This window comes from Chlamydotis macqueenii, chromosome 1, assembly GCF_036417535.1.
Source record: "Chlamydotis macqueenii isolate bChlMac1 chromosome 1, bChlMac1.mat, whole genome shotgun sequence".
Lineage (NCBI taxonomy): Eukaryota > Metazoa > Chordata > Aves > Otidiformes > Otididae > Chlamydotis > Chlamydotis macqueenii.
The window spans coordinates 160,424,711-160,529,708 of NC_141556.1; the positions used below are offsets into that span (position 1 = coordinate 160,424,711).

A 104,998-nucleotide genomic window follows, 5' to 3' on the forward strand; every position below is an offset into this window, starting at 1 on the left:
CCAGTTACATCAACGGTTTCTAAATACAAAGAAGTTAAATACCACACATGTCAGACAATGGACAGTGGATGTTTTTCGGAGTGCAAACATGAGGTTGGCTGAGTGGAGCTCAGTGGTTGAACCCCATGGGCTGGAAGGAGGGATATCTACTCTGCTTGGAGCTGCAGACCACCTGAGAGCAGTGCAAATACAATTCCTGTTTCAGCGCTGCTTCCCAAGCTCAACAAGGCTGTGGGGTATGCAGGCTGCTGAGTTACCGCAGACAGCGAGCCAGGCTAAGGCTGACATCACCTGAGCTGCTCTGCTGAGTATCCACAGAGGCTGCTGGTCAAACTCCGCTTGGCGAAGGAATGGCCGGAGCCAAGGGGAATCGCAGTCATCCTGCCTGAGGTCCTGCCTGCAGCCTTCCCTCTCCTCATCGCACAGAGGGACATAATGCATGCCCTGAGACTCTTGGCCATATGGGAATTATGACAGGAAAAGAAAGGGGTTTGAATGGTCAATAAAGTATCCCTGTGCTAAAACCATGGTACCTGCAGTTACCTTATTGTTCACATACTGGGAAATAAGTTAACAAGAAGGCAAAAAGTCATCAGAAATGAGAAAGAAATTTCAGGTTACACTCACCCAAGGAGAAGTGTCCTGTTCTGCTTCACGGTCCTGTTCTCAGCATATGAATTAGGTGTTTCACCACAAATAAGACAGACAGGGCTCTATTACAATAATGCCCATGTGTAAAGTAGATGAAACTCAGAATCAGTGTGTCTGCAGACATTTCTTTAGAGTTAAGTCAAATTCCGTGTTTGGGAGGAAGTATGATAAATGAATTGTGTGGCTGTCTCAGTAAAATCCAGCTACTCTTGTTATGTGAAGATAAACCTTTTAGAGAAACCGCTTTTTTTTTAAGAAAATAAGATTTAGTTGGAGAAGAGTCAGAAGTACCCATACTTGAAAATGAAATTTGTTAAACTACATGGGGCAGTGTCTCTTCAAAGTGCTTAATCACAGCTGGTGCTGTGTGTTGGAGGCACGACACCGGCTCATCCTACCTTTATTTTCTTTAAAATGTTTTGTTTTCCTGTGATAAAAAGATATATTTAAATTATTTCCTCAGGTCAACTAAGTGATGGAAAGATTGAATGGATGGAAGTATTACAGGCATTAAAATTGAAAAATGTGCTGTGGAGGGAGTTGGCAGGAAGGAAAAGATTAAATAAACTGAGAATCTGGCTAGACTCATTATTATACCTGTACTGTGCTACTCAAGTCAACTTTCCACCGGAGTTAATGATTACTGGTATGCGTCACTCTGAGAGTGCTGTAGGAGAAAGATTACTGAAGAGTCTATTTCTCAGTTCCCAGAACAGTTTTTCCACTGCCCTCTCAAATTAAAACATCTTGCAGAACATGTATGGCATTCTTCTCCATTCCACAAAACATGCAGATAATGTTTTCACTTAAGCTATTATTGTGTCAGGGTCCTGAGGGCACCACCAGGCCTGGCATTCCCTGCCCAGCCTCCCCCCACCTCTCCAGGGCCCAGGACCCCCTGTCGTCTCCCCTGGGATCCTCAGCCCCTGCCCCAGTAACACCACAGCAGGGCCAGTCTCCAGCTCCTAATGGCCCTGCCCGGCCATGGGCCCTGCCAAGCCTTGGCCCATCCCTCTCCCCAGGGAAGTGCCCAATGCCGGGGGCTGGGGCTGCCCCTGTGCCCCTGGCTGCCTGCTTCTGGCTGGGGGGGGTGGGCTGGGTCCTGGCTGCCAGGTCCTGCCTGGAAACCCCATAAGAAGCAGTCAGCCCAACACTGTGCCCTGACACCTTCCACAGCTACCCAGGACATTTCCCAAACAGCCATGGCCAAGATTCTATCCCCCAGAGTAGCCGGGCAGGCGGAAAATAATGTGTTAGTGCACAATAAGGAGATGTACAGGCTAGAACAGGAAAAGTGTGCAAAATTTGAAGTGTGACTGAGTAGAAGAAGCTTGGACTAAAACAATACAAGGGGAAGAAAAGGCTTTGAGTTATGACTTTAGAATGTCTTAAGTGCTTCAGTGCAAATTTAAGTTCCTAAAATTCCCTTTCAGCTATCTTCTATTATGGTAAAAAAAGGTCAGTAGCTAACTGGAGAAGCTGGTATTTCACCGTCTCCTAAGCACCTAAAGAAGAAAATACAACACTTTGTCTGGAAACGCCCAAAGCACCACAGAGGAGCATATCCCACACGTTCTCACAGTACGTCTGTTAAACATGACGATGACTGAACTTCAGAAGGCGGCCAATGGAGAAAGTGAACCACCTCTCAAGGCAGCAATTCAGAGGGTACATCACTTGTGCAGCTGGGTATCAGCCAAAACCTTCTTGGCAGCTGTAGGTGCACGTTGGATTTATGGTGGTTGTGGACCACTGCCTGTTTGTGCAGGAACCGTAATTGCCTATCTGCTCCAGCTGGACCTCTGGCTGTCCTCAACCTTCTGCGTCAAGTCATGCTGATGGGGAAAAGCTAAAATGCTCTTGGTCCTCTCCTAGTAAATTCATGCATGTTTTAGGAGAGTACTTTTGTCACCAAGCTATATGATACAAGGTGAGGAAGGGGGAACCAGGCATTAATGTGGGTTAAAGAATACCTGCTCTTGCCAAGTGAGGCTTGCAGCAAGTAATTAAACATTAATCAAGCTCTGGAAGAGCCAACAGGGAAAGAATGACTCTGTCTAGCTGACAAGGTGATACCTGCATCTTCACAGATTAGAAAACTTGGTTCTAGCTCTCTCTAGTTCCAGGGGCTGCTTGTGTATTTTATATTCAACAGACACTAGAAAAAGCGACCAAGTGTTTCACACACTCCATACACACCTCCCCTAATCAACTGATAAGAATCTCCATCATTTTCTCACCCAGTTAGCATTTACTTTGATAAAATAAACAGCTTCAGCGAGACATCCTTAGAAGGCAGGCTGTGGCCGTTAGGGCATTTTAAGAAGAGCATGGGGTATAAAACTTATTGGGCACAGAAGGGATGGCACTTGCACATCTCGCTTTCTAAGCGAGTGCTCCAACCATTCACATAATGTGCTCATCAAATTGTATTGCATATTGGCCTCTAGGCCTGACCCACAGAGGCTGTGACTGTCGCATTGCTAGTTTTAAATCTTCTCTTATTAGTGTTAAGGAAGGTTTACCACACTAAGCCTTGATATCCCCTCTGGCAATGCCTGGTTTAGCAATTAGTGCAGCCCAACAGGAGCAGATCTGCAGAAGGACAAGTCACTACTGAGGATATGACAACTACATTTTACAAGCGCTCAGGTTTTCCTTCAGAGTACCTCTAGCCTGATCCTATGGATTGAAGACCCATTAGCAGCTGGACCACACTGAGGTATCTTTAGGACACTAAAAACTGGAGCATCCAAATGACCACTTATTTTCTTAAATCTGATGTACACAACATGTGTGCCCCGTCAACACAACAACAGAATGTCATGGTTCAGGAAGGAAAGTTGGCATCGTGGCAAGTCCCTCAGCACGCATGTTGAGAGACAAGAGTTTTCCAGATCTTACTGCCTATGTACTTTGGAAAAAAAAATGGTGTCTCCCTGTCCGAACGGAACTCCTCAATGACGATGAGGTGTTGTAATGTGCGATGGTCATCTCCTCCGCTTTATTTTGGAAAAAAAAGCACTAATCAAAACCTTGCAGGGAAGAGGAATAAAGTTGAGAGGCTCTGATGTAGCCTGTAGCCATTGTACCGATTCCACCTGCACGGTGGGATGCGTATTTTCGCTGATCCCAACCTCTCCACCTAAGACACCTTCAGGAAAGCGTCCTACCGCCTTACCTTCTCGCTGGAACTCAGTGTCCTCTTGTTTTGGGCACACTTCTGAAAAACGCTGAGGACAAGGCCTCCCCCGCAGGCCCCCCACGTCCCCCTTCCCGCTGCGGGGGTCGGCAGGGTGCTGGCTCTTCCCGCCCCGCCCCGCGGCGGCTCCGGCTCCCCCCTCTCGCTGAGGGGTACGTTTAAACGCAAAAAGTGCCCCGCAGCAGCAGCGTCGGCCCTCAGCCCCCCTCCCCGCTCCGCCTCTCCCCCCGCGGCCTCGGGGAAGGGAAGGGGGGAGGCGAGGAGGAGGAGTGGGGGAGCTGCCTCCCTCCCTCTGCGGCACACACCAGTAACCGCCCGGGTCGGGGGCGGGGAGCGGCGAGCGGCGGCAGGCCCCGCCACCGCTCCGCGCCCGGCTACGGGGAACCGCGCTGCGCGGAGCGCCGGGAAGGACCCCCCCCCCCCAGCCCCGCCACGCCGCCGCAGAGCCACAGCCTGAGGTGAGCGGAGGGTTCCCCCGCGGGGCCGGGCAGCCGTTGGGGCGCGGGAGGGTGAGGGGAGGGAAGCGCTCGGCGGGGCCTCTCAGGAGAAGGCGGGAGGGGGGTCGCTCTCCGAAGCGGAGCCGGAGATTTTGGCTGGGAGATGGAGCCCGGCTTCGGGCCTCCCGCAGGCTCGGCCCTGCTCGGCCGGCTCCCGCAGCACCCCGCCCAGCGCCCCGCTGCCTGCCCGCCCGTCGGGCCCGGGCCTGGCTTACGGGCCCCACCGGGGTAAAGGCCGGTTTTCCCCGCTGGGAAGGGGTGTCCGGGGGAGCGGGCCTCCACCCGCCACCACCCTCGAGTGACGGCGGTGGCACCCCTGACCGAGAGGGCCCCGCGGGTGGATGCAGCCCTAACTTCTGGGTGGGCACAGCGCCGAGGATGGAGGACATCTGACAGGAGAGAAAAAAAAAAAATAAATAAAGGAAAAAAGTGATGGAAAAGGGCTGCTTCGGCCCGTACGTACTCTTTCTGCCTCCATTGAGATGCGTGGGTAGCTTGTGCCTCTCAGTTTCGTGATGCACCACGGCGGGGTTGCATTTGGTTAAAGCAGCTTTTGTTGGAGCAGCATGAAACTCTGTGTGGATATTCGGTGTATGCAGGGGTTTGGTTTAACTTGGCTGGTTTTAAGTCACATGGGTTGTTTTTTTTTCATTAAACCCGTGCATCTGCGAGTTAAAAGATCCGTATTGCACGTGTGCTTTTTCAGGCCCCTTCTGCCTGAGACACACAGATTGGCAGTTTACACCATTCCTGTGTTTTCCATGTAAAGAAATTTCTCCTATGTCAAACAGAGCATGTGTTAGGCTCGGATCTGTGGGAGATAGATTTAATTATGTACAACTTAATGGTTCTTTTGACTAGGAGGAATATCTAAATCTAAGTTTTCAAGGTCTTTTAAGGAATCCGAGGCATGAACATTTTGGACAGTAGTCAGTGTTTGAGCATTTTGTAAAAATATAGCCACTTATAAATGAAAGTGTATTTATACATTGTAAATTGAAGTGAGACTGCGGTATATTAGAAATAGCTCTAAAGGAGATTAGTGATGTATTTTCTTACTATTTAAGGAGTCAGAGCAGTGCAAGGTTCAGTGGTAAACCAGGCAGATCTATATTTGATATATATAAAAAGTGTTAAATAGATTTATTTGAAGGTAGCAGTTGCTGGAGACCCTGTGTGTAGAAAATGAGGTGGCAAAAATTTCTTCCTTGCAGGAGAAGACTGCAGTGTTACAAACACCACACAGTATCTTTCTAAATCAAGAAAATGTGGCAAGTGATGGAAGAATCTGGGGCGAGATGTAGTATTGCAGTAAAGTCTGGCCAGTAAGCTTAAGGGTAAAGGTCCAAAAAGCAAGTTGTAGTGCCAAGTATTTTGGAAGATTGCCTGCCAGGGTGGCTCGAGCCAACAGGCAGGAGGGCTCACTGTCCTTTGTTGTTGTTTTTAACTTCTCTGTTCAACCTTCCAACATACTGAAATTAGTTTTCTAGATCAGTGAAACTTTGTGCTGGGCCTCGATACATCCTTGGAAGGTTGATTTTCAACCTTTTTACAGAAGTGGGAAGGCAGAAGGGTGTAACTTTTCCGTATGTGGATAAAGTAAGAGAGAAGTCCTCGTCTCTCTTATGGGAATTTTTCCAGCTTTCCCTTTATGCAGGGGTAGGTGTGGGTGTGAAGAATGGGAGAGGCTGGTAAGAGTTGAACTCTGGGTTGCTGAAGTGAGAGATCTGAGACTGAGCTGGGTCTCTCTGACACTGAGTGGGGTAGCGTTTTGGTAGCCAGGGGCTGGAGGAAATGCTTGGGTCTGTGTGTCCTGCAGTTGTGGTTTCGGGGTGCATGCTGTGTTCTCTGAGTGAGAGGGAAGACAGCTCTGCTGTGGCTGTTCAGTACCTGACCCCCGTTCTCCTTGTCAGAGGTCCATCTTTTTGGAGTGTCTGCTAATACGAAGGGAATTAAATGAAGCCAAGTTTGTAGGAAGATCCATTGTGGTTTTTTACATAATTTCATATATAAAGGAAAAGCAGACAAGCTTTTTGGCACAACAGCCAGCATAAAAACCTACATAAAACTGAGAGCTTGTAGTTTGTGAGGGAAACACCGTGCATGTAACAAGGTTATTGATATTTGCATGAAAGTAGACGTATATTGTGATTAGTGGTAGACATATTGCCACTTCTGTTGGAAAAGGCAATGTTAAAAATGCAGGTAAGACGTGAAGTTCATTGCAAGTTCCTAGGAGTGAATGGAGGAAAATATTGAGGGGGAGCCTGAGGGGTGTGAAGAAACTGCAAGTGGACAGAGAAGGTCTCACAAGATGGTTAGGAGTCTACAGCATGGTATCTACAAGAAGAGGTTGAGGGGTCTGGGCTTGTTTAGTGTGGTGAGGAGAAGGCAAAGGGGCACTCGAGTAGTGGCCTACAGTTACTTGGAGAATAGTCACAAAAATGTCAGAATCAATTTTTGCTTGGTAATAGCAGATACTTGGTGAAATACTAGGAAAAATGTTGTCACCAGGAGGAGAGCACAGCCACACAGCAGGCTGGCCAGAGAGATCATGGGCTGTTCATCTTAGAGCCAAGCAAAAGCCACAGGTGATGTCAGCTAATGTTGGCGAAAGCTCTGCATTGGGCAGAAAGTTGGGCTAGGTGGTAACCAGAGGTCCCCTGTGAACAACATTTCTGTGAGTCTGTGATGGATGATGTAGAGGAACCTATGGAATGGGGTGTGTGATCAAGTGTATGTTGTTCTTTGAGAGGTATGTATCTAGGAATGACCAGGAAGATGAGAAACTGAAGCGTGTGTAGAAGGGACCAAAAAGCCAGGCAGGTATAAACATGGAACATGGCGGTAAGGCATACGCAGCGTAGGGGACTGAAATATTAAGAAATGGTAACAGAAAGAACAGATTTTTGGAGATGAGTCATAAGGATGAGCGAGGGGATAGGATAATTTTATGTGACGGAGGGGAAGGATGCGCGTGCCTGGGGACAGAGTTTGAAGCAACTGAGCAGGAGCAGGGAAATGGGAAACACCGAGCTGGGGAGTACTGGGAATTGCGGTGAGGCAGGGAGGTAGGCACCAGTTGTTGGTTGCCTTGGAGAAAAGTATTTGGGTGTGAATGGTGGAGTAGGCGATGGACACAGGCTGTGAGGTAGAGTGCAGCCAGGCGAAGTGCAAGGTCCTGCACCTGGGTCATGGCAATCCCAGGCACAAACACAGGCTGGGTGGGGAATGGATTGAGAGCAGCCCTGAGGAGAAGGACTTGGGAGTGCTGGTGGATGAGAAGCTTAACATGAGCAGGCAATGCACCCTTGCGGCCCAGAAGGCCAACCGCATCCTGGGCTGCATCAAGAGAAGCATGGCCAGCAGGTCAAGGGAGGTGATTCTCCCCCTCTACTCTGCCCTGGTGAGACCCCACCTGGAGTACTGTGTCCAGTACTGGAGCCCCCAACACAAGAAGGACATGGACCAATTGGAGAAGGTCCAGAGGAGGGCCATGAAGATGATAAAAGGGCTGGAGCACCTCTCTTATGAGGACAGGCTGAGAGAGTTGGGGCTGTTCAGCCTGGAGAAGAGGAGGCTCCGGGGAGACCTGATAGCGGTCTTCCAGTACCTCAAGGGGCCCTACAAGAAAGATGGGGAGAGGCTGTTTAGTAGGGCCTGTTGCGATAGGACAAGGAGTAATGGTTTCAAAATAGAGGGGGGTAGATTTAGATTGGATATTAGGAAAAAAAAATTTACACTGAGGGTGGTAGAACACTGGAACAGGTTGCCCAGAGAGGTGGTGGATGCCCCATCCCTGGAGACGTTCAAGGCCAGGCTGGATGAGGCTCTGAGCAACCTGATCTGGTTGGGGATGTCCCTGCTCCTTGCAGAGGGGGGTTGGACTAGATGACCTTTGAAGGTCCCTTCCAACCCGAACCATTCTGTGATTCTATGATTCTAGGTGCTTCACAGGGATGACGTGTTTGGGGTTGGTAAAGGCGGAGGTTGCAGGGTTGTGTGGCTGTAAGAGGTGGTTTGGTGTGCGGCGACAGCGGGCGGAGGTGTATGGGTGTGATGAGAGAGGAGAGCGTCCGAAAGCAGCGTGCGAAGGGTGTATGACTGTGTTTGGGTGAGGGAGGAGTGTGAGAGGGCCTGGCCGTCGGCCGGGGTGCTGGGGACGGTATGGAGGTGCCGTGCGCTGACGGGTGTCGCCCCATCTGGGAGGTGAGGAGGCGGGAAGGGCAGGAGGAGCGAGAGAGCGGGCATGGCTGTGCCGGGAGGGTACGGAGGTACTGGGGGACGAGGGTACCGGGGCAGGGAAGCGGGCGGGGTTTGTGCCGGGGCGGGCCGCTCGGTGTGGCGGAGGGGAGCGGCGGGGCCGGAGCGGGCGGGCCTCACTCCCGCCTCTCTCGCGCGCAGGCCACCGTTGCCATAGCAACGCGGAGGACGCGGGTGCCCGACGGACGGAGCCCGGACATGGTGAGCGCCGGGCAGGGCGGGCGGCGGGGCGGGGCGGGTGCGGGCCGGCCCGGTCTGAGCCGTATCTCTCTCCCGCAGCCCTTCACCGAGCGCGCCTACTACCCGCCGGCGGCGGGGGGAGCCGGGGCCGGCGCGGGGCCGACGCCGTTTCCTGCCTTCCAGTTCCGCGGCCGCCATGAGGGCCCGGACTGGCGGCGGCTGAGCGCCGTGGACGTGGGCCGGGTGTCGCGGGAAGGGGACGTGGCGGTCCTGCAGGAGCACCTGGAGCACGTCACCTTCTGCAGCGCCGAGCGGGAGCGCTGCCCCCACTGCCAGGGCCCCGCCGACCCGCTGCTGCTCAAGCTGCTGCGCCTGGCCCAGCTGTGCACCGAGTACCTGCTGCACTCCCAGGAGTACCTCAGCGCCCAGCTCAGCAGCCTGGAGGAGGCCCTGCGGACGACCCAGGCCCAGCGCGACCAGCTGGGGAAGGAGGTGGCCAACCGCTCGCAGGAGATCAAGGGGCTGAAGGAGGAGTGCCGCCGGAGGAAGAAGATGATCAGCACCCAGCAGATGATGCTGGAGGCCCGAGCCAGCTACCACCAGGTGAGAGGAGAGGTCATGGCGGTATGGTCACCCACTCCTTGCCAGCTTTGAGCCTGCTGGGGACAGGCAGCAGAGCAGTCTTGCTCTGTTAGGGTGCAGTTGCTTGCAGGGTGAGAGGCTGGAGCTGCAGGGACCAACCGGTGACCCTGCAAAAAGGGAGTGCATTGCTTGCAGGTGCTTCACTTCCCATCTGTGTTTCACAGACGTTTGGCTGTTGTCACAGACAGTTGGGAGAGTGCTACATAATCTTTAACAAATCCTCTTTTTACTAATGAGTGCTCTTTGTTCTTGGATTTGCTTTTGATGTGCTTGAGGTGTCCAGTACACACACATACAAAACCTGCGATAAATGTGGTACTGCTTTCTGTTGCTGTCTCCCCTTGCCTATCAGCTACACAGTTTGAAAACACACAGGGCAAGTACATTGGAACTGGTGCTAAGCAGTAACCTGCCTATCTGCAAGTTGTCACTTCCCTGCAGTTGCATCTTCCAGGCACAGTTTTTACTTGTGTATGTGACTCAGAGGTGACTCAGGCATAATGGTAAAGAGCCCCAGTGAAGTAGCTCATCCCTAACTCCACAACAATCTGTTCCTTAAAGGTCTTCCCTAAGAGCCTTAGTGCGTTACTGTTCTGACTGAATGTGTCATGGCACTATGTTTTTTTTGGGAGGGGTTTTTGTGTTCTCAGTGTAATAGTTTGATTTAAATAGTAAATAGTTTGATTGCGGCTTCAGCAGTTTTCAACAGGTTTCAGGAATGCAGACTGCAGCTTCAAATGTAGTCTGAAGTCTAGAGAGTACACTGGACACAGACTTGACCTGATTTCATGTGGGCTCTTTGTGTCTGTGTATTTGAAGCTATAGTTTTCTTCTTTTTTTTTTTTTTTTTTTTTAATTCTTCGGTTACTAGCAGCCCTGATTGTTGAAATTCACCTTAATCATGGAATAGTTGCAGTGCAGAACTAATACAAGTTTTCCTATCGTATGTACAATCTTATCTCAAAGTATAATACCAATTTCAGCAGTGATGGCAAAGTTTAATTTTTTAAATTAAAAGCTAAGTTGGCTCAAGTGTTTCTGTAAGGGAAACGGTACCTTATGCCCCAAGAGCTATATTTGTGGTAGACTTCATGGGAACCTTGTCTCAGTGTGTTCATTTGGGCGTTAGTCTTAAGGATAAGCTGTTGTTGTGATATCATTTTAAGAAGACTTTTTGCAACTTACAGAGCAGTTTGTCTGTCCTGTGTTGCAAAAGAAAACTGATTGCATGCATCATTTTATATGTAAACTTAAATAATTCTCATACTGTGATTGCCAGCTAAATATTTCAAAGTTTTGCTGGAATATTTGTAGAATACAACTGTCTCAGTGGAAGCTGAAGAACTTGGTAGTGAACTTGGCTTGTCACTAATCTATTCAGTCACTAATTCTATCAGCATTTGCGATAAAGCAGAGATGGAAAGCTATTTCCTATTTTTAATATAATTTCATATAAAGTGAATGTCTACCCTCCCCTCTCTTTTCCTTTCTGTCAGTGGATTACTGTCTCTAGAGGTTATTTAGGTTCACATGGGAAAGGTGAGTTCAGGGAGTGACGTTAAACAGTTCCTACAGTGTCTTTGGGATTCTTAGTGTGAATGCCAGAGCTAAACTCTTCCTAGGGTTTGTAAATGCAAGACATCAGTGTGATCAGTAAATGATAATTATATGTTGTTTGTGTCTGCCATGATCTTAGCTGATCTGTAGTGCCAGATAATACAAGGTTTGCTGGAGTTCCTCAGAGGATAGTTTAGATTTCATTCCCGCAGAGTCTTGACTGTTTTGCAGACAAGCCTGTAAATAGTTACTTGCCTTTTTTGGTGGAGGCATGCCTTATGTCTAATGTAACCATTCTTTGGTGAATTAATTTAATGCCTTCAATCCACCACCAATGGGTGGCTCAATCATGAGGCACTACTATAAAATGGTACTGATACCTACAAGTCATAAAATTGGAACTCATTGGTCAATACCTTAAACTAATGTTGCTGGGGCAGGGGAAGCACAGTCCATCCCACTACTGTCAGTATGGTGCCAGTGCCATCAAGAGGTGCCCGGAACCTGGGGAAGGATTGCAGGTAAGTAGGAGAGGATTACATAACCCCCCTTTTTAAAAAGGGAAACAAGGAAGACCTGGGGACTATAGGCCAGTCAGTCTCATCTCTGTGCCTGGCAAGGTCATGGGGCAGATTCTCCATGCTAAGGCACATGGAAAATAACGGTTGATTGGTGACAGCCAACACGGCTTCACTAAGGGCGGATAGTGCCTGACCAATTTGGTGGCCTTCTATGATGAGGTTACAGCATCTGTGGACAAGGGACAAGCAACTGATTTCATCTGTCTGGACTTGTGCAAAGCATTTGACACTGTCCTGCACGACACTCTTGTCTCTAAACTGGAGAGACGTGGGTTTGACAGGCAGACCACTTGGTGGATAAGGAGTTGGCTGGATGGCCCACTCCAAGAGTTGTCGTCAATGGCTCAATGCCCAAGTGGAGACCGGTCATGAGTGGCTTTCCTCAGGGGTCCGTGTTGGGCCCAGCCCTGTTTAACATCTTAGTTGGTGGGGACGTGGACAGTGGGTTAGAGTGCACCCTCAGCAAGTTCACAGACAACACCAAGTTGTGTGGTGCGGTCGACACTCTGGAGGGAAGGGATGTCATCCAGAGGGACCTTGACAGGCTGGAGAGGTGGGCTCGTGCCAACCTCATGAAGTTCAACCAGGCCAAGTGCAAGGTCCTGCACCTGAGTCAGGGCAGTCCCAGGCACAAATACATGCTGGGCAGAGAATGGATTAACAGCAACTCTGAGGAGAAGGACTTGGGAGTGCTGGTGGACAAGAACCTCAACATGAGCTGGCTATGTGTGCTTGCAGCCCAGAAAGCCAACTGCATCCTGGGCTGCATCAACACGAGTGTGGCCAGCAGGTCAAGGGAGGTGATTCTGCCCCTCCACTCTGCTCTCGTGAGACCCCACCTGCAGTACTGCGTCCAGTTCTGGAGCCCCCAAGATAAGAAGGATGTGGACCTGTTGGAGCCAGTCCAGAGGAGGCCACGAAGATGATCAGAGGAATGGAGCATCTCTCCTACGAGGACAGGCTGAGAGAGTTGGGGCTGTTCAGCCTGGAGAAGAGAAGGCTCCGAGGAGACCTTATAGTGGCCTTCCAGTACCTCAAGGGGGCTTATAGGAAAGATGGGGAGAAACTCTTCAGCAGGGTGTGTTGTGATAGGACAAGGTGTAATGGTTCTAAAATAGAGGGAGGTAGATGCAGACTGGACATAAGGAAATAATTTTTTACACTGAGGGTGGTGGAACACAGGCACAGGTTGCCAAGAGAGGTGGTAGACGCCCCGTCCCTAGAAACATTCAAGGCCAGGTTGGAGGGGTCTCTGAGCAACCAGATCTGGTTGGAGATGTTCCTGCTCCTTGCAGAGGGGTTGGACTGGATGACCTTTAAAGTCTCTTCCAAGCCAAACTATTCTATGATTCTGTAATTCCAAACCTAAATATCCCCTGTGCTTATCCTGTCTCCTGCAGTAAGAGCTTTCTTTCACTACCAGTGAGTCAAACAGACATGAAGTTTGTGCTTGAATGGATAACATTATTTCACAGCCAATTTAATTCCATAAATCATGAGCAGTCTGTTACACTGTAAGCTCCCTCTGGGTTAGCAGCAGTGCTTTGCTACCATACTGTGTCTTTACTTTGGTTTTTTGTTAGTACTTTTTTGCATTTGTCCAACAAAATTTGTCTTAATAATTCATTGCTGTAGTGTTTGCTGAAAGATATTTATATTTAATAGGATACTTGACTATCAGTGGCAGTATTTTAAATATTAGATGAAATCTATGAATTTGATTATGGTGACAAGATCTTGAGTCTATTAAGTCAGTCTCTTACAATCATATCACAGTGATGAGGAAAAAGGACTCAGCTGAGTATTTGTGGCTTGTTAAACTATCTTTATTTTTTTAAAAAGTATGAGAAAGAGATATCAAGCAACCCTGCCTACAGCGATTAGGAGCTTTGATTCACAGTGTTACTACTGTGTTACAGAATCTGTAGATGTTGCTTCTGTCCATGTAATATCCATCTGGTTTTAATATTCTGAATATTAGTGGAGTGTACTTTGAGGGTAAACAAAAAAAAATTCTTTTAAAATGGATAGGATCCAAATTTGACTTAAAATATGACTTAAAATTCAAATTAAAAAATAATAAGAAAATTATTGGAATGGTAATTGAAACAGCTTTATGCTTCAGAAGGATGCTAGGTAGCATATGAATATATGTACCTTTTCTTGCAAAATTGTGTGTTGTTACCTTATTTTGGTTGAAATGGTTGACCTTTTTACATATTGTCATCTCGCAATTCATTTATGTATACTCAAACCCATCTTTATTGGTTTTTTTCCAACTGTATGATGCTCTCCTTTGCACAAGACAAGAGTCTTAAGAGTACCTGAGCTCCTAGTTAGCTGCAGTCAGCATGTATTTCCCTGAAGAGTGTTGTCTTATTTTTTACTTATACTTCTCTACCTCTCTGTATTCATCTCTCATCTGTGATTTATATCTGAATTTTAACTTACTTCGTTAGTCTTTTTTCTTCAGAGTTTGTACAGTGCCTAACACAAGGGGTTCTTGCCCATGGCCATCACTGCAAGACATTAAATAGCACAAATAACTACAGAAATGAGGTGCTGTGAGAATTTTAGTCGCTGTTACCTACTTTTGATGTCCGGGCAAAATGTAATAACCTGTTTAAACCTTAACCGCTATACTTACCAAACAGATGTTACTAATAATAACTAAAATGTTTTTATCTGTTTTTTGTAGTGTCAGTTTTGTGAAAAGGCTTTTATGAACTATTCCTTTTTACAAAGTCACATGCAGAGGCGCCATCCGGAAGAATCTCAGATTGGTATGTACTTTAATGTAATAAAAAAAAATTGAGATAAATAGTTTAGAAAAGTGTAAATATAGTGAGGATGTGCAGTCCATGATTTTGTGTAACTGGGAAGAATGACTTTCAAATTCCATTTTTAGGTGGCAGATACCAATTTGTGTGAATGCAGGCAACACTGACTGACAAAATCTGTTGGGTGAACTATGTTTCAGTCTCTGGAAAATAATTATCAGAAAATTGTATGCCATATTTACAGTACCTTTTCAAACTAGCTTTCCCACTGAATACTGAGTCAGTGGCAGACTTCAGAGCACTGTTTCTTTTTAGGCATGTGTGTTATGAAGGTATGGGTAAACTGAATAAGTTGCACTAAGGCAAATACATTTTTGTGAATACATATGAATTATCAGTACAGAAGTAATGCAGGTCACCTGAAACCAGTTTGAATAGGATCAGGCTCTCCTGAACTAAAATGACTGTAAAATATAGTGAGAAAAAGAAACTGTCAGTAATAATCTAGCTTCGTGTATCTGTGATAATGTTGGTTGCTATACCACTAAGTTATATATTTTTGCCCCTCTTCATTGAAAAATGTTTAGTTTGAAAAACGTTGCTCTCAAAGTTGGTCTAATTCAGCTCTAAATCCTCTCCTTCCTGTTAGGTTGCATACTTAAAGATTTATTGCTAAGGACTAACAAGTATTGACAAATGTCAGTGATTAGAAATGAGTTACAGAAAAAGAGCATTTGGGAGAAGAAAAAGTGGGAAGAACCTAGTGAGGTCTGAACTGTAGCTTGTCAGGCAAATAAAACAGCAGGAACAGTGAGAAGGGTCTGAGTAAGTGTCTGAGGAAGCATTCCTGTACTGGAAGAAGAAAGAAGCTGTTGTACACTTTACACTTGATAAAAATGATAGTGGAAGATGCTGCAGAACTGGCATTCGTCTGAAATGGCTGTATAAGGGAAATACTCCAGGCAATTATTTCTGAAATAATATTCTGCATTGTGCTCAGATTCCCAGATGGTGGGCTAGTAAATCCTTGTGTATTTTAACATGTTTTATTACAGTGACATTCCCTCTGACTCATTCCAGATAAATAATGAAAGTCCGAATGGACTCCTTACAGAAGTTATTTAGAATAAATTAAACCTAACAGAATTGCGTAATTGAAGTTCACTTTGTCCTTCATGCACCCTTTTTTAAGCCTCTGTTGCTTAGATTCCTTTGAAATTAGATTATATAATACTTTTTCTTGTAAATATTTTGTAAACTATTTCACATGTAAGTAATATCAGTATTTTTCAGTCTTGGGGGATAATGTTAGTAGTTCAGAGAACATACATATTTAAAAACATCTTTGGAGAATCATGGTAGTGGGAGGGAAAAAGGTCTATGAGAGTCACACTTCATTAAAATGTTATTGAAATGTTCTAGAAACACATTTGCAGTAAGTGTCACATTTCCAGAAATTACAACAAACATTTTTTAAATCTGTGTTTCTTTCAAACAGAACAGAAGAGGAAAGCAAAGACAGACAAATTGCAGGATGAGATTGATAAACTGAAAGAGCAATTGCAGCTCACCAAGTCCCAGCTAGAGGCTGAACAACAGGCTAATATGGTCAGGTTTTCTAAGGTAATATGTACTAAAAAATAAGAATCTCTCAAATTAATTAGTACTTTGAACTGTGCTCACCCATTTTGTAACTGGAAGAGAACAAAAATGTATCTACAGGTTGCATGTCTGGCAGCAATGGTGCTTGGATATTAGAGCATATCTCCCCCTCACCCCTCCATAATTTTCAACATCTGCTTTCTCCTTACTTTTGTTTTAGACATACTCTAAATTAATACTTAAGACAACACTTCTGTTAGCACTTGCCTGTTCCTAAGTCTGGCCTGTTATTGAAGCAATAAGATTGCCTTGCTATGGTTAAATATAAGCTATTTTTAATATTATGATATTTTGTGATGATTAAACATTTCTTCTATATGACTGTCTTTTTATATGTGACTTTATAAACTGAGTAAGATTTATTCTTTGCTTTGAAGAACTTTACTGTCTAACAGAGGTGTAAAGCAGTCGAGCATGAGAGATTGAGAGGAAACAAAGCAATCTAGATCTTGCATGTTGATCTTTAAATGCTTAGAATTTGGTTGACCAGAGAGACAAAGCAGAAAATAATCTTAGATACTGCTGTGTGAGTAAAAAACCTTAAAACGGAATGATTTAAAAGCAGTAATTATCTGTTTGTAATCATATGCAAGGCTTTATTTAGGATGATATTGAGTCTTGTGGTAGTGCTTACTAGCTCATAAAGTGAAAAAAAAGTCTCTAATTTACCTGTTTCTGTTTTTTTAAAAGCTTGGTAATTTCATCTCACAGTTTTCATTTCAGTTCAGGTAAATACAATCAGATAATTTGCTATTGAAATAAGGATGGAATTTTTTTTAAAGGGAGGACTCGGTGATTCACTAAGGAGCAAATTCTTGGCACAAGAGACAAGATACCTGTAATAATTCATTTAGATGTTGATCTTGGTATTGCAGTTTGCCCCGTATCACGTTCAAAAGCAGGGTTTTGTGGTTGTTAACATAACCTGTGAGAATCTTGTCTTGATCTATCATCCAGTATTCATAACTTCTTAATGGAGTTTGAGGACCTTCAAACATAAAACCAACCATTAGGTTTGGAAAGAAACACTACGTTTTTAATTTAAAGAGGAAAAGCTGGTCTTTTCTAAAACATGCAGTGTTTCTTTTCCTGAAAACAGCCTCAGACTCTCCTTTCTTTGGTCTTCCTTTTCCCCTTCTTCCAGGAACATTCAGCTTCCTGGTTTTCTTCCATTTTCAAAAGTGACTGGATGATCAAAGTAAGAGTGTGGGTAGAGTTTCAACTAGGAGTGCAAGCAGGGTCAGAATAATGAGTCTTGGCCCTGTGTGGACATCTGCTAGGCATTCTACTCATCTATTCTGTGCCTCACTTTTGAGAGGTACATCTATAATATATTTCTCCTGCCACTGAAGCATTGTTTTTCTTATGAGATGGACCTTGGAGTATTCATAACAGTGCAGCGTAGATTTTTTTTTTTGGTGCCTTAGGGGCCTATTTTAAAGTCACTTGTCTTAGCTGAGACTCCTAACTACAAGGGGACTGCCTGAAATGTCCTGAAGCTACAGCCTGCAGTGTTACACAACAAGAAGCTTTCAAAGCTTCTATGTTTTTCTAGGATGTCAGGGAACATAGAAATGTGACGTGTGACTGATTGCAGTTTGTCTGCCGTGACTGACATCCACTGTCAATTCAGGTATCATTATGTTGTTGTCTTTTGATTGAAAGATCGGATCTTCCCTCTGTGTTTTTTTAGGAGAACCACTACTGGAGAGAATTTGGATAAAAAACTGTCATACTTGCAATTCTTGGTCCCTTCTACTCCTTTGAGGTGGAAGGATACAAAAGAACCCATTCTTCTTAATTGTACAGTGATTGCTTGTTATAGTTAAGAGAACAAAGTCAGAGTGAATGCTGTGATGGAAAGATGTAGAGGTTGCCTAAAAAGTGTGGATATTCTGGACAGTGAAATGCAGGACTTCAAAGAAATTGAGGACTATACAAAAATGAGTGACTAGGCAATGGAATAGTAAAATTAATTCAACAGATAAAGTGGGGTAAAGGTACATGGGGAAAATATTTCTAACTTCATCTACAAAATGGTGGGTTCTCAGCTCAGTGTTGTTGCTGAAGGGTAAGATATTAAAGTTGTGATACATAGTTCCAGGGAAATGTCAGCCCAGTGGTTCGTGGCAGCCAGCAAGCAAAATCAAATATTACAAATTATTCTGAAAAATCACTGTGCAAACCACAGCCCAAGTGCTGTGTGTAGGTCTGGTCCCTTCATCTCAGAAAGGAAGCAATAGAATTGTGAAAGTTAGGAAGATGTGCTACAAGGATGATCAGTCTGTATTTAGAATAACTGAGCATGCTGCATTGTCAGTCTGAAGAAGAGACAGCAGCTTGGTGGGGGTGGAGGGTGAGATACAGATGTCTGTGAAGTCATGAGTTACACAGAGTTAATGTTTATCAGTCATACACTGTCTTTTCCAGTTCATGACCTAGCATCCATCAAATGAGCCTAGCAGGAGTCAGATTCAAACGAAAAAAAACCTACTTGGCTCTTCATGCAACTTGTAGTAGACCTGTGGAACTGATTGGCAAAAGATGTTGCAGTTGCTAAAAGCTGGCACAGCCACAAGGGATGACTGCGAAAGTATATGAGGAAAAATGTCTCAAAGGTTACTAAGTTTACAAAACTATATCAAACTGAGGAAGTCCTCTGAGCTGCAAACAGTTGACAGCTTGGAGACTATTGAGGAGAATGTGTGTATTTGCTTGCCCTGGTGTATTCCTTTCCCACTTACGGCCTCTATGAGAAACAGGATGCTGAACTAGGTGGATCTTTGATATGACCAAGTAGGGTCATTCATCTGTTAGTCAATGGAAAATAACAAACTAACAAAACTTCTTGAAGCGTACATGTTTTGCTAGCAAAATTTATAGTTTGCTATCCAGAATTCTTCAGAAATTCATGGTTTTTTTGTGTTTTTCGGATGTCACAGTGTTGCCCATTGAAAGTAACTGCTTCCCACACATAGTTTAGGTGCTTGAATTAGTATTGCTTGTGGGGAAAAAGTAACAAATAAAGCTTTTAAAATAATTTCAGGAATGTGAACAGCAAAAATCAAAAGAAGAAGAAATTCTACAATCATTTTATAAATGGAAAGAGGAGGAAAAAGAGAAATTGGTTGATGAAATAGAAAAAGTGAAAGAGATGTTTATGAAAGAGCTTAAGGAGTTATCTTCAAGAAATTCAACATTAGAAAATGTAAGTGATCTGAATTTTCCAGCATTTTAAGGCATTAATCCCTTGCAGTATATGGTAGTGAACTTCACATATTTGAAATGTGATGTAGTCATCTTAGAGGTCTTCTTACAAAACTTTAAAAATAATGTTTGAATGATAGCCGTAATTGTGTATTTGTATACTGGTACTTTATTAGCATAATTTCAGTTCATTTTTTTAATAGCATTATTTTCAATTAATGAATTGTGCCTTCAGCAACTATGCCATTTTTTCTTACTGCTCAACTTTTAAGTTCCTATTTACAGATTAGTAGATATTTTTATGATTTCTGTCTGTTAATTATCCTTACCTTAATATTCTTAAACTGGCATGGAGAGGACTAACCTCTGCATTACAGTCCTGACAGCAGAACTGCATGTGTTTCAATAGATGCTCTGGAAATGCTTTTGAGAGTTTTGACTAGAAAGAGAATTGTAAAAGTATACGTGGGTCAAAAAACAAATATGCACAGCATTACCAGAGAAGCTTAATTTTTGTAGCTGCTAGTTCCTGTGTATATTTGCAAGGTATATTTATGTTAGAAGTATATATTAATTATTACATTAAATTTGATAAATGCTGTAAATTTGATAAATGCTGAGAACTGTAAGAAGTGTCTGATACAATATCTATGTAGTTACATCTAAAGTAAATTTTGTATTAAATGACAGTTTTATAAAACAGAATCGGTATACATATTTGAGTCTTAATTTCCCTTTGCCCATCTTTTAGCAACTGTTAGAATTACAGAAGTCCAATATGCAACAAAAGTCCAATTTAGGGACGCTGAAAGATAGCCAAGAATTTACCGAAGAGAAACCTCAGAGTCCTCAGGATTATAACAATGTGGTTAAACTTCTTGAAAAACAGGTAACACTGTAACTTAATGTATTGCTGTTGACAGACTACTTGTGTTCTTTTCATATTTGTACATCTCAGAGTAAGATTTTAAATCCATAAGTAAAATTCTCATTCCTCTCAATGTCTAAAATAGCTATTTTTAAAGATTTACTACTACTACTATTTAGTACAATCTCTGTAATGGAAATCAAGGGATTATTTCCCTTATACTTTTAAAATAAATTGTTATTTATTTATTTATATTCTCTTATTCTTTATTATCAAATATATCTACCTTTACCAATTATGGTCGCAGTTCAATTCCAGAAGACTCTAATAAACCATTTATATCTACTATTTATGTAAAAATTGGACTTTTCCATTTTCCAAGATGAAAAAAAAATCTTAAGAAACTTTCTGACAGGATTTGTCAACTTGCAGCTTTTGAGCCATATGAAACACTTGAGCTTGTCAGGTGCAACTTCTGTACCAGGACTATCATCTGACCAGCACAGATGCTGGTGCTGGTGCCAATCTGTTGGACAATCCAAAGTCCCACCTATAGGAAAGATTGAGCTAGGAAGGGCCACTGAGGCCAAGGTCATTGTATTGCTGTGAGTCTCACCTGCATGTCCAGATTGTTCCTATTTAAAAAAAAATAGTTGTGAGGCCTTTGGAAATACCCACAAACCCTTTTACTCTTTTTTTTTTTTTTTTGACACTTTGAGACATGCATTTAATGGTTCTTGGAATGTGAAGGTCTTTGTATACTGCTGGTATCATCCAGAAGTTTGGTCACTTCTGCTCAAAGATGTGGAAAACTTAATGAGTTTTACTTTATGTTTTTTATTTAATCAAAGAAAATTCAGTTTGCTCTAGAAGTTATATATTAACATTGGGTTTTAGAATGATTACACAAAATACATTGTTAATAAGTGCTTGAAATTACGTTCTTTTGGTGGGAAACCCTACTCTTACTACTCTTACTGTTAACACACAGAGACGTATCAAAATACTTGTTTATATCTCAGTCATAGTCACTATATATACAAATTAAAGAGCAGATATGTAGTTTCTACAGGGATCGGTATTTAGGAAAATAAAGCTGCATGTATCAAACTAAACCGTAACGCATTATTAACAAGAAATAAAGCTGAATATATTGAACTAAATGCTAATGTGTTATTAACAGGAATTAATACTGATTTCCTCTATGCAGGAAAGTAAGTGGACGTCTAGAATACAAGCCCTTCATCATGACCATGAGACAGAAAAGTCCCTGGTAAGTGGCACAGCAAACCACTTAAAGTAAAATGAGACTTTTTTCTTACTTTCTTACCCTTTCAGTAATTCTTGATATTCTGTAATGCATGTATTGGATTAGGAAGCCTAGATCTCAAGAGTTTATGAAAAGGTGTCCTCTTAGATGTATTTATTATGTATTTATTATCTCTATTGAAATGGGATTTGTCATTTAAGAATCTGACAGACACTTGAAACTGTATCTCTCTTTTGAAGAGCTTACAACTAATTCTATGAGCACTGTATTATACAATGTTTTCTGTGTTGTGTGGATGTGCTGGATAGTTGAGATATAACTTGCCAACATGTAGCTTTCATCTACCTTGTACCTTTTGCTACCATGGACCTATGGCATATGTCTCAATCTTTTTTTTTCTCTTTTCTGTCACTTCTCTGCTGCTTTTTCTGTTGCAGCTTTCTAACGCAGAATCTGTTCAGCTTTTCCAGGAAAAAACACCATGGCATTTTATTTTGCGTCACTTTATGTATTTTACTATGCAAAGCTTTATTCCTCAATTTTTTTTTATGTCTGCATTTCTTTTTAATCTCTTTACTGCTTTGTTTCTCTTGCTTCTTTTCCTTTCATTTTCCTTTCATCTGCGTGACCATGTAAGAACTGAGCAGATCATAGTGGTCTGACCAATGCTTCTCCTCCTCTGACAAGAAAGCAGTGGGGAGGAACCATGGAACATTCCCCAAAAAGGATGTAGTTAATGATACTCCCACATACAATGCAAGAATAGAATAAGGGAGGAGTAATGTAAGTATTATTTTTGGGATGGTGCACCTAAAATATTGTTCCCTTTCTTCTACATTCAGAGCTAATATATTAGGTTTATCATGCAAATTCTCATCTCATCTCTTTAAAATATCATTATTTGACACTATTTATAACCAAACCGTTTTTACAGAGTTGTATGTTTTTCCCTGCAGTCTTATTTTTAGGCAATTTCAGAAATGTATTTGTATGTCCCTTTCTTTCTATTGAGATTTTGGTAGTCATCCTTGTGTAAATGAAAAGTAATCCAGAAAACTGTTTCATAATATAAGCAAGTCCCAATGAAATCACAGGCGATATTATGGTTTTGCTCAAAAAAAAAAGTATTCAAAATATTTAAGCATGACACTTGCTTGTTTAAACTTTATAGCATTAGAATATTTTATATAATATTAATATGCAGTTACTTTTCTGCTGATTGCTTTCTAGCTACTGTCACAGATTGAGAAGCTTAAATCATCAGTGAGAGAAGACCTGAATAAAAATAACACCTTTTACAAGAGGAGGATAGAAGAATTGGGGCAGAGGCTTCAGGAGCAGAATGATCTGATTATTACTCAGAAGAAGCAGGTCTGTTTTGTAAAGCACTGTATGTTTCAGAGAGCACAGGATGTAGAGAAACATTTTACCAGCATTTGGTCTTTGATATATCTCTGTTGCATAGTTAATATTCCAAATCTGTAGAAGTATTGCTGTAGTATTTTGGTTACACTTTGGAAATTATGTGGATAAATAAGAATAGATCTGGAAAAGAGACACAGGAATGTAAACCAGGAATTAAAACAGAATTTAGAAGGAAAGGATTAATAATCCAGATGTTTTTAATAAGTTCAACACAAAGTTAAAAGCTTACTAGGTCACCGTCACCAAAGACCTCTACAGATGAAAAAATTGATAGTGAACAGGATTTAATCTGCCACAGAATAATAGTAATGAAATGTCTGAAATCTGAAAACACATGACTTCTCACATTAAAAATTAAGTATCGTATTTATAACTGGATAATAATGTCCTAAATTATTCCCATATGAAAATTAACAGCAAGTGCCAGATTCTTCACCTGAGACAGGGTAATCCTAGCTATACGTACAAACTGGGGGATGAGAGGCTAGAGAGCAGCCTCACAGAAAGAGATCTACAGGTTTGGGTTGATGCCAAGTTGAATATGAGTCAACAGTGTGCCCTGGCAGCCAAAAGAGCCAACCATGTCCTGGGGAGCACCAAGCCTGTCAGAGTTCAAGGAGTGTCTGGATGACACTCTTGTCATACAGTTTATTTTTAAGTAGTCCTGCGAGGAGCAGGGAGTTGGACTCGATAATCTTTATTGGGCCCCTTCCAATTTGAGATAGTCTATGATCCTATGAAATTACTTGTTTGGAAATTAATTGTTTTTTCTTAAAAATATACTTTTGTTCAAACATAAGTATAGATTTTTTTTGAGGAGATCAGTGGGTGAAGATCTGGGTGGTCTGGAGTTTAGGCTGTGTCGTGATTATGCAGTCCTTACAACCTATTGGTCTATTAGATGGTGCATTCTTTGCAAATCAACATCTGATTTTACACATTTTTCTTGAGATTAATGTTTAACCTATATTTAAGTGCTTAAAGAATTGGAAAGACAAATAATAGCTTTTGCATCTCTATCTTAACGAATTTGATAGCTGGAGCAATAGAGGACTTAATCCTACACAAATTACTTGCCGTAAAGTGACCTTTTAAAACAAAACAGTGTGACCACAGATGTAACATAGTTTCAGAGGAATCTGAGTTTGGTGTTTGTGAAATACAGTTGTGAAGATCTACATTCTCAATACCTGGAAACTAGACAGGCTTGAAAAATAGTTAACACTTTCATAGAATCCGAACTGAATGGACAATGAATCGAGGCACTACCGGCTATAGCCAAACAGATAAATAGAAGAGGACCAGGGTCCAACATCTTGTGCCAGCTCCAGCTGACATTTGATTGTGTGTCTCTGTGGTTTGGGTTTAGCTTCTGTTTTGGGAATTGGACTGCTGAACATTGTTTTAATGATACAGGATTCACAAGTTTCCTATTTTCTTTAGGTCAAATTACTGCCAGCTTGTTTCCTCCACATTCTCAGTTTTGTTCAGGCATGTCTTGGGTGTCAAATAGACAAAACTGTAGAGCAGACAGGAGAACTGTTTGTGTATTTAAAACCTATGTGTAATTAAGGCTCTCCCTGGAGTGGAGCTAGACTTGCAAAATTGAACATGAATTGTTGAAGGAGAAAGTATTGAAACTGTAAGTGCTGAAGTGGCCCGTAAGCCCACTCTCATTTCACTTTATAGCTTGTAATAACAGTGTACAAAGCATGAATTCACGTAAGACAGCAAACACAAATTTCAGCATTCATTAAGCATGAAAGAAATATGCATCAGGCAGTAGAATGGAGTTCCACAAAAGTAGTATTTTTCTCCCCAAATCACAAACAATAATTTCTGTTATAGAATATTACTGAAACTAGGTATTTTGTACTAAATGTTCATTTCTGAATACTGATCATTTACATTTGTAACTATTCATGTATCTGTCTTCTCTCTTTTAGATAAAAGAATTGTCCACAAGATCAGTTGCAAGCATCAAACCGTATGATGGTAAGTACAAACTGTAAGAAAAAGGAGATTTTGTTCCTGATTTCAGCAGCTTGTCTGAAACAAATGTTACAATTCATTAAAAAATATAGTCATTAACTTTACTAACTAAATATTGAAATCAAATTGTTACTGGCAGTTTGCTTGTGTTTCATAGGGTACCTACCTGTTTCCATGCCATGATTTTCAGACTTGATTTTCTGCTGCTGTAAGGACTTCTAATGTACAAAGTTGATCACTTGAGTAGTAAAGAGATGTGACATATAGGAACTCTATTTTGTATTGTGTAAATAACTTTTGGCTTCGCTTTATAAAGTCTAATTTATTTTTTTATTTTCATGCTTGACTCTCCTTAGGCTGCAGAACTCACGAAAGGGAAAATACTGGAAAAGTAAACAAAATTGATTAATTTGTCGGTTAAGATACAGATGTTCAAAGAGTTTTAAGAACTCTAATCTTTTTGTCCATTCAATGCTTTAACAACTGAAGTCCATTACAAATAGCAAAACCTGATAATACTGTTTTAGGATGTAGCCCTGCACCACAAGCACCTCTGTAGATGATGCTGCAGTTGCAGTGACCTGTAATAGGTTTATTGCGGTAGATGATGACAGCTGGATTGGTTCTAATCCTGATTTGGAAACCATCTTGCTTTATTAGCAAGACATTGGCTTGAATGGAATCTAACTGCAGGGAGTAGGTTGGTTTCAGGAGAGTGTAGTAATAGTGTGGCTGTATGGCTTCTCAGCTGAAGCTGGTCATATTCAGCCACACTGACACACAGACAAATACAAGACCATGGTCCACAACTGAATTAATTTGCTCCTAGGCCCCAAACTGATCTGAGGAATGTAGTGCTGATGTGCTCACTCTAAGGCTACATTCTATACATGATATAGATAGAGTTTGAGCTAATTGATGTGAAGCGTGGATTCTGCAGATCCTCCTCCAGGAATACAGTCACAGAATTGTTTAGGTTGGAAAAGACCTTTAAGATCTTCAAGTCCAATTGTTAACCTAACACTGCCACGTCCACCACTAAACCATGTCCCTGAGCACTATATCGACACGTCTTACATACCTCCAGGGATGGTGACTCAGACACTTTCCTGGGGTAGTCTGTTTCAACGCTTGATAACCCTTTTGCGAATAAATTTTTTCTAATATCCAATCTCAACCTCCCCTGCCACAACTTGAGGCCATTTCCTCTTGTCCTTGGGACAAGAGGACTTATTCCTTCGGAGAAGAGTCCAGCATCCACCTCACTACAGCCTCCTTTCAGGTAGTTTTAGAGAGCAATAATGTCTCCCCTCAGCCTCACTTTCTGCAGACTAAACAGCCTCAGTTCCCTCAGCTGCTCCTCATAAGACTCATTCTCTAGGCCCTTCACCAGCTTTATTGCCCTTTTTTGGACATGCTGCAGCACCTCAATGTCTTTCTTGTAGTGAGGGGCCCAAAACTGAACACAGTGTTCAAGGTGTGGCTTCGCCAGTGCCAAGTACAGGGGGACAATCACTTCCCTAGTCCTGCTGGCCACACTATTTCTGATATCAGCCAGGGTGCTATTGGCCTTCTTGGCCACCTGGGCACACTGCTGGCTCATGTTCAGCTGGCTGTTGATCAACACTCCCAGGTCTGTTTCTGCCAGGCAGCTTTCCAGCCACTCTTCCCCAAGCCTGTAGCGTTCCACGGAGCTGTTGCGACCCAGGTGCAGGACCCAGCACTTGGCATTGTTGAACCCCATACAGTTGTCCTCAACCCATTGATCCAACCTGTCCGGATCCCTTTAAAGAGCCTTCCTACCCTCAAGCAGATCAATGTTCCCACCCAGGCTGGTGTTGTCTGCAAACTTACTGAGGGTGCACTCAAACCCTTCGTCCAAGTGTTGATCAGGCTAGACTTGACTATGTAGCTTTGGGCCAGAGCTTCTTCCCTGGGACACAAAGACAGCATACAGACATGATCAAAGAGGTGATCTACTTAGTGCATGTTCACATTGCAGTTCAGTGACAATTTAGTTAACTAGTTTCTTTTCCTGGTTCTGGAAGAATTAAAGATGTTAAGCATATTTAGAGATGTACTTTTATGTTATGAAGGGCCAATTTTTACTTTATAAACTATTTGTTTATTTTTCCTCCATTAAAGCAAAAATATAAATATGATGAAATATTGCTACATTTCTGAATCTGTATTTGTCTGTTATTGTTTACTATAATACATTTACATTATTTTTTACTTTTATGCTATTTTAGTGAACACTACTGTAGAGATTCTTGAAGAATCTAAACCAAGTCTACCAGTGATGCATGGTAAGTCTTTTTTTTTAATAGGTCCAGATCCAGTACTTTCAAATCTAATACTCCTTCTTCTCAGGTGTGTTGCTTGTCAGATCATAGCTCTAAGAGGAGTTACCTTGAAAGAATTTGAATTGCTTTGCTATATGCCAGCATTGAGAATTCCCATGAAGTAATTGTAAAGATGCACTACTGAAAAGAATAAAGGAAAAACAAAATAAAATAATCTGAGTATATTTCCTAGCACATGTATACATTGGAGCACTTTAAGGTAAAAACTAATTGAGGAAATAAGATTGTTTTCTAGAAAATATGCTTATTTTATGGTATATGCATATAATGGAATTCGTATAGAGAAAAATATGGAGAAGTTTGTTTGTAAGTCTTGAAATTGTCTTTTTTTGTGTGACTTCAAACGTCAAGGAGGAAAAATACAGAAGACATAATCAAAGTAGACAATCATCCCATCCAGCTAGAAAAGTAATAATATATTAAGTATAGATAATTAATAATAGTATTTTAAATAATTCACTTATTTTGCATTGAAACCAGCTTCATTGCACCAACACAGTAGTGCTGGTTCTAGCCAAGAGATCTCACAGCAAGTAGCCTAGCTATTGCCTTGAAATTAAGAGACAAGCTTTATGAAGAACATTGCTGCTTACACACCAGGCTTGTCAAGCATTGCTCTTTTAGTACATTTACTTTCATTTGGTCTGAAGAGGAGAACAGTTCTGTGAACATTAGTATTTTCTGAACTCTGACAATTTATATCAGCTCATTCAGATCTTTCCTGATTTCTTGCTGCTCCAAATATGAAGTTTGTGACACCTTATGAAACTTGTCAAGATAGAGAAGGCTGTTCCTGCCATTGATATCCGTTTGTTATAAAACCTCAAAGAAGGTGTTTCCTTCTGAATCCTTTGCTGATGATTATTCTCTTTATCTCTGCAGGTCTCTCTGTCTGTCCCCTTTCTTCCCTTCTGGATTTTTTTAAACTTACCCTTCCTAATTTCTGGATATAAGGGTTAGCAGAAATAGTGTCTTATCCCTCAAGGGATTGACTTACATACTCAATTAAGACATCATAGCTGCATCTCATGCCATTATGAAAATGAAGGTGCTTGCTGGTAACTTCTGTACAGACATTTATTTAGCACAGAGCATCTCTGAAATCACAGGAGCTATCGTTTTCCTACCCAAAAAATTGCCTGCATATGGAATATCTTCTTTTTCTTTCTTTTTTTTCTGTTTGAAAGAAAATTAATTCTGAAAAAGGCTCTCTTATGTGAACTTAAGTACACTTTTCACAGTTGCCTGGAAGCTTTTGCAGTGTTAGATTAGTTCTGCACATCTTAAATCTGTGCTATGAAAAGATACCTAAATTACAGATGAGGTATCTTATGTGTAAAATAGTGGAATAACTGTGTTAGCCTGCTGCTTTTGTGTTCATGTTCCTGATTTCTTGTGGAAGCTAATAGTCTGCCTTGAATGCCATCCTGGCTGACCATTCTTCTCTTAGTTTCTGAGCTAGCCGTAGGGTTTTGTGCAAATGTAAGTTAAGTCTTATCTTCAAAGATTACTTAAGTCTCACAAAAAGGCAACGGATTAATTACGATTTTTAAAATCATATTTTAAAATCAGACTTTGGATTCTATATTATTCTTGAAATGTTGATACTTCTTCAATATTTAATCTTTGTTAGGTCAGTAATAGTAGGTGGAATTGAAGACAGTAGTTAAAATGCAAATATATTAATTACATCCATTAAAATCTATGACTTAGTCTTCCAACATGGTATGGACTAAAGCCCAGCTATCGTTAGGGACATAACTGAAGCATCTGAGGAAAATTTAGTCAAAGTAGTCTTCCTAGACAGTTAACAGAGAAAAGGGGCACCTTCAGAGTTTAGTTTGGCTGAACTAAGATCTGAATTGCTCTTCGAAGTTGCTTGTGTCTCTTCATTGACTGTAGAAGGAGTCTGAGATGACTAGGCCTCTAACTTAGAGGCCTCAGGTAAGTATCAAAAATTTATAATATTTAAGAATATTGGTTAAAAATTAATATTTATGCTGCTTATGTGCAGTATCTGGCTTCCCATTGATTAGTTAGGAGAAAAATACATGAAATGCATTGATTCAGAGATGACGGTCAAAATTACAGGTGTCACAGATGAAGTCTGGCAGCTCTTCGGATGTGAAATTTTGAGTATAATTTAAAGGAGTAGATAATGACTATAGCCGTGGCTTGCATTCCTTACATCTTTAAGAAGTGCAGCAATTTATAAGAAACAAGTTTTACATTTCATCCTTGGTTTTCATATTGCAAGTGCTGAGTGCTTACTGTAGGTGATACTCCGCTATAGATAATTGTAACCCTTCTGTTTGGGCTAAAAGTACTTCAGCATTTTGTATTTCAGAGTAAATAGACAGGATTTCTTCTTTAAGTATTGGCCAGAATACTGCTTTTCCAATACTACTGTCAGAAGAGTAGAGTTTTTCTAAACTCGTATATAAGAACAGACAAATAATATATGATACGCTTGAAATATACACAGCTTGAAATCTTCATTATTGTTAGATATATTTTCATATCCCACCTGCATAGAAATTGTCTTCAAATACTGTTTAAAGCTGATATTTAATGATTTGTCAAAGTATGCCAGGCACTTAATTTTTCAGTAGTATAATTATCCACTGAAGAAATTAAGGCAACCTGTACTTTTGATACATCTTATCTATCTCTCCGCACACATTACTTGGCAGAAAAGATATTCTGGAAGATGTGGGAAGACACACACATCATTGTGGAGGTCATCTTTAGGTTGCTGGCCTTAATGATGGCTAGTATTAATATGGCTGAGTTCAGGCCAGTGAGCTGTGAATATGACCAGCCTTCATTAAGACTGGTGTTGGTAGCTGCCGTTTAGCTCAGTTCAAGCCTGAGGCTGACAGGAACTGTTCTTGTGAGGATAAAGCTAGGTTAGCTAGTTAGGTTTTGGACTGAGGCTAGCTTATGACATACGGTGAGGATGTGCCCAGAAATTGCCACTGGGCTAGGTATAGCATTTAGCAGTCGTACTGTTTGGTTAGGGTCAGGTGTGGGACTGTTGGGGTGGAGCAACTTCATTAGGTGTGGAGTTCAGGTGGTTCATGCCAGCATAAGAAGCTGATTTATGGCAGGGTCTGCAAAGCACTGATATCACCCAGAGACATCTGGTTATAGGGGATGTGATATACCCACTCGATGCCGTGCTCTTTGGCCCAGGTGTCTATGAGGTTGTTTCGGAAATGAGTCCTGTTGGCTGACTCAGTTCTTTCTGGATTGCCATGCTGCAAGAGAACTTGCTTCTCAAGGCCCAGGAAGGTGTTTCGGGCGGTGGCATGTGGTACGGGATATGTCTCTAGCCACCCAGTGGTTGCTTCCAGCATTGTGAGCACATGGTGCTTGCCTTGGCGAGTTTGTGGGAGTGTGATGTAATCAATCTGCCAGGCCTGTCCGTATTTATATTTCAACCATCATCCTCCATACCAAAGAGGCTTTAATCACTTGGCTTGCTTAACTGCAGCACATGTTTCACATTCATTAATAACCTGTGCAATAGTGTCCATGGTTAAATCCACCCCTCAATCACGAGCCCATTTGTATGTTGCGTCTGTTCCTTGGTGGCCCGAGGTGTCCTGGGCCCACTGAGCTGAAAATAGCTCACCTCTTCATTGCCAGTCTAGGTCCACTTGGGAAACTTTGATCTTAGCAGCCTGATCCACCTGCTGGTTGTTTTGATGTCCTTCTGTGGCTCGACTCTTGGGTACATGGGCATCTACGTGACGTACTTTTACAACCAGCTTCTCTAGCCGGGCAGCAATATCTTGCCACAATGCGGCAGCCGAGATGGGTTTGCCTCTGCGCTGCCAGTTGCTCTGTTTCCATTGCTTTAACCACCCCTATTGGACATTTGCCACCATGCGTGAGTCAGTGTAGAGATAAAGTACTGGCCATTTTTCCCGTTCAGCGGTGTCTAAAGCCAGCTGGATGGCTTTCACCTCTGCAAACTGACTTGATTCACCTTGGCCTTCATTAGCTTCTGCAACTCGTCGTGTAGGACTCCACACAGCAGCTTTCCACTTTCAGTGTTTTCCTACAATATGACAGTGAACAAGGCATATCTCTTCTCATTTTCTGGTAGATTATTATCCAGTGGGGCTTCTTCAGCACATCACCTCTTCCTCTGGTGGCATTCCAAAATCTTTGCCTTCTGGCCAATCTGTGATTACTTCTAAGTTTCCTGGATGATTGGGGTTTCCTATTCAAGCCTGCTGTGTGATCAGTGCAACCCATTTACTCCATGTAGCATCGATTGCATGATGTGTAGAGGGGACTTTTCCTTTGAACTTCCAGCCTAGCACTGGCAGTCGGGGTGCCAGGAGGAGCTGTGTTTCAGTACCAACCACCTCTGAAGCAGCTCAAACTCTTTCATATGCTGCCAGTATTTCTTTTTCAGTTGGAGTATAGCAGGCCTCAGATCCTCTATATCTCTGCCTCCAAAAGCCTAGGGGTCGACCTCGAGTCTCTCCTGGTGTTCTCTGCCAGAGACTCCAGCTAGGGCCATTCTCCCGGGCTGCAGTGTAGAGGATGCTTTTAACATCTTATCCTGTTTGGACCGGCCCAAGGGCTACTGCATGAACAATCTCCTGTTTAATTTCTTCAAAGGCTTGTCATTGCTCAGGGCCCCATTTAAAATCATTCCTTTTTCGGGTCACTTCATAGAGAGGGCTTACAACCATACTGTAATTTGGAATACGCATTCTCCAGAAACCCACAACGCTCAAGAAGGCTTGTGTTTCTTTTTTGTTTGTTGGTGGAGCCATAGCTGTTATTTTGTTGACCACATCCATTGGAATGTGATTATGTCCACCTTGCCATTTTACTCCTAAAAACTGGATCTCTTGTGCAGGCCCCTTGAATTTGCTTTGTTTTATTGCAAAACCGGCTTTCAGAAGGATTTGGATTATTTTCTCCCCTTTTTCAAAAACTTCTGCTGCTGTGTTGCCCCATACAATGATGTCATCAATGTACTGCAAGTGTTCTGGAGCTTCACCCTTTTCCAATGCAGTCTGGATCAATCTATGGCAAATGGTGGGGCTGTGTTTCCACCTCTGGGGCAATCAATTCCACATGTACTGGACGCCCCTCCAAGTGAAAGCAAAGTGTGGCCTGCATTTTGCTTCCAAAGGGAAGGAGAAGAATGCATTGGTGATATCAGTGGTGCCGTACCACTTGGCTGCCTGTCGTAGTTCAGCCCTGATCGGGACCAGACTACGAGTCTCTCTCTCACTCCCCCCACCCTCCGAGAGAATAGCGGGAAATAAGAAAAACGGCTCGAGGTTTGAGATAAGGACAGGGAGAAATCCTTAAAGTTACCATTATGGGCAAAACAGACTCAACTTGGGTAAAACTATTTATTTATTTCTAAAACTAGCAGGATAATGAGACAGAGAACAAGATAACCTTCCCCCACCCCTCCCTGTTCCCAAGCTTAACATTATCTCTACCACCTTCCCCTCCCGAGCGGCACAGGGGGGAAGAGGGAATGGGGGTTGCAGTCAGTTCATCACGCGTTGTTTTACGCCGCTGCTTCATGGTCGGGGGAAGAACTCCTCGCATTCCTCCCCTGCTCTGTTGTGGGGTCCCACCCATACGCCACAGTCCTTCATGAAACTGCTCCAGCGTGGGTCATCTCTTCCACGGGGTGCAGTCTCTCCAGAATGGCTGTCCCAGCGGGCCCTCCACGGGCCACAGCCTCCTTCAGGCATCCACCTCCCCCAGTGTGGGGTCTTTCACGGGTTCCAAGTGGATCTCTGCTCCACCGTGGGCCTCCATGGGCTGAGGGGGACAACCAGCTCCACCATGTTCATCACCACAGGCTACAGGGAAATCTTGGCCAGAAGCCGCATTACTCCTCCCCCTCCTTCTGAACTGACCTTGGTGTCTGCAGCTGTTTCTCTCACAAGACAAGTTCTTCACAACAGGCTGGCAGGCGCCTCTCAGAATCTCTTCACATCATCCATCTCATCCCCTCTCCACTTCTTGCAGCCGGGCCAGGCCAAGTCAGGCCCAGTCGGCTGCCTGGCAAGAGGCCAGAGGGTGAGGCCTGCAAGGCCCATGAGGCCCGCGCCTCCCCCTCTACGCCTCTGCCCCTGCTCAGCTTCTTCACATCTTCTCTTCTCTTTTATTTTTTCCTATTATCCCCTTCTTAAATATGTTATCGCAGAGGCGTTATCCCGGAACATTCTGCTACCAATCGGCTCAGCCTTGGCCAGCAGCGGGTCCGCCCTAGGCCCGGCCGAGTCCACTGAACAAAGGGGAGCGACTTCTAGCAGTTTCCTACAGAAGCTACCACCTTAGGCCCCCCCCTCATTAAACAAAACCACAACACTGCCTTTGACTCTAGTTCATACTGAAGTTCTAACGTGTCTGGCATGGCAGCATTCAGTGGTGGTCTAACTTCATTCAGGCCACAATAGTCCACTGTTAGTCTCCATTCTCCACTTGATTTTCGCACTGGCCGTATGGGACTGTTAAAGGGCGAGTGAGTCTTACAGAGCACTCCCTGGCTCTGCAGTTGACAAATCAGCTTATGGATGGGGATCAGGGAGTCTTGGTTGGTGCGATATTGCTGTCGGTGCACCGTGGTGGTAGCGATTGGTACCTGTTGTTCCTCAACCTTCAGCAACCCCACAACAGAAGGGTCCTTTGAGAGTTTGGGCAAGGTGGACAGTTGTTTATGTTCCTCAGTCTCCGCAGTGGCTATACCAAAAGCCCACTGGTGCCCTTTTGGGTCTTTGAAATACCCGCTCCTGAGGTAATCTATACCAGGAATGCATGGAGCATCTGGGCCAGTCACTATGGGGTGCTTTTGCCACTCATTCCCAGTTAGACTCACTTTGGCCTCCAATACAGTCAGCTGTTGGGATCCTCCTGTCACTCCAGAAATACAAACGGGTTCTGCCCCTTTATAGCTTGGTGGCGTTAGGGTCCATTGTGCACCAGTGTCCACTAGAGCTTTATACTCTTGTGGGTGTGATGTACCAGGCCATTTAATCCATACAGTCCAGTAAACTCAGTTGTCCCTCTCCTCCACCTGGCTGGAGGCAGGACCCCTCTAGTCCTGTTCATAGTATTCGCTGCTTACTTCTTGTGAATGTGAACTGGAATTCCCTTCCATAGCATCAGAGGTAAGATCAGCCCTTCTGTTCTGTCTGGGTAACTGTCCATTGGAGACTGGAGCAGCAATTTTCTGGGGAGAACCTTTATTTGCAATTGTTTTTCCCTGCAGCTCCCACACCCGTGTCTCTAGGGCTGGGGTAGGTTTCCCATCCCACTCCCTCATGTCCTCTCCTTGGTCATGCAAGGTAAACCACAGGGTACCTCGCCACATGTACCATCTCTCTTGAGCAGGGAAGTGTTTACTCCTAATAGCTGAAATACTGGTCGGTATGGGTGGGGAGTAGGACCTATCCTCTTTTAATTGCTGGACCTCCCAAGACAGTTTCTCCACAGCCGAGATGAGGGAGGAAGAGAGAGTTTCTTCATATTGCCAGAGCTGACTAGCCAATTCATCTATTGTTGGTCCCTCTCCATCTTTCCAATTCAGTACTGCCAATGAATTGGCATGTGATGAAGGTATGCTCCGTAGTAACTTCAGCCACATGAGCTGTGCGCACTGGATTTCACCTGGATCTTTGTATGGTTCCTCACAATCTAGGTCGCTATAAATGATTTCCAGCACGGCTAATTCTCTTAGGTACTGGATACCTCTCTCTATGGTGGTCCACTTGCCTGGGTGATAGGTGACATCTTCCTTGAAGGGATATCTTTCCTTCATACTTGACAGGAGTTGCCTCCAGAGGCTGAGAGCTTGTCCACCTCTTCCAATGGCTTTGTCGATGCTCCCATCCCTAGAAAGAGATCTCAGCTGTTTAGCTTCCTTACCTTCTAATTCCAGGCTACTGGCCCCATTATCCCAGCACTGAAGCAGCCAGGTGACAAGGTGCTCGCCTGGATGCTGGCCGAAATCTTTTCGTATGTCACGCAGCTCACTCAGGGATAGAGATCGGGTGTTTTCAGTCTCGTTTATGAGTTCCTCTTCTTCCTCCTCTGCTCATGATGGTCCTGGTTTTTCCTCATCCCTTACTAAACAAGCTGACTTTTGCTTCTAAGATTTCTTCTTCTATATAGGGGCGACCGATACCGACACAGGTTGGTTCTCTGATTTGGTCGCAGTGCCAGTAGCTGGGCCTGGAGTAGCCGCAGTGCCTGTCACTGGAGCTGGAATAGCCGCAGTGCTGGCAGCTGGGGTTGGAGTAGCTGTGGTGTCTCTCCCAGGGGCTGGAGTAGCCACAGTATCTGTTGGTTGGTTTTCCCTCCCTTCTTCTTGAAGGTGCTGCAAAACACTGAGCAGTGTTTGGTAGATACTAGCCAGTGCCCAGCACAAAGTGTTAAGTTGTGCTTCTTTGGAATAGCCATGGCATTTTCCTTTCAAATACTCAGTCACTTCATCAGGATTCTGTAGTTATTTGGGAGTGAAGTTCCAGACCATTGGAGGTGAGAAGCTCTCTAGATACCTGCCCATATTCTCCCATGTGCCCCTCCAACCTCGAGGCAGATATTTGGGTGATTCTTTTCAAAGAATTGTTTAATCCTAAACAAAATTTGAAACACATTTAGGAGACATAGCAATAGGAGTATGCTGGCTTGCACATCCCTAGGATATTCAGAATTCTTGAAAGCTGATGTGACTAGCTTGAAGGAGAAAGGGAAGGTAAAAGAGTAGGGAAAAGTATCCTCTTCTGACTTCCCCATAAATTGGTTCTCCAGGGAGAAAAAGAAAAATGTGCGATTATTAATAATTCTTGCAAAATGGCGCCCGAAGTACAGAGTTGCCGGCAATGCCAAAAAAAAAGGCCAGACTGATTTAATGAGCAGTGATGGTATCATATCATAAGCCAGTAGTGCCCAGTACAACAAAATGAGAAGTCTCATCCATTTCCGAGAGGTGATAAACAGGATCAAAGGAAATATGTGATGCAATTTAGGATTTACATAACACAACCATGCGAACACGTAATACAACATTGTGACCAGGGACTCTTAAATAAAAACAATGAGCACTTGTAACAGCTTTGACACATTCTAGTCAGATCTGTCGTTACCTCAACCCTTCTAGCCCCACGCTGGGCACCAAAAAGATTGTGATGGTTTAGCACAAATTACCATAGTTTCTCACTCACCCTCCCCCTCCCCAGCAGGGTAGGGGAGAGAATTGGGAAGGAAGGAAAACTTGTGGGTTGAGATGAAAACAATTTACTAAAATAATGATGGAAAATTACAATAATAATAGAATATAAGGATATTAAAATATACAAAATGAACAATGTATGTTTTCTCACCACCTGATGTCCCAATGACTGATACAGCCTGTACCAAGCAGCGATCCCAGAAACAAAACCGAGCGGCGAGTGAGGAAGTGAACAGGAGCCAGCAAGGTAGAGGGAACGATACCAGCGAACGAGAGAGAAAGATGGATGCCAGGAAGGCAGATACCGCCAACCCCCACTTACACACTGAGCATGACGTTTATAGTATGGAATACTCTCTTTGGCCAGTTTGGGTCAATTATTCTGTCTGTATTTCTCCCAGCTTCCTGCATCTGCAAATTAGTGAGACTTGGAAAGCAGGACAGTGTCCTTGGTCTCATTCACAACAACTCATATCATCAGGGTGTTTTATCAACATTCTTACATACAAATCCAAAACACACCAGAGGAAAATTAACTCCATCCCTACTGAAACCAGGACACTGGGCCAAGGTTTTACAGGGATCAGTGAGCTTGGGTTAGTGTTAGGATTAGGCTTCGGCAGATATTGATTGGCAAACAAGAGTTATGGTTGAGTTAAGAAGGATCAGTTATGCAAGGTAGCAGCAGCAGAGCCTGACTGAATAGGTGTGAGTATGAAGTTGAAATGTATCTCTGTTTCATCGCCAAGAAAGAGGTGGAGATGAGAGCCAGGGTTCAAGTCGTGTCAATGAACAAAGTGTAATTAAAGTTGCATCTGAGCTGCAAGACTGATGTAATCTCCAGTTCTACCAGTACTCTGGTAGTCCAGAGCAGGCGATATGCTGGCTCCTGCCTTGCTTCAGCCTCGTGGGATCCACTTCCAGTAAGGCGAGCACACAGTTTGTCTGTTCATCTGGAAGGGGGAGCATAGAAGTGGCTAGGAGCAAGTCATTTGTATCTAGTTGTGAAGCCAAAAGGGAAGATAGCAGTCTGTCTAAGTTCAACACTCAGACTAAGATGAAAGCTAGGAGTAAGATCCTGACTAGCAAGGTCTGATGTTTAAGAGACTGATGTAGAGCAGCATCCACTAGGGTCAGCTGGACTAGATTTAGGGCTGATACTTGACAGGAAGGTAACAGGCTCTCCTGAAGTTAGAAGCTGTAGTGATTACTTGTTTGAGGCTAACATTAGTTTGTGGGTTGGTGATATTTTGGGCAAAAAGGTCAGATGAACTAGAGAAAGTTACAGTAATTCAGAGTAGTTAGGATTTCAGTCTGCATCAGCAGGATTGGTTTAGATACGAAATTAGCAAAGACTGCTTTGTACAGATTTGAGGTTTAGCTGGGTAGTCAGACTTAAATGATTCCTAAAAATAAGCTTGCTAATATTTAGATGCTGCTGATTTCAAGGATGTGCATTAAGGTAAGAGCTGAGAGGTCTGATCAGATGGCTAGAGGCAGCACATCTCTGGTAAACATAGGAGAGGGCTCCTTAGGGGAGTGTTCTTCACACATGGCTATAAACCAGAGAAGTGGTGAACCAAGCTACTTTTTCTTACATTGTATTCCAATGTGTTATTTAATAAATATCTCTTAGAATGAGAGTACAGTAAAGAAAAAAAAAACACCCACTTAAATTAGAGAAGTTGCTGTTTCCAGGTGTTGCACTCCCTCATGTCTTAGCTTTCGATCTCTGTCATCATGCAGTGAACAATATTCTACAGAGCAAGTAATACATTTTGGTTTTGCTCTTGCAGCTCTTCTTTTACTTGTTTTAACTTCCTCTGTTTCTAGTATACTGAGGAAGAGAAGCACAGTTTTCAGCTCTGAGTTCCGGGACCTGGGCTTTTCCTGTTAAATTAAGTTACTTGACAAGGGCTTGTCCAGAGATGAGTCAGCTCCTTTAAGGAGATTGCATTTGAGTAAAGTACAGGTAAAACAAGTATGGATTAAATCCAATTACGCAGCAACTGGCTTACTGTCTAGTAGTTCTAGCCAAGAAAGTCAGAGGCCTTGATGTCCATGAAGCTAAATTAATTCCCCCCAGAACATCTCATCTGTGCTTCAGGCTCTGTCCTCCGAAACAGGCTCACTGCAGGCTTTTGGGAATGATCCCAGACTGTGCCTGAATGTTGTTTTGGAGAACGTTAGTTGGTGCAGGGCAACAGTGTGCCAGGAGCAGTAGTGTGGAGGATCATGTTCTAGTGCCCAGTAGTGCTCTGGCCACTGTTAAATTTTACAGCCTTAGAGACCGAAAGACCAGAAGCCTATTTATCAGTCAGTCTCTCAGAGTTTTGCTTTTAAGTGTTTCTATAAAATATATTGAAATTTGCATCTTGTTAGCATCATGTGATGGTGTAAGAAGAATTTTTTAAGAATTTCTTATGTAGTGCGAATTATATGGTAGCAAATCATAAGTCTTGTAACCTGCTTGGAAAAGCAGGTGAGAGGCTGAATAGAACTGCAGGTATGGAAAATGTGGAGAGAGCAGCAGCCAAACCCAAGCATTTACACCACCAGTTTCAGTTTTAGTCCCCTTCACATGGGGAATATTGGAGATGTGACAGTAAGTGTCACCTAGCTCCAAGTGCTCATTTCATAGTGATTGCCCATCACAATGCATCCATGTTTGTACCTAATTGTATGAGAAATGCTGGAGAGCAGGCATCTTTACTGCAACGTCACTTCCTCCCCTTCTACTCATACAGTGTAACAACCATGTATAGTGCCAAAGGTTTCTTTTGAAGGCTGGGGCAAATGTACATTGGCCCAAAATATTGGCCAATAAATTGTTTTCTCCTATACTACCAGTAGTTGAATGCTGAAGGTATAGTTTGCATGTTTCTCAGTTTTTATCATAAACCCTAGAATAAGCTAGAATTCTAGTTTTTATTTAAATGAATTTATTTATGGAAGGTGAATATTAACATTTTAAAAATGTACATTTTCATTAGTCTACAGAAAAGCATTTTCATGCATCTCTTCTATCTGAAGTCTATAAAGTTGTAAATAAACTGTACACTGGCTTCATTTATATAAAGCAAATTGTACCTGACAGCCTATAGAATGATAATTTAAATGTGTCTAGGAAGCTGTTCTCAGCAGAGGACATTTCAAGATTTCTTTAAAGCACATGCTAATACTGAATCTCACTATATTGGAATGATTGAAGAGTTTAAAAATTTATTTTATTGGAAATTATCACATATATCTATAATTTCTCTATGCCTTGCATGTATAGACTCAGTGCTTAATAGTTCTCTGGAATTATGAGTTAACATATTTTTTCCATATATTTTTGAGGATTTCTATATCTATTTTAAAATATTTGTAAACTTTTAATACCAAATTGCACAAAATATTTCAAAATAAATTTAAGAGTTGAAATGTGTTTTATGAGAAATGAATGACAGTGTTCATTTACTTAATCCTAAATGGCATTGTCATTGTAGGTGCCCAAAAACATCTCACCTGGCCTCTGAGTGCCATTCCAGAAGGGCACGAGTTTTTCTGTAGTTGTATCACTTATCAGCCAGCCCTGTGCTGGTGTCTTAAAACTCTGATATATCCGAGATAACAGTAGACACTCACATTTGGGCAACTGAATCGCTCCTGAAGTGACTACTGTATCAGGGTCTCCTTCACAAAAATGTACCACCAAGACAGTGAAGAGTCACGTTGCGTTGGGTTTTTGATTGTTAAGCAGTTTGTCAGCAATCAGGAAAATTGACATCAGTGTGTTTTTTTGCCTAACTTTCTCACTCTGGACCTTGACCACCTCCTGTCCTGTTTTTCTGGTGTTCCTGTTCTTCCTCGTTATTAGAGCAGGCACCCTTGGTGCATATGCTGGAGCCTATAGAGGAGCTTTCAGAAGAGGAAAAAGGTAATGGTTGGTTCAGCTCAAAATGTAGTGGCATGTGGGTTTTTTTTAAATAAAAATGTAAATATTATTTTACACCTACAGTATTTTTCATTGTATTTGAGTATGCTCATGTCATTTGGGTGGGCACAGTCCTTGTTTATGTCAGCCTGTCTGCTATTGGTGTTTGTAAATATTATGATTTCCTCATCCAAGTTCAATGTTTAATGGAAAGCTGGCTAACTCTTTAAAGCAGGCATATTCCATATGTCTAAAGGCACTTGAGCTAAGCAGAGGAAAAACATTTGATGGGGAATAGCACCTCCTTACTAGGAAATTTTTCGTGCTGACACTATTGCCATGTATGCTCACTTCTGTTTCAAACTCCGCATAAGAGGATAGAGAGTTCAGATAGAAGACGGAAGCTGGTGGTGGAAGTTGAAGCTGTCTGCTTTCATAGATGCACCAGAGATACTTTGCAAGTGATCTGAGTTACACCTATCTCTGAGCAGCCACAGCTCCAGACAGAGTTGCGCAATTCTGAATGAAATTACATAGCCCAGTGTTGGTAGCTGTTCTTCTGCTTCATCTGAGGAAAACTTGGAGACAGCCATATTTACAGTGACAGAAGAGAAAGCATTGGTTCATCCTGCATGGTATTCTTCTCCTGAAGAAGGCTAACGTACTTTAGATGAAACACCAAATAGCTGAATAGCATAATAATCTGTACTATGTACAAAAATCAAAATCAGTCTTGAACCTTACAGCGAATGAGTTTGAATTTTGAGGGAATGATGCTGTTTTGAAAACAAAATTGTTATTTGAATACATCTGCCTGTGAGAGGTTTCCCCAGGGAAAACCCAGCAACTCTGAAAATCTAAAATAAAGATTGCTCACATTTTTGCCATTCTTTCTGCTATTTCTCTTGCTTGCCATCTTCTCTCTTGATGGATTGTCTTTAATTCTTCTGCTGTCCCTAAAGGCATGGCCTGCAGTTTGAAAGAGAGAAAGAAAGAATGCAGTCTGAAAAAATAGACCAAGATTTTTTTTATGTTCGGTGACAGCCGTTTGTAAGGGAGAGTGTGAAAATTCTTGACTTGGCAAATTACTTCGTGGGATTATGTAGGAGTGGAAACAGTGGACCAGGCTCAAGGTCCCTTGTTTCCAAAGTATTCAAACCAAGTGTTTAGGGTTTTTTTTTTTAAAAAAAAAAAACAAAATTAATAATAGAACAGTTCCTTAAATAGTTGGCTCTGGCCAACTATTTGGATTGAGTTAATGAGCAAGAATTAATAGTCATTAATCAGGATAATGCTGAATAGTCTTGTTACCCATATTAGTAGGTAGTAATTATGAATTTTTAAATTATTTTAGATGGATCTATTTTATTGTAAGGATTAACATCTGAAATGGGATAGAATTTTCAGAAGGCTCCCTGGAGCCTTCCAGTTTACAAAGTCTCATATCTGGATTTCTAGGAGGATTTCATACTAGATAATGTACCTTTTCCTGACTGAGGATAGTCTGGTAACCCTGTGCTTCCACACCAGCCGATAGTTTGCCTCTTCTAGGACTGAGCTCTCCAGTCAAATCGCTTTTAATCCCCACCTCTGTCAGGGACTGAGTTGTCTACATAGTCCCCAAAGCCAGTTAAGATTTCAGCCAGATTCTGTCCTCTTCAACACAGATCTCTTAGCCTGCTAGCTGAACTCTTTTTCAGTTTTCATTACATGCATCTCTTTCCAGGATCCATCGGAAGCCACTTTCTCAAACAACCTGAATATCATTTGTGTATCTTGAGGCTTTTTGGGGTCCTCTTCAGGATGCTTATCTTTCCCTTAAAGAAAAATGAAAACTAAATGGAACTGCTTTTTAAGCAATCATTGTTTAAAAATAGGAAAAGTGTCACATTTGTTTGGAAAGAAAACATTTGAAAGTCACAATACAGAATTATTCCTTCATTTTACCCTTGTCTGCAGGCTGGCGAATGACTCTACTGCCCTGTAAGTCACATGGGAAAGAGACAAACTCCTGCCCAAGATTTAAATTTTATTTCAGGGAGTGTGGTTAACAGCATGCTTTCCTGGGGTGTTGTATACCCCTCTAGGTATGCTTTGCCGACTACTGCCAGACAGAAGCAGCTACCATGGTCCCACAGGTTATTGGTTCACTTTGTCTAAGTGGCATTCAGTAAAACTTTGCCTTACCAGAGACACTTCATAGGCAGGCTCCAAATGTTTTGCATCTTTACTCCCTTGTATGACTCTATAATACTTTGGCCTAACTTAAATATCATTCTTTAATTTAGATGGAAGAATCTGTCTCGATGATTCTTTATTACTTGCATAAAAGTTCGTGTCATTACTGACACTTAAAGCAAGAGATAGAAACTTCTTTGTCTGCTTTTAAGTATGTATGATGTCATAGACCTGCATAGAAGAAAACACGATGCTGAACTTTGTCCTTGAAAGAGTTTTGAAGATAATTATTATCCGTCATGTATTTTATGTGAAATGATCTGTCTCAGACTAAGGTTTTGTCTTTACCAAGACTTTTGGAAGTGTTACAGCTTTCCAAGATTTTATTTCAGTAGGTGTTCTCTATCAGAGAATATTATGCTGCTTGAAGATTTTCTTGAGAACAAGTTTGCCATATTCCTGTTTTAATTCCTGCTAGAGTTCAGCTTTGATTTGAAATATCACTGTGAGAGAACTTAAGTATCAGAAGATAGTCTTTCTTTGTCAGAAGTTTCCAAGTACAGTTCTGAAAGTAAAGATCTTTGTTGCTGAATATGCAGGCATATATCTTTATAGAGATTCCATAACAAGAAAAATAAAAGATACTTATTATGGTGAGTATGAGGTGCTGAGGCATAGATTCCAATCAAGCTGACTTTTGTAAGCTAGCCCAAGATTTTAAAAAGAATACAACTCCATGTAGACAAAAAGTGCACATATATCTTTAGTGTTTCTAAAAAATGCATGCTTCAGTGCAGTTTTTTTGTCTCACGTTCTGTGAATTTTTCAAATCTCTCTTAAATGCTTTTTTCCATTTTTATTTCAGAAATTGAGAAAGATGATTATAAAATAAGTAGAAGTAATCACTATTTAGCAAATGCTTTGAAGACTGATCCTTCTTTAACTAAAGAATTACGAGTTGTTTTTGAGCAAGCCTTGGAGGAGAAGCTGGAATCCTTGGGAATTAAAGCAGTAAGATTATTTTCAGTTGTTTAAGAGAGGAAAAATCTTTGTCCCACTTTTTTGCTTTTCTCTTTCAGTCTTTTACCACAACCCTCAACCTATAAAATCCAAAGTTAAATTTTCACATGTTATAAATAAGTGTCATTCCTTACCCTGAAAGAATGTCCGTCAGATTACAGCTGTGGAGGATGTGGCTACACCTATGAGCAGTGTTACCAACTTTTGTGATTTTTCTACAAGCTTTGTGGTATTTGAAGTTTAAAAGAGTGTGTATAATTGTAGCATATAAATCCCAGAAATAATAGCCCCTGTGTTTATAATATAATTTGTTTCCTTAGGGTGTTCGTGGTATCCCAAATGATAGTTTAAGTAAAATTCTGCGTGCTATTAAATCTGCTAGAGAATGCAAACAGAAGGAAAAGCCTGACATCCAGAAAATCCGAGAGCATCTTGAACGCCAAGTTAGCTGTAGGGCTGAAGAGAAATCATCATCTTGTTATAGACCTGGTTCCTGTCCTCAGCTTCTTCCAGAAGGTTAAAATGTTTGGATTTTTTTTTTCGTTCTCTTACATTATATAATTGCTATTTAAGGTTTTATTTAGCAACATTTCTGTTATAGCTGCTTTCATAATTTTTCATATAAATATTCTATATAGTTATGGCCAGCTAAACAGGTTCCTTTAAAGGGTGACATTGTGTTTAACTGCAGAAATCTTAGCTCTTGTATTGGCAAGATAACATGGTAACTCTATACCGCTTTGAAGAAAAAAATTACTTTTTTCTTCTTTTTTGTAAAACTATAATCTGCAACAGAGACATCTTTAATTTTAGAAATTAAATATAAAAGATACCGAACATTGTTTCTAATAATGAGATAGGTAATTTCTCTTGTAGATGAACAGAAGTTTGAACAAGCGGGAATCTCCCCATCTGCCACACCACGAAAACCAGTAAAACGGTCTTCAGCAGCTGTCTGCCCAGCTGAAAAAAGAACAGCCATTGCTGAGAATACATCTACACCAAAGTAAGAGATGCTGTTCTCATAGTACTCATATCTCAGGTAACAATACGATGGGTTTGGGGTTTTATGACCGATGTGAACATTTCCCGCTAATACTGTAAGAATTTAGCAAAGAATTCACACTACCTCTGTACAACCTTTATGCTTACTTAGTTGACTGTCAGTCTTGAAATAACTTGTCTCGTTATTTTTAGATCCAGGAAGCTTTTTGAAAATGGGTTTTCCAGAAAGACATCTAGTATCACGTATGTTTTATTCCCTTGTATTTTTGAAGAAAATATTTTCTGTGATTGAATATTCACATGCTTGCCCTGCAAAAGCTATTATTAAGCTGAAATTATAAACACTTTGTGGACTACATATTTCATATTTTGTTTTAAAGTATTATTCCATTTGAGTTTGTTTTTATGACCCCTGAAAGACATGTTCTTCTTTCAGCTGAACCAGAGAGGGACATTCAGTAAAAACTGGTAGTATCACTTCCTTTAGTTTCATTCTCAGATGCTTTTTCTGAGCTACTTAAAAGCATTTAAAGACTTTGATGACCTTACTTTTCAATTTATTGATATTTTCTTGTTATGACCAAAATGAAACACAGTATTCCAGATTCTATTGACATCAGGCACATTACTTTGTAATTTCCTGCACTGAAAAATTCCTAAATTATTTTCATCTAACAGAATATCAGAACAGAATTTCTGTGGTGCAGATTCCTTGAACCTGAATTTTTCTCTCCCTGCTGATCTATGAAAGACTATCTTTTGTTTGCCTGGCAAGACTTGTTATATATTGGTCTGTAGTTTTGTAAAGCTAGTTGCATAGATGGAAATAATCATGTGTATATAAGAGATCATTTTGTGATAACTTTCTGAGTTTACTTAGCAGCATGATTTCTTTTAAATAGTTTTATGAATAGTTAGAATTTGTGGGAACTCCTGTTTTTATCACGTCAGAAAAATTCACATGTTACTGGAAAGGAAAATACAAGGAAGCTTAAATACACAGCTTATCAATGCAGTCGCTGAAACCCATTAAGTCCTTGGGTTGTATGTGTTTTTTGATTAGAACTTCACCATTCAGTTCAGAGGAAGAAGCAGATGAAGATGATACTAGGCATTCTTGCATATCACCAGAATTGGTCCAAAAGCAGTCAAAACCATCAAGCAGCAAAGTCAGTGATTTTCAGAAGGCTTCTGGCAAAAGCGATATGGATGGGAGGGAGGAAAGTAAAATTGAAGAAACTGGAACACCTGCGAAAACTTCAAAAGGTTTTTTCACTGGTTTTGTATATGCATGTTGGAACAGCTGTGCATGATTCTGCATTTCCTGGTAATATTTCTGGGTTAGAAAACATAATGAAGGCAGACTGTCTAGTCTTGAGTGTGTGTATATTTCTGTGCATTTTTTTGCTATTGTGTTTATAGTAATACAGTACTTAGAGATGTCAGTTCAAATTAGATGTGTATCATGCTGTTTTATATAAATGCAGAAAAAGAGACAGTCTGTGTCTTGGAGAGACTTCTGCCTAAAACAGTTTTTCTCAGCCTTTTACTTATTTTTACTTTGTGGAAGATTTCTAGAGGGTTTACAGTAAAGCCCCTTGCTTGTGAATTGAAATGGTTAATATAATTTTTTATGAACTTTAGGAACAGTTATTCAAAAACTGGCCGAACAAGTTGGAAAGAGTCTTTCTAACCATGGAGATAAGAACAAACCAGCTGGAGGCATTAATGTTGCACAGGCATTTATTAAGAAAGAAGAGGTGCAAGAACTGAAGGTATCACTTTTAATGGCAATTATTATTTCATTAAGTAATTGAACTAGATATATATATCTGTTACTCCTTTTTTTCATGCTGAAGCCAATTTGATGCAGATTCTCAAAGACAGTTTTGGAATTAGAGCTAAGTAGTCTTTTTAGGTGCGTCTGCACTAGTGTATAGAAAAGTCCTAGTGAGTGAGCTGTGGCAAGTGACCTCTTCCTCCACACTGCTTATCAGTTTATGCCATGACTGTTTTGGCTCACTACAGCTAGCCCAAAGTTTGGGCACAATTGGTATCATTTTTTTCCCTATTCTAGCACTGTAAAGACAGTCCTTCTTGACTTGCTTTCCTAGTGTCTTGTTTTGATGGAGGAAAAAAAAATGAATTTACTTATCTAATATTTTCAAATATTTTTATTTCTAGAGCTTTATCTGATATGGAACTTTTAAATACATTTTAATGAGGGGACAAATTCCCTTTCTGAGTTTGGTCTTTGTTCTGCTGTGTCTGTTTACAACCGTACAGTTTTCAAACTACATCAGATCTATCACTGATGTCTGCCTATTGAGTATGCCATGTGTTCACAATCAGAACACTATCACAACTTATTCTTTACCCCTTAGGCTCCTAAGGTCCCTGTCTTCCCCTCAGTTTAGAGTTTTATAATTGGTAAGCCACTTTGATGCAAATTGATCTTTGCCTGAACATTTTTTTTAAAAAGAAGAAAAGTTACTCCAAATCAGAAGTCAACATTAGATAGTGCTATTTATTTCAGTTTTGGCAGCTGTTATTAGATTGAAGTAGACAGGCAGATACCAGTAGCTTTCAAGAAAATATTTTTTCACTAAATAAACAAATAATAATTAGTGAAAATCCTATAATCCGTAATAAAATTGATACCTTAGGGCTTCCTGAGTAACAGTTAAGTTTGAAATTTATCACTGCTCCCAGAAACAGTGACACATCTATTTCAGTTTCTAAAAAGGGGTGACTGTCTTAATCAACTTTAACTGTAATGGTAGGGTAATCACATTTAGCCTATGTGCTTTTAATTGCCACTGGTGACACCTAACTTGTCCATTGACTGTGTGGGAGCTGCAAATTATACCAGACTCAAAATTAGCAACTCAGACATGACTATTACAGTGTAATTTTCTGTCAAAATGTTACTTTCAAATTCTCTGCGATGTCAGATGATACAAGACTGTAAAAAGTTCAGAGTTACTTTAGGGGTTGTCACATTTTTTAAAGATCTGTAGATAGTTGGCCAATGTGTTACAGAATTTCTGCTTCAAGAGCAAAATAAGCCTAAAAATCTGTGTTTTGAAGATGCCTTAGTTTTCTCCCGGTAACCTCTCTTCCCACATCTGTGAAGCCCCTGAACCTCAAGGCAGGGACTGGGGGAATGAAGTCCCTCCCATCATGGGAGAAGATCAGGTTTGAGACCACCTGAGGAACCTGAAAATACATAAGTCCATGGGACCTGACAAGATTCCACGCAGAGTCCTAAGGAAATTGGCTGATGTAGTTGCCAAGCCACTCTCCATCATATTTGAGAAGTCATCGCAGTCAGGTGAAAAAAGACTGAAAAAAGGGAACCATCAAACTCATTTTTGAAAAGGATAAAAAGGAGGACCAAGGGAGCTACTGACCAGTCAGCCTCACCTCTGTGCCAGATAAGATGGTGGAACAGATCCTCCTGGAAGATATGTCAAAACATATGGAAGATGGAGAGGTGATTAGAGACTTCCAATATGGCTTCACCAAGGGCACATTGTGCCTGACTAATCTGGTGGCCTTCTACGATGGAATGACTGCATCAGTGGACGAGGGAAGAGCTATGGATCTCAGCTACCTGGACTTAGTACTGTCCCCCACAACATTCTTACCTCTAAATTGAAGACACATGGGTTTGATGGATGGACTGTTAGATGGATAAGGAACTGGCTGGATGGCTGCATCCAAGGAGTTACTCTCAATGGCTCAATGTCCAAGTGGAAACGAGGACTGAGGCTGTCCCTCAAGGGTCTGTACTGGGACCAGTACTGGTCAATATCTCTGTTAATGACATAGTGGGATAGAGTGCACATTCAGCAAGTTTGCGGATGACACCAAGCTGTGTGGTGCAGCTGGTACGCTTGAGGGAAGGGATGCCATCCAGAGAGACCTGGACAAGCTTGAGGAGTGGGCCCAGGTGAACTTCCTGAAGTTCAGCTAGGCCAACGTGAAGTTCAGCAAGGCCCTGCACATGAGTTGGGGTAATTCCCGATATCGGTACAGACTGGGCAATGAATACATCGAGAGCAGCCCTGTGGAGAAGGACTTGGGGATACTGGTGGATGAAAAATTGGACATGACCTGGCCATGTCTGCTTACAGCCCAGAAAAACAATCACATCCTGGACTGCATCAGTAGAAGCACGGCTAGCAGGTCGAGGGAGGAGATTCTCCCCCTCTACTCCACTCTCATGAGACCCCACCTGGAGTACTGCGTCCAGCTCTCGAGCCCCCAACATAAGAAGGACCTGGACCTGTTGGAGAGGGTCCAGAGGAGGGCCATGAAGATGATCAGAGGGCTGGAGCACCTTTCCTATGAGGACAGGCTGAGAGAGTTGGGCCTGTTCAGCCTGGAGAAGAGAAGGCTCCGAGGAGACCTTATAGCGGCCTTTCAAAATAGAAAGGGGGCTCATAAGAAAGATGGAGAAAGACTTTTTACCAAGGCCTGTAGTGACAGGACTAAGGGGCAATGGTTTTAAACTGAGAGTACATTTAGATTGGATATAAGCAGGAAATTTTTTATGATGAGGATGGTGAGACACTGGAACAGGTTGCCTGTAGAAGTTGTGGATGCCCCATCATTGGAAGTGTTTAAGGTAAAGTTGGACAGGGCTCTGAGCAGTCTGATCTAGTGAAAGATGTCCCTGCCCACGGCGGAGGGGTTGGACTAAATGATCTCTAAAGATCTCTTCCACCCCAAACCATTCCATGATTCCATGAAAAATGTTTTTGCTATAATTCATTTGGAATGCATCCTGCGCGTGATGTATTAAGTCTTTGTGTTAATAAAAGTGCATAGCAGTTTTGATTGGTGCTGTGTATTTACACTTGATCAAAACTGAATTCTGTTTGAAGTTGACATTTTTGTACTTTAAAAATCAGTTGGGACTTAGTGACTGTTTGAGGAAACTCATCCTCCAGCTCTTCTCAGTATATATGACTGACTTTCCCATTACCACACCCTCCAAATGCAGATAATTTAAAACAGCAAAATGTTGAATCCTGGTATGTTAATAATACAGCACACTGAGCAGATCTGTCAGTTTTTGAAAAACAGTTTGCAATGTTAAAATTGAATTATGTTGCAAGGTAGAGCATTACTGCAGTCTTTTCCCTCATTTCGAGACACACAACACGTTCATATTTGTTGATTTTTCTTTAGTATGTACATACCTTGCATTGTTTTCTAAGAGCATCTGAACCTTTCTTCTGTGCAATAGAAGGGCATTCTGTCTCTTACTGTGATACTGAGAGACTCCTGTGAAATGAGGTTTTAGCTTTGTGAGAAACCGTCTTTCGCTTTCCCCGGTTAAGCTCTCTAATAACGGCGCCATTCCATTGAACCACATCTGATTGTCAAACAGGGAAATGCTGTATCTCTTCTTTCAAAAGCTGCATTAAGATATTTAGTTCTCAGGCAGATGAGATAAGAAAGACCACGGACTCCCTGCCTTCAGGTTCATCTATTTGACTTGACTCATTTTGGGAACCATTAAGCAAATCCATCACTTAATTAAAAATATATTTGTACATGCTGATGGTGAGTCTTAAGAGGAATACATACATTAACTTTGAGCACCATGTGTTTTTTTTTAAACTTTCATTACTGAATGTTCTCTTTAAATAAATTAGTTTTAAATTGAAAGGGCTTTTATTGCAATATTAAATTTTTCCAGTGTGAATACAGAATGCTTATATAGCAAACTGCCGACTTGCATAACATGTCATGTCTTTATTTTCATGAAAGGAATATACGTCCTCATGCTTAAAGTACTTTCTACCTCATTGGAATAGCTAATATCTCAGAAAAGATGATTTTTTTTTTTTTAGTTAGACACGTCATACCTGAAAATACAGGTTTTTTTAACTGTATTTAACTTTTAACTTTTGCAGTTCCTGACTTCAAAAAAAAAAAAAAAACCAAACTACTTTTAGCTTTGGAACTATAGTAGTGAATTAACACAATTTAGGTAAATGAATTATGTTGATTTTAAAACTGTGATGATAAATGACATGCAGGCCGTGCGCTGGTGCGTTTTTCTTTAGCAGTTTCACATTCTTGAGTTTATGGAAGATCTCAGTACAACTGGAACAGACAGAGGAGAAATGCATGTTTTTTCTTCTCCCTATTAGTTCACAGAAGCTGATGAAGATGATTGGGATATATCATCAATAGAAGAAGAATTTTTATTGATGAAAGATGATAGAGGTCAGAAGGCATTGAGAGTTCAGAAAAAGGAGTCAAGTGCTACATCTGTGGTACATGCATGGGGTTTTCCGAAGAGAAGTGTACCAAAGGAGGAAGGTAATACATTCACACTTCTGCATTAAAAGCCTTAAGCGGTGGACACACCTAGAGGAGAGCTTAAGTACAGTGTACTACACATTGTAATTCAATATATAGTATTTTGTAAGAAAAACTGTGTGCTTGGTTTTATGTCATATAAATATCATATATGATATTTACGATACATATTTACACCTACACAACACGCTCACATAAATACCCAGAGATGTCAAGAAACTTCAGTTTGAGATTTTAAAACATATCGTACTGCCACGCTTCAGCTTCCTCTTAAAAATTAATCATCCAGGATTTTTTTTCATCCCTTCCCAAATTTAAAGGAGGAGGGAAACTTTCTTACTTTATCTTAAGAATGAAAATAAAATTTCAAGTTTGTTCAAGATAGCTAAGTGACCTACCAGGCTGAGATAAATATTTGAGCTACTGGTAAAATAATAGCCTCAGTCTTACATAGAACTTACCTAGCAGTTTGTAGCCCTAACATTTCAGTATTCTTAAAGGTTAAAGCTGTGTCAGTTACGTAAAGATACTTCAGGTTACTTTTAAAGGGAAAGTAATGTTGACACTGACTGCTGCTGTGCATTGTATTCTGTGACAGAAGTAGCCTTCATATTATCAACACTTTTAAGTTCCTCCCGTTGAAATTCTGGACTTCCTGAAGTCCACAGGTGTTTGCTCACATAGCATGTAATTTTATCTCACAGGTAAATACAAAGTAAAAATACCCCCAAAATATTACTAATATTTCTTAATAATTTTTTTGTTATTTTAACAGGACTTCATGAAGCTGATAATACAAGCACATTAAAAAGCAGCTTAGTCACTGTTACAGACTGGAGTGATTCTTCAGATATGTAATTATTGCATTCCTGATGGGAGGCGCTGCTGTCAGGTTCTGTTGGGGTTGAAAAGGTAGTTGAAAACATCAAGTGTCTCCTATTAATTTCTCATATTGGTCATGTAATAACAAGGAATACTGTTTACAGAGCTCTTGTGTCTTTCAGTCCTGAATTTGAAACAAGAATATTCATATGCGCATCACTGGCCATGCCTGTTTGGAAATGGAGAGTCAATTCCTTTTTCTCGTGAACTCAGTGGTGAACATCTCTTTGATTTCAATGAGGTGAAGATTTTGCCTCTAATGTTTACATTAAAGATTGAAACTGGTCTTGCAAGAAAGCCTGTTAACCAATGCACAGAATTTACTCCAGAGTATTACTTTATAAAATTTTAAATGCACATTTTCTTGTATTTTATCATAAACTTTGTATAAAATCGTGAACATTTTAAATAAAATATTTCCATGTATTAAAATGTTATGTTTCTATCATGATTTACAATAAACACCAAATGAAAAGAAAATAATGCCTCAGCTATGTAACTACTTATTATTAAATGCCTTCTATTTGGGGAAGTTATTATTTTATTTTTTTTTATTAGAGTCAAGTCTTAGTTAACATAAAAGCACAAAAATTTGAAAAAAAAATTCAAACGTCAAGCTAAGGTGAGAAGAGTACTGACCTGCCATTGCCAAGTACATCCGTATTTCTGATTTGTCCATATTGGCTGCCTTCTTAAAAAAACACAATGGTATTTTGACTTAAATGAAATACAAAAATAAAGTAAAATAAAAAGAAACTTGAAAGGCTTTGTAGTTCTGATGTATTTTAAATGGCATCAGATGCAAAACCCTTTCTATTATACTGTGCCTATTAATGAATAGGACTATTCATTTTTTATGTTTACATCTTTGTCCCAAAGTAACCAATGTACTGAAACTCCAAGAGTCCATCAGTTCAAGCCGCAAGACAGATCTGAATGTGTGTCTGATTTTCAGGTCTCAGTCCAGAAAGCACTTTGTGGTTATTCATAATCTCTGATCTCATTTATTGACTCATTTTACAAATATTCCCTCAAAAGCCATCACATTTCTATGGACAGATAAAAAAAAAAAAAACACAACATTTTGAACTGTTGTAACTAATTCAGGATTATCTAAAAAGTGCTGTTAAGTATTGCCTGCTTTTCTTTGGTCAGCCTCTCAGGAATGTCATTGGCAGAGCAGCCAGGCTGGAATTGCCTGGGGTTTTTCCTTCGCTTTCCCAACCCAGGGGCTTGGGGCCATTCTGGAGCTGAAGGGGACCCAGCACCCTGCTCAGCAGGAAGGAAGGAAAACAACCCCTGGAAGTGACTTGTCACCAGCAGAGGTGAGTGCCAAGGCAGGGCGGGAGCCCAGCGGCACAAAGCAAATGCAGAATGTAGGAACTGGCTCCAAGCCTTGTCTTGCCTGCCACAAAAACTCCCCACAGGCTGCAGCTTCGACCTTTCTCTCCCTGCCACACACACAACGGACACGATCAGAGGTCCATTCTTCTTGCTCATGCATTCTTCCCAGGCTGTGCCAAACCCTGTCTAATGACCATTTTCTTAACAGCTGGCCCTGACTCTCCTTAGCACCTGCTCCTGCCTCCCCAGATCCCATACTTATTTTCACTTCACCCAGTCTCTTCCTCTTATTCCTGTGGCGCTGAACTGACCAAGGCGCATGTTCGTCCACCTGGCAATGCAATGAGGAGGGAAGAGCCTGCTCCTTCCCACCGACTGTCATCATCTGGCCGTGCAGTTATGATGTGCTCTGCAATTCCCATGTCGCAGCTGAGCAGGGGTGAGGTATTTTACACAGTAACCTGCACAGAGTATGGCTGTCTTGCTCAGTTCTGAACCCATTTCAGAAAGAGTTGCAATGATGCACTGCAGCCAGTGCGATGCGCGTGATGCCATTCCCATAAGCGACTGACATAACTGAGTTGGTACATACCTCATTTATTTTTTTTCAAGAAAGCAACATCAGCTCATGATTTTCAGGTGTAAACTTTACAATACCAACATCAATCTTAAAATATTATATAATAAAATTTACATCAATATGTAAAAAGCTGCAAGTTAAATGTTTTAAAAAGTCATTGTCTTAGTGGTAATTACATTGGGGTTGGCAGGAAAATCACTCTGAAACGTACAAACTCATTTTTAAAACGCTTTGAATCTTCCAACAGTACAATAATTAAACATAAGCGTTCTTGTCAAAGTGCTTTGGTGGGGTTTTGTCTGGGACACTGTTGTGGACCTTTGTACGAGAAGACATTATAGATGCGGCTCCGTTATATGCATACCCCCTCCTGAAAAGAAAAGAGAATCAATAATTTACAGCTCATCCCACAGACAGGTAACATCTCTCTATCCAAGCATTATGGCAATATAAAACTCGGAGAAATGTATAGGAACATACCTATACATTTCAGGAGAGGGGGCAGGAGGGACACCTTCCTTGCCTCTCTGGTGTCATTCTGGTTTTGGCATTTCCCCTTCAGCATCTCTCTGTGCAATTCACTTCATATAAACTTGTATCCCTTCTCCACAACCAAGTAAATTAGGGCCAAATCATGAAATATTTAGGCTGTTGGCAGATCATAGGCGAACACCTACTCCCTCCAGCCGTGCCTCTTCAGTATCACCCCTCTGCTGCTGCTGTAGGTCCCACTGCCACCACTGCTGTCCTTCACCTCTCTCACTTTTGATCTGATCATTTGTGATTTAAGAAACTTGTCTATTCACATCTGTAAGGTGACCTGACCACTTTTCCTACATCAGTGAATGCACTTGCATTTTTTTCAGCTGCAGTAAATTTATCCAGTATATATAACACAAGAATTTGTTCTGAGTCAATAGGTTTTCTTAATTACGTTAACAACGGACAGAGTATTATGCTTAAATCCCATTATCTTCTTTCACCCACACAATCCTTTTCTGAACCTCACTTCAAAGTGTTTTGGAAAAGTAATCAAGCCACATACGTATAGCAGGTACAGACGCGCTAGTATTGATTTCTTTCAATTTGTGTTTTACCTTGGAGAATTACTGTTTTCAGCTATTGAGAAGCAGAATATACTGCCACCAATTATGCAGAGTGAAGCTCCAGCCCATCCAATGAACAAAGCTGCTCCTAATTCATACCTACAGGAAGTTAACACATGGGTTTAACAAAAGAGAGCAAGCACTTAACAGTTTTTCAGAATAAAAGAACTACATTTTATTTTTTCCTGAGTAACTTTCCATTGACACACACGTTATTCATCGCAAAATCAGCAGCTCTGCTGTTCACCCATGTTCTTCTCATTATTTCCCTCTTGCTCAGGAGGCAAACTCTGTCCCTGTGATACGCTTGGGCAACGCTTATCTCCCCATGCCACCAGCTGGGATGCCTGGCTTTTCCACATCTCCTCCTGGATTGCTTGGCTGCAGGGTTATGTGATTCTCTGACCCGTTTACGGTGCACAGCTCCTGACCCCTTGGATCATTTCAGGTTTGTTCCTACTGGCTCCCAAGCTGGACCGGGGCTTTCACTGAGCCGACATCTGAGGCTGCTGCCTGCAACTCTCCTTAATCCTCACCCCTCTGGCTCTCAGGATCTCTCTCCCTCCCTATTCACACTCCAGCCTGCTTAAAACATGAGGGTTTTATATGTATATATTATATGCATACACAATATGTATACACACACATAGGGAACATACGCATATACATACACAGACATAGCTGTCTGCTTCCCTAGTCCCAGTGGCTGGATTCAGGCTGGAAGACACCACTCCTCTCCGAGCCCTTGGGCACAGCTCCAGGTCACCAGCAACCGTCCCCTCTGCCACCGGCAGCAGCCACCATTTGTTTGCAGCCAGAAACGGCTCCGTTTGACTCCAAGAGGAGACAAGTGGTGCTTCAGGAGCATTATCACACAAGGCCATGTCCAAGTTTCTACAGCAACAGCAGTAAACGAAGGAGAAGAAGGGCATGGGAAGACATTTTTTTTCCTCCCACTGCTTGAGCTCAGCGCCCACAACCTGAGCTCCGGAGCTTGAAGACGAGCAGCAAGCCACGGCTGCTACTCATCTGCTCCAGTCCCCAGCTCTTTGCCCGAGGTGCCACTCTTCACAGCACTTTCAGGATGACCTGCATTAGACTGCAGGCCCAACAGTCTTGAGAGTCTCCTGTTCCTCACTATTAGGACAATGTCTTCTGCTCCTTCTTCTCCACTCCAGTTCCTCCTTGAGGAAACCCTTATCTCCTCCTGACTACTAGGATCCTGTGTTGAAAACACAGCCCCCTGTCCACCATCTGGCCGTGGTTATCAGTCAGTGGCTGTGCCGTAGTAAGTTTGTTTATTTATCGTTAAGCTCTGATGAGACAACAGAATGAAAGCCTCTGCCGGACAGCCCGCCTGTACAACTGACAGACTGTGCAGCTGATGCCACGTGAACAGATTCCAGTTTAACATAGCTGAAACATGTAACAGTAAACATCTGTAAGCTGCTCTACAAAACTCATGGAAACACTCAAAAATTGCCAGTGAGCCTGGACACACAGAAAATGGTATCGTGACTTCTGTAATGGGTCACAAGGGGGCAAATGGTGGCCAGAGAACAAAAAGTTGCTTGTCCGTGTTTTCTTGCGATTCTACCCTGAGGTAAAGCCCAAACTCTTTAAAAAAAAAAAGTCACACAGGGAGAAAAAGCCACAATCAGGATGTCAGTATGAGATGCTATGGACACCTAGGTTCAAGTCATTTCTGACTTGGGGACTTACTGTCAAAAAGAGATGGAGCCGTTAGAGCTCAGATGTAGGACACTTGGTGAGGGCTTGCACTTGACTCTTCATGGCCCTGCTAGCGCTCTAACTTCTATGCTTCTTTTTCATTTTCTGTTCACATCATGCTAGGCAGAGTTCTTGTTTATCATCCCTTGCTAAAAAAGGATTAAATTCCTCCAGACAGTCTCACATACAGTGTGGGACTTAGGCACCCAACTCCCAAATTAAACTGCTGGAAACTACCTCAGCTGCCTTTCACCCTGGAAAACTCTGCACCCAGCCCTATTCGACTTCAAAATCTGCCAAACATGTAAAGCTCTAATTCTAACTCACATTTCCAACCATTTGCTATGGTTTTCAGAAGATTTGAGCAGATTTCTGTCTGTTCAAGGACTGGGAGTTCTCTGATAAGAAGCAGGTGTCTGTATCAGAGCTCATCACCCGATCCCGTTATAGTCAATGCACAAGAAACACACACGAAGTACACTGCTAAAATACGCACGCCACATCACATCCTCAAGGCGCCTCTTTAACGAGCTGTAAAGGCAGATCACAGTGATTAACTCTGATGTCAAGTGACACGAGGTAAGTCCCACCCGGGGGATCCCTCCATCCCCACAGGTACTGCCAGAGCACACCTACGGCACATGGATCGGGGTTAGGCTCCCCGCAAAAGTCAGTGCAGACCACCGTGGTGCTGGAGACCACAGCTGGACCAAGGCCCTAAAGGCTGTGGCTGTAGCAACTTATGCATCAAGGCCATTTGCCTAGAAAGTGGGAAACACAAGTTCATTTCCATGTGTCCATCTAACAACATTAAATGGTTGGCCAGAGGCCAAGGTGGGAGAGATAAGGAGACCAATTGCCACCTCCCCTCCTGAAGCTCTTCGGTTATACAGAAATCAAGATTACATTGGGTTTAATTGGGTAGGAAAGGGTTACCTGACTGTTGCCTGCTAGTTGGGAAAGAAGATATGGGGTCTGGCCTTTGCCTTTGGGTTTGGTTGTATTTTTTATACATTTGTTACTATAGCATATATAAACAGATTGCATTTATGGACACTTCTCAGGTGACTGCCATACTGCTACAGTAATGAGTTGCAGAGCTGGCCTACTTGGTCTTTCCTCCACATCTTTAAACAGATAAAAGACTTTTTGATTTACACTGGTGTTTATGAGGAAACTTTACATTTTCAATTGCCTATCAGCCTGTGCAGGGCTCCCTAGTTTTTACCCAATCCAAATTTCCAGCATTCAAAAAGCCAACCCTAACCTCCCATCAAAATCCAGTATGTAAAAAAACCTTGCCGTATGAAAAAAAAACCTTACATACATTAGCACCTCCAGAAAAAAAAAAAAAGGAAAAAAGAAAAAAAAAAAAGAAAGGCTTTTTTTAGAAGAAATTTCTGCACTTGCTGTTTTTCCTCCCCATCTTTATCATCCAAGTCTTTGCAGGAAACACGCTCTTCTGTTCTTACAATTCTTGGTTGCAAGAATCAAAGCAGCCATTCTCTGAAGTCTGTGGCTGCGTATCCAGTGTCTCTGAGGGATCACTTAGAGATCACTGGCAGCTTGGTGGGGAGGAGGACATTGATGAACAGGCTAGAGGTGGTGACCTCTGAAGACTAAGAGAACCCAACTGCAGTGAACTGAAAGCCACCTTCAACTACATTGACCAAGCAGGCTAAGAACAGATTTTTTTACTGTAATCCAAGGAGGCAGAATTCAGTGAAATGAAAAAAAGTATAAAATCAGTACAGAAGAAAAATATGCTAGTTGGTACATAGGACCATGAAGCAAACTCCCAAGGAAACCAGTGGAAGCTTCATTGGATGTCGGCGTACGTAAAGGACATAACTACCTACTCAATGAATCTACACAACCGCCCAAGGGAAATGCGCATTTTTCATGTCTAATTCTTACGATCCTTGGAAAATGAAAAGTAGATTCAAATGTCACAGTGGAAAAGTGGGAAGAGGGCCTGTGTGAACCGAGCATGATCTGTTCAGAGACAAGAAAGGCGAAGGGAAACAATTCTCTATAAATAAGAACAGAAAGTTAGTCGGATAATTCGGATAAACTAACCCCACGCAGCAGTTAAGAATGATCATGATTACAGTGTTCTAACTGTGGTGAGGGACAAAAGGGATAGACTATGAGAGGGGTTGTTTTTAAATTATAAGTAGTAAAGTGACAAAATAGTTTCCTAAAAGCAGCTGTGGTAGCAGCATTAGCAAGACAGCGACGCAGAAGCACAGGTTTTCTCCCATTAGAGGTGTCTGAAGAAAAATGAAAACCATCTTGGCTGCAAGCACCAAGGCATCCCATGCTGTCCCAAAGACACTGCGTACGTTATTACGCAGGGTTAAATAATTACTTTGGAGCTGTTTTAAATCACCAACACAAACTGTCACATCTTCGGCATCCAGCCCAAGATGCCCTGAGTAAGGCAGGTTTCAGGGTGTCCCTGCGGTGCCTGCCTGTCTCGCGAGCAACAGCTTTAGGCAGGTCTCTGATTTCTTCTGCACCCATTCATATTCAGGGTGCGTCTTCCAAATGCAGAAGGTTGGAGGGAAATTGTGATGGCTGAGATGATGCTAAATGTCTTGTGTAGTTCACTTTCCGCTAACGGTATGTCAAGCTTGTCTTGGACGCCACCAGAGTAATTTCAGGAGAGAAATGCGCAGCAAAAGGTGAAAGGTTGAAACCCAAAGCAGCACCCTCTCTCAGTGAGCCAAATTTCCATGCTATACCCTCAAAGCACAATAAATGTTTCTGCAAAGTGTATCAAAGTAAGAGTTCAGAGAAGGCAACGAAACACATCACTGACATATTTTACACCGGTTGAGAGAGAAAGGAGTCGAAAGCCACCATTAGCTTAAGCTGACACGAGGTCATTGCATGAGCTACACCGTGCATAACTCAAATTACAACTTCTGGCTCTCCTCTCTGCCTTTACCTTTGTAGTTACAATTTTGTGTGCATGCAGTGGAGCTGTCCTGGTTGTTCAGGAAAAAGGTAACTTCTGCAGAGGATGTGTTACTCCCTTTATTTCAATATTTAAACTGAACTTCTCATTTGCTCGCAGTAAAAGTCCACTTTGAGGTTTGCCTGCTCTTCTGCAGCAGAACGGTGTAGGAACACAGCATAGGAAAGGGACTTCTGGCAACAACCATGGTATTTTTCACTAGGAACAGTAAGCCTGATGAATAATTAACTTCTGGCTATATAGCCAGGCTCCATTTTCTTCACAGTACTTCACATCTTTGTTTCTTTTGGAGGCCTTTGGATCCTGTCCTCACCACATCAAACAAGCAGAAACTATAGCAGAATTATGGAGGAAACTAATATGAACTTGTTTTCAAGATAGGAGAGGCAATGTCAGCCCTATCGCAAATGTGGACCCAGTTAGTGTTATTTATTCAGACTATTTTATTTCTATCAAGAATAAACAGAAAGGCTCAGTGAGCCCTTACTTGGGTCTCAGGGAAATTTATACCTAATGCTTGACATATTCTGGAATCACCACCAAGAAAACTTTGAAACTCTTGTTTTTAAAGATAATTTTACATTATGTAAGAGGCCAAACCAAGAAAGTCTACGACGGTACAATTTACAACCAATGTTTTCAGACTTGTTGTATAAGATGTGAATCCAACATCGAAGCACTGGTTCGTGAATTGCTGCCTTTGTAGATCCTGAGAACTTGCACAGCTTTAAAGGGAGTTTTTAGGGATGCTCATAATTTCTGCTACAGATCTTACAAGTCTATGAACACTCGCTCCCTTAAATTTAGTAACATGTATCGTCAAAGCATTTATGTTAGTGCTTATATGATCACAGGTTACAATAAGGTTTATGATCCAAATTTCAGTCATGTGAATTTGAAAATTTGTCAGCAAAAATTCCACAGAGCCTGCCAAAACCTCTCTTCAAAAGGAGTCAAGGTTGCGTAGCACCCAACACCTTTATGGAAACCACCTTGTATCAAAAGCTTAAGGAAAGAATTTTCTTCCTTTCCTATCGAATGATGCACCTAATGAGCACCTCTGTCTTGTGAAATCTGTTTGCTTCACCTCTGACATAAACACCATCTTCACTCCTGATTAATCCCATTTGCTCCATGGCAAGCGAGGCAGAACCCTCCCAAGCCACGGTAAACCTGGTCCCAAAGATTACAGAGCAATCACTCTACAGGAAGGTATTTGCTGGTTAAATTTCAGCACACGGTTACTAGAGTTGGAAAATATTATTAAATAAAACTGCAGCCCACTCTCCTCCTCTTCCCAACAGGAGAAGCACCTGCTCTCTGTTTAAATGGGTTCTGGTGCTCAGCATGAAACTTAAGGTCTACTTCTTTGAAAGATTTATGGGTATAGGAAAGTACTTACTTTTGTGCAACAAAAGAAGGATCAAAGAACTCAGACGTAATCCTGTTTGCATACAGGGAACAACTAGTCATAGAGCACAACCCTGAAAAGCATAAGACAAACCATTCAGTGGAGCCAGCAGAAGAGCTTTGGGCCTGACCCTGAAGACAATGAAGTCACGGAGAATTGTGCGCGGATTTCTGCAGAAAAGAAGCAGCTCTCAAACACCCAGACTTAGAGAAATAAGGTATATTTACCAGAGAGTATGAAAATCAGTCCGGCTAAACAAGCTATTTTTGCTTTAGTCTGATCGGAGCCTCCGACTTTTGTACACTTCATCCCAACCAGTCCAAAAACGGCACCGAAGAAGCCCAGGCAGACGGCGGAGATCATCAGTCCTCTGCAGGCTTGGATGTAACCTGTGGAGAGAAAGAGGAAGGCTAATGTGAGAACTGGAACCGCAACAGCTTTTGCTGTAGCTCCTCTCCCTCCGCGTGTTAGACCTTCAGTATCGCAAACCGAATCAGACCTTGGCTGGAGTAGTGCCACTTTACCATTGAGCGTACTCTCCTAGGTGATGTACGCCCTTCAAGGGGCATCACCAAGTCAGCCCAGCTCCTCAGAAACACATGGTATTCAGGGCTGCAAAAAATAATCCTGGGCTATTGGGTACAGTATCTGCAAGAGGTTGTACCCGTGAGGTTTTGAAGAGCAACACGATGTGGTCCGCGCAGTGGCCTGGGTCAAGGGTTGCAGAGCCACTCTGCACACACAAAGCAAGCCTCACACGCCAGTCATCTTGTGCGCGTGTGTCGCAGATGCAATATGACCGGCAGCAAATTGGCAGCACTGACCCTAGCTGGGGTCCTGGGCCTGCCTGGACACACCACCAGTTTGGTTTGGATTCAAGAAGGAGGAAGGAAGGAAGCTCTCAAAGAAGAACTTCTCAAGGAAGTTCTTCAAGGAAGTCAAACATGCGCAGCAGTAACCCCTTGAGATAAAATGACCTATGGCCATACTTAAGCCTGGACAAATGTGGCTGCCTTCAGCCATGTACAATTTTGCTGTGCTGGCTGAGGCTGCTCTGAGCTGGACCTCCCAGGGGCAGGGCCTTTCAGCAGGACAATGGGTTGCTTGGCCTCTTCTCCCTTCTGAGAACTTCTTGCACTTGAAAGACTGTGACAATCTCACACCACGGTTTGCAGGGTGGAACACTGCAACCTTACACAACTGAATAACCACCACAAGATGTTTTTCTTCATAACCTGCTGTTACATCTCATTTAAAATGAAAATGTACTTCCGCTATTAGAGTATTCATTCTTTTCACTTTGATCTCCAGTGGGTGGAAATGTTGAGGGCTAAACCATGTTTTCATTGCTTATTACACCAGATTTTAAATAAAAACTAAACAAAAAAAAACCCACCACCCTGCATAAAAGTCATTAGTATATGGAAATTAATATATTAAAACAGGAACTAGAGGACATCTAATGAAAACAGAAGGCAGCAGATTCAACACTAAAGTGCGCTTGTTCATATAACAAAGTTGTGGAACTCCTTTCCTCAGGATATGTGGATGCTAAACATTTAGAGAGGTTCAAAAAGAGACTGGATATGTTAATTTAAATAAAAATCTGTGTCTGGCTGGCAGGCCCTGGAGCTGCAGATGGCTATGACTGATTCTTGGCCACCTTCTACTCTCCTTACTGCCACCCACTTTGGCCACTGCTGAAGAGATATCAGCTCCAGGACGGCCGCTCTATGTTTGGGCAATATTTTTTGAAAACCCATTGATTCACAGCTTTGAACAACAAGTAGGACACAAGAAGCAATCTGTCCCATCTAACACCCCATTTCCTCAGTCCTAACGAATTTGGGTGCTGTGCCACACATCTTGAACACAACCTACTGCCATTTACCTACATCTGCTGGCACTTGTATAGACGTCTTCCATTTGCAACACGCTTCTAGAGCTCCTCTGCTGAAGAAATACAACAATCAATGAAATAACCATAACTGTCGTATGCCTCTCATATTGGAACACAAGAGAGCGAGCCACTTGTGCCTGTTGAGGTGTCTATCATTGTAATTAGGTATGTGACACCTGAACTATAGGGTAGACTCCTCTGGAGAAACCTCCCTTCCTCCATTCATGATAAATGAAGCAGAAAGCCTAGGGTGACTCAGTGAAGAGCCAGATTGTGGTTACCTAAAAGGCAGCAAGATGACCACCATTCTTATCTAATTGGGCTGAGCAAAATTTTCTCAACAGCGATGTAAAACTGCACCCAAAACTGGTTCAGTTCAGACTCGGGTGACAGGTCCACCTCTGCTTTTGAGTCAAATCCCCTGTTCTTATTCCTTTTTCTTCACTTGGGCAAAACCCAAGGGGCATCTGTAGGACGAACATTGCAAAAGGTGGTTCTTAGTTTATAAAACCCAAGTCCAAAGAAAGCAGTCTTGCTCTGTTAATTTTTGCTACAGGCATGGAAAAGCTGTTTTTTCCTCCTTTTGATGGTGTGTAACGTGTTTCTCGTAGCACACAGGTAAAGCAGGAGATGAAGACTGGCAAGGAAGCTATTATTTTTGACAGGTCCAATTTATTGACACTGTTAGTTGCTAATTGACACATTAAAGTGCTGAACCATGAACATATTTACCCAGAGGTCCTCTAAACCTTTATTTATGTCTGAACCTCCTAGGAGAAACAGTAAATATTCACCTCAACAAAAATAACCAGCATATGCGAGGAACCAGAGGGCTGAAATTCAGCTGTTCCTGAAGGTCAATACACAGTTTTAGAATAGGTAGAGGGTAGTGAGACATCAAGAAATAATTAACTCACTCACCCTGAAATCATTTTCAATTATAAACAGCATGAGCTGGAGGACTGCTCAGTTCTGCTGAATGAGTAACCTTCCTCACTAAATATTTCACCAAATTGGGCAGGCCAGCCGCAACGGGACCTGCTTCAGTTCACCACAACAATCACCCAACTGGCACACGTTTTTAAAACAGAACACATGAAAAAACCCCACAATCTACACCAGTTACATAGAAGAGCAGAAGGCTCCGTTAGTCCCACTAGCTTGACTGGAACATTAGGAAACACGAAAAGATGAAATCAACCTTTTCACCAAATCCAGCCTCCTATTGCTACGTTAAAACTACATCTAGCATTTGGCTGCAAGAGTAATTAAACTTTTTCTTTGCCTCCTAGAAAGCAAGAACATTACATGGCTTACCAAAGCTTGTAAGGCAGACAAGTGTAAGGGGGAGCTGTTTATTTCTTGACCCTCCTCCACTCAAGACCAAAGACCATTCCCTTTCCAAGTATTTATTGCCTGTACTTGCACCAGCTCCTGCAGGAAGCTCCCCATGTACACGTGGACCACCCAAAGGAAGCTCCCACGCGACAAAAAGCCATATGTTTTAAACAGAGAAGCAGACAAACACGCATTACTCATAAAGTCATGTTTAGCAGCATTCCAAGAGAAACCTATTTCAAGGTGGCTTTTTTTTTTTTAAACAAATGTGTTTTGTCTTGCATTCAAATTAATCTTGTTAGATCTTCATCTTTCTTGCCTCACTGCTCTCACGCTTGCCTCTCATGCTGACAGAGTTAGGAGGAATTCATATATTCATACCATATGACACTTAAAAAAAAAAAAACCACAAACCACAAATGCAAGGTTCTGGGGACTGTCACTTTCACAATAAATGCCTCCGGTGGCATCTTGGAGCCTGCATCACGTGAAGCGTAAGAGGTTGCATTACAGATACGGCACGGATTCCTTCTAAAAGCACACACCCATTGCTTTTGTATGTTTTTCTAAGCTCAAATACCCTCTTTTAGCTCATAAGTAAATTTTTGTTCAGCTCTATTCTTGCAAAAGGTCATCAGATCCACCGGTGGAGACACAGAAACCGATACGTCCTCTTTCGGGGAGGTGGTTTCATCGCTAAGTTTCCACCTGTGAGCAGTAGTGCACAGAAGTAAACCCCAAATGATTTTAAGTCCCACAGACAGCAAGAATAGTTTTGCTTGCATACAGAATGTGGGGCTGAGCCCTTAATGAGGGCTGGCCAAATTTATTTCTTGCACAGGAATGCATAAAGGTGGAAAGGCATCGCATGCCATTTTCTCTGGCCGCTCATGTGGAGTGATGGCCTGAAAGCCACGGGGGCAGCCCTGTTGCCATGCTACCCTATGGCAATCCGGGGGGGGACCGTCCAAGACCACTCCATGATGCAAACCCAAAGAAGGGTAACAGGGAACCATCTCCGGATCACTCCTGGCCCAACCTATGACATTGCTTCTGAAGGATGGACTTCAGCACCCCACAGGAGTGCCCCCAGCAGCCAGCATGGTGATACCCCAAACTTCTTACCCCCCTCATTTTGCCTCTGGTAGACCTGAGCGATCTCTCCAGACAAGAAGTCCAGCTAAATTCAGAAGTTTCTGATTTGACAAAAATCCATTTCTGTAGAAGAGGGACTGCTCTGCGAGGCAAATCCTCTCCAGCTATGTGAGAAAGGAGCGGGGCAAAGCCACCTTTCCCTGGAAAAACACAAATATTTCTGGTAGTTTCCCAGTCCTGCCCTACCATTTTGAGGAAAGCAAGATGTTATCCCTACGTGTATTGGGATAGGGTAATTATTTCTGCTCACAAACACGTCAAGGAAAACGGGAAACCAGATCTGCCCTTTTTTTGTGTCTTCCGAGTCCCCACCTGAGGACGGAGTGAGGAAGTTCCCAGGTTCCTGGTCACAGGGAATGGGATCCGGCTTAGCCATGTAAGTCTGTGCAGAGAGGAAGCAAGAGGCTACCAGAAGGCCGAGGCCGATTTGGCTTCATGCTGACAGGCAAATCCTTCTACACCATGCATGATGCACTGCACACCCGAAGTACGCACCTGCACCAGGGAAGGGTTAGGGCAAAAAGGGGGCGTACCCATCCACTGTCAGGAGGTTAACGGGTTCCCAGAAGAGCGTGAGGAGGGAAGCGTGGGCTCGGCTTGGTACTGAAAGCACTCCTGACTGCGGTGGCCCCTCTGTCCCATCCCAACTTGCCTGGCCGGTGTTGGGGTAGGGTTACGTTAACTCTGGCTCCAGCCTGCCTTTCCTTCTCATTGTGCCTGGGTACCAGGATCCAGCCCCACAGCATTTAGAGATGTTACGGAGAAATGCGGAAGCCAAGAACCTTCCACTAGTGATAAACAGTCTGGCCAGGAGGATGAGACAAAGCCCTTCCAGATGTGTGTTTCGGATTAACTTCTGTCCAAAATGACTCCTGCTGGCTGTTTCACTGGCAGCAGGTACCTCAGAAACTCCTTCCCTAAGCAAGTGGAACGCGTTACCCAACGCACAAGAGTCTGGAGTAACGGGTGGTAAGGACTTTGCTGTGAAGTTTCTTCTTCTTTTTGGCATTTTACATGTTCCCAGTTCTGTGCACTTGGTTTGTAACTATGCCTTTCTTACTCTGAAAACAGATTAACCCACAACTAAAAAAACAGCTAAACAGATTGGGTGGATCCCAAAGGTTACGCACTGGCGATCACTCCAGGCACGCAGACCACAGCTCCTTGCCCAAGCCTGGAGACCACGTTCTCAGCTGCTACACTTGGCCACAGGGTGACTGACGCCAATGGAGGCCAGTCAGCTCTCCCACCCCTTCAGAGGGCCCGGCAGACCTCTCTGCCGCCACGGGGCTGGGTCAAAAAAAGGTCTGGGGAACGGTGCTTCTCCATCCAAGGGAAGCATCCCGCAAGAGCGACGCTTGAGGGTTGTCTGCGTTACCTCTTTTTAGAATCTTGGCCTCTTTCAGCCATTTGTACATAGAGGGGTTAAAGGTTTGCTGATATCGGTATTAACTGGCTTCATGATAATGTTAAATCCCTGTTACAATAATATTAATCTCTGTTAGTGATTTGATTAACAGACCTCCTTTTCCTTTCAAACAAACCTTTCACACCAAAATCCACTCGCAGCCTCCAGTGCAAAGGGAGTGTCTGGCCAGACCGGGACCAGCAGGCCTGATTTTTTCTGAGTATCAAAGCCACGGGGACGCTGTACATTGTATTCGTTTATGACTTGGAAAAGGTGCTGCAATTTTAAAAACCTTTCCTCCCTTGGTTTACAGTCACTCCTGAGGAAGTGCCATCTGCACTTCCATGGCTCCTACGAGCCGTAATCAGTGCGGATTCATCAACTAAAAGTTTAGTTGTAAAGACTTCCCGAAGCGACCTGGTTTCCCTTAAAAGGGAAAAAAGGGCAAAAAGGGCAAAAAACATTTCCCCTTAAGAATTCAGCTTTTGGTGTCAGGCATTACAGCAAAATGCTCTTCAGCTTTGCTTCAAAATAACACCACCCGAAAACGACACCAAGCTATGCGCTGCCGTTGCATACCTTCGCATCCCTGACTGCCCCGAGCTTTTACGCTGTCATTTGTCAACGAGGGAATTGCATCCACGCTAATAACCGCGGAGCCAAAAAAGCCAAGGAACATGAATTAAACCAAAATGATGCAAAGGCTTGTTCTTCTCCACCGCCTGTTGCACAGCCGGCAAAACCATAAAAAAAAAAAATAAAAAGAGGAATGTCATGGCAGTTGGAAAATAAATCGGCAAGAGAAATTTTCCTCCATTCCTCATGTCAAACCCACACGTGTGGGGTCTCCCGACAGGACGGGAGGGGAAGCGGGCAGTGACAGCAAGAAAGGCTGAAGTGGGCACTTAGGCACCAAACATCATCTCAGCGGGTTTTGGGGGGAAAACCCCCACTTCCACGGGCACGCACAAGCAGTGCACTGCCACCTGCTCGGGGAGGCGAGGGCACTCGCCCACGATCCCGCATGGGAGCCGCCCCCACTGGGGTCCCCGCGGCTCCCTTGACCCCCCCCGCCCAGCTGCCTGCCAGCCCCGTCGAGGGGTAATGCCCACCCCCCGCCCCCACTGCGGGGCCTGCCCGGGAGGAGTCCCGGAGCCCCCGACTCCCACCGACCGGCACGGGGAGGGGGGGCGTGGAATTGGGATGGTGTTCGACGGGAGCCTGACCGTCCAGCGCCAGCATGGATGGGAAGTCCTTGCAGTTGGAGACGCCGGTGGAGTCGGTCACGCAGGTCTTCCAGAGGTTGGCCCAGAAGGTGGCGGTGGTGATGACCGTGCCGTCGATGGTGGACACCTTCCAGTAGTCGGTGGGCAGCGTGGAGGAGACCAGCACCCAGCCCGAGATGGTCAGCAGGAAGGCGATGATCTCCGCCGAGGTGCTCGCCATGGGCCCGGCGGGCAGGCAGCGGGCGGGCGGGCGACCGGTAGCGGAGCCCGGTAGCCCAGCAGCGCCCGATTCCCGGCGGCGGCCAGCGGGGCGGGGGCGGGGCAGGGGGCGGGGCCGGGGGAGCGGCGCAGCCCAATCAGCAGCCGCATCTCCCCCGGCGGCCCCGCCCCCGCCGCGCCCCCGCGGCCCCGCCGTGGAAACCAGAACCCGCAAAGGAGCGGCGGGGTGGGGGTGTGGGTTTGGGGTCTCCGTCCCGCGTGGGTCAGCGCCGCGGGGCGTGGGAGAGGGCGCCCGTGGCGTGGCGTCGCAGGCGCTGCCTCGGCGCTTTCAGATTTGCAGCTCGTCCTGCAAAATCCTCCCAATTTTGGCTGCCCTGCCGGTAACCGTCCGGCCACGGGGGATGCGGCTTTTAAGAGCCGGTTGTGCAATGCGAGGTGATGAACTTGGGGTTTTTTTTTTTGTTGGTTTTTTTTTTCCTCCCTCGGTCATAAAGCGCTGGCGCTCGGGCCTGCAGCTCGCAGGGGTGAAGTTATTTATCCACGGCGGCTTCTCCCCTTGTTTGAAGCTGTTTGCTTTCCACATCAGTAGCGTATTTGCCAGCGATGTGGAAAGTACACTGCCGGTCTTTACTTTCCTCCTATTTATTTCCAAAGTATTGTTACCTTTTCTAAACCTTTTTGCCAGGAGGAAAAGCGCTGGAGGATAAGACGCCACGTTTACATCGTTATTCTTCAAAGAGTGCTCTTTGGTTTTGCTGTGTGGACACAAACCCGGATGCAATCACCTTATAGACATAAAAAAAAAAAAAAAAAAAAAAAGGGAAAAAAAACCCCTAAACCAGCTAGAGTTAGGTGCACCCTTGGATGCGTGTCAGAGCTCAGTGGGAACAGGCTGTTTGTTAATGCCCCAGCAGGACAAAATGGGGGTCTGCAGCCACGTTTACTGGTGCGGTGGCTCTCTGCCTGCTCTCTGCCTCCTTGGTACCCCCCGAATTGCAGGTGACACACAGAGGCACTGGCAGGGAACAGAGAGAGAGGGGAAAGCAGGCAGTGGGCTTGTTTGCACAGCAGCATCGGGCATGGAGGATGCTACAGCTCCCGTTCAACCTCTGTTCCAAGATACTTCCTCTCCTCTCGAAAGAAAGAAAGAAAGAAAGAAAGAGAGAGAGAAAGAGAGAAAGAAAGAGAGAAAGAGAGAAAAAAGAAAGAAAGAAAGAGAGAAAGAAAGAAAGAAAGAGAGAAAAAAGAGAGAAAGAAAGAAAGAGAAAAAGAAAGAAAGAAAGAAAGAAAAGAGAGAAAGAAAGAAAGAAAAGAGAGAGAAAGGACCTGGATGTGGGTGAGCCACACTGGCTATGGTGTTGGGCCATAGCCAGAGCTCATTTGGCACACAGAGAAGTACTTCAGAAACAAGGAATAGGAGCATGATCCTAGATCCAAGTCTCATCTACATGACATTATGATCTACTTACTGTAGGGCATGGCAGCAGAAAGGAAAAAAAAAAAGTTTTTTTGAATATTTTCCCCCATCATAGCACTTTCAGTTCTTGAAGACTGGATTTCTCCTGGTGGTGGAAAGCCAGGTCAATCCAAGCAGCTATCAGCTGGGATCTAATCCAGCTGAGGCCGGAGACTTGAGTCCAAGTCCGGGTCATGGTGTTTTCTTGACGTGGGGAGCTCGCCTGTTCTTCTGTTGATAACGCCACTTTGGTTGGTGTAAAGCTTGTTGAATCCAGGGACTCGTGTCTGGGTAAATTTTGGCCAGGACCCACCAGCAGTTTTCCGTGTGCTGCCACGCTGTAACCAGAAGGCTAGAGTGGGTGTTGAAGGATCGGGCTGCAGCCTGGGGACTTCTAGGTCTGAGTCTGAGCCCTGGCGAAGAGGAGGAGGAGGAAGAGGAGCTTCCTGACACTGAGGGGCTGTCCCAGACCACTCTGCTTTCAACAGAGCTGGACTTTGGCTGAGATATGCAGTGTGGATCCTTGTCTCTGACAGGCACCTGCCAGGGGCTTTGGAGGGAGTCCATGCAGGTGGCTTAAGACAGATGAAGTTAGTTCCACCTCAAACCCACTCTCTTCCTGTGAGCAAGGACCCTTCAAGGCGGGCTAATGTACACATTCATTCCCTTGTAAACCCCGTTTGATCCAGGATGGTGTAAAGCAGCCTCAGAGTACAGGAGAGCCAGGCTCACTTCGGCTTCAGGGAAAGGCTCCTCTTTTCTGCTCCTCATGATGCTGCTTCTGAGGGTGTGTATGGTACTAATCCAGTTGTTACCATCTTTCTCATCTGGAATCAAAGCGAGAGGTTGAGCTTCTGATTGGGTCTGTGGTGGTGTAAACCCAAAATTATGTCATGCACAGCTGAGCATTCACCCCAGGTTGAAGACTAAGGGAAGTTGCAAGAGGTGCTCTTCCTTTGTGGCATTTTCTTTGTGTTGGCTGGGATCTGCCAGGATTAGATGTTGGAAAACATTCATCTGTGAGGCTGTGTTTCTCCCTTGATTACATTTGGCGCTTCTCTCTCTTGTGCAATGGCAGGTCCCTCTGTTGTGAGTTTAATTCACACATCTTCCAGCTTCCAGTTTTCCAGAAAACAATGGTCCCTTTTCTCCCTGTTACTGTGGTAAGAACTTAATATCCATATGAAGACATGCCTATGACTTCCTTCAACCTCTGTCTTCCTGCCACCATAGCTATGATTTTGGCTTTCTTAGCTGTTTTAACTTGTGTAGTAGGGTGAAAGACTTGGCTTTTGCTTTGTTTCTTGTTCCTGTGTTTTGGGAGAAGCTATGGCTTAGGAATTTTTTTGAGGTTCCTCACCACTGTGGGATGGATTTCTGTGCTTTTCTGTATGTTAATTGATCAGATCACTGCATTAACACACTTTTGTGCTGGGTCATTTGAAAGAGTGTGGGTTTATTCCCTCGGACTGGGAAAGAAAGGTGCTCACACCTTTTTGTAAGAAAAACGACCTTTGTGGTTCATTTTTGATGGCAAGTCTCATTGGCTCTTGGGCATAAAAATGACATTGGGGGGGGGGAACTATTAGCAAGTGTTTAGAACAGACTATTTCAGTTGGAAGGAACCTACAACGATCATCTAGCCTGACCACTTCAGGGCTGACCAAAAGTTAAAGCATGTTGTCCAAATGCCTCCTAAACACTGACAGGCTTGGGGCACCAACCACCTCTCTAGGAAGCCTGTTGCAGTGTTTGACCACCCTCTCGGTAAGTAAATGCTTCCTAATGTCCAGCCTAATCCTCTGGTGCAGCTTTGAACCATTCACACACATCCTATCACTGGATACCAGGGACAAGATATCAGCACCTCTCTCTCCACTTCCCCTCCTCAGGAAGCTGTGGAGAGAAATGAAGTTGCCCTTCAGCCTCCTTTTTTCTGAGCTAGACAAGTCCAAAGTCCTCAGCTGCTTCTCACAGGACATGCCTTCCAGCCTTTTTACCAGCTTTGTTGCTCTTCTCTGCATGCATTTGAGGACCTTCACATCCTTCTTAAATTTTGGGGCGCAAAACTGCACACGATACTCCAGATGAGGCCTCACCAATGCCGAATACAATGGGAAAATCACCTCTTTTGACCGGCTGGTTATGCTGTGTTTGATGCACCCCAGGATGTGGTTTGCCCTCTTGGCTACCAAGGTGCACTGCTGACTCATAGTGAGCCCGTTGTTGACCAGCACCCCCAGATCCCTTTCTACAGGGCTGCTCTCCAGCCACTCCTCTCCCAATTTATGCTTGTGCCCAGCGTTACTGTGTCTCAGGTGGAGAATCCGGCATTTCGACTTGTTAAATTTCATCCCATTTATGATTCTGCAATACTCCAATCTATCTAGATCCCTCTGCAAGGCATCTTGTCCCTCAGGACAGTCAACAGCACCTCCCAGTTTGGTATCGTCAGCAGACTTGCTAATGGTGCATTTAACTCCTACATCCAGATCATTGATAAATCTATTGAACAGGACTGGCCCTAGAACTGAACCCTGAGGAACACCACTGGTCACCAGCCAGATGTAGCCCCATTCACTACAACCCTTTGAGCTCTGCCCTTCAACCAGTTCTTCACCCCACGTGCCATGAACCTGCTCATCCCACAGCTGGATAACTTGTGCAGAAGGATGCTCTGAGGGACAGTATCAAAAGCTTTACTAAAATCCAGAAAAACTACACCCACCGCCTTCCCTTCACCCACTGGGCTGGTGACTTTGTCAGAGAAGGATGTCAAATGAGTTAAACAGGACTTTCCCTTTGTGAACCCATGTTGACTGAGCCTGATGATTGCATTATTCTTTAAATACCTTTCAATAGTACCCAGAATGATCTTCTCCATAATTTTTCCAGGAACTGGAGGTTAGACTAACAGGTCTGTAGTTTCCTGGGTCTTCCCTTACGCCCTTCTTGTAAACTGGAATAACACTGGCTAGCTTCCAGCTAGCAGGGACCTCCCCAGGCTCCCGAGATTTTTAAGCTACATGTATTTTACGAATCCGAACAGAATATTATTCAATAGCTGGATTTTTATAAGGTACAAATGTTTATTGTATTACTATGTATAGGAGAGTCCTTCAGAAACGGTTTTGCTCTGAAGTCTGAAATACAGGATATTATTTTAGCTCTTGTGGGATCAAAATCACAAGCAATCGTTATTGCCTCATAAGTTAAACACTGGATGACAACAGCATTTGTTCTGCAGCCAGGATAAGCAGGCTAGGGTCGTCATGCCTTTGTCCCAGAGTAATTTTTCTTGTAATTTTACCATGCATAGGTTGGGTAACTTGAGATTCTTTCCTGGCTCTGCCGTGCTATGATTTCCAGGGTGCCTAGAGCACTTGTGCAAAAGAAAAAAACCCCAACTTTATTTTTCTAAGGCTGAAGGACAACTTCCTTGTTTGCTAGTGTTTCCCTGAGAATTTCAGTATTGAAAAGGAAAGGCAGACGTACGGGGAGTATGGACAGGCTTGTCAGAGCGTCATCGCCTGGGCAAGGTCAGGTCTACTGCCAGTGACGGATCTGGGGAATACACCGCAAACTGGCGCGTGCACTCGAGGAGATGAACACAGCTGTAAAATCAGGAGGCTTGCACGGTGTTTGGCACTGTGCAGAACAAAAAGTGCCGCCCTGAAAATGAGCAACCAGATCAGTTTCTCCAAAGGAGAGTAGTCAAAGGAATGTTTCTGTTTATCACCTAAAAAAGAGCCGTTGGAGTGGGAACATCAGTTAATAAACACCAGTCCTTGCTGGGGTCGCCACCGTTGTTTTCTTTAGTCTATCAGAAGTGGAATTAAATTAAATTACTGCACGTCTTTTGTAAGCTGCCGGGACAAGAATTATTTTAAGCTATGCAGTTCATATATTACGTAACAAAAAGTAAAAAATTAATAGGAAGTGACAACCCAGAGCATTTTAAAGGAGTGAAAAATTGCATTCCATGAGCCAATAAACTTTCCCCTTTCCCACTCTGTGCAGCGCATTTGGACATTACAGACTTTGTTTCTTGACACTGAGATTAATGCATTATTTCTTTCTTTTTTTTTTTTCCCCAGCTCAGCTTAATTTTGTTGAAAAAAGCCTGTGTTGTTCCCTGAAAGTTTGTAATACAATGCTTTTAAAAATAGATATAACCTGTTTAACAAACTGAGCAGGAAATGTGAAGAAGTGCATCTCTTTCTTTACTGGAGGTGCATTCCACCTGGCCAACAGCACAGGTGCAGCTCTTGGCATTCAGAAGTTGCCTCCACATCAAATTAAGTTTTGCTAAGCCCGAGTAGGTCACAGTGGAAAGCGGGGGGAAACTTTTGGACTGATTTTTAGAGCATGCGGCCCTATGTGATGCAATTTAGAAAGTATTTGCAAAATAGAAGAATAGTTTATCTAATGGAATTTTAAAGGATTTAATCAAGGTGGGAGACAGATAAGCGATTGTCTTTCCAAAGCAGCCAGCGTTCAGAAGTGATCCTTGCGGTGAACCATAAAGATGAAGAGGTTGAGTCTGGACCGCTGGCTGAGCTGCAGGCCAAGGTTGAGACCTTGGTGTTCCCGGAGTGGGAATGCTTTCCCACCGAGCCCCTGTCCTCTGCCCTCATGTGCCACAGCCGGTCTCTGCTGTTTCCTGAGCACTTGGTAGTTCTGGGCATGAGGAGTCTGTCATCTTTTACAGACACCAGGATGGCTTCCAGTCGGAGGACTTGAAGAAGCTGGAGCTCTCTGGGAGGAGTACAGCAACAGGACAAGGGGCCTGAGTTGGAACATGGAACATCCCTAATACCCCATTAGGTATTAGGAAAAAAAATTGTTTACCATGAGGATGGCCAACCAGGCCAGAGCAGGCTGCCCAGAGAGGCTGTGGGATCTCCCTCCGTCAAAGTGTTCAAGACTTAACCGGACGTGGCCCTGAACAAGCCCATCTGATTAGACATGTTTTGGACTAGATGACCTCTGGAGGTCCCTTCTGACCTGAATTATTCTGTTACCCTACCATTTTGTTACCTCACTGAAGCAAACAGAATGGTGCTGGGATGCATTTGGTTTATTATAGCTCTACATGGCAGTGCAGTAATGCACACCAGTGCACTGATGATTGCACAATGAACATGATTGCACGTGGTCCCTGCTACGCTGTTATTTAGCCCACATGCAGAAATCTTCTTTTCACAGATATGTGTATTTCAGTTGCTAACAGTGGTACATTTAACTGTTTTTCCAGCTGTTTTACACATAGGGAAATTTTTCCAATCGTCATCCTTTCTTTTTTTGAGGGTGCCTATGGATATGCTAAAGAAAACCCAAAGCGGGGACCATGGCACGGAGGCCTTTAGCTCTGCCAGTGTAATACCCTTCCTAGGACAGCGGAGCGAGGATGAAGAGAAGAGAGGAGCCTCTGAAAAGAAGCTCCATGTTTCCCGAGTGGATGCAAGGAGCAAAGATAATAGGCGTCTGCTTCAGCTGGAGGCAAAGTGGGAGCGACTGATGGCAGCAGTGGAGGAGATGACATGGTGTGAGGTGAGTGGCAGGCATGGCAAAAGCCTTGGAGGAGACAGAAATAAGCCACAGGAGATCGTGAGTGAGGGGTGCCCTCAACACAAATTTGTCCCAGTTTCCAGTTGGGAGCAACAGGAGACAGGTGAAGGTGAGGGTCTGCTTTATGCCTTCCCAGCAGTATCTCTATCTGCAAGGAAGCTCTTCCCCATGCCCTCCTCCGGTTCCTCTCCCCAGTTCCCACAGCAGCCCCATATTTACCCAGAGAAGGGTTGGGTCATGGAGAGGGTGCTGTGTTTTACCATCTCCGGCCCCACTGTTTATCAGGCACCAGTTGTCCCGGCTGGTGGCACAGAAAGATTTCATTTAACTAAGAGCATGAAAACCACAACCTGGAGCAAAGCAGCTTCTGTAGCGTGACTTAATCTGAAAGCAAACGGGCTGGGATCAAAAAAGGTCACGGTGACAAAGCGGAGTTAAAAGCTGACTTAGATCAACATGCTCAAGCAACTCAGAAACAAAAGGAATAAGGAAATAATGTGTGACTTTTTGGATCAATACAGATTCAAAAAATTGATAAGCTGAGGTTGACATTAACGTGCATTCGATCCATCAGCAGTACTCCTCCTGGTCTGATTTAGTTTCTAAAGAGAGGTGTGTATTTAAAACAGAAGTGATAGCCAGATTGATTTGACAGAAGTGGATAAAACTCTCCAGCAAAGAGGAGGGGTTGCCTGCAGAAAGAGAAGCTCTTGGATAAAGAAGACAGATTTAAAATCAAATTTAAACTTGCTAAGCTTAAGGAACCACAAATAAAACTGACAGTTATGAGATCTGAAGAGAAAAAAAAAACCTTAAAACCAGACACCAATGGGAGTGTGTGTGCGCTGGGAGATGTGGTCAGGTTCCCCCTGTCTTCCCATCCTCCGAGAGCACTGCCTTGTCAAAAATCAAAGGGATCAAATGTACTTGGAAGTTTTTCAGTGTACCAAGCGGGGCTTTGGCCCAATTTGTGTGCAATCTGTGGGCAGCATGAGGTCTTCCCATTCCTCAGTGCAGTGGCATGCCCCCACGCTCGCTCTGGAGAAAACCGTCTGACAGCGTCTACTGCGTGTAGTAAATGAAGCAGTATATTACTTAGGAGAAAATTAATTTGGACTGCTTATTTTTGACTGGGTCACAGTCTAGAGTAGCCAACAAGACATTTGCCAAGGGCAGGACACAATGTGCTCTGCCTGCTATGTTAATGCTTTCACGTTCCCATGCTGAAAATATTTTGCTTTCATTATGTTGCATTAGTCCTACCTTGCCATTGCCCTTGTAAAGAAATAAAGGGTTTTCCATTGATAACAGAGATTCAGGTATGCACTGTGTTCTTCTGTTTTCCTCTTTGTTCAAGTGTCTTTTCTCGGCTATTTATTCCCATGGCTCATTTAGATGTTCATTCTAGCTTTTTAATTCATGTTAGCTGCAAGCCAGGTGAAGAAAGGTAGAATCACTCTTGAGAATTTAGTGTTAAAACTATGTTTAAGTTTTTTTTTCAGGTCAGAAATGTATTTCAACTTTTAGAAAACGAGAAATTCTTAAACAATTTTTACTAAGTCCAGTTTGTAAGGAAAGTTTGCAGCACGGAATGATGCCTCGTGCACAGGGTCAATGTCTCTGATTTTGGTGGTAAGGCTTTTATGTGGATTTTGATAATGCACCACGCTTTTTTTTCAGTAAGCAAAGTTGTAAAGTGGCAGAAAATGGGATAATGTGCCAGCTCTGGGAAAACTCAGTTTCTTTTCCCGCCTTTCTTTCTGGTGTAGTTATCTTCTGTGTTACATATAGGTAGGAGTCAGAAAACCTTCCAACAGCACATTCAAAAATTTCAGAAGTCTCCATGTGACAAAGTGGTGGCTTTTGATTGTAAATTGCCTGACAAATACCAACAAAATAAAAATGCCAAGAGATGCCAAACAGTGAGGTAGGAGACACCAGTGCTTATTGTAGTGACTACTCTGTTTTTCTATGGGATGGTGCACTATTGACAAAAATGACTTTCAGTGATGTCCAAGGATTAAGGGTTTATTTGGAAAGATGGCCCACAGCACTTTTTTCATGTGGTATTCTGGGAAGTATTAGCTTTTCTATGTACATATGGGAAAATCCTGATTTGGTAAGAGAGAGTTAGGCCATAACCCACCATGCCAAAGCTACATGGTAAAAAGGTTTGCTGCATCCCTTGAAGAACCTGAGGCAAATGTTAACATTCAGCTGGAGGAAGTGTTTGTGTTATTGCTGGATAGACTGTTAATGCAAAATCCTGTATGTTAGTATGAAATGCAAAACATAATCGTGCATGAAATTAAATTCCTAGTCATAAATTCGTCCCTCCCCCCTCCAGTCCCATTAAATGCAGGACACCTCTGGAAGATGTGCAGATTTATGAGAGGAATTTTCTTGCCTGTAAAGGAAACCTAGAGGGACTGCCTTAGGCGTAGGCATCAGCTTATAGATGCCTGTGCGCAGGCTGGTCAGTGGCGGAGCGTGCTAAAGCCTTGTGGAGTTGTGGTCCTGTGCCAGCCATTGTCCTTGCTGGGCATTTTCCAGTGACACGTCACATGCCCTGAGCTGTGAAAATATTGGTTTTGGGATCATGTGCCTGAACCAGTTTCAGTTTTCCTCCCATCCCAAACAGGAGCTAACTTCAAGCTGGGATCCTCATCAAGCCAACGTAATGCCCTGGAGGTTGTTCTAAGCCCTTTTGCTGCCTATACTTTGCAGGAGGTTTTACACACCTCTGTCACAACTGTTTTCCAGCTCTGGCAGCACAAACCCCAGCGCCGGACACCTCTGTAGGTGGTGTGACCCAAGGCTCAAGGCCCTCTCGCCTGCCTGCGAGCTCTCTCTGCAGAGCCCCATAGCAGCTCTGTTTCAAGCCACTGCTTCTGGGGCGGATGCTGGCTGAAGGGCACCAGCCTCAGGCAGGTATTACACCCCAGCTCTACACAGGGTAGCCAGAGAAATTAAAGAAATTATGGTTTTTGAGGATTGAATTTAAAGTATAGAAAGGAAAAGCCACAGCTAAAACAAAGGGAAAGTGCAATCCTCCCGTGTTCAACAGGAAAGTTATTTCTTGTATTTTTCTAGCAAGCCTCACTGCTGGAGTGCTGACCAAGCAGCCTCCACTCACTCACTCCACCAGCCCAATATTGTCCCAGGCTCTTCCAGGCCTTCCACGTCACCATAGCCATTGGCTGCCTGCTCTCATCCCGACAAGTTGCAGCACACGTGGCTCAGCAAACGGGCATCCTCACGTTTTGAGCCCTCGTTCCTCTGCCCCTCTCACATCTCCAAAAGCAGCTCCCACAAGCAAGCATCTTTGCGCACACCGAAACTGCCCGGTGAACCCCACGGGCACCAGTGTGTTTCTTGGCTTTCGGCAGGGACCAGCGGCATCCTTGGACACAGGCCTAGCGGCTGACGGGCTCTTTGCCCAGCTGCATTTCAGTGATTAACCTGGTGCCTCCGTCTCTCAGCTTAAGGGTTTCTAGGCCACACTAGAAAGACAAGGAAGTTAAAGATTTGCTTGAAATCCCTGGAGCTGGAATGATGCCCCAAGGGTGGGCATCCGTCTGGATATTCAGCTGGGTCATCTGGATACTCAACTGGGTATCTACGCTGCGGTCAGTGCAATGTGGACAGCTATACATAAAGCCCATTACAGCTCGTGTTGTGGACCTTGGTCTCCAAGCAAGCCTCGGAGAAGCCAAGCGGCCATGTTTTCCAAGGCAGGACTCTAAAAGGTCACTCTCCTCTTTGTGCTGCCCCTGAACTCGCCCCCCACTTCTGCGAGACTCGTCTCGATACGCTGGTGTGTGCTGGCTTGTGAGAAGGGCCCCTGCCAAGTTCTTCAGGCGTGGAGTAGGTTGTTCCCTTCTCATTTTTAAAGCGTTGTGGTTAATTTCTAATGAGAAGTGCCTTTGAACCTCTGAACTTTAAACCCAGCGGAGGAAGCCTTTCCTTGAGAACATCAAAACCTGTAGCTGTGCTTAGGGGAACGATTCATGCCGTGTACTCTTCATGCCAAGAAATTATCCCTAGCCCTTTATGTGGCACAGGCATCACTGAATTTACTTATATACAGGAGTAAATAAAATAAAGCCATTCAACTAGGATGCGCATCCCTGAGAGCAGGATTTGCTCTGCAGGTTATCAAATGGACTGAAATACAAATCACTGATCTTTCACAGAGAAAATCTTCCATACCTTAAAACAAAGCAAACAAGCACACTCATACATATATTTATTTTTGGTGTATATGGAAAGAATGTGACACAAATACTTTTTTATATCCCTGCCTTGTGTTATTTATAAGAGTAGGAAAGACAGATCAAGCTCTTATCAAAACTGCTATTTCCTTGATACAGGAGCAAAATTATTAGCCAGCAACCCCACCAACCACTTCTTCATCTTTTCTTAATAAAATTAAATGCCTGTATGACTCAATAAGTAAGCACTACCACTGCAAACTGGTGAAACCAAATCATAAAATAGCTAGAGAGAAAGAAAGATTTAGAATAACTAGAGGAGACTAGAGTAACCCAACTTCCCCTTTGCAGATAAAAATGTTCTTTTCTCTCTTCTTACACAACCAGGGACCACAAATCATGTCTGATCACAGGGCTCCTCTTTATTTACAGAATTTCTTCTGCATTAGATATTCCTACATACTATTATGTAGTAATAGTTACACATACCTGTGTAACCTTGGGATTTTTATTACTAGAAGTGGGATGAGGATGTATAATTAAAGCAATTTATTAGTGTTATCATGAATAATCTAGATCTACTTGCAAAACAGAGAGGTCCTTCCTTTGGAGTTTTACCTTAAAACCTCCTGGCCTAAAATACTCATCAGGACATTAATTTCATTAGAATTTTTCTTTTCGTGCTTTTTCTTTTTTTTTTCCTTTCTACACTATTTGTGTTCTTGCTCCATCAGAGTAGGTTTCCCAAATGAGCCAGCTGTGAATCTCAGGTCATTACCTTTCATCAGCTCCGCTCAAACAGCGGGTTATGATGAGGTAGGACATTCTGGCTTGGTTTGCTTGTGCAACAGCTGGGATTTTTGTAACGGGGAAGTGAGGTACTCGAGTAATCGCCATCTGTTTTCAGTAGGGCTGCTGTAGCTTTGGATGGAGAGGTATTTCTGAGGTTCTTTCCCTGTTGGTTTCCAGCATTTGATGCCGATTTAACTTTTTTTTTTCTTTTATGGCAGCAGTCATAGATAATCTGTCTCAAGCCCTTCCTGATACTCAGGTGGGCAATAAGGATGGTGTTCAGCATTTCTGTGGGCATGCTCTGTGCCATTGCAACGCAGTAGTTTTAGAGTCCTATCACCTTCAGTGACTTTAGCTTTACTGTCCCAATATATTTGTGAGCTCGGGAGTGCCCAGAGCTTTGATGGTGGCCCTGTCTAATCACTCTCTCACGAGTATAATTGTGAAGCAATTTGTACTGATCAGTAGAGCCTGCCAGATTTTGTATTAAAGTTGGTAGCTCATCTAAATTTGTTGTAGTCCTACTCTGCCTAGCGTCTTTCTTCAGAACAGCACAATTATTTCTGCACTGTGCATCCAGTAACTTATGGTCTTATTTGAATGATTTCTGCTCGTGACCAACTCCCTAAGTAGTTCATATCCAAAACCAATTGCCAATAGTTGTTCCTTCATTATGAGCCTGATCCTGGTGGGTCTTATTAGTATTTTGGGAAGCAGTGAGGGATCAACACCATGAGGCAAGTCAGTGAGGGATTTACTTTGTTATTATGTGAATACATTTTAATGTAGGTGTGAGGCAGCTGTGAATGCTGTTTCTGCAGCTCCAAAGCCCTTTTCTGACACCCATTTCAGGAAGGATCCCTAATTGTGATAGTAAGGGTTGACCTTGCCTTCTGTATTAGCATGTTTATTAGTTTCTCTTAGACTTACTTTTGTTGCTTCTTAAACTAAGACAATGCTACCACATAAATATTAGCTGTAATAATTATATAGAGGTGAGGTTAAAATGCATTTGTGCCTGGGAAGCAATCTTCAGAGGGAAAACCCCAGAGAAATGCAAAATTTTCCCCACCTTTGTGAGCTGAGACAACAGGAGGGCACACTGGGCAACCTCCACATTTGGCTGGACCACGGCTAGAAATGCGACGCTGGCTTTGCACCTGAGCATGCAGAGACAGCTGAACAGAAGCGGTTTTGTGTGGTGACTGCTGTATATATGCTTAAGGGGCAGGGTTGCTGAGAGCAACTCTGAAAGCAACTCTCTGGGAATACATAAATCATAAAAGGATTGTGTTTGAAGATTTTATCATATTCTACACAGCATGTACATCTCTGAAATGAGTCGTTGTTTTGAATAATGATCTACACTTTTTAATTTTCTTATGAACAGTTATGAGGAAGGCTTAGCAGGAAGGGCTTACTTCAAGCTTTCAATGCTTCCTCAAGATCCGCCAGTCTATGAAGCTTAAAGAGCACTGGCAAAGGCCATGTGAAACGGTAACAGGGATTGATGACACATGAATAAACAGAGCTATTGATCTGTGCGACAGCTGGCATAAGGAACAATGTGGTCTAACCACAGTGACGCTTCTCTTCCTCTCCTTTCCCTTTCCAGCTATTTTCATTTTTTTAGCGTCTCTGCAACCTTCTGCCTGGTCTCTATTGCAATGTTGATAACAGCCCCACAAACAAGTTCATCAGAACTTAAGTTCACTTAAATTTACAATGAATATGATGTAATATGACAACTGGCATTTGGCAATGAGCACAGTATGGGCAGCCCTGTCCCAGCCTGTCACTACAGAGCATTACCTGTCAAATGCAAGAGGCAAGATTCTCTCTGAGATGTTTGAAGTCTAGATGTCCACATCTGGGCTAGTCACCCTTGTTTCTATCTAAAATAGATGAGGTGAATCCTACCCCACATGTAGGATTCTGTTCCGGATTGTAGACACCAGGCATCTCTCGTGAGACCCCACCTAGAATACAGCTCTGGATCCCCCAGCATAAGATGGACAGTTGGAGCAGGTGCTCCAGTTGGAGCAGGTCCAGAGGAGGGCTATGAAGATGATCAGAAGGCTGGAACACCTCTCCTTTGAGGACAGGCTGAGAGAGCTGGGGCTGTTCAGCCTGGAGAAGAGAAGGCTCCAAGGAGACCTTATCACGGCCTTCAAGTACCTAAAGGAGGCTTACAGGAAAGACAGGGAGAAACTCTTTAGCAGGGACTGTTGTGAAAGGATGAGGGGTAAAGTTTTTAAAATAGAAAGAGGTAGATTCAGTTTAGACATAAGGAAAACATTTTTTACACTGAGGGTGGTGGAACACTGGAACAGGTTGCCCAGAGAGGTGGTGGATGCCCCATCCCTGGAAACATTCAAGGCCAGGTTGGATGAGGCTCTGAGCAACCTGATCTGGTTGGAGATGTCCCTGCTCCTTGCATGGGGGTTGGACTAGATGACCTTTGAAGGTCCCTTCTAACCCTAACCATTCTGTGATTTTATGATTCGCTCTAGTTGTAGGTGTCCGCATGTTAGATAGATATCCAGGCTCCAGAGTGGCCATTGGAGCTCCAGGCAATATAATCAAAGGAGTCTGGAGAACTACTCAGCAGATGAAATACAAGGTGAAATGGGATGAGCAGTGTCCTTGAAGTGCCTGCTTCATTTTACTGACTGTAAAAGGAACCAAGACTGACAGATTCATATGTAGCCATCAATATTACAAATGTCACAAGATGAGATTTTTGCTATGTTTAATGTTGAATCCCATATTTACGAATGGAGATAGAAACAGTCTGAAAAGTTTTCAGCACGCACAAGTACGAGCTGGCAGCAACGTAGTTCTTTTGTATCGCTGGAGATAAATTTTGCGCCCTCTTCTGGAAAAAAAAATGTTTGGCACATTGATGTACTAAAATAGTTTTAAAAAAAGATATCTGTACAAGTGAAGTCCTCTGTTCATTTTTCTTAGAGCAGACCTGGCACAATGAACAACCTGCTAGATGCTGGCTCGTCCTTCAATTCTGATCACTTACAAGTACTGGTACATACGGCTCCTGGATTGTGAATTTATCTGCTGATGAAGTTAATAAGCAGACTGTGGTCTCTTGTGAAATATGACTTCCAAGTGAATACACTGAAGCTCAGTGAAAACAAAGATTTAAAAATTTTTTTTTAAATGTCTATTGGTATCTTTTCACCTGGAAAATCCAGAGCAGAAAACGGCCTGACAAGTCTGAATACGATCTCAACCATGGCAGTTTTACAGCGGTATCACTCAATTAGCATCTACACTGTTAAGATTTATGCAGCTCTGAGTTCATAATCAGATCCTATATCCAGTCACAGGAAAGCAAACAGCAATTATTATTTCACTTGTAAGAAGAAATGGCACTTTTCAGGGCTAAATCACATGCCTTATCTCCCTGAACAAGCTGAAATTTGGCAGACGGATAATGCAAGCAAAAGAAATGGTTGGACCTCGCAAGTCTGACCTGGGGAGAATGGTAATTTTGACTATCAAAAAAGAGACCTACCAGTTTGCCCACTTACGTGGTAGATTCATTGTCTGAAACTCGAAACATGTTATGAAAAGGGGCATGAGAGAGTATGGACAGATTTCCAGATGGGATCTGCACATTTCTGTCTCTGAGTGGTTTTGTCCAGTTCAGCTGAATGATGCCTTCTCATTTAAATGGGATAAACTAAAATGGAGCAGAGTCCCCAGTCTGTATGATCTCAGCAGAAGTTTTTGCAAGGTACCTGCAAAACTGCTTTTGTGCCCTTGATAGATCAATAATGTATATTGATCCTGGTCATAACATCTTTGGCAGAGCCTTAGCCAACGGTCTGAAAAGGGTGACTGGAATTATCAGCTCCCTCCAGTCGTTTGGAGATCTGTTTTGTGAAATCAGCTATCCTTCAGGCCAGTTCTCTTCTCCAGTCTGGATAAGGCAGGATCAAGTCAGAGACCGGCATGACTGTTAGCTCTGCTTTGCTGAGCTGTTAGGTGTTAGCTTTGCTCACTGTCCTTGAAAAATGACAAAGGCTGAGGAAAAGGTGGAGGTACGTAATGCCTTTTTTTGCCTCAGTCTTTAATAGTAAAACCTGTTGTTCTCAGGGTACCCAGCCCCGAGCTGGAAGACAGGAATGGGGAGCAGAATGAAGCCCCAATAATCCAAGGGGAAATGGTTAGTGACCTGCTACATCACTTAGACACACACAAGTCTGTGGGACTGGATGGGATCCACCCAAGGGTACTGAGGGAGCTGGTGGAAGTGCTCACCAAGCCACTTTCCATCATTTAAATGTGACGCCCATCTACAAGAAGGGCTGCAAGGAGGATCCAGGGAGCTACAGGCCTCTCAGTCTGACCTCAGTGCCAGGGAAGATCATGGAGCACATCATCTTGAGTGCCATCATGCAGCATGTGTAGGGCCACCAGGTGATCAGGCCCAGTTAGCATGGATTTATGAAAGGCAGGTCCTGCTTGACTAACCTGATCTCAAGATGACCTGCTTAGTGGATGAGGGAAAGGCTGTGGGTGTTGTCTACCTGGACTTTAGTAAAGCCTTTGACACCATTTCCCACAACATTCTCCTGATGAAACTGACTGCTCATGGCTTGGATGGGTGTACTCTTCACTGAATAAAGAACTGGTTGGATGTCCGGGCCCAAAGAGCTGTGGTGAATGGAGTTCAATCCAGCTTGTGGCTGGTCACAAGTGGTGTTCCCCAGGCCACAGTGTTGGGGCCAGTTCTGTTTAATATCTTTATCAATAACCTGGACAAGGGGATCAAGTGCTCCCTCAGTTATTTTGCAGATGACACCAAGTTGGGCAGGAGCATTGATCTGCTTGAGGGTAGAAAGGCTCTGCAGAGGGATCTGGACAGGCTGGATCAATGGGCTGAGGCCAGTTGTATGGGATTGAACAAGGCTGAGTGCCAGGTCCTGCACCTGAGTCACAACAACCCCATTCAATGGTACAGGCTTGGGGAAGAGTGGCTGGAAACCTGCCTGTCAGAAAAGGACCTGGGGATGTTGGTTGACAGCCAGCTGAACATGAGCCAGCAGTGTGCTCAGATGGCCAAGAAGGCCAATAGCACCGTGGCTTGTATCAGAAATGGTGTGGCCAGCAGGACTACGGAAGTGATTGTCCCCCTGTACTTGGCACTGGTGAGGCCACACCTGGAATACTGTGTTCAGTTTTGGGCCTCTCACTGCAAGAAAGACATTGAGGTGCTGCAGCATGTCCAGAGAAGAGCAATGAAGCTGGTGAATGGTCTAGAGAATAAGTCTTACGAGGAGCAGCTGAAGGAACTGGGGTTGTTTAGTCCGGAGAAAAGGATACTGAGAGGAGATCTTATCACTCCCTACAACTACCTGAAAGCAGATTCTAGCGAGATGGGTGTCGGTCAAGAGGAAATAGCCTCAAGTTGCACCAAGGGAGATTTAGATAGTATATTAGGAAAAATTTCTTCACTGAAAGTATTATCAAGCGTTTAAACAGGCTGCCCTGGGAAGTGGTTGAGTCACCATCCCTGGAGATATTTAAAAGACACGTAGACACGGCACTTAGGCACACAGTTTAGTGGTGGACTTGGCAGTGTTACATTTACATTTGGACTCGATGATCTTAAAGGTCATTTCCAACCTAAATGATTCTATGATTTTGTAGAAAGATATGGACCCACCACCTCTTCTAGTGGAAAGGACTAACATTGGAGTATATATAAAAATTTTGTTTCCAATCCTTTTGCCATTTCACAAAGAGCAGGCTGGGTCTGAGGCTGCTCTTAACCACAACTGCACAAAAATTACTCATTAAAAATGCCCATATTTTACATCAGGAAAGGTCTGGGGTCCTACCACGGAACTCCTGCTCAGTGCTGGGCATTGCAGCAACCACCAGCCTTCCCTGTGAGGCAAGCAGAGTCACGCAGGATTAGCAAATCCTCAGCATCCCTTTCTTTTTCCACAGTCATCATCCAATCCCTTGAAATGAAAACCTTGCAGCTCTGGCCAAACTCTGCACCCCAGGAGCCCCAGAGAGTCCAGAAGCTCCCCAGTCCCAGCCTTGCCCATGCAAATTGGTGGTGGCTCCCATCTCCTGAATGGCAGTTCAGCTTCCTGCACTCTAGCTGATTTTGGACCTGAACACATTTTCCTACTGAGACCTCACAGCGACAGGGCACCTAGGCTTTCCAAGGATGGGAAAAACCTGATCTTTGGGAACTGAATTTCCTGTGAGGTCCCAATCTCTCACTAGGTCTGTTTGCACTTTGATAACTCTGTAAGAGCAACGTGGAAACATGGGGATGCAGAGGCTGCAACAGGAGTGGAAGGTGAGAAAGCAGAAGAAAGAAACTTCTGTGGACTCAGGAGACATGGAAATTGTAGCACTTCAGAATATGCTGCCCTCAGACAGGGAAAACACAGGCATGAAAAGTAGCAGCAAGCCCTGAGCAAGAACCTCTCAGCACTTGGGAGTGTTTTGGCATGGAGTTAGAAAGGCACAGCAAAATGAGATATATCGTCATTTTGTAAGAAAGACTTACTCTGCACGTGAGGGGAGGGGTCCATGATGAATCTGTAATAAACAAACCACAGGTCTCACCTATGAGCCATGAGCCTGAGACACCTACTCCTTTTGGATGAGTACTCTCTTAAGTTAACTGTTTAAAGTTTAGGAGTTAGCCTAAGCCACTAACTCTAAATTCTGTGTCTAGTGGATGGACACTTCCAGAAGGTGATCTATCCCATTGACCTCATACACATTGCCCTCTGGGGACACCTGTCTGTTTTCACTTGCTGCAGAAGGAGTTTAAGCTGACTACCTTAGACATCCCCTTTAGACCGCTAACATTCATGAGGTGAATCCCATCTCCTAAGCACTGCTCAACTCAAGAGGTAGCACTGTTGAAATGAGTGACTGTGTCTGTGAGTCTCTGGAAGAGCAACTTTCTGGACCAGTGATAAACTTCATCTACTGCCCACAGTTCGGCGCCTGTCTGCATCATCTCCTGTCTGTGGACAGACCCTGTTGTCACACTTGGGAAGGATTTCTCTCCTCTTAGATGATGCCTGCTCCAGTCATGGTTGGATAAGCCTGGCTGTTGACTAATAAGGTGTGGATACAACTAAAAAATCTGCTTTCACCATTACAAGTGAGTTGGCTTTTACATGTGTCGAAGGGTATGGCCTCAAATTACGGTGGAATCGAGGTATCGTACTGTGGATGGCTTGAACACAGCAGAAAGGTCACATCGGGAAAGGGGAAGGAATACACCTTTGTTCTTTGTCTTCTCAGGAGCTCCTGGTATTTATGTAATTCGCTGCCTGTGTGTGCCCTGGCTGCCAGAGTACACAGCTTTTGAAGCATCTTTCTTTATCCAGGCAGACAGCAGATGGGATCCATGGGCAATGCAGTCATCCTTGCAGCAGGAATCCCTCCAATCTGCCTTTCAGGGGTAAGGAGCAGAGATGCTACATTTCCTCCACGTCTGCTCCTTAGGGAAAACGATGTGTCTGACCAGTACCTTGGGAAATACAATGTTCGCATTTACTGTGTTATTTATGATAGGGTGAAATTTCACACAGTGTTGCAAGTCACCTGGAATGTGTTTGCCTTGGCACGTCCTCTCACTGCCCTCAGTTGAATTACGGCCACCTCTTCAGGTATCTGTTCATGGAGATCTTGTTCATCGAGTCGTTCACTACCTCTGGGAGGAAGACATGGCAGCCTGCTGCTGCTCTGGTCCCTGGTACTGGGTCCTTCTGGCACTCCATGGGAGGCCACAGAGGGAGGCAAGGGAGGGCTTGACCACTCAGCACTTGGAGAATTGTGGTCTGATTAACATAAACCTCTAAGGTGCCTGCTGGCAATAGCTCTGGACCTGTTCTTGCCTCTTGTTAAGAGACTGCTATTTTTTTTTTTTGGTGTGGAATGGGAGGAGTCGATGTGAGATCTTAAGATAAACACATTCTGTGCAAAGTGATCTGTATGGAAAGATCTGTGTTTTTCCTGTCCTTCGGCATTCAGTGGGGTAGTAGGGAAGCTCTAGTGTGAATGATTTTGTCCTAAAAATGATGATTTTTCCCAGGTAAGGTTTAATGCTACAAACTTTGCTGTGTGAGCAGGCGTGGCTTTTTAATGCGTGCTTGTTGGTCGAACCATCGTGATGCTCTTCAGCTAAGTTACCTGGCGGGCTTTACATGTATTTGTTTGCACTTCATGGCATCTCTGTGAGGGAGGGAATGGCTTTTCACCCACCTCATTTCTTACCTGAAGTCCTTCACTACATTTTTACTCTCTGTCATCACTTTCATTTTTCTTGAGTTTGTCTTTTTTTTCCTCTTTCACACCCCTAGGCCAAGAATATGGATCACTCCTTCCCTGTGTACTGACTCGTTTAACTTTACCCCACCTAGATACTCTTTATTTTTTCTCTTTTAGGTGCCTCGGCTGTCTTCATGTTGTGTTGAAGAGTTTCAGATGTTACAGGGCAAATTATATATCCCCTATGATAATGCCACTTATATTTCAAGGAACATTATTTTAGGTTTTTGAGAATTCATTTGTCTTCGCAGCACTGTAATTGTACAATGACTGCAAGAGTTTTCTGGACAAAAGGATTCATTCATTCACAGGAAAGAACCACATAAAATGGCCATCTGCCTGCCTCTTACGAGGTCCCATAAAGCTGTCCCTCACCGTCACTTCACAGCAGCAGTGGGTTGGTTCCTCGGCAAGAGGCATGCCTTCGCTCTTGCAAGGGAGAGACCTGTCTATGTAGGAGATGTTCTGCCGCTTTTCTCCTGCCATTGTAAAAAGCTGAGCCAACATGGTATTGATTTGTTACACCTGCTCGTTTTTCCCTATATATTTGCCTGATCCTCTTGATGGTAGTTTGTAAATGCTACTTTTATTATGGTGAATGAGTCTGCTTGACCTCCCAAGCATCAGTTCTCCAGGTATCACTTCTTACATTTCAGCCTTGCAGCAGAATTAAAAGTAGATCATAGTCAGTGACCTGGCTGGTTGTCCTTTTGAGCACATGAAAGTATTTGTTTTCCTCATACCATATAATTTTTCTTCCCACATCTGAGCCTTGCAGTATTTGAAACACAATTTTATATCTTTTCTCAATGGCTTCTGTATTTATCTTTTTTTTTTTTTTTTTACTTATGAGTAGATCTTTCTCTCCATTGCCCCAATATACTGTATTTTCCCTTTCTTAAACCTTCCCTCACTTTATCTAGGATTTGACATCTACCAGACAGTGCATAACAGGCCGGACTTGAAGATCCACAAGAATCCCATGTTTGAACATGCCAGCACCAGTGTGTGGAGCTACTCCAGCCTTCTGCTCAGCCCTTCTAATGGATGGTCTCTGTAGGCACTGAGGGGAACAAGGCAAAGCTGCAGAGCAATGCCTGTGTAAAACGGCTGAAGTTCAAAGCCGGGGCAGTGTTACAGATTCATTTCTCTAACCTTGAGCACTTCATGGAGACACACTCCTGTAAGGAACATTTAAACCTTTATTTAAGCTCAGACTTTTCCCCAGATAATGGAGGGGAGCCCCACTAGTGGGATAACGTCTGTAGCCTTGTGCTATCTAAAGGGCTTAGCAGAGGCAAGGGTCTTGGTGGCCCTGACTTGATAGTGCTTCAGCAGTTCTCAACTGAGGCACTTGGGTAACTGATAGAGTACCAACTGCTCCTAAGATAACCAAACTGTGCCTCAGTGAGCTTTCTCAATTTACTCCCTGGAAACCTTTACTAAAATTAGGCTTTGTGACTCCTTTGTATCCCACGCTCCTGAGATGCAAACTGTCTGGGAACATCACACACAGACTCTACAGCTGGTGCTTTCAGATTATCGAGATAAAATTATCTGCATGGGCAGCTACAGCTACGGAAGGTGCACAGCTACCAAATTACCATTACAAATAGCACACATTGACCATCACAGATAAAATCATAGAATCATAGAATAGTTTGGGTTGGAAGGGACCTTTAAAGGTCATCTAGTCCAACCCCTGTGCAAGGAGCAGGGACATCTCCAACCAGATCAGGTTGCTCAGCCTGGCCTTGAATGTTTCCAGAGATGGGACATCAACCACTTCTCTGGGCAACCTATTCCAGTGTTCTACCACCCTCAGTGTAAAAAAAAATTTCCTAATATCTAATCTAAATCTACCTCCCTCTATTTTGAAACCATTACCCCTTGTCCTGTCACAACAGGCCCTACTGAAGAGTTTGTCCCCATCTTTCTTGTAGGCCCCCTTTAGGTATTGGAAGGCCACTATAAGGTCTCCCCAGAGCCTTCTCTTCTCCAGGCTGAACAGCCCCAACTGTCTCAGCCTGTGCTCATAGGAGAGGTGCTCCAGCCCTCTGATCATCTTTGCGGCTCTACTCTGGACCTGCTCCAACTGGTCCATGTCCTTATTATATTGGGGGTTCCAGAACCTCCTTTTCAAGTGCTGGTCTTCCTAGCTCGTGGATGAAGCACTGCTGAAGAAACTTGCACTGTTAAGATGTGTCTCATCTAGCCCAGCTTGAGCAGACTAAAATTTCAGGAGGTAGTTTATGGCAGTTCTCTAGGCTCTCTCTACAGGCAAGACAGAGACAACAGAGGGGAAGGGTCATCGTATCCAAAAATAGTTGTCTGAGATAGATGAGGTGAATTGCCTCTTTCTTTCTCTTGACAGTAGGGAGAGTGGAAACTAGTTATTTAATTCTTATTTGCATCCATTTTTTGGACATTAGAGGATTTTCATCTTCAGCTGTGACAACCTGATACCTCGAATCATACAGTATTTGAAAGAAGGTGGCATCTTTTTCTTTATGTTTGAAGAATAGTGATCTACCTGACTGGGGAGATATAGGATTAGTTATTTGCACTTTCTGCACTCTTACATGAACAAGAAATCCCTGATATTCAGTGACATTGAGGTCTGTTATATATCTTTGAGAACATTTTTTTGCCAAGCCAACCATACTCTGAACAGTGCTTTCTAATGAACCTAATTACTAAGCTGTTTATCTCATTATTCCACTGCACTGAGCTACTGTTGTAGACAGCTTTGGGTCTATAAGTGATAAAATCTTACTGGTTTCATATAACTTATTTTTGTAAGCAACTTCTTGGTAGAAGATTTATCTTACAACCTTGCCAATTTTAACACCTCTTTGTGCCCCCATCACCTGCTGAAGAACATGTTTTCTGCAAATAATACTTACCTCTATTCAGGATATCTCCTTTTACTGTACATTGTTCTCTGTTCTCACAGAAGTGTCTCACAGAGGTTTGGACTCTGCAGATACTCTGGACACAGTTCTTGCAAAACTGGTTATGTCTAATGTTTTGTAGCTGTTCCAAAACACCTTCGGCAATATCTCCTCTCTCACCTCTTTTAACAATTTCTCATTTATTAAGTTTGAGCATTCTGTTGCTTGCATGGGCTTTATATTTTTGGGCTGACCTTGGAAAGTGTGAGGCATGGGGCAGCACAGAAGTGAGCGCATGGAGGAAAGCACAGAAGATTGCAGGGCAGGCTGCCTGGATCCATAAAGCAAAGACGAGCGATCTTAAGAAACTGGATTCAGGCTCAACTCGAAGAGCAAAGGAGGTGCACCCTTATAAAACGATACAGTAGCTCAGGATTCAGGTCTAGTTCAAAGTACCTAAATGACCAAGGCAGCTTCTTGAATTTGTTCTGTCTGCCTTGAAGAAGGGCAAGATGTGGAGAGGATTTCCTTTGCAATACCTTTGTGACTAATACCTTTGGCAGGTCCCTAGTAGCAATGGCTTTGCTATCAACTGAGAGAGTGTTGCTGTGAGCTGCGAAGTCAGCTGGGCTGGCCGCTGTGAACCCTGCGTTCACCCAAGCTTTGGTACCTTCCTAAAGGTGTCAGAATTACAGGTTTCCCCTGCGTAACTAAAGGCAATCCTGCGGATGAGACAGTGCTCTCAGGCCAAACTTGCAAGGTGGCTTACATCTACCTGCTAGCTATCGCCAAAGCAAATTGTCTGGGATCTCATTGTGTGGTTTGGACCTCTTCCAGATCCTAAGTGATTTCTCTAAGATGTAATTATGAATTTTGAGGTAGGGGTTTTTTTCAGTATTTTTATATCATGAAACTGAATTTAAAGTTTTACATCCCAGTATAGCATGTCAACATGTGTGGGAGGTGTTGCCTATTGGTAAAGCCAATCTGTGGATCCTGCTGTCCTCAGAATTACATCCCAGTTCATGTTTTGGTCAAATTAATTAGTTATCTCTAAAAGAGATCTGTCCACTAAATGACATAGTGTGGACAATGATAGTGAGGATGATGAAGGGCCTGGTGAAGACCCAGTGGCAGTGTGGGCAACTCTGCACCTGGAGACTTTGGTCTCTAAGAACAGGGCCTCAAACAGCCAGGAGCCACTTGGAGTCACTGCGTTGCATCTGGAGGGGGCTAAAACACTAATAAGCCCTACTGCTGGTTCCTTATAGTAGAGCAGGGTGCTGCTCAGCCAGATTTAGCTAGAAGATTTACCCCAGATTTGTCATGCACATTCTTATAGTTTGCAGAGAGAGAAAGAGGAAATCCCAAAGGACAATCCCTTCTCTGGCTGGGGCAATTACAGTAGACAAAACAACTAAGGAGCGATGCGGGTACATAAGCACATGTGGCTAGTGCCCTTTTAATTGCCCTAACGTGCCCTCCAGAGCCCTGACTGCAGGATGTGGGTCTCTATCATATCTACCAGGCCTGTGGAAAGTCTCAGATATTTTAAGGGCTTTTAAGATGGTCTATGTTTAAACACCTCAGCTGTTCCCTTCTCTCTAAGTTAGATGAGCCCTCCTCTCAGACTCCGACTCATCTGATTTAATTCAGGAGTGTAACTGCCCTGTGCTCCCCGGGGGAGAGAACGGGAGAGAGGTACTCAATTTACCTAAAATTTGATCCTCTCCCCTCCGGTGGTGTCTATACAGTGCTGAAACTGAGCATAAATGCTGGTTGACAATATTTATTACTCAGATTACAAGCATGCTTAGCGATTATCCTATTTCTCACGGTCTGCCCAAATAACAAACAGGTAAGCTTTGAACTCTTCCTTTCTTTTTTTTTTTTTTTTTTTCTAACTAAGCAGACAAAATGGCCAGCTTCACAGCGTGCTACTCCAGCTTGGGCTTCTCTTTATCCACTGAGTGCAGTGGGAGTTCCACACCTGAATTAAAGGTTCTTAATTTCATGGCACATCTGAGCCTCTCAGCTGAAGGAGCAATTCACCCTTTGAGATAAGACACAGTCTACCCAAACTCTACTACACCAGAATGTTCCTTACCTGGGATCACAGGGAACTGCAGCAATACTGCGCTACGCCTGAGAGGTCGAACAGCCCAGCGTGTTTGGAGAGAATCATTTACTCCTCTGAGCACAGGGCTGGGAGCAAGGATGGCCAGATCCCGGTTTCTGCCTGGGACAAGCCAGTGCACATTTGGAGTTTGCTTTACTGTGCAATAAGGCACTACTACAAAAGCATGCAGGCTTCAGACTCCATTTTAGATAAAATTTATCGTTAAAACCTCTGCTTGCTGATAAAAACTATGACTTTACTTAAATCTTGTTTCTTTTAGGGTCTCTCAGAAGCAACCCTTACAGTATTTATTCCTCTCCTTCACAGAGCTCAAACACCTCTCCAGATAAGAAATACAGCTGATAATTGATTTTGTTGTAAGACTTGATTGACATTCAGGGCAGTACTCGAATTCACTGAATGGCCTTTAGAGGGAAGCAGATCCAAAGAATCTATGGAGAGAGAGGCAAATATTTTGCAAGAGCAGACTGCCAGGTCTTGGTAAACCAAATCCGAATCTGAGACCTCTTCTTTTTGGCCTTGCATAGTACTGGGTGAGATTTGAACAGCCCTCACATTATTCCAGTCTGAAAGGTCTCATAGAGCAAAGGAAGCCAGGGCTGAGTTATTATCTTAATCTGCTCGTGTCAGGAGACCTTGCTGCTGTCATCTGGGAAGCCTTCCTTTTGCCTTCAAAACCTCCCTTGAGAGTAGGATTTGGGGATGACAGAGAACCAAAGGAGCACCCAGGGCACTCATCAAGTCTGGAAAGAGGTGCCTTCCTGCGTGACACTATAAGGCATAATTTGAAGTAAATCTGTGACCTGAAGCTTCCTGACTTCTCTCTGCTCTTCTGTGAGGTATTGGGCAACAATCTTGTCTGAAAAATACCTAGATACAGATTTAGAGCCGAAATCTTAGAGGGTAATTTTAAATACTTCATATTTGATATGTGTGACACTGTAATTGTACCTGTTTGAAGCATTCCATTTGCCCTAAAAAGAGTTTTAAAGACAGAAAACTACTTTAAAGATCTTTAAAGATCAGAAGCAGCAGCAAAATCTCTATGGGTGAAGCTCTCTGCTCTTGCTATGTCCTCTTTATGTCTCAGTGGCACATTGATGGGGCAGGAATTCCCCAGCGGGCCTTCAGCCGGGGCAGCGCGCCTGGGTGCCGCACTTCTGGCAAGGCAGAGCTCTTGTTTTGTGGGGAGAAGGCAGATGTCCTATACATAGCCTGGAACAAGATAATGAGTTTGCAGCGGTCTTAGAGAGGTCGATGTGATTTTCGGTACACGCATACTTCTGAATAAAGAAAATCCAAGTAATGAGCTCTGGTGTCGGACCTTGGTTGCCAATTGTACAACTTAATGGCCACACCGACTCTCCTCAAGAGATATCTGCTCTGGAGCATGCCCTGAGTAATCCTGAAAACCAGTCTGGACTGTTTTATTTCATGCTATAGACAGAGCCTTCACAGGCTCATGGAAGATTTATAAAGTAGCAGAAGCCTGGAAAAGGACAAAGAGGGCCAAACTGAAAATCCCACACAACAGAAACATCAAGGAACTAAAAATTCACACGCCTAATGTCAATTGTTGGAATTTTGGGGAACGGGTAGTGAAATAAACTATTTGTAAGTACCCGTAAGACAATGAAGAGATGTGTAACAGCCAGTACAGATAAGTCATTTCAAATCAATCTAATTTCTTCCCTGACAGAGCAGAAGGCTGCCTGTGTTGGAAGCTGTACTTAAATGTTGTATACCTTGAGGTTTTTTTACCCTCAATAAAAACAATATGAAGTTTGCTGAAATCACACTAAAGCAGAAACCCCAAACATCCTCTGAATCATCGGTGACTTTCTGCCCAGGATGCCCTCAGAAGGGGTCTGCAAGGATCCATGCTGAACCTGCTACTTTTCAGTCCTGCCTTAGCATAGATAGCAAATAGGAACTCTGTGGTTGCTGACAGAGCTACAGTGTGAGCTACTGAAACAACGTTCCTGTAAATTAAAGTATTCCCAATTCTGTCACATTAGTTGCAAGATTATCTTTAGACTTGTGCCTAGCTCCCTGCCCTCTCCGAGTGTGGGTGCTGCTCTAGCCGACATACCAACACTGCTCTCAGCTAAGGCTTCTCTGGAGTTCCCAGGCTTACAAAAGGAGGTGCCAGCCCCCTTTTAAATGAGATGTCATGCCCCAGACTTACATAAACCCAGGTTAATTACATCAGTCCTGGTGTATACCTTTTCACTGATATTGCTGAGGGAAGCTGTAAGCGGATTAACGAGTGTAAGTTTAAACTTTAATCACATATGTTAACGTCCAAGGGTTGTGCAAGACAGCATTTCCAATTAAACGTGTAAACAATGTTTGATAAGGTTTTCTACACTGTGGAAACCTTACCAGGTTTGTATACTCTTACATGTCTTAGTCATTATTGGACTGAACATCCTAACTGACTGATTTTACGTTTTTACTGGTGAACTTTTGAATCTCTACAAATAAGAGTGGAATTCGTAGGAAAAAAAAAAGATAAACAAGAAGGTTCACATTTTTGGGCATTTCAAGGACAAAAAAAAAGATTATCCACTGTAAAACCTCTCCTCCTTCCAAGTGAAGTACAGTTGAACATGTCAGCATAAAGAGCAAGAGGAACTGGAGAATGCAGAAACACCTGTGCCTGGGTAGTGTGACACTCTCCTTTTTGTCTGTAGGTGAGAAAGATTTGTTCTTCTGCGTGCACAGTAATTTCGGGATCCCAAAATCAAATTTTTAGGCATGTTTATGCCAAAGGATCACATTAACATTTTAAATCCTGCCCACCAAACCAATTCTTCATGCATTTCCATAAATTTCTTCCCCTAACCGTTGTTTCTTGGACACTAGTTTCAGCTGTAGCTGACTATGTAAGAACTTCTGTCATATACATGTTAATGGCCAACGCTAAATGAATTATTAGCACAAAAGCAAGACACAAACTTAAAGAAACCATCTCTTTCTTCTCAGATATAAAACAGAAGCTCAGATAAGTGGCCAAGTTATTCCTACTCAGATGGTTAGGACCAGACCGGTGTCTACATTGAAACCTACTTCCTGTGCTTGCAGATTAATTTCCCCCGACACGTAAAAAAAAAAGAAGAGCACAGTTTGAGATACATGAACTATACCGAAGGGGAAAAATCCAGATTGTTTTATGGGATAAAGGTTTCAAACCATGCAATTAAGAGCACATGTCAATCAACCACCCAAAATGCTCTCTCACCATATAGACTATGTTTTACCCTAAGATGCATTGAGGCTTTGTGTGAAACTCAAGACCTGGAGAGGACTGGATCCAATTTCCCATCTCTCATGCTCTGCCATTCACATGCTGGCCACCTGCACAGTCCAGCCAAGGAAGGTGCCCTCCATACTCTGCGCTGAGGAGCTGGCAGGGGCCCCCAAGCCCCCAGCTGCCACTATTGTCAACATGGTTTCCTATCTGGCAGTCATGCTGCGATGAATGGTTCTGGCTCCTGTCTCATTTCTGGGTGTGGTCTAACTGGACATTTTGATCCTTTTCTTCAAGATGCTGAAGAACTATAAACTATAAAACATTTCAAAGAGAGAGACAGGGTGCTGTGCCTTCTCCATTTTGACAGAAATTATTCCAAGCTGGAAAACACAGCAGTGACTGGTGGAGTAACTCCCAGCACCCCGGAGGAACAGCCTGACAAAAAGCCTACAAACCCCATCAATACAAATAATTTTTTCCTTTTGCTTTTTGTGAAGCAGCGTGATCAAACAAGCTTGATCTTCTTCCACCTTCTTCTTCCTCCTCCTTTATGGCATAAACCTACCCGCTTCTTTTGAAGTTTACTCCCTAGATTATAAACGCTTTGGGACAGAGCTGTCCTTTGTGTTCTGTGTTTGCACAGTGCCAATTACAAGATGTACTCCTAGAAGCCAATAATAATAATAATAATAAATAATAAACATTTGTTCTGGTTTCAGTGGTTCCTGATAAATGCAAGCAGAGCACAATGCCTGTGTTTGGTTCCTTTGTGGAGCACTGCATGAGAGAGATGTAATCCCCAAAATATGTGAATATTGCTGACCATCAGCAGGGCAGTGAAAATATCTCATGAAGCAGAATCAGATTCACAAATGCCCTAAGCACCCTATTGAGCAATATTTTCCTTCTAGTCATTGTCAGTTCTAAAATCTCTGTGGTTTATGGTAATAATGACAGTGGCACAGCCTTTCTGATGCAAATGCAGTATTGGCTTCAGTTTGATCCTTCAAGAGAAAGAACACAACGTTACGGCTGGAATTAAAATGCAGATATGGAATTCAATAGTACACAGGCTACTGGAAAAGGGAAGTAATGTACATCAAATTTTAGCACTACTATTGGCCACATCGCCAAATCTCAACAAGGCTCCTACATTTCCATGAGGAAATGTGAACTTTCTCTGCTTTGAGGATATTCCACCAAAGAATATAAATCTGAAGGTTGTTCCTAGTCTCCTTTCAGTGGAATTTGGTGGGTGCGCACAGAGGTGATGGCCTGTCCTTTCTGTGTAAGCATATTGAATAAAACATCAGTGAATAAATGTGATAAAGGCTGTTACTTTTAGGATATGTCCTACTAAAAGACTTGGTAAGTGAGGAGTATTTTTAGTTTTTGGGAGAGGTATCTCATGGAAACAAATACTCAGGAAATCCTACCTCTGAGAGACCTCTCTGTACTGCTGCTGTTAGGAATCCAGTCACCAACCTGAGCTGAAATGCATTAATTGCCTTAATATTTGGGTATAGCTCATCCATACTCAAGCCTTCCCTTTGCAGGTCTCCTTGCCTGAAGACATGATCATCAGCTGCACTTGGGCAGGGAGGATCGGAGCAGGATAGAGGTGGCCGCAGCTGCACAGCGGGAGAGCACTGCTGCTGGCATGGGGAATGGTTAATCTATGAGTTAAATATAAGGATAACTGGAATAATTATAAAGGTATCACTGTTGTTATTTTGTCTGTATTTTAGGACAAGAAAAATTTAAAATAGTTCAGAATGTTTGTGTGTTTTAGACCTAGTAATGTAGATTACTTAAGGCAACGTGTTTGGGATAAGGCAGTCAAATTGCTAGTATTACACTCTTTTTGTTGTAGAACGTGATTTCTATAAACTTACCCTGACATTGTCTTTTAAAAATATTTTACAATACATTTTTAAGAGGACTAGGTTCTGAGGGCCTGATTCAGTCTGAGTCTGGTGTAACTCCATCAAAATCTCTGGAGTTTCCCTGGCATCAAAACTGCAGTAATTTAGGAATGACTCAGGCTTTGAATTTCTTGGATTTTGCCAGTAGGAACTTGGAACTGGCAATTCAAAAATTACTTTTAATCACATCCGGAGATCCCCATTTACTTTCAAAGATACAATCTTCATCGTCACATACTCTGGAACAGCGCTCTTGCATTCATGTTTAGAAGCTTATTTATGCATCAATTACACGGGGGAATTTTAAATAAGATTTGCTGAACCATTTGTTTCATGGATTTGACTAAAACATTCTGTTTATTTTGGTATTGCTCTCATAGCTGGCATGACTGATTTTATCTGATGACTAATTTATTTGACTGCAGCTGGAGATATACTGCCAAAATTTTAACAAAGGGCTCCTTTGGAAAGGGTTTATATTGTCTCAGTGCATTCTAACTATTAAACACTTTATGAAAATGTCCATTGATTCCCAAAAGTTGTCTGGCAATGATATAGCCTTAAACAACTGAGCTTAACCAGCCCTTGCTCTTGATTAGACTTTTTGCCCCCTGTAACTGCTTCTCCACCAGCCTGGTATTAGTGAAGCATCTTTCAAGAAGGACAGCTTTATTTTTGCACAAGGAAAATGAGGGACAGCTTGACTTTGTGTATGCACACAGAGCATCTTTTATGTAAAACGCTTGATCAAAAGAATAAATGGCAGGCTGGCTTAGTTTTTGAAATAACTGGTGTTATCTCTTGTGTGAGTGAGATCCAGGCTGTCAGTGAATGCCTGTCAGAGACTTGTTTTCCGTACTCATGCCCATCACTGCACTATGGCTAAAGAAGAACGTGGATTTCATTGAGGCATCCAGGCTGTGTGGAAAGAGGGAGAGACAGGGCTTTGCACATCGATGACAGTGTGAGTCCTGGTCAGCTGAAGGTCTATTCAATTAAGACTGAATAATGTGGGATGGTGAGGGGGTCCTCAATCTGAGGCCAGGTTGGATGGGGCTCTGAACAACCTGATCTGGTTGGAGATGTCCTTGCTGTTTGTAGGGGCATTGGACTAGATGACATTTGAAGGTCCCTTCCAACTCTAACGATTCTATTATTCTATGATCCAGCACAGCAATTTTAGCACCTTATCTGTGCCCAACTTCAGGTGCTTGATGAAGCAGGACAACATCTTCTAGGTGGGAAGAAAGGAGAACTATGGGACCCACGATTACTAATGTGTGGCTCTCAGTTCTGTGCTCAAGATTGCAATCTCATGGCAAATCTGAGCTCTTACAGAGGACATGAAGCTCATTCAAAGCACTGCCTCTCCCTGCCAACCTCGCTTGATTCTTCCCTGATCTAGCCATTAACTGGGTGGGTTTTGTTCACATTCCAGTCTAAATGCTGTTTAACTTTGATAGAAAGAAGATAATGTACAGCTTGAGTACTTCAAGTATTCTGGCCTATGTTGTCTCCCTGCCTCCTCCATTTTGGGCGGTTTCAGATGTATTAGGAGAATATTGTTTGGCAGCGAAAATAGCACGGAGGAGTGAAATGGGATGAATGCGAGCGTGCTGCCTCTCAGCAATATCTAGGCCAAACTGTGGGCATCACATGTGCTACACAGAGCTACGTGCTCTGCAAGCACCGAGCAAAATGCCTTCTCAAAATTCAGACAAAAAGGTAGGAAATGTGTATATAAAAGCACAAGAGGATTTGATACCAGCCAACTTTTGCAAACCAGAAGTCCACTAGAAGACCTTTGTAGACCAAAGGCTACTAACCAGTGGACCTTAGATACCTTATAAATTATATTTTCTGAATTACAGCTTTCCACCTAAGCAGGCTGCAAGAAGGGAGTCAGAGAGAGGAGAGGGGAGGACTTCAAGGGGCACATTTCATTTCTGACAACTAGAACTGACCAGGGCCTGTAAGGCTGAGCTGATTCAGGTAATCGGAGAGTAAAACAACCACAGAGTAACAAAATTAAGCTAAGGGTTAATAAAATTAAGCCAAGGTAGGCTGTCCTTAGACAGACAAAAAAAAGGACAGTTGTTTTAGGTTAGAAAACTGCTAACCGTCTGTGGTAATCCAGGCTCGCCGTTTCCTGTGGTGTTGCCACTGGACATGGGGAACTGATTATTCTCTTCCTGTTTGCAGCCACTTTTTACGTATCTGAAGGCTATTTTTTTGTGCCTACAGTCAGTCTACTCTTCTTTAGACTAAACAGTCTTAACTCTTCCACTCTTTCCTCATAGGTCATGTTTTGTAAACCTGAGAGGTTCTAGTTGCTCTTGTCTGCGTGCTCTTTCCCAGCGCTCTGCATCTTGCTGCAAGTGTAGTACCCAAACTGGACACAGTACCGCAGCAGAGGCTTTGCTTGGGACAAGCAGAAGCCATCTCACATCTTACAGACAAGCTATTTTTAATAAAAACTTGCCTTTTTTTTTTTTTTTTTGGACAACACAGTACAATCTAAATGTCGTGCATTGCCTGATCCCAGCCGAGAAGATCCTGGATATTGGATTGATCCCTGCTAGTCCATCTACACAGACCTGGTAGCTGACCAGAGCTTGTGGGAATTTTTTTTAATATTCCAGTAAGTTATTTAGAAAGGAGAAGGTAGATATTTAGAGACAAAGGAGGGGATAGAGGATAAAAACTCAACATTATTTGAGCAACAGTACCAGCTCAGACATAGCACTGAACTAATTTATGATCCCGTCTCTGCTAGGGGTATGAAGGAGACAGTAAGGCTGCAAAGATGTTGAGAGAAAAGGAAAAAAAAAGAAATAAAACCATTTAGAAAATATTGTTGTTGGTAGAATTGAGTGAAAGCAGCTGTGACCCAGTGAACTTCAGACCTTGAAGTAATGTTATTTCTTTCGCTTACAGAGAAAAGCGAGCAATGCCAGTGAAGAAATCTCTGGCTCTAAAAATCACTTTGTATGACTCATGCATAATAGAAATGAGTCTTGTTTGAGAGATGAGACTTCTTCTCATCATTCCTTCTTCTTTTAAAGAGCTACTCAGGAACCTTGCACACCTGAAATACATTTCTTTGCTTCCTAGTTCCTCTCCCTTGTTTGGCAGTGCTTTTCCCTTCAGTATCCCCATCTTGCGGCAAGGCTGTGTGAGCAAGCAGGCACAACATGGAACTCTGTTACTGGACACAGATTTTTATTTGAAATGATCCAAGGTGGTAAAAATGTAAAGAACAACTGGTTGAAGGCACTCAGATTCCTTAAATAAGACCTCTCTCTCATTCTTTTGATCAAAATGCTAGACATTTCTGAAAATTATCTATTTTCTCCCAGTTGAGTGGTTAGCCTTCGCTGAGATTGCGGAAAACTTGGGCCCTCTTGTACTGAAAGCGGTGGCTGAATTGTCACCATCAGGTCAAGGCAGAGCCTTGCATCTCTCAAGCTCACTTTCTGCTTTCCTCATGATCTGCTTCTGTCAAGACATCTGATGTATTTTGGGTGGCTGTGGCCTATGTGTTTTGTCAAGAGCTCTCTCCCTGCCCCATGCCCCAGCTGTCGTACACCAGACTCACTTTCCTTGGCCCCTTGCAACTGTTCCCAGCAAAGAGGAGTGCAAGAGAAAGCCGCTCCTATCTCCCTGACTCTCCTTTCCCTGGGGCGCGTTTCAGTTTTGCACACTTAGATCTTGCTGGATCTTGCAAATCCTATCAGCTGGCCCAGACAACCCGTCGTGACTTACTCTGCCCTTAGGTCTCTGCGGTAACCGGAGCAGTCGCCACACTGCAGCACAACTAGCGAGTGACCTTAAGAAACACTCAAACATTTACATATTATTACAAACATTAAAATAATAATAAAAATTGGTGGGACGTGGGATGGTGTGGAGTATCTCTTATCAACAGGCTCCACAAAAGCTCCTTCTTTTGTTTATAAGGAACTGCAGACCAGAGATGCTTGGATTTGCAGACAGGAAGGGTGAGGGTGGAAAACACCTCCAGTTGTTTTCTCCTTTGAGCAACAACATTTCTCTTAACCTTAACCAAAGGAGGTAGTGAAGCCATTTGGCAAACAGACTTGTGTTAAGTACCTTCACTGGAAATGTTTACGCTTGTTCCTGTTAACACACAGAGCGCTCGCTTCATGTGTGCCATGGGGAGGGAGGGGAAGGACTCACCACCCCACGTAGCCATCCCCCTTGCAGCCCACCGCACCCCTGAGCCGTGTGCGTGGGCAGGAGTTCACCTGCCGATGGTAACTGCTGTCTGCAGGGAGGGGTGCTGGCTTCGGCTGCCCAGCTCTCCTCCTGCCTCTTTCCCTCCCTGTGCCAAGCACGGCCCCTCGAGGTGTAGCACCACCACCAGCCAGGGCAGGGGAGCTTTGCTGCTCGGAATGAAGCTAGCTGAGCCATGGGTTGGGGGTGTCTGCACCTCCAGTTGAAGCCCAGGCCAAAATATGGCTATGGCAGTGCAAGATGTCCTAGCCACAGAGACCCAACTGGCCATTGCCCCTCTGAGAGTGAGCCCTGTACCACAGTCTGGCAAGTGGCTGAGTTGCACAGAGCTGGAGAAGCATGACCCCTTTGGTCCCTGCTATACCCCTGCTCTGAACCTCACCGTCTCCACCACGCTACATCTCAGTTGCTTTAGGGGAAGGTGGCTTTACCATAATGTGGCCTCCTGCTCCCTCAGGGACACTCATTTCCAGCTGTAGATTACTTCTTTGCCTTTGAGGATCCCACCTTCTGCCTCAGCTGAGCTCCCTGCACCTCCTGGAGGGGTGTGCCCATCTCAAACACCTACACAGAGGCAGCGGTAATGTGATGGTCCCCCTGCAGCCTGTGCTGTCGGACTCCAGTGTGGGACAGAAACACAAAAGGAGCCCTGTGGTGGTCTCAGCGGGAGACATCCTTGGGAGAAAAGGGCTGAGGGAGAAAAGCAAAGAAGATGAAGGCTGTGGGGCTGGTAAGAGATGTGCAGGAGGGCTGTGCTGTGGGGAAGTGCTGGTGTCTGCAGCGCCGTGAGCAGTGACCTTCCTAGCAGAGCTTGGTGAGCAGTGCCAGCCTGCAGTGCCTGCTCAGCCTCTGGGGCTGCGGGGCGAGAAGCCCTGGCTGCCGTCAGTTGGCTGGGATGGCAGCGAGTCCTTCTGACTCAGCAGGAATTGACCCAAATCCCTGCCAGGGAGGAAAACAAATTTTCTACCTTCTACTCATATCCTGTCCCTGACTGTGGTGCGTGCGCTTGTTTTAAAAGTCGAGGTCGAAGGGTCTGACTAGGACACCGAGTGACTTCTCAGCTGGTCGGGCTTTTTGGTCAGGTCACATCACCTTGGGATTTCAACAAATCACACCTTACTGGTAAAGGTGATGTGGAGATTTTGTAGCCTAGCAAGGTGAGACTCAGCTCATCAGGAATGCCGAAGCAGCTTTAGCTTTTGTACTGAAAGGACATCTTTGCAGAGAGCTTCGATCTGAACGGGGATGCCCTCATGAGGGTCAAAAGCCCTCCACCAAGCCAGGCAAACAGGTCTGCTCGAAGGGGACCTGAGCCTTGCTGCACACAGAGGCACAAAAGCTACCAACACTTTAAAGTGCTGAATTTCTGTGAAGACTAAATGCAAACCACTGCTTTTCTGGAAAGAATATTAAATAACCACAATATTGGAGGTTTCATAATAGCCACTGAGCAAAGCGAAACTACCTGCGGTATGAAGATGTTGAAAGGTGGTGTAAATTAAATTAAAATTGTCTATTGCGTTGGTTTTGCTGGAATATAATGGTATCATCTATTTTGTAAGGGGGAACGTTTCCATTAAAATTATGCTGTGGAAAAGCCAGATGCCGTTAACGATTATTTAGTTAATTAAATCACCCCTTTTCCCCACTTTGTGAGATAACAACTCCTGTTATTAACAAAAGGTGGCTGACTCAGGGCCCAGTATGTGGTGTGATGCTTGCCTGGGACGGGTTGCCAGCCCGGGGCAGCAACCTGGGCTCATGGTGGGCTTGCAGTGGAGAAGCTGTTTGTCTCTCTGGAGAGTCCTGTTTTCCTGGTTTTCCAATTAAAGCCTGCACTGAGATACGGTTAGTGAGTCACTTTCACTGTTTCTCGGTCGCTGGGGTTTGGTTTCTGCTTTTGCTGTTTACAGGATGAAATATCAATAGAGAGGCTTTTATGTGACATTCTGTGTTATTGTTTAGAAATTCATTTGTGAAGAAGGAAAAGGCAGTCTCCAAATAACAGAAGATTTTGGCAGATTTCCATCTGCAGTGGAA

At 43.3% G+C, this 104,998-nt stretch overlaps 2 protein-coding genes and 1 pseudogene across 5 annotated transcripts; 1 reads left to right on the top strand and 2 right to left on the bottom strand.

The window, feature by feature from the left end:
- Nucleotides 1-8,792: 8,792 nt before the first annotated feature.
- DZIP1 (DAZ interacting zinc finger protein 1) lies at nucleotides 8,793-52,188 on the top strand. Of its 4 annotated transcripts, none has more exons than XM_086741398.1 (20): nucleotides 8,793-8,814; nucleotides 8,893-9,396; nucleotides 14,272-14,356; nucleotides 15,852-15,976; nucleotides 19,062-19,223; nucleotides 19,974-20,111; nucleotides 21,301-21,363; nucleotides 22,591-22,731; nucleotides 24,732-24,780; nucleotides 27,030-27,086; nucleotides 36,548-36,712; nucleotides 40,232-40,291; nucleotides 43,332-43,477; nucleotides 43,807-44,002; nucleotides 44,363-44,492; nucleotides 44,684-44,734; nucleotides 45,555-45,757; nucleotides 46,136-46,266; nucleotides 50,662-50,833; nucleotides 51,609-52,188. In XM_086741398.1, the coding sequence occupies exons 1-20, from the start codon at nucleotides 8,812-8,814 to the stop codon at nucleotides 51,689-51,691; spliced, it is 2,664 nt and encodes an 887-aa protein (XP_086597524.1). In that variant the 5' UTR covers nucleotides 8,793-8,811; the 3' UTR covers nucleotides 51,692-52,188. The 4 variants fall into 4 exon arrangements, with proteins under 4 accessions (XP_086597524.1, XP_086597531.1, XP_086597541.1 ...); XM_086741405.1 differs by having other exon boundaries at nucleotides 36,548-36,616; XM_086741415.1 differs by lacking the exon at nucleotides 36,548-36,712.
- On the bottom strand, nucleotides 27,214-36,186 carry LOC147602329 (uncharacterized; annotated as a pseudogene).
- A 1,451-nt stretch (nucleotides 52,189-53,639) lies between the features above and the next one.
- CLDN10 (claudin 10) lies at nucleotides 53,640-68,191 on the bottom strand. The gene is made up of 5 exons (XM_086741440.1): nucleotides 67,898-68,191; nucleotides 61,098-61,259; nucleotides 60,862-60,943; nucleotides 54,737-54,844; nucleotides 53,640-54,009 (listed from the first exon to the last, which is right to left on the bottom strand). The coding sequence occupies exons 1-5, from the start codon at nucleotides 68,115-68,117 to the stop codon at nucleotides 53,895-53,897; spliced, it is 687 nt and encodes a 228-aa protein (XP_086597566.1). The 5' UTR covers nucleotides 68,118-68,191; the 3' UTR covers nucleotides 53,640-53,894.
- Nucleotides 68,192-104,998: the final 36,807 nt, after the last annotated feature.

What these genes read in the sequence shown, in the direction of transcription:
- CLDN10 (XM_086741440.1), bottom strand. Translation starts at nt 68,117, where the DNA reads ATGGCGAGCACCTCGGCGGAGATCATCGCCTTCCTGCTGACCATCTCG. An exon ending in ACTGATTTTCATACTCTCTG is followed by an intron (nt 60,944 to 61,097) that starts GTAAATATACCT and finishes TATGCTTTTCAG; the next exon opens with GGTTGTGCTCTATGACTAGT. An exon ending in GAAAACAGTAATTCTCCAAG is followed by an intron (nt 54,010 to 54,736) that starts GTAAAACACAAA and finishes TTTTCTTTTCAG; the next exon opens with GAGGGGGTATGCATATAACG.
- DZIP1 (XM_086741398.1), top strand. An exon ending in TCCGGAAGAATCTCAGATTG is followed by an intron (nt 14,357 to 15,851) that starts GTATGTACTTTA and finishes TCTTTCAAACAG; the next exon opens with AACAGAAGAGGAAAGCAAAG. An exon ending in AAGCATCAAACCGTATGATG is followed by an intron (nt 24,781 to 27,029) that starts GTAAGTACAAAC and finishes ATGCTATTTTAG; the next exon opens with TGAACACTACTGTAGAGATT.